A 137288-nucleotide genomic window follows, 5' to 3' on the forward strand; every position below is an offset into this window, starting at 1 on the left:
GTGGCATTATCTGTCCAGCTAGTGGAGCCCGATGCTGGTGTATAAAATACGGGGGACCCCTACTCTTTTTGTCCCCCGTATTTTTTGCACCAGCATCAGGCGCAGAGCCCGGTGCTGGTTTTAAAAATACGGGGGATCCCATGTCAATTTTGTCCCCGCATTTTTAGAACCAGGACCAGCTCGAAGAGCCCGAGGCTGGTTATGCTTTGGAGGGGGGACCCCACGCCATTTTTTTCCGGGTTTTTTCCATTTTTTACCCGTTTTTTTTAATTCGCGGCAAAATCCGGCAAATCGGCCGTTTTTCACCCGCGGGACTGTCGAATCCGTTTTTCATTGAATATGGTGAATTCCGGCAGCCACCTGCCGGAATTCACCTGTCGAATTGTGTCGAATTAAAAAACGGCGATAATTTGCCGCGATTCGCCGTGAATTGCATATACCCCATAGTATCCCTGCACCACATCAGAAAGTAACAGCAGTTTAAATGGTAACAGAACACAGGTATTCACCTTTACAGGATAGGAGGGGACAGAACAAGGTTATAAGGTGGTGTTTGGTATCCAGCTGAAGGGTATTTAAAGGGTAACATTCCAGTGTTGGTTTGAGAAAGATTGCATGTTCCTGCGGATAGTTATGTGCAGGAGCAGAATATAGATATAAACTGTATTTACTGTACATTATGTATGCGGCGTGAATCCAGAGGAGACCACCCACAAGAGCAGATGGAAAATACATCGCCTACCTATTCAAACCGACCTATGACCTCTCCTGTACTGTAAATGACCATCCCTGTGTCCAATGGACAAAGAGATTACAGTATCCATCGTGTTATGTTTTGGATGAAGTGTATAAAGAGAGCCTGCAGCAGGCCTGGTCAGACACAAGACTCACAACGTTATCTATCAGATGACGGAGGACCAGACTGGGTAGCGCGGCGAATCCACTCACGTATGTAACATTGACTGTAGCCATTTACTCTGTTATATTGTATTGTATTGTTTGTATTGTAACCCCCTTTCAGCAATAATACGCTGTGGTGTCGGAACCCAGCGGTAAATTACAAACCAGTGTTGTGTCTTCCTTTCCCTGCTAAGGTTTAAAGGTGAATTGCTATCGCATTGCATTGCTGTATAAGGTTTAAAGTGTATTAGTAACGCATCACATTGCTGTATAAGGTTTAAAGTGTGTTCATTGGGTGTGTACGCGCTGTGTGTACTTTGTACCGTCAGCGCGGCATTTGTACAAAGTACGTAGAGTGTGTATTAAGTACAGCGTCCGCAGCGGCTCCATGGTAAAGTGTATTTAAGGTGTGTTTAAGGTATAGCTTTCATTCCTGCATATAAAACGGAATTATCAGTAATATGAATTGGTATTATTTTGTGGCCACACCCCTTCTCCATGAGGCCACGCCTCTATATTTTTCACGTGCGCCTGCGGCGCACACTGCCCCTATTTTACATAAAGGGGGGGGGGGGGGTGCCGATGCAGTTTCTTACACACAGCGCCAAAATGTCTAGTTACAGCACTGGTCAGCATACTGACTTCCAGCATCCCGGCCGCTGGGATTTCATCACAAATCCAGCACAGTGGATAGATTTTGCAGTTACTGGTACTTTTTGGGCTGATGTTACCAACACAAGTAGCCACGTGCCTCCCCTAGGCACTTGCCTCAACTGCCTAATGGGAAAGTCACCACTGATGGGTAGGGGTGCCACCTCATCCCTTTAATTCTGGACATATATTAATTACACAGGTTCTGTGACTGATTAAAACCAGGTGAAATGGAGTCTTGAAGTCAGCCAGCCACAGAACCTGTGTAATTAATATGTGTCTCCAGAACAAAAGAGATGAGATGGCAACCCTACTGATGGGCCCACAAAGTTCTGGTTACACACCTGCCACTACTAATCACATTAAAATCAGACACCTGCTTCGCACACATTAGTATGATGTTAGTGAACAGCTCCCTCCATTGGGGTGAACAGCGAGAGGCACCTGCTCAGGACCCCCAGCGCCGTCACGTGACGGCCGTCCTCCGCTGCCCCTTTCCAGCCACAAGGTGTCACTTGAATGAATGAGAAATGCGGGGGTCCGTGACGCTATGCTGACGTCAGCAGTGACGCCAGACACCCGGAAGCGGAGTGCGCTCAGTGGAGCTGCGGGCGGCGGCGGTGGTTGTTGTTGTTGGCGGAAGTCCCAGGTGCGTCCCCGGCACCGCGTCCATCCACGCGCAGCCCACCGCGGTACGGCAGGTAAGCCCGAGCGGGGACCGGCGGGTGATCTCGGGGCCAGTCAGGTGACTGTGACTGGGGTTAGCGGCCAGGGGTCGGGGGTCCCCTGGCGAGCAGGCCCCAGGCCTCGTTACGCCCAGCACCGGGGTCCGACACACGTGTCTACGCGTCCTGTGACGTAGCGACATATGTCACATACCGGAACGCATTAGGGTCCTGTCACTGTCCGGTGGTGGAAGGCCCAGCATGCCCTAACAGCAGCAATGGAACAGAGCATGCTTGTGGTTGCACAGCTGCCGGACAGCCAGGTGGCTTTCAGTGACCAGAGCTTGCTGCAGATACCATGTACTGGCCACTTTATGGAGTCTATTTACTAAGATTTGGATGGAGATATAGTGGATGGTGATAAAGTACCAGCCAATCAGCTCCTAGCTGCCATGTCACAGGCTGGGTTTGAAAAATGACAGGAGCTGATTGGCTGGTACTTTATCACCATCCACTTTATCTCCATCCAAGACATAGTAAATAGACCCCTAGGCTATATAGCCATTACCAGCCCCAGGAGTCTGGGAAATCGGCACAACGGAGTGTCCAGTAATGGTTATTAAAAGCCCTTTTCCACCTAAAACGCGGGTCGCAGCCGGGAGCCTGACACGGGTGCTACCCGGCTGCGACCAATGTCAACCCCCTTTCCTATTGCAATCATCATCCCGTCATATTGCCGGGCTGGTGACGCTGTCGGTGACCCTGTGGGGGCGGTGCTGGGAGATCACATGATCTCCCAGCGCCGCCCTTCCATACACTGTGAACGGGAGCGACCCGGCTCCCGTTTACACAGCACAACTTACCAGGTTTAACACGTGTTGAACTAACAAACTACAAGAGTTGTAATACCGAGTCACTCGACCCGGATTATTCCAACTCGGACCTTTTACACCAGCAAGCAACACGGGCTATGCGCTTTCATGTGCAATAACCCGTGTTATATGCTGGTTTGTGTAAAAGGGGTATAAAGGATTGCATTTTGTTTTCAAACAGGAACAGCAGATAATTGTCTGTCAAGGAATGAATGTAATAATGATTCTAGTAATATATACTACAACCTGAAAACACTGTTGATCACAGCAAAATAGTACACAGTCCTTTGCTGGGTTGCTAACTATTGTGCTGAGATAATGTTTTTCCTCTTTCTCCACTCTATTGTCTCCCTTTTTCTCTTCTCTCTCTCCTTCGCTTGCCCTCTCTCTCTTACCATTACTCCCTCTTTAGGTACCTGTGTGTAAATATTCTTATTATTTGGAGTGTAAGTGGTTATACACACCTATTGTATAAACACAATCTGCATACATTTAAGTAGTTGTGTGTGCGTTTGGGGAATGACTGCTTATCCCTGACACTTCCTGCTGTACAAGTTAAATATTATAGTGCTCAGTTTGTGGTGCGAGATAGAGAAGCACATCTGTACTATATCTCACATCAGTGGAGGAAAACGAAAAGGGTCAGCCATCAACCATTGATCATAACAATCTGTTGACGTTCCAGTGGTTCTCCACCATCGATGATGCAGAGCCCGCAGCGCGGTTAGTAAAAAATCAGCGATGATCATCGGTGGGGGGAACCATCGCTGCTTCTCCTGTCGATGGCTTTATGCCATTGAGGTTAACCACCAATGGTACCATAGTTGGCTAACCCACTGATGGCTATTCCTAACTACAATCTGACTGGTGACACCTAGTCCCTGTTCTTGCTTTCTCCGGCGGGGTTAGGGCATGCTGTGTCATACAGACAGCCAATGAGGATTGGGATGAGACTGGGCCTCCCTCCAGATCTCTAGTTGAATTTCACAAGATGCATGCCTTACGTCATTATATAATGTATAGTAAAGATTTTTAAATTTGAAATAAAAAATAATTCTCTACAACTGTGTGTACTTCCGGTCTAATTCGTTCTTGTATCTAGGTACGGCCATCAGAAGGGCTCCATTAGGTAATTGTGCTTTTGCTGCCTTCAGAACATGCCTTGCGTTGCAATGTAACTGTCGCCTGTTAACAAAGGTTTAACCATCAATGGAATACTTGTTTGCATGCACAGTGGACAGTTGTAGTTTTTGCATGTGCAAAGGAGCACGTCTAAGGTGACAGCTTCTGCTTCCTGGTGTACACAGCAAGAGTGACTTTGGCACTGGCAGCCATCAGAAAGAAGCATGTGATGGTGGGAACCACTGAAATCAGCAGCACTGAATGGTAAAGGCATCATAACAGAAACATTGATGGCTGCCAACCATCCGTTTATTATGGCTACACCTAATTGTATCTATTTTGTGACTTCTGTAATAGAATATAGCATATATAAGTTCCAGGGCTGCCCTGTCAATTTTAAGTAGTATATTATTTGTGGCTCCAAGTAGTATCATTCCTTATAGCAGTGGTTCTCAAACTGTGTGCCGTGGCACCCTGGGGTGCCTCAGGACACTTGCAGGGGTGCCTGGGTTGGTGGTCCAGGACCAATTCAAATTATTTATTGTTAATGTAATAGGCAAAACCAGTGCTGGTGGCTGTCGGTCATGAAATATGTAGACAAACGGAAGCAAATCTTGTCCTTTGCCACACAATTAAACCTAAGGGTGACATATAAACACAATTTACTTAATTTAATATTTCTTTCTAAATTTCTCAGTAAAAAAACTTTTGGCCTAGGGTTGGCGTGAAAATTTTTTGGATACTCTAGGGCGCCGTGATTCAAAAAAGTTTGGGAACCACTGCCTTATAGTGAAAGTTCTGAGAATATTGGCATTTAAGTATATCTGAAGTAATATATATATATATATATATATATATTAACACTGTAGGGGTGCAAGGCGCCTCTTCCTGGGGAATATGGCAGCACGCAGCAGCTGAGGAACAACACAAGTCCAGTGTCTGGTACAACTGGCCCCGGCCAGTTTTATTGAAACAGAAAATAAAACAAACACCAAAAGAAAATACCTTGCCTGTCCGGCACTAACTAAACACAAGATGGTCCTAACTATCACTAAACAAAAAAACAGAGTTCTCCAGTAAACACTGTATAGCTCACTTGCATCAGGAAACGTGTTTCTCTCACACAGATCCCTCCAGTCTTCCCAGGCAGACTCTCTTACTAATCAGGCTAGCAGCCCTATAACACTCTTAAGGCCCGTACACACTGGTCGATGTATCGGCCGTTCTCTTGAACGGCCGATACATCGCGGGACCGTCGGCCAGTGTGTACGGGCGATACGTCTGTGAACTCCGTCGTTCACAGACGTATCGCGTCGGCCGCGCAGCACAGCCGACAGCCAATATATCTAACGATATATTGGCGCGTCGCTGTGTGTGTACGGGGCGGTCGGCCGACCGCCCGTACACATGCTGCGGCGGCCGGCGGTGATTGACAGATGAACTGGGCGAGCGCCCGCCCGCCCAATTCATGACGTCAGTCCCCCGACGGATCGGGCAGTGTGTATGCACAGCACACTGCCCGATCCGTACATAGATATATCTGCAGATCAATTGATCTGCAGATATATCTAATAGTGTGTACCCACCTTTACACAGCTGAATCACTGATTAGCCCTCTGTGAGGCCAAAGACCCGAACTGGGCCCAATGTCTAGAACTCGCCTTATCTTTCTCTCAGAGCCTTTACCCAGCTTTTTCGACAAACTGAAAAGGTTCTGACAAAACAAAAGCATTTTTTCCTAGAAGTTTCCATTTTCTAAAACATGTAAGACAAGAACCTGGGACAAACATACCTGCCCTCAAACACTATCCCAGTGTTCTTGTCACAATATATATATATATATATATATATATATATATATATATATATATATATATATTTAAATTGCAGCTTCTGCATGGGGTTTTCCATCATAAGTAAACCCTCCACGTTAATCACTATACTTTTTCATATGTGCCTTGAATTTCTATGGCTATTCCTTCATTAGATTGTCCGTTACAGGGGAAATGCTGTAGCTTGTGAGATGGTGGCATCAGCACGAATGTTGCAAGTCTGCTTAATTTAAAAAAAAAATCTATATTATTTTTTTTTCAGCAGTAATTTAAACAGTAAACCCAAGCTGTCCATGTCTGTTAAATTATTGCTGCTTTAAAAAAACTGGTGAAAGTATTTTTCAGCTTTCTTGTAGGAAAGACTTGTAAGCCACTCTTTGGCATAAATATCCAATCAGAGTAACAGGGCATCTGGGGTGGTTTCCCTGCGGTCCCCATTATGTACTGTAGCTACACCACCAGCATGAAGGGGTCACTGGGGCATATGTGAGCTGGGGTTTCTGGGTGGTATAATGTGAGCTAGGGGCATCACAATTGCCTAAGACATTTGTGGTACTAGGACTATTTCCACATTATACTAATTACATTTCTCTGACGTCCTAGTGGATGCTGGGGACTCCGTAAGGACCATGGGGAATAGCGGCCCTGCAGGAGACTGGGCACAGCTAAGAAAGATTTAGGACTACCTGGTGTGCACTGGCTCCTCCCACTATGACCCTCCTCCAGACCCCAGTTAGAATCCTGTGCCCGGCTGAGCTGGATGCACACTAGGGGCTCTCCTGAGCTCCTAGAGAGAAAGTATATTTCTCTGACGTCCTAGTGGATGCTGGGAACTCCGAAAGGACCATGGGGAATAGCGGCTCCGCAGGAGACTGGGCACAAAAGTAAAAGCTTTAAGACTAGCTGGTGTGCACTGGCTCCTCCCCCTATGACCCTCCTCCAAGCCTCAGTTAGATTTTTGTGCCCGAACGAGAAGGGTGCAATCTGGGTGGCTCTCCTGAGCTGCTTAGAGTAAAAGTTTAAATTAGGTTTTTTATTTTCAGTGAGTCCTGCTGGCACTACTCAGCTTGTGCCTGTCCAGACGTCTCATAGGCCGTCAGGGGCTCTAAAGCGCCCGTTACCTCAGATGGCAGATATAGACGCCGACACGGATACTGACTCCAGTGTCGACGGTGAAGAGACAAATGTGACTTCCAGTAGGGCCACATGTTACATGATTGAGGCAATGAAAAATGTTTTACACATTTCTGATAATACAAGTACCACCAAAAAGGGGTATTATGTTCGGTGAGGAAAAACTACCTGTAGTTTTCCTGAATCTGAGAAATTAAATGAGGTGTGTGATGATGCGTGGGTTTCCCCCGATAACAACTGATGATTTCTAAAATGTTATTGGCATTATATCCTTTCCCGCAGAGGTTAGGGTGCGTTGGGAAACACCCCCTAGGGTGGATAAAGCGCTCACACGCTTGTAAGGGCTCTACCCTCTCCTGAGATGGCCGCCCTTAAGGATCCTGCTGATAGAAAGCAGGAGGGTATCCTAAAATGTATTTACACACATACTGGTGTTATACTGCGACCAGCAATCGCCTCAGCCTGGATGTGCAGTGCTGGGTTGGCGTGGTCGGATTCCCTGACTGAAAATATTGATACCCTAGATAGGGACAGTATATTATTGCCTATAGAGCATTTAAAAGATGCATTTCTATATATGCGTGATGCACAGCGGAATATTTGCCGACTGGCATCAAGTCTAAGTGCGTTGTCCATTTCTACCAGTAGAGGGTTATGGACACGACAGTGGTCAGGTGATGCGGATTTCAAACGGCATTTGGAAGTATTGCCTTATTAAGGAGAGGAGTTATTTGGGGTCGGTCTTTCAGACCTGGTGGCCACGGCAACAGCTGGGAAATACACGTTTGTACCCCAGGTCGCCTCTCAACATGAGAAGACGCCGTATTATCAGGCGCAGTCTTTTCGTGGACAAGCGGGCAAAAGGTTCCTCATTTCTGCCCCGTGACAGAGGGAGAGGAAAAAGGCTGCAGAAATCAGCCAGTTCCCAGGAACAGAAACCCTTTCCCGCCTCTGCCAAGCCCTCAGTATGACGCTGGGGCTTTACAAGCAGAATCAGGCACGGTGGGGGCCCGTCTCAATGAATTTCAGCGCGCAGTGGGCTCACTCGCAAGTAGACCCCTGGATCCTTCAGGTGATATCTCAGGGGTACAAATTGGAATTCGAGACGTCTCCCCCTCGCCGTTTCCTAAAGTCGGCTTTACCGATGTCTCCTTCTGACAGGGAGACAGTTTTGGAAGCCATTCACAAGCTGTATTCCCAGCAGGTGATAATCAAGGTACCCCTCCTGCAACAGGGAACGGGGTATTATTCCACACTGTTGTGGTACCGAAGCCGGACGGCTCGGTGAGACCGATTCTAAATCTAAAATCTTTGAACACTTACATACAGAGGTTCAAATTCAAGATTGAGTCACTCAGAGCAGTGATTGCGAACCTGGAAGAAGGGGACTACATGATGTCTCGGGACATCAAGGATGCTTACCTTCATGTCCAAATTTACCCTTCTCACCAAGGGTACCTCAGGTTTATGGTACAGAACTGTCACTATCAGTTCAGACGCTGCCGTATGGATGGTCCACGGCACCCCGGGTCTTTACCAAGGTAATGGCCGAAATGATGATATTCCTTCGAAGGAAGGGAATTTTAGTTATCCCTTACTTGGACGATTCCCTGATAAGGGTAAGATCCAGGGAACAGTTGGAGGTCGGTGTAGCACTATCTCAGGTAGTGTTGCTGCAGCACGATTGGATTCTCAATATTCCAAAATCGCAGCTGGTTCCGACAACTCGTCTTCTGTTCCTAGGGATGATCCTGGACACAGTCCAGAAAAAGGTGTTTCTCCCGGAGGAGAAAGCCAGGGAGTTATCCGAGCTAGTCAGGAACCTCCTAAAACCGAGCCAAGTCTTAGTGCATCAATGCACAAGGGTTCTGGGTAAAATGGTGGCTTCCTACGAAGCAATCCCATTCGGCAGATTCCACGCAAGAACTTTCCAGTGGGACCTGCTGGACAAATGGTCCGGGTCGCATCTTCAGATGCATCAGCGGATAACCCTGTCACCAAGAACAAGGGTGTCCCTCCTGTGGTGGTTGCAGAGTGCTCATCTTCTAGAGGGCCGCAGATTCGGCATTCAGGACTGGGTCCTGGTGACCACGGATGCCAGCCTGCGAGGCTGGGGAGCAGTCACACAGGGAAGGAATTTCCAGGGCTTATGGTCAAGCCTGGAGACATCACTTCACATAAATATCCTGAAGCTAAGGGCCATTTACAATGCTCTAAGCTTAGCAAGACCTCTGCTTCAAGGTCAGCCGGTGTTGATCCAGTCGGACAACATCACGGCAGTCACCCACGTAAACAGACAGGGTGGCACAAGAAGCAGGAGGGCAATGGCAGAAGCTGCAAGGATTCTTCGCTGGGCGGAAAATCATGTGATAGCACTGTCAGCAATTCCAGGAGTGGACAACTGGGAAGCAGACTTCCTCAGCAGACACGACCTCCACCTGGGAGAGTGGGGACTTCACCCAGAAATCTTCCACATGATTATAAACCGTTGGGAAAAACTCGACAGGTATTGCGCCAGGTCAAGGGACCCTCAGGCAATAGCTGTAGACGCTCTGGTAACACCGTGGGTGTACCAGTCAGTGTATGTGTTCCCTCATCTGCCTCTCATACCCAAGGTACTGAGATTGATAAGATGGAGAGGAGTAAGCACTATATTCGTGGCTCCGGATTGGCCAAGAAGGACTTGGTAACCGGAACTTCAAAAGATGCTCACGGAGGATCCGTGGCCTCTACCTCTAAGAAGGGACCTGCTTCAGCAAGGACCCTGTCTGTTCCAAGACTTACCGCGACTGCATTTGACGGCATGGCGGTTGAACGCCGGATCCTGAAGGAAAAAAGTGGTCATGCTGTTGGCCCTGGCCTGAGCCAGGCGCGTGTCAGAATTGGCGGCTTTATCTTGTAAAAGCCCTTATCTGATTTTCCATTCGGACAGGGCGGAATTGAGGACTCGTCCTCAGTTTCTCCCTAAGGTGGTTTCAGCGTTTCACCTGAACCAACCTATTGTGGTGCCTGCGGCTACTAGGGACTTGGAGGACTCCAAGTTGCTAGACGTTGTCAGGGCCCTGAAAATATATGTTTCCAGGACGGCTGGAGTCAGAAAATCTGACTCGCTGTTTATCCTGTATGCACCCAACAAGCTGGGTGCTCCTGCTTCTAAGCAGACTATTGCTCGTTGGAATTGTAGTACAATTCAGCTTGCACATTCTGTGGCAGGCCTGCCACAGCCAAAAATCTGTAAATGCCCACTCCACAAGGAAGATGGGCTCATCTTGGGCGGCTGCCCGAGGGGTCTCGGCTTTACAACTTTGCCGAGCAGCTACTTGGTCAGGAGCAAATACGTTTGTAAAATTCTACAAAATTGATACCCTGGCTGAGGAGGACCTGGAGTTCTCTCATTTGGTGCTGCAGAGTCATCCGCACTCTCCCGCCTGTTTGGGAGCTTTGGTATAATCCCCATGGTCCTTTCGGAGTTCCCAGCATCCACTAGGACGTCAGAGAAAATAAGAATTTACTTACCGATAATTCTATTTCTCATAGTCCGTAGTGGATGCTGGGCGCCCATCCCAAGTGCGGATTGTCTGCAATACTTGTACATAGTTACAAAAATCGGGTTATTATTGTTGTGAGCCATCTTTTCAGAGGCTCCTCTGTTATCATGCTGTTAACTGGGTTCAGATCACAGGTTGTACGGTGTGATTGGTGTGGCTGGTATGAGTCTTACCCGGGATTCAAAATCCTTCCTTATTGTGTACGCTCGTCCGGGCACAGTATCCTAACTGAGGCTTGGAGGAGGGTCATAGGGGGAGGAGCCAGTGCACACCAGCTAGTCTTAAAGCTTTTACTTTTGTGCCCAGTCTCCTGCGGAGCCGCTATTCCCCATGGTCCTTTCGGAGTTCCCAGCATCCACTACGGACTATGAGAAATAGAATTATCGGTAAGTAAATTCTTATTTTTAGGTTTTTTATTTTACAGTGAGATCTGCTGGCAACAGACTCACTGCAGTGAGGGACTAAGGGGAGAAGAAGCGAACCTACCTAACTGGTGGTAGCTTGGGCTTCTTAGGCTACTGGACACCATTAGCTCCAGAGGGATCGACCGCATGGAACCGGCCATTGATGTTCGGTCCCAGAGCCGCGCCGCCGGCCCCCTTACAGAGCCAGAAGCAAGAAGAGTCCGGAAAATCGGCGGCAGAAGACATCAGTCTTCACCAAGGTAGCGCACAGCACTGCAGCTGTGCGCCATTGCTCCTCATACACACTTCACACTCCGGTCACTGAGGGTGCAGGGCGCTGGGGGGGGGGCGCCCTGAGCAGCAATAAAAACACCTTGGCTGGCAAATATATCACAATATATAGCCCCAGAGGCTATATATGTGATAAATACCCCTGCCAGAATCCACTAAAAAGTGGGAGAAAAGTCAGCTGAAAAAGGGGCGGAGCTATCTCCCTCAGCACACTGGCGCCATTTCTCCCTCACAGCTCCGCTGGAAGGAAGCTCCCTGGCTCTCCCCTGCAGTCTACATTACAGAAAGGGTAAAAAAAGAGAGGGGGGGGCACTAAATTTAGGCGCAATATACATATAGCAGCTATAAGGGGATATAATTTAGTTAATCCCTGTATTATATAGTGCTCTGGTGTGTGCTGGCATACTCTCTCTCTGTCTCCCCAAAGGGCTTTGTGGGGTCCTGTCTTCTGTCAGAGCATTCCCTGTGTGTGTGCGGTGTGTCGGTACGGTTGTGTCGACATGTTTGAGGAGGCTTATGTGGAGGAGGAGCAGGTGCCTATAAATGTGTTGTCACCCCCTGCGGGGCAGACACCTGAGTGGATGGACTTGTGGAAGGAATTACGCAAAAGTGTCGACTCCTTACATAAAAAATTTGACGACATGCCAAATGCGGGGCAGCCGGCTTCTCAGCCCGTGCCTGCCCAGACGTCTCAAAGGCCATCAGGGGCTCTAAAACGCCCGCTACCTCAGATGGCAGACACAGATGTCGACACGGATACTGATACCAGTGTCGACGACGAAGAGACTAATGTAATGTCCAATAGGGCCACTCGTTCTATGATTGAGGAAATGAAAAATGTTTTACACATTTCTGATGTGACCCCAGGTACCACAAAAAAGGGTATTATGTTTGGGGAGAAAAAACTACCAGTAGTTTTTCCCCCTTCTGAAGAATTAAATGAAGTATGTGAAGTAGCGTGGGCTTCCCCCGATAAAAAATTGGTAATTTCTAAAAAGTTACTATGGCGTACCCTTTCCTGCCAGAGGATAGGTCACGCTGGGAAACACCCCCTAGGGTGGATAAAGCGTTTACACGCTTATCAAAAAAGGTGGCACTACCGTCTCCGGATACGGCCGCCCTAAAGGAACCTGCTGATAGAAAGCAGGAGCATCTCCTGAAGGCTATTTATACGCACACTGGTATTATACTGAGACCAGCTATTGCTTCAGCATGGATGTGCAGTGCTGCAGCTGCGTGGTCGGATTCCCTGTCGGAAAACATTGACACCCTAGACAGGGACACTATATTGCTAAACATAGAGCATATTAAAGACGCTGTCTTATACATGAGAGATGCACAGAGGGATATTTGCCGGCTGGCATCTAAAATAAGTGCACTGTCCATTTCTGCCAGGAGAGGTTTATGGACTCTGCAGTGGACAGGTGATGCAGATTCTAAAAGGCACATGGAAGTTTTGCCTTATAAGGGTGAGGAGTTGTTCGGGGATAGTCTTTCGGACCTAGTTTCCACAGCAACAGCTGGGAAGTCAGCATTATTACCACATGTCCCCTCACAACCAAAGAAAGCACCGTATTATCAGATACAGTCCTTTCGTCCCCAAAAGAACAAGCGGGGTAGAGGCGCGTCCTTTTTGCCCAGAGGCAGAGGTAGGGGAAAAAAGCTGCAGCATACAGCCAGTTCCCAGGAACAAAAGTCCTCCCCCGCTTCTTCTGCTTAGTCCGCCGCATGACGCTGGGGCTCAACAGGCGGAGCCAGGTACGGTGGGGGCCTGTCTCAAAAACTTCAGCAATCAGTGGGCTCGCTCACAAGTAAATCTCTGGATCCTTCAAGTGGTTTCTCGGGGGTACAGGCTGGAATTCGAGACATTTCCCCCCCCGCCGTTTCCTCAAATCTGCCTTGCCAACGACTCCCTCAGACAGGGAGGCTGTGATAGAGGCAATTCACAAGCTGTATTCCCAGCAGGTGATAATCAAGGTGCCCTTACTTCAACAAGGACGGGGTTACTATTCCACAATGTTTGTGGTACCGAAACCGGACGGTTCGGTGAGACCCATTTTGAATTTAAAATCCTTGAACACATATATAAAAAAATTCAAGTTCAAGATGGAATCGCTCAGGGCGGTTATTGCAAGCCTGGAAGAGGGGGATTACATGGTATCTCTGGACATCAAGGATGCTTACCTGCATGTCCCCATTTACCATCCTCACCAGGAGTACCTCAGATTTGTGGTACAGGATTGTCATTACCAATTCCAGACGTTGCCGTTCGGCCTGTCCACGGCACCGAGGGTATTTACCAAGGTAATGGCCGAAATGATGATACTCCTTCGAAAAAAGGGAGTTTTAATTATCCCATACTTGGACGATCTCCTGATAAAGGCGAGGTCCAGAGAGCAGTTGTTGGTCGGCGTAGCGCTATCTCAGGAGGTGCTACACCAGCACGGTTGGATTCTGAATATTCCAAAGTCACAGCTGGTTCCTGCGACACGTCTACTGTTCCTGGGGATGATTCTGGACACAGTCCAGAAAAAAGTGTTTCTCCCAGAGGAGAAAGCCAAGGAGCTGTCATCTCTAGTCAGAGGCCTCCTGAAACCGAAACAGGTGTCGGTGCATCACTGCACGCGAGTCCTGGGAAAAATGGTAGCTTCCTACGAAGCAATTTCTTTCGGCAGGTTCCATGCCAGAACTTTTCAGTGGGACCTGTTGGACCAGTGGTCCGGATCGCATCTTCAAATGCATCGGTTGATAACCCTGTCTCCAAGGACCAGGGTGTCTCTGTTGTGGTGGCTGCAGAGTGCTCATCTCAAAGAGGGCCGCAGATTCGGCATACAGGACTTGGTCCTGGTGACCACGGATGCCAGCCTTCGAGGCTGGGGGGCAGTCACACGGGGAAGAAACTTCCAAGGACTTTGGTCAAGTCAGGAGACTTCCCTACACATAAATGTTCTGGAACTAAGGGCCATTTACAATGCCCTAAGTCAGGCAAAACCCCTGCTTCAAAACCAGCCGGTTCTGATCCAGTCAGACAACATCACGGCAGTCGCCCATGTAAACCGACAGGGCGGCACAAGAAGCAGGACGGCGATGGCAGAAGCCACAAGGATTCTCCGATGGGCGGAAAATCACGTGTTAGCACTGTCAGCAGTGTTCATTCCGGGAGTGGACAACTGGGAAGCAGACTTCCTCAGCAGGCACGACCTCCACCCGGGAGAGTGGGGACTTCATCCAGAAGTTTTCCAAATGATTGTAAACCGTTGGGAAAGGCCACAGGTGGACATGATGGCGTCCCGCCTAAACAAAAAGCTACAAAAGTATTGCGCCAGGTCAAGAGACCCGCAGGCGATAGCTGTGGACGCTCTAGTGACACCGTGGGTGTACCGGTCGGTTTATGTGTTCCCTCCTCTTCCTCTCATACTCAAGGTACTGAGGATAATACGGAGAAGAGGAGTAAGAACTATACTAATTGTTCCGGATTGGCCAAGAAGAGCTTGGTACCCGGAACTTCAAGAAATTATCTCTGAGGACCTATGGCCTCTACCGCTCAGACAAGACCTGCTGCTGCAGGGGCCCTGTCTGTTCCAAGACTTACCGCGGCTGCGTTTGACGGCATGGCGGTTGAACACCGGATCCTGATAGAAAAGGGCATTCCGGAGGAAGTCATTCCTACGCTGATTAAGGCTAGGAAATAAGTAACCGCAAACCATTATCACCGCATATGGCGAAAATATGTTGCGTGGTGTGAGGCCAGGAAGGCCCCAACGGAGGAATTTCAGCTGGGTCGATTTCTGCATTTCCTACAGTCAGGGGTGACTATGGGCCTAAAACTGGGTTCCATTAAGGTCCAGATTTCGGCTTTGTCGATTTTCTTCCAAAAAGAACAGGCTTCACTACCTGAAGTTCAGACTTTTGTTAAGGGAGTGCTGCATATTCAGCCCCCTTTTGTGCCTCCAGTGGCACCTTGGGATCTCAACGTGGTGTTGGGTTTCCTAAAGTCACATTGGTTTGAGCCACTTAAAACCGTGGATTTAAAATATCTCACGTGGAAAGTGGTCATGCTTTTGGCCTTGGCTTCGGCTAGGCGTGTGTCGGAATTGGCGGCTTTATCATGTAAAAGCCCCTATTTGATTTTCCATGTGGATAGGGCAGAATTGAGGACTCGTCCCCAGTTTCTTCCTAAGGTGGTATCAGATTTTCACTTGAACCAACCTATCGTGGTGCCTGCGGCTACTAGGGACTTGGAGGACTCCAAGTTACTGGACGTAGTCAGGGCCTTGAAAATTTATGTTTCCAGGACGGCTGGAGTCAGAAAGACTGACTCGCTATTTATCCTGTATGCACCCAACAAGCTGGGTGCTCCTGCTTCGAAGCAGACTATTGCTCGCTGGATTTGTAGCACAATTCAGCTTGCGCATTCTGCGGCTGGCCTGCCGCAGCCTAAATCTGTAAAAGCCCATTCCACGAGGAAGGTGGGCTCTTCTTGGGCGGCTGCCCGAGGGGTCTCGGCTTTACAACTTTGCCGAGCTGCTACTTGGTCAGGGGCAAACACGTTTGCAAAATTCTACAAATTTGATACCCTGGCTGAGGAGGACCTTGAGTTCTCTCATTCGGTGCTGCAGAGTCATCCGCACTCTCCCGCCCGTTTGGGAGCTTTGGTATAATCCCCATGGTCCTTACGGAGTCCCCAGCATCCACTAGGACGTCAGAGAAAATAAGATTTTACTCACCGGTAAATCTATTTCTCGTAGTCCGTAGTGGATGCTGGGCGCCCGTCCCAAGTGCGGACTGTCTGCAATACTTGTATATAGTTATTGTTACCTAAAAGGGTTATTGTTGAGCCATCTGTTGAGAGGCTCTGTTATGTTCATACTGTTAACTGGGTATAATATCACGAGTTATACGGTGTGATTGGTGTGGCTGGTATGAGTCTTACCCGGGATTCAAAATCCTTCCTTATTGTGTCAGCTCTTCCGGGCACAGTATCCTAACTGAGGTCTGGAGGAGGGTCATAGTGGGAGGAGCCAGTGCACACCAGGTAGTCCTAAATCTTTCTTAGCTGTGCCCAGTCTCCTGCGGAGCCGCTATTCCCCATGGTCCTTACGGAGTCCCCAGCATCCACTACGGACTACCGGTGAGTAAAATCTTATTATTAATAACATTGCCAATACAGGTTGAGTATCCCTTATCCAAAATGCTTGGGACCAGAGGTATTTTGGATATGGGATTTTTCCGTATTTTGGAATAATTACATACCATAATGAGATATCATGGTGATGGGACCTAAATCTAAGCACAGAATACATTTATGATTCATATACACCTTATACACACAGCATGAAGGTCATTTTAGCCAATATTTTTTATAACATTGTACATTAAACAAAGTGTGTGTACATTCATACAATTCATTTATGTTTCATATACACCTTATACACACAGCCTAAAGGTCATTTAATATAATACTTTTAATAACTGTGTGTATTAAACAAAGTTTGTGTACATTGAGCCATCAGAAAACAAAGGTTTCACTATCTCACTCAAAAAGTCCGTATTTCGGAATATTCTGTATTTCGGATGTTTGGATATGGGATACTCAACCTGTATATCAAATTGATAGTTTCTCTAACGTCCTAAGTGGATGCAGGGGACTCCGTAAGGACCATGGGGATTAGCGGCTCCGCAGGAGACTGGGCACAACTATAAAGAAAGCTTTTAGACTACTGGTGTGCACTGGCTCCTCCCACTAAGACCCTCCTCCAGACTATAGTTAGATTCTTGTGCCCGGCTGAGCTGGATGCACACTAGGGGCTCTCCTGAGCACCTAGAAAGAAAGTATATTTAGGTTTTTTATTTTACAGTGAGATCTGCTGGCAACAGACTCACTGCATCGAGGGACTAAGGGGAGAAGAAGCGAACCTACCTAACAGGTGGTAGTTTGGGCTTCTTAGGCTACTGGACACCATTAGCTCCAGAGGGATCGACCGCAGGACCCGACCTTGGTGTTCGTTCCCGGAGCCGCGCCGCCGTCCCCCTTACAGAGCCAGAAGCAACGAAGAGGTCCGGAAAATCGGCGGCAGAAGACTTCGGTCTTCACCAAGGTAGCGCACAGCACTGCAGCTGTGCGCCATTGCTCCTTATGTACACCTCACACTCCGGTCACTGATGGGTGCAGGGCGCTGGGGGGGGGGGGGGGCGCCCTTAGAGCAATATATGACACCTTGGCTGGCAAATATACATCATATATAGTCCTAGAGGCTATATAGATGTAAAATTACCCCTGCCAGTATTCCAGAAAAAGCGGGAGAAAGTCCGCCGAAAAGGGGGCGGGGCTTCTCCCTCAGCACACTGGCGCCATTTTTCCCTCACAGTTCCGCTGGAAGGAAGCTCCCTGGCTCTCCCCTGCAGTCTGAACACTACAGAAGGGTAAAAAAGAGAGGGGGGGGCACTAAATTTAGGCGCAGTATAGATAATATATATATATGATATATATAAAAAAGCAGCTATAAGGGAAAACACTCATTGATAGTGGGATCCCTGTGTTATATAGCGCTCTGGTGTGTGCTGGCATACTCTCTCTCTGTCTCCCCAAAGGGCTTTGTGGGGTCCTGTCCTCTGTCAGAGCATTCCCTGTGTGTTTGCGGTGTGTCGGTACGGCTGTGTCGACATGTTTGATGAGGAGGCTTATGTGGAGGCGGAGCAAATGCCTGTAAACGTGATGTCACCCCCTGCGGGGTCGACACCTGAGTGGATGGTGCTGTGGAAGGAATTACGCGACAGTGTCGACTCCTTGCATAAAAGGTTTGACGACATAACTATTGTGGGACAGCCGGCTTCTCAGCCTGTGCCTGCCCAGGCGTCTCAAAAGCCATCAGGGGCTCTAAAACGCCCGCTACCTCAGATGGCTGACACAGATGTCGACACGGATACTGACTCCAGTGTCGACGACGATGAGACTAATGTAACTTCCAGTAGGGCCACACGTTACATGATTGAGGCAATGAAAAATGTGTTGCACATTTCTGATGTTACCCCCGGTACCACAAAAAAGGGTATAATGTTTGGAGAGAAAAAACTACCAGTAGCTTTTCCTCCATCTGAAGAGTTAAATGAAGTGTGTGAAGAAGCGTGGGCTTCCCCTGATAAAAAGCTGGTAATTTCTAAGAGGTTACTAATGGCGTACCCTTTCCCGCCAGAGGATAGGTCACGCTGGGAAACATCCCCTAGGGTGGATAAAGCGCTCACACGCTTGTCAAAGAAGGTGGCACTACCGTCTCCGGATACGGCCGCCCTGAAGGAATCTGCTGATAGAAAGCGGGAGGCTATCCTGAAATCTATATATACACACACAGGTGTTATACTGAGACCGGCTATTGCTTCAGCCTGGATGTGCAGTGCTGCTGCTGCGTGGTCAGATTCCCTGTCAGAAAATATAGATACCCTAGGCAGGGACACTATATTGCTAAACGTAGAGCATATAAAAGACGCACTTTTATACATGAGGGATGCACAGAGGGATATTTGCCGGCTGGCATCCAAAATTAGTGCAATGTCCATTTCTGCCAGGAGAGGGTTATGGACTCGGCAGTGGACAGGAGATGCAGATTCCAAACGACACATGGAAGTTCTGCCTTATAAGGGTGAGGAGTTGTTCAGGGATGGTCTCTCGGACCTCGTTTCCACAGCAACAGCTGGGAAGTCTACATTTTTACCCCATGTTCCCTCACAACCAAAGAAAGCACCGTATTATCAGGTACAGTCCTTTCGGCCCAATAGGGGCAAGCGGGTTAAAGGCGCGTCCTTTCTGCCCAGAGGCAGAGGTAGGGGAAAGAAGCTGCAGCATACAGCCAGTTCCCAGGAGCAAAAGTCCTCCCCCGCTTCCTCTAAGTCCACAGCATGACGCTGGGGCTTCACAGGCGGAGCCAGGTACGGTGGGGGCCCGTCTCAAAAACTTCAGCAATCAGTGGGCTCGCTCACGGGTGGATCCCTGGATCCTTCAAGTAGTATCTCAGGGGTACAAGCTGGAATTCGAGACGTCTCCTCCCCCGCCGTTTCCTCAAATCTGCCTTGCAAACCACTCCCTCAGGCAGGGAGGCAGTGTTACAGGCAATTCACAAGCTGTATTCACAACAAGTGATAGTAAAGGTGCCCCTACTTCAACAAGGAAGGGGTTACTATTCCACAATGTTTGTGGTACCGAAACCGGACGGTTCGGTGAGACCCATTTTAAATTTGAAATCCTTGAACACATATATAAAAAAATTCAAGTTCAAGATGGAATCGCTCAGGGCGGTTATTGCAAGCCTGGACGAGGGGGATTACATGGTATCACTGGACATCAAGGATGCTTACCTACATGTCCCCATTTACCATCCTCACCAGGAGTACCTCAGATTTGTGGTACAAGATTGTCATTACCAATTCCAGACGTTGCCGTTCGGTCTATCCACGGCTCCGAGGGTCTTTACCAAGGTAATGGCCGAAATGATGATACTCCTTCGAAAGAAGGGAGTTTTAATTATCCCGTACTTGGACGATCTCCTGATAAAGGCGAGGTGCAGAGAGCAGTTGTTGGTAGGGGTAGCACTATCTCGGGAAGTGCTACAACAGCACGGCTGGATTCTAAACATTCCAAAGTCACAGCTGGTCCCTACGACACGTCTGCTGTTCCTAGGGATGGTTCTGGACACAGAACAGAGAAAAGTGTTTCTCCCGGAGAAGAAGGCCAAGGAGCTGTCATCTCTAGTCAGAGGCCTCCTAAAGCCAAAACAGGTGTCGGTGCATCACTGCACGCGGATCCTGGGAAAAATGGTAGCTTCCTACGAAGCGATTCCATTCGGCAGGTTTCATGCAAGAACCTTTCAGTGGGATCTGTTGGACAAGTGGTCCGGATCGCATCTTCAGATGCATCGTCTGATAACCCTGTCTCCGAGGACAAGGGTGTCTTTGCTGTGGTGGCTGCAGAGTGCTCATCTTCAAGAGGGCCGCAGATTCGGCATACAGGACTGGGTCCTGGTGACCACGGATGCCAGCCTTCGAGGCTGGGGGGCAGTCACACAGGGAAGAAACTTCCACTGACTATGGTCAAGTCAGGAGACTTCCCTGCACATAAATATTCTGGAACTGAGGGCCATTTACAATGCCCTAAGTCAGGCAAAACCCCTGCTTCAAAACCAGCCGGTACTGATCCAGTCAGACAACATCACGGCGGTCGCCCATGTAAATCGACAGGGCGTCACGAGAAGCAGGACGGCAATGGCAGAAGCCACAAGGATTCTCCGATGGGCGGAAAATCACGTGTTAGCACTGTCAGCAGTGTTCATTCCGGGAGTGGACAACTGGGAAGCAGACTTCCTCAGCAGGCACGACCTCCACCCGGGAGAGTGGGGACTTCATCCAGAAGTTTTCCAAATGATTGTAAACCGGTGGAAAAAGCAACAGGTGGACATGATGGCGTCCCGCCTAAACAAAAAGCTAGAAAAATATTGCGCCAGGTCGAGAGACCCGCAGGCGATAGCTGTGGACGCTCTAGTAACACCGTGGGTGTACCGATCGGTTTATGTGTTCCCTCCTCTTCCTCTCGTACCAAAGGTACTGAGGATAATAAGGAGAAGAGGAGTAAGAACTATACTCATTGTTCCGGATTGGCCAAGAAGAGCTTGGTACCCGGAACTTCAAGAAATGATGTCAGAGGACCCATGGCCTCTACCGCTCAGACAAGACCTGCTGCAGCAGGGGCCCTGTCTGTTCCAAGACTTACCGCGGCTGCGTTTGACGGCATGGCGGTTGAACACCGGATCCTGAAGGAAAAGGGCATTCCGGAGGAAGTCATTCCTACGCTGATTAAAGCTAGGAAAGAAGTAACCGCAAACCATTATCACCGCATATGGCGAAAATATGTTGCGTGGTGTGAGGCCAGGAAGGCCCCAACGGAGGAATTTCAGCTGGGCCGTTTCCTGCACTTCCTACAGTCAGGGGTGACTATGGGCCTTAAATTGGGTTCCATTAAGGTCCAGATTTCGGCTCTATCGATTTTCTTCCAGAGAGAACTGGCTTCACTACCTGAAGTTCAGACTTTTGTTAAGGGAGTGCTGCATATTCAGCCCCCTTTTGTGCCTCCAGTGGCACCTTGGGATCTCAACGTGGTGTTGGATTTCCTAAAGTCACATTGGTTTGAGCCACTGAAAACCGTGGATTTGAAATATCTCACGTGGAAAGTGGTCATGTTGTTGGCCTTGGCTTCAGCTAGGCGTGTATCAGAATTGGCGGCTTTGTCATGTAAAAGCCCTTATCTGATTTTCCATATGGATAGGGCAGAATTGAGGACTCGTCCCCAGTTTCTCCCCAAAGTGGTATCAGCTTTTCATCTGAACCAACCTATCGGGGTGCCTGCGGCTACAAATGACTTGGAGGCTTCCAAGTTGTTGGATGTAGTCAGGGCCCTAAAAATCTATGTTTCCAGGACAGCTGGAGTCAGAAAGACTGACTCGCTCTTTATCCTGTATGCGCCCAACAAGTTGGGTGCACCTGCTTCAAAGCAGACTATTGCTCGCTGGATCTGTAGTACGATTCAGCTTGCACATTCTGCGGCTGGACTGCCGCATCCTAAATCAGTAAAAGCCCATTCCACGAGGAAGGTGGGCTCTTCTTGGGCGGCTGCCCGAGGGGTCTCGGCTCTTCAACTTTGCCGAGCAGCTACTTGGTCGGGGTCAAACACGTTTGCTAAATTCTACAAGTTTGACACCCTGGCTGAGGAGGACCTTGAGTTTGCTCATTCGGTGCTGCAGAGTCATCCGCACTCTCCTGCCCGTTTGGGAGCTTTGGTATAATCCCCATGGTCCTTACGGAGTCCCCAGCATCCACTTAGGACGTTAGAGAAAATAAGAATTTACTCACCGGTAATTCTATTTCTCATAGTCCGTAGTGGATGCTGGGCGCCCATCCCAAGTGCGGATTGTCTGCAATACTTGTATATAGTTATTGCTTAACTAAAGGGTTATTGTTGAGCCATCTGTTGAGAGGCTCAGTTGTTATCATACTGTTAACTGGGTATTGTATCACGAGTTATACGGTGTGATTGGTGTGGCTGGTATGAGTCTTACCCGGGATTCAAAATCCTTCCTTATTGTGTCAGCTCTTCCGGGCACAGTATCCTAACTGAAGTCTGGAGGAGGGTCTTAGTGGGAGGAGCCAGTGCACACCAGTAGTCTAAAAGCTTTCTTTATAGTTGTGCCCAGTCTCCTGCGGAGCCGCTAATCCCCATGGTCCTTACGGAATCCCCAGCATCCACTACGGACTATGAGAAATAGAATTACCGGTGAGTAAATTCTTATTTTTATTGGTAAAGCTGGCCATACACCTAAAGATTGTCAAATCTGTTTGGTTGGAACGAAGATCTGTTAATGTATGGGAGAAATGACAATTGACCATTTGCTCCCAAACACTGAAAAAGAGACAAAATTGGTCAATCAGACAAATTGGTTATATCCATTTGATTTAACCAATTTTTTGGCATTTCAGAGCAAATGGTCAATTGTCACTTGCTCCCATACATTACCAGGTTTTCGTTCCAACCAGCCATATTTGACAGTCAATCTTTAGGTGTATGGCCAGTCTAAATTGACAAGTCAGTTTCTCTGGTACTCCCACAAATATTAATGTGGCCCTGTATACAATAGCTTTAACGTTCTTTTTACCACATCCTATTTTATTTTTTATTTTTGTTTATTTTATGGAAGCACTTCTGTCATCTGTTTTACCATAAGCCCTACAATGTGCTTCTCTACTGCAGTAGCGATGTTATTAATTCCTTTCTTGGGGGGAGTTCAATTGTTTTTAAAGCCGCTATAATTAATGGGCTCCCATTGTTGCAGTTAAATTGTTTTGGGCGCCCTTTAAGTTTTGCGCCCAGTTAGACAGGGTTGATTAGCGTAAAGTAGCAAACCCAACTAAAATAATGCCTCCTGCGATGGGAAAAAGCCATCTTTTAGCACATTTCAGCTCGCCACCTCAAGGGTTTCAAGCTGAAATAACTGCTGCAGTTTATGGGCGTCTGATTGAAGCAACAATTGAATATCTTTGATCACCATTAGTTTAAATGCACATAAAAACAATTGAATTCCCCCTCATTTGTGTTATTTTGCATCTCAAATTTAGTAACTTTGAGTGTAAAGCAAATACCCCTTTCAGACATAAGCCTAAAATCCGGGTTTTTGAACGTGAATGAGCATTTACCCAGGGCCTGTTTATGTCTGAAAGGGTCTACCCAGGTTGACAGTCCTGGCTGCACGACGGTGCTCGTGTCAGGGATTTTTCTAGGACCTGTAACCTGGGCATACGACCTGGCTTAGGTCTGAATGGTGTGATCTGGGTCTTAATGACCCGGGTTAGGCCTAAAAGAAATTGATTGACCGGGGGCAGGAGCTCTATTCCCACAGTTCCCACTGTTTGCCGGAAGACCCAGGTCCGGTGTGAAGGGTGACAACCCATGAATAACCCGGGTTGTCACCCATTTGTGAAAGGGGTAGCCCCTGCTTTAACCCTGTGCTCTGTGTCCCGGGTTGAAACTGTGTAATTAAAGCCCCATACACACTAGACGAGAAAGTAAGTGATATCGCTCATAAGGGCCATTCTGAGCAATACCTTTTACTGTCTCGTCTAGTGTGTACACTCAATATCGTTAATGACGCGCACTCCCGCGCATCGTTAATGCCCCCCTGCCTCGTCTGAACAGTTCAGACGAGGGAGGACCTTGTTAACGAGACCAATGCTGCAGCCCCCACTCCTCCACGTCGCTCCCTCCCCGCTGGCATCTGCATGTGCGTATGCACGTGCAGATGCGGTGCTCCCCGCCTGGTCCCTGCCGCAGCCAATATTGCTGGGTACACACATCGGCTAGTGTGTACCCAGCTTAATTTAGAAATGGGGAAGCATTTTCAGTATATAGGGGAGTTATCATATGTTGCAGATTTTATTATTAGAACACTAGCTATACACATTTGCCACTACCTTGATAGAACTTGAAGACATTTACAATAACGTGGACTTTATGTGGGAAGCTGATCTTTATTTTTGATTGGCAAAAGCAAACCTGCTATTAGCTCACTTGTGTTTACAATTAATATAAAGTGCGCTTATGTGGGACAGTTAAAAAAATAAGAATTTACTCACCGGTAATTCTATTTCTCGTAGTCCGTAGTGGATGCTGGGAACTCCGTAAGGACCATGGGGAATAGCGGGCTCCGAAGGAGGCTGGGCACTCTAGAAAGATTTATGACTACCTGGTGTGCACTGGCTCCTCCCACTATGACCCTCCTCCAAGCCTCAGTTAGGACACTGTGCCCGGACGAGCAGACATAATAAGGAAGGATTTAGAATCCCGGGTAAGACTCTTACCAGCCACACCAATCACACCGTACAACTCGTGATACTATATCCAGTTTGACAGTATGAAAACAACTGAGCCTCTCAACAGATGGCTCAACAATAACCCTTTAGTTAACAATAACTATTTACAAGTATTGCAGACAATCCGCACTTGGGATGGGCGCCCAGCATCCACTACGGACTACGAGAAATAGAATTACCGGTGAGTAAATTCTTATTTTCTCTGACGTCCTAGTGGATGCTGGGAACTCCGTAAGGACCATGGGGATTATACCAAAGCTCCCAAACGGGCGGGAGAGTGCGGATGACTCTGTAGCACCGAATGAGAGAACTCCAGGTCCTCCTCAGCCAGGGTATCAAATTTGTAGAATTTTGCAAACGTGTTTGCCCCTGACCAAGTAGCTGCTCGGCAAAGTTGTAAAGCCGAGACCCCTCGGGCAGCCGCCCAAGATGAGCCCACCTTCCTTGTGGAATGGGCATTTACAGATTTTGGCTGTGGTATGCCTGCCACAGAATGTGCAAGCTGAATTGTGCTACAAATCCAGCGAGCAATAGACTGCTTAGAAGCAGGAGCACCCAGCTTGTTGGGTGCATACAGGATAAACAGCGAGTCAGATTTTCTGACTCCAGCCGTCCTGGAAACATATATTTTCAGGGCCCTGACAACGTCTAGCAACTTGGAGTCCTCCAATTCACTAGTAGCCGCCGGCACCACAATAGGCTGGTTCAGGTGAAACGCTGACACCACCTTAGGGAGAAATTGGGGACGAGTCCTCAACTCTGCCCTATCCATATGGAAAATCAGATAAGGGCTTTTACATGATAAAGCCGCCAATTCTGACACTCGCCTGGCTGAAGCCAAGGCTAATAACATGACCACTTTCCACGTAAGATATTTCAGATCCACGGTTTTTAGTGGCTCAAACCAATGTGATTTTAAGAAACTCAACATCACGTTGAGATCCCAAGGTGCCACAGGAGGCACAAACGGGGGCTGAATAAGCAGCACTCCTTTTACAAAAGTCTGAACTTCAGGTACTGAAGCTAGTTCTTTTTGAAAGAAAATCGACAGGGCCGAGATCTGTACTTTAATGGAGCCTAGTTTTAGGCCCATATCCACTCCTGCTTGCAGGAAATGCAGAAATCGACCTAGTTGAAATTCCTCTGTTGGGGCCTTATTGGCCTCGCACCATGCAACATATTTTCGCCATATGCGGTGATAATGCGTTGCCGTAACATCTTTCCTGGCCTTAATAAGCATAGGAATGACTTCTTCCGGAATACCCTTTTCCTTTAGGATCCGGTGTTCAACCGCCATGCCGTCAAACGCAGCCGCGGTAAGTCTTGGAACAGACAGGGCCCCTGCTGTATCAGGTCCTGTCTGAGCGGTAGAGGCCACGGGTCCTCTGAGAGCATCTCTTGAAGTTCCGGGTACCACGCTCGTCTTGGCCAATCCGGAACCACGAGAATTGTGTTTACTCCTCGCTTTCTTATTATTCTCAATACCTTTGGAATGAGAGGCAGAGGAGGGAACACATAAACCGACTGGTACACCCACGGTGTCACTAGAGCGTCCACAGCTATCGCCTGAGGGTCCCTTGACCTGGCGCAATATCTTTTTAACTTTTTGTTGAGACGGGACGCCATCATGTCCACCTGTGGTTTTTCCCAACGGTTTACCAGCATCTGGAAGACTTCTGGGTGAAGTCCCCACTCTCCCGGGTGGAGGTCGTGTCTGCTGAGGAAGTCTGCTTCCCAGTTGTCCACTCCCGGAATGAACACTGCTGACAGTGCTAGTACATGATTTTCCGCCCATCGGAGAATTCTTGTGGCTTCTGCCATCGCCATCCTGCTTCTTGTGCCGCCCTGTCGATTTACATGGGCGACTGCCGTGATGTTGTCTGACTGGATCAGCACCGGCTGGTGTAGGAGCAGGGCTTTTGCTCGACTTAGGGCATTGTAGATGGCCCTTAGTTCCAGAATATTTATGTGAAGGGAAGTCTCCTGACTCGACCATAGTCCTTGGAAGTTTCTTCCCTGTATGACTGCCCCCCAGCCTCGAAGGCTGGCATCCGTGGTCACCAGGACCCAGTCCTGTATTCCGAACCTGCGGCCCTCTAGAAGATGGGCACTCTGCAGCCACCACAGTAGAGACACCCTGGTTCTTGGAGACAGGGTTATTAAGCGATGCATCTGAAGATGCGATCCGGACCACTGGTCCAACAGGTCCCACTGAAAGATTCTGGCATGGAACCTGCCGAAGGGAATTGCTTCGTAAGAAGCCACCATCTTTCCCAGGACCCGTGTGCAGCGATGCACTGATACCTGTTTTGGTTTCAGGAGGTCTCTGACTAGAGATGACAACTCCCTGGCTTTCTCCTCCGGGAGAAACACTTTCTTCTGGACTGTATCCAGAATCATACCCAGGAACAGTAGCCGTGTCGTCGGAACCAGCTGTGACTTTGGGATATTCAGAATCCAGCCGTGCTGGTGCAGCACCTCCTGAGATAGTGCTACTCCCACCAACAACTGTTCCTTGGACCTCGCTTTTATTAGGAGATCGTCCAAGTACGGGATAATTAAAACTCCCTTACTTCGAAGGAGTATCATCATTTCCGCCATAACCTTAGTAAATACCCTCGGTGCCGTGGACAGTCCAAACGGCAGCGTCTGGAATTGGTAATGGCAATCCTGTACCACAAATCTGAGGTACTCCTGGTGAGGATGGTAAATGGGGACATGCAAGTAAGCATCCTTGATGTCCAGGGATACCATGTAATCCCCCTCGTCCAGGCTTGCAATAACCGCCCTGAGCGATTCCATCTTGAACTTGAATTTCTTTATGTACGTGTTCAAGGATTTCAAATTTAGAATGGGTCTCACCGAACCGTCCGGTTTCGGTACCACAAATAGTGTGGAATAATAACCCCGGCCTTGTTGAAGTAGGGGTACCTTGATTATCACCTGCTGGGAATACAGCTTGTGAATTGCCGCTAGCACCGCCTCCCTGTCTGAGGGAGCAATCGGCAAGGCAGATTTTAGGAACCGGTGGGGTGGGGACGCCTCGAATTCCAGCTTGTACCCCTGAGATACTATTTGCAGGATCCAGGGATCCACCTGTGAGCGAACCCACTGATCGCTGAAATTTTTGAGGCGACCCCCCACCGTACCTGGCTCCGCCTGTGGAGCCCCACCGTCATGCGGCGGACTTGGAAGAAGAAGCGGGGGAGGACTTTTGCTCCTGGGAACCTGCTGTTTGTTGCAGCCTTTTTCCCCTACCTCTGCCTCTGGACAGAAAGGACCCGCCTTTTCCACGCCTGTTTTTCTTGGTCCGAAAGGACTGAACCTGATAAAACGGCGCCTTCTTAGGCTGTGAGGGGACATGGGGTAAAAATGCTGACTTCCCAGACGTTGCTGTGGAAACTAGGTCCGAGAGACCATCCCCAAATAATTCCTCACCCTTATATGGTAACACTTCCATGTGCTTTTTTGAATCCGCATCTCCTGTCCACTGGCGAGTCCATAAGCCTCTCCTAGCAGAAATGGACAATGCACTTACTTTAGATGCCAGTCGGCAGATTTCCCTTTGTGCATCTCTCATATATAAGACTGAGTCTTTTATATGGTCTATGGTTAACAGGATCGTGTCTCTGTCTAAGGTGTCAATATTTTCTGACAGTTTATCTGACCACGCAGCGGCAGCACTGCACATCCAAGCTGACGCAATAGCTGGCCTAAGTATAATGCCTGTGTGTGTATATACAGACTTCAGGATCGCCTCCTGCTTTCTATCAGCAGGTTCCTTGAGGGCGGCCGTATCCGGAGACGGTAGTGCCACCTTTTTAGACAAACGTGTGAGCGCTTTATCCACTCTAGGGGGTGTTTCCCAACGTGACCTATCCTCTGGCGGGAAAGGGAACGCCATTAGTACCTTCTTAGGAATTACCAATTTTTTATCAGGGAAAGCCCACGCTTCTTCACACACTTCATTTAATTCATCTGATGGGGGAAAAACTACGGGTAGTTTTTTCTCTCCAAACATAATACCCTTTCTCTAACGTCCTAGTGGATGCTGGGGACTCCGTCAGGACCATGGGGAATAGCGGCTCCGCAGGAGACAGGGCACAAAAGTAAAAGCTTTAGGATCAGGTGGTGTGCACTGGCTCCTCCCCCTATGACCCTCCTCCAAGCCTCAGTTAGATTTTTGTGCCCGGCCGAGAAGGGTGCAATCTAGGTGGCTCTCCTAAAGAGCTGCTTAGAGTAAAAGTTTTGTTAGGTTTTTTATTTTCAGTGAGTCCTGCTGGCAACAGGCTCACTGCATCGAGGGACTTAGGGGAGAGAAGTGAACTCACCTGCGTGCAGGATGGATTGGCTTCTTAGGCTACTGGACACCATTAGCTCCAGAGGGAGTCGGAACACAGGTCTCACCCTGGGGTTCGTCCCGGAGCCGCGCCGCCGACCCCCTTGCAGATGCCGAAAAATGAAGAGGTCCAGAAACCGGCGGCAGAAGACTTTTCAGTCTTCATAAGGTAGCGCACAGCACTGCAGCTGTGCGCCATTGTTGTCAGCACACTTCATAACAGCGGTCACTGAGGGTGCAGGGTGCTGGGGGGGGCGCCCTGGGCAGCAATGATAGTACCTTATTCTGGCTAAAAAAACATCACATATAGCCGCTGGGGGCTATATGGATGTATTTAACCCCTGCCAGGTCTCAGAAAAACGGGAGAAGAAGCCCGCCGAAAAGGGGGCGGGGCCTATTCTCCTCAGCACACAGCGCCATTTTCCCTCACAGAAATGCTGGTGGGAAGGCTCCCAGGCTCTCCCCTGCACTGCACTACAGAAACAGGGTTAAAACAGAGAGGGGGGGCACTGATTTGGCGATATGACTACATATATTAAAATGCTATAAGGGAAAAGCACTTATATAAAGGTTGTCCCTGTATAATTATAGCGTTTTTGGTGTGTGCTGGCAAACTCTCCCTCTGTCTCCCCAAAGGGCTAGTGGGGTCCTGTCCTCTATCAGAGCATTCCCTGTGTGTGTGCTGTGTGTCGGTACGTGTGTGTCGACATGTATGAGGACGATGTTGGGAGGCGGAGCAAATTGCCTGTAATGGTGATGTCACTCTCTAGGGAGTCGACACCGGAATAGATGGCTTATTTAAGGAATTACGTGATAATGTCAACACGCTGCAAGTCGGTTGACGACATGAGACGGCCGGCAAACATATTAGTATCTGTCCAGGCGTCTAAAACACCGTCAGGGACGTTATAATGCCCATTTTACCTCAGTCGGTCGACACAGACACGGACACTGACTCCAGTGTCGACGGTGAAGAAACAAATGTATTTTCCTTTAGGGCCACACGTTACTTGTTAAGGGCAATGAAGGAGGTGTTACATATTTCTGATACTACAAGTACCACAAAAAAGGGTATTATGTGGGGTGTGGAAAAACTACCTATAGTTTTTCCTGAATCAGATAAATTAAATGAAGTGTGTGATGAGGCGCGGGGTTCCCCCGATAGAAAATTATTGGCGGTATACCCTTTCCCGCCAGAAGTTAGGGCGCGTTGGGAAACACCCCTTAGGGTGGATAAGGCGCTCACACGCTTATCAAAACAAGTGGCGGTACCGTCTCCAGATACGGCCGCCCTCAAGGAGCCAGCTGATAGGAGGCTGGAAAATATCCTAAAAAGTATATACACACATACTGGTGTTATACTGCGACCAGCGATCGCCTCAGCCTGGATGTGCAGCGCGGGGGTGGCTTGGTCGGATTCCCTGACTGAAAATATTGATACCCTTGACAGGGACAGTATTTTATTTACTATAGAGCATTTAAAGAATGCATTTCTATATATGCGAGATGCACAGAGGGATATTTGCACTCTGGCATCAAGAGTAAGTGCGATGTCCATATCTGCCAAAAGATGTTTATGGACACGACAGTGGTCAGGTGATGCAGATTCCAAACGGCACAAAGATGTATTGCCGTATAAAGAGGAGGAGTTATTTGGGGTCGGTCCATCGGACCTGGTGGCCACGGCAACTGCTGGGAAATCCACCGTTTTTACCCTAAGTCACATCTATGCAGAAAAAGACACCGTCTTTTCAGCCTCAGTCCTTTCGTCCCCATAAGCATATCTGCCCAGGGATAGAGGAAAGGGAAGAAGACTGCAGCAGGCAGCCCATTCCCAGGAACAGAAGCCTTCCACCGCTTCTGCCAAGTTCTCAGCATGACGCTGGAGCCGTACAGGACCCCTGGATCCTACAAGTAGTATCCCAGGGGTACAGATTGGAAAGTCGAGACGTTTCCCCTCGCAGGTTCCTGAAGTCTGCTTTACCAACGTCTCCCTCCGACAGGGAGGCAGTATTGGAAACAATTCACAAGCTGTATTCCCAGCAGGTGATAATCAAAGTACCCCTCCTACAACAAGGAAAGGGGTATTATTCCACACTATATTGTGGTACTGAAACCAGAAGGCTCGGTGAGACCTATTCTAAATCTGAAATATTTGAACACTTACAAAGGTTCAAATCAAGATGGAGTCACTCAGAGCAGTGATAGCGAACCAGGAAGAAGGGGACTATATGGTGTCCCGGGACATCAGGGATGCTTACCTCCATGTCCCAATTTGCCCTTCTCACCAAGGGTATCTCAGGTTCGTGGTACAGAACTGTCACTATCAGTTTCAGACGCTGCCGTTTGGATTGTCCACGGCACTCCGGGTCTTTACCAAGGTAATGCCCGAAATGATGATTCTTCTTCGAAGAAAATGGACGACCTCCTGATAAGAGCAAGGTCCAGAGAACAGTTGGAGGTCGGAGTAGCACTATCTCAAGTAGTTCTACGACAGCACGGGTGGATTCTAAATGTTCCAAAACCGCAGTTGTTTCCGACGACACGTCTGCTGTTCCTAGGGATGATTCTGGACACAGTCCAGAAAAAGGTGTTTCTCCCGGAGGAGAAAGCCAGGGAGTTATCCGAGCTAGTCAGGAACCTCCTAAAACCAGGAAAAGTGTCAGTGCATCATTGCACAAGAGTCCTGGGAAAAATGGTGGCTTATTACGAAGCGATTCCATTCGGCAGATTCCACGCAAGAACTTTTCAGTGGGATCTGCTGGACAAATGGTCCGGATCGCATCTTCAGATGCATCAGCGGATAACCCTATCTCCAAGGACAAGGGTGTCTCTCCTGTGGGTTACAGAGTGCTCATCTTCTAGAGGGCCGCAGATTCGGCATTCAGGATTGGATGCTGGTGACCATGGAGGCCAGCCTGAGAGGCTGGGGAGCAGTCACACAGGAAAAAAAAAAAAAAAAATTTCCAGGGAGTGTGATCAAGTCTGGAGACTTTTCTCCACATAAATATACTGGAGCTAAGGGCAATTTATAATGCTCTAAGCTTAGCAAGACCTCTGCTTCAAGGTCAGCCGGTATTGATCCAGTGGGACAACATCACGGCAGTCGCCCACGTAAACAGACAGGGCGGCACAAGAAGCAGGAGGGCAATGGCAAAAACAGCAAGGACTTTTCGCTGGGCGGAAAATCATGTGATAGCACTGTCAGCAGTGTTCATTCCGGGAGTGGACAACTGGGAAGCAGACTTCCTCAGCAGGCACGACCTCCACCCGGGAGAGTGGGGACTTCATCGGGAAGTTTTCCACATGATTGTGAACCGTTGGGAAAGACCAAAGGTGTACATGATGGCGTCCCGCCTGAACAAAAAACTGGACAGGTATTGCGCCAGGTCAAGAGACTTTCAGGCAATAGCTGTGGACGTTCTGGTAACACCGTGGGCGTACCAGTCGGTGTATGTGTTTCCTCCTCTGCTTCTCATACCCAAGGTATTGAGAATTATAAGACGTAGAGGAGTAAGAACTATACTCGTGGCTCCGGATTGGCCAAGAAGGACTTGGTACCCGGAACTTCAAGAGATACTCACAGAGGACTCATGACCTCTGCCGCTAAGAAGGGACTTGCTTCAGCACGTACCATGTCTGTTCCAAGACTTACCGCGGCTGCGTTTGACGGCATGGCGGTTGAACGCCGGGATCCTAAGGGAAAAAGGCATTCCGGAAGAGGTCATTCCTACCCTGGTCAAAGCCAGGAAGGACGTGACCGCACAACATTATCACCACATGTGGCGAAAATATGTTGCGTGGTGTGAGGCCAGGAAGGCTCCACGAAGAAATTTCAACTCGGTCGATTCCTGCATTTCCTGCAAACAGGAGTGTCTATGGGCCTCAGATTGGGGTCCATTAAGGTTCAAATTTCGGCCCTGTCGATTTTCTTCCAGAAAGAATTGGCTTCAGTTCCTGAAGTCCAGAAGTTTGTCAAGGGAGTACTGCATATACAACCCCCTTTTGTGCCTCCAGTGGCACTGTGGGATCTCAACGTAGTGCTGGGATTCCTCAAATCACATTGGTTTAAACCGCTCAAATCTGTGGATTTGAAATATCTCACATGGAAAGTGACCATGATGTTGGCCTGGCCTCGGCCAGGCGAGTGTCAGAATTGGCGGCTTTGTCTCACAAAAGCCCATATCTGATTGTCCATTCGGACAGGGCAGAGCTGCGGACTCGTCCCCAGTTTCTCCCTAAGGTGGTGTCAGCGTTTCACCTGAACCAGCTTATTGTGGTACCTGCGGCTACTAGGGACTTGGAGGACTCCAAGTTGCTAGATGTTGTCAGGGCCCTGAAAATATCGGTTTCCAGGACGGCTGGAGTCAGGAAAACTGACTTGCTGTTATCCTGTATGCACCCAACAAACTGGGTGCTCTTGCTTCTAAGCAGATGATTGCTAGTTGGATGTGTAGTACAATTCAGCTTGCACATTCTGTGGCAGGCCTGCCACAGCCAAAATATGTAAATGCCCATTCCACAAGGAAGGTGGGCTCATCCTGGGCGGCTGCCCGGGGGGTCTCGGCATTACAACTCTGCCGAGCAGCTACGTGGTCGGGGGGAGAACACGTTTGTAAAATTCTACAAATTTGATACCCTGGCTAAAGAGGACCTGGAGTTCTCTCATTCGGTGCTGCAGAGTCATCCGCACTCTCCCGCCCGTTTGGGAGCTTTGGTATAATCCCCATGGTCCTGACGGAGTCCCCAGCATCCACTAGGACGTTAGAGAAAATAAGATTTTACTTACAGATAAATCTATTTCTCGTAGTCCGTAGTGGATGCTGGGCGCCCATCCCAAGTGCGGATTGTCTGCAATACTTGTACATAGTTATTGGTACAAAAATCGGGTTATTATTGTTGTGAGCCATCTTTTCAGAGGCTCCGCTGTTATCATGCTGTTAACTGGGTTCAGATCACAGGTTGTACAGTGTGATTGGTGTGGCTGGTATGAGTCTTACCCGGGATTCAAAATCCTTCCTTATTGTGTACGCTCGTCCGGGCACAGTATCCTAACTGAGGCTTGGAGGAGGGTCATAGGGGGAGGAGCCAGTGCACACCACCTGATCCTAAAGCTTTTACTTTTGTGCCCTGTCTCCTGCGGAGCCGCTATTCCCCATGGTCCTGACGGAGTCCCCAGCATCCACTACGGACTACGAGAAATAGATTTATCGGTAAGTAAAATCTTATTTTTTAGTGGTACCTGTAGTTATATCAGAAATGTGTAACACCTCTTTCATTGCCTCAATCATGCAGTGAATGGCCTTAGTGGGCATCAGGTTAGACTCATCATCGTCGACACTGGTGTCAGTATCAGTGTCGACATCTGGGTCTGCTTGAGGTAGCGGGCGTTTTAGAGCCCCTGACGACCCATGCGACGCCTGGGCAGGCACGAGCTGAGAAGTCGGCTGTCCCACATTTGGCATGTCGTCAATTTTCTTATATAGGGAGTCTATACGTGCACTCATTACTTTCCATAAGCCCATCCACTCAGGTGTCTGCCCCGCAGGGGGTGACATCCCTTCTAAAGGCATCTGCTCCGCCTCCACATCATTATCCTCATCAAACATGTCGACACAGCCGTACCGACACACCGCACACACACAAGGAATGCTCCGAATGAGGACAGGACCCACAAAAGCCCTTTGGGGGGACAGAGTGAGAGTATGCCAGCACACACCAGAGCGCTATATAATGCAGGGACTAACTGAGTTATGTCCCCTATAGCTGCTTTTTCTATATAATATATATATTGCGCCTAAATTTAGTGCCCCCCCTCTCTGTTTTTACCCTGTTCTGTAGTGTAGACTGCAGGGGAGAGCCAGGGAGCTTCCTTCCAGCGGATCTGTGAAGGAGAAATGGCGCCAGTGTGCTGCAGGAGATAGCTCCGCCCCTTTTCCGCGGACTATTCTCCCGCTTTTTTCCATATTCTGGCAGGGGTATTTTCCACATATATAGCCTCTGGGACTATATATTGTGGAGTTTTTGCCAGCCAAGGTGTTATTATTGCTTCTCAGGGCGCCCCCCCCCCCAGCGCCCTGCACCCTCAGTGACCGGAGTATGAAGTGTGTATGAGGAGCAATGGCGCACAGCTGCAGTGCTGTGCGCTACCTTGGTGAAGACTGATGTCTTCTGCCGCCGTTTTTCCGGACCTCTTCTTGCTTCTGGCTCTGTAAGGGGGACGGCGGCGCGGCTCCGGTACCGAACACCAAGGACTGGGCCTGCGGTCGATCCCTCTGGAGCTAATGGTGTCCAGTAGCCTAAGAAGCCCAATCCGGCTGCAAGCAGGCGAGTTCGCTTCTTCTCCCCTTAGTCCTTCGCTGCAGTGAGCCTGTTGCCAGCAGGTCTCACTGAAAATAAAAAACCTAAACTATACTTTATTTCTAAGGGCTCAGGAGAGCCCCTAGTGTGCATCCAACCTCGGCCGGGCACAAAATCTAACTGAGGCTTGGAGGAGGGACATAGTGGGAGGAGCCAGTGCACACCAGGTAGTCATAAATCTTTCTAGAGTGCCCAGCCTCCTTCGGAGCCCGCTATTCTCCATGGTCCTTACGGAGTTCCCAGCATCCACTAGGACGTCAGAGAAATTGTTCTTGTGAGTGACTTCTGAAGGTAATTGCAGACTATGATTAATGAGTTTGCCTGAGAGATGGTGGAATGTGTAGATTGTCTTAATACGGTCATAGGTGGTATTAGTCTAATAAGTGTTGTGCTTGTGGTCACGGAACATATGCTGCTTGATGATCTTGACAGACCTTTACTGTATGTACGCTAGGGCCGGTATTCAAATTATATATCATGCCCAATCTCCTTTCTAAAGTGATCGCCGTTATCGCGCATATCACGCCCATAGTAATCAGGTTTAGGTTGGGTGCCCTCACTAGCCCAGGGGTAGCGAGCTGAAATGATTATACCACGCCCGTCGGCAGAAACAGAACGGGTGTGGAAGGGGGTGAAAAGAATTGAATACCGCCCAAGGGGGTATATTCAATTAGGGTCGGATCCATTCCGACATGCATTTGTTGGATTGGATCCGACAACCCCTATTCAATCTCATCTCAATTCGACTTTTAAAAAGTCGAATTGAGATGAGGGACCCAGAGGAGGAGAGGGGGGGCGCGGGGAGACCAGCGGGGACAATCGCGGGCAGACGGAGGAGATCAGCGCTACAGTAGCTCTGCAGGAGAATGTCACACAGACGTCCGAACTCACAGCAGTGTCCACCCGGCTCCAGCAAGCGTGACCTGGAGCCGGGTGGACACTGCCGTGAGCGGCGCGGCTGTGAGACATCCTGCTGTAGTGCTGATCTCCCCTGTATCCCCGCGGCTGTCCCCCCGTCTCCCTGCGGCTCCCTCCTCCCCCTCTCCTCCTCCCCCTCTGGGTCCCACATCTCAGTCCGACATTTTTTTTTATGTCGGACTGAGATGGTCGGAAACGGGGCCAAATCCTGTCTAATTTGGCCCTGTTTCACTCAAAAGTACGTGAATCGGCAGCTATACTGCCGACTCACGTACTATTCGACAAGTCGAATTCCACGACTTGTCGAATAAAAACTGCCGGGACTCAGTAGGTCGAATCACAATTCGACCTTAAAAAGTCGCAAACTGCCGTCTTTTCGACAGACGGCAGTTTTCAACACCAATTGAATATACCCGTAGGAGTGCAGAGATGGGGAAAATATCTGAATAGCACACTGTGCTAAGCTTCACAAACACCAGTCTTCACACTAGAATCACCTTTTTCATTACATAAAATGTTTACATTTTCTTTTAATTGTGAGTGAGTAGACATTGGGGTTTTTATTATTTATTAACAGCTACATATATACATGCACACACATTCCACAGCGCTTTACAGAGAATATTTTGGCCATTGACTTCAGTCCTGGCCCCATTGGAACTTATTCAGACACACTGCTGATGTTGCACACAGTTGAACCCCCCCCCCTTTCCCAAAGTGCATAAGTGTAAAGTTGTTGTTTTTAGCATTACAATCATCTGCTCCTCTGCTGCCATTTTGCTGCACTGATGAACTTGGGCTGGAATTTTTGTGATTCTGTGTTTGGTACAGATATGTCCTCAAACATCTAACCTCACTACGCCACACAGTGTGAGATGCCTGGCGCAAGTGATCCAGGATCCCTTTTTCTTTGTGTGCTGGAAACGCATCTTAGGCCCAGTGGGATGCGACTAGGATGCACCAGGACACTGTGTTGATTAATTTGATATTCAACACTTGTATGTCTGTGCGACTGAGTCTGTATACAGAGCACAATGAAACTTGTATTGGAAAAAAGCCACGGCCTCTGCATCATAGCACTTCGTATGCAAATGCAGAGACTCCTTGTCGCATATCAAATGAATCAGCACAGTCTACTGGTGGGTCCTGATAAATACGATGACTTTACTTGCACTATGGATTGTTTCCGCTGGTAATATACCTATCAATAGTGTTCCAAATTCTCTCTTGATTCCATGTAACAGTTTGTTTCATACAGATAAAGATTAAAAACACAATAGTGTAATATTGAGAGGTTTAGCACCCCATAAGTGTCTAAACAGAAAATAGAAGGATGGTGTCCAAGTAAAAAAAGAAAAAAAAAAGACAGACACTGGCAGTGTCTGACTGGACCTGGCGTGCCAAGAGGGTGTGGTATTGAAGGTCGACCTCACTTAGGTCAACAGCGTCTAGGCCGGCCACTATTGGTCGACAGGGATTCTAGGTCGACATGGTCTAGGTCAAAAGGTCGACATATGAGTTTTTTTCATCTTTTTTGGTGTCGTTTTCGCTGTTCAGTGACCGGGAACCCCAATTAGTGCACCGCGTCCCCTCGTCGGGCAAGGTGCCTCGCTCCGCTGTGCTCGGCACAGGTTACCGTTCCCAATCGTAGTCCATGTGGATCGTAAAGTATGAAAAAGTTCAAAAAAGGTGAAAAACTCATGTTGACCTTTTGACCTAGAGACCCTGTGGACCTAGAAACCCTGTCGACCAATAGCGGTCCACCTAGACACTGTCGACCTAAGTCTTGTCGACCTGATGTATGAGGACAAATCTGTATGTTGATGTCTTCCCTGAGCAAGTCTTTGTTCTATATAGTGTTTTGAAATCCCTAAATGTAGTAGTAATAGTAATAATAATAATTTTATTTATATAGCGCTCTTTCTCCAATAGTACTCAAGGCGCTAAACAGATACATAGCATAATATAGTACAGAAAATAATGAAGTCCAGAACAGATTTTCATAAAATACAGAAGCATGGAGATACTTAAGGGACAATTATGGAAATGCTTGAGTAAACAGGAAAGTCTTGAGTCTACTTTTGAAGGATTCTATAGTTGGGGCCTCTCGCACTGTGTGGGGAAGTGAGTTCCATAGAGTCAGAGCCGCATGACTAAAAGCTCGACCCCCAGATGAATTACGGGAGATTCTAGGTACTGCTAAAAGTCCTTCATCTACAGATTGCAGTAATCGAGTGGGGCAGTATGGGGTCCGTAGCTGCTTCAGGTACCTTGGGCACTGGTCATGTATGGCTTTGAAACTCAGTAAGCCAATCTTGAAGATGATTCGCCATCTTACAGGCAGCCAGTGAAGGGAGTAGAGTATGGGTGTTATGTGGCTAGAACGGGGCTGGTTGGGTAACAGCCTGGCAGCTGTGTTTTGCACCAGCTGTAAGCGGTGCAATTCTTTTGCTGGGAGACCAAGGTAGAGGGCATTACAGTAGTCTAATAGAGATGATACAAATGCGTGGATGACTTTTGGCAGATCATCAGAGGGAATTAAGTGCTTGATTCTGGCTATGTTCCTCAGGTGAAAGAATGAGGATTTGATTGTGGCTGATATCTGATGTTTAACGCCAAGATTCCGCACACGATCAGTGGTTTGTAATTCTGAATCCCAGAGTGTAAGTCCAGTTGGTTGGCTATGCTGCAGTCTTGTCCTTTGATGTTGTGGTCCTATCATAAGGACCTCTGTTTTATCCGGGTTCAGTCGCAGCCAACTAGCACTCATCCACTCCTGGAGTTCAGCTAGACAGCCATTTAGGGTTGCTATTGGGTTATCAGTGCCCGGAGCAAAGGACAAGTACAGTTGTGTATCATCTGCATAGCAGTGGTAGACTAGCCCATGGCGCTTGATTATTTCACCCAGCGGGAGCATGTATACTGCAAAAAGCATGGGGGATAGCATAGAACCTTGTGGGACACCACATGGCACTGGTGGTGATGAGTATAATCCAGACGATACTCTGTGTGACCTGCCTGTGAGAAATGATTTAAACCAATTTAGGACTGTGCCATCCAGTCCTCAAAAATGTATCAGACGCTCAATAAGAAGCCCATGGTCCACGGTATCAAATGCCTCAGATAGATCCAGAAGGATTAATATTGAACAGTCACCTCTGTCTCTTGCCGTCAGAAGATCATTTAACACACACACCAGGGCTGTTTCAGTGCTATGTCTTCTCCTGAATCCTGATTGGAATGGATCATAGATATCATGGATTGTCAGGCGGGTTTCCAGTTGATTTGCAACCACTTTCTCAATAATCTTTCCTAGAAAAGGAAGGTTTGATACCGGTCTATAGTTGGTCATGCAGTCGGGATCTAAATTAGGTTTTTTAAGAAGAGTTCTAACAATTGCTTCCTTTAGAGGTCCAGGAAATATGCCGTCTGCAAAGAGCATTGAACAATTTTTGCAAAGACAGGACCAATTATATCCATACAACCTATTAGAAGCTTGGTTGAGGCAGGGTCCAGATCACAGGTGGTGGGACGCAAATCCGAGCAATTTCAGCAATGTCCTTTACATCCACTGGGTGAAAGCTGGTCCATGAAGGCAGATGGCTTATATTGGCAGGTTTTGTAGTTTGACACTCCTTTGATGGCACTGTGTAATTTATTACAGATTTATAGTACTGTAATATGCTAAGATAGTGATTCCTGAACTTTACTTATTACCAGATCTTTATGTAGCACATGCTTATTCTGCATCTCTTTACGGAGAGTATTTGACCACCTCAATCCCTGCCCCAGTGAAGCTTAGACTGTATGGGGCAGATTTAACAACGAGTGATATTCATGTTATTACTTGTTACAAATCCAGTCAGCTCCTAACTATCTTGTTTAAATAATGACAGTAGCTTATTGGCTGGAGCACCATTTATCATTAATAATGAGTGATCGGAAGTATATCACTCATTAAATCTGTGCCTATATTCCCTACACACACGCGCGCTATTTTTTTGTCAGGAGCCAGTTAACCCACCACTATGTTGTTAAATTGTGGGATGAAACCGGAGTACCCAGAGGAAACCCGCACAAGCACGGGGGTAATATACAAAGTCCCACAGTTAGTGTCATGGTGGGAATCAAACCCAAGACCTCAGTGCTGAGAGGCAGTAATGCTGACCATTATACCAACTGTGCTGTCAGACTTTATCTGTTTGTAGCACCCTCAGGCTGGGTACACACTTTAACAACAGACCCGCTGAGCTTCTGGTAAGCATATACACTTGCCGATCAGCCGCATAATATATCTACGCAGGCATATTTAAATATACCTGCCTGTTTTCACCCTTTTAATGAAGCTGAACACCGCAACTATTTTGTCTTGTTCCACATTGGTTTACACGTAGTAATTCATTTTTATCACAGGAACACTGAAAATCCAGCATATTAAATATATAACACTGCATATATAATTAACTTTTGCTGAGCATTAGCACATAGCAGCAGGCTTTAAATGTTTTCAGAAGCATTGTAGCACCATCTATTGTTTTAACCACTGCTCTGAACATTTTAAAGTCCTGAGGTATCCCTACAGGTTTGCTAAGGTGAACAGTTTGGGGAACAGTGTTCAATAAGACTATTAGGGAGGCAACATCAAATCATGGAGAGAGATAAAGTACTAATCAATTTTACAGGCTGTGCTAGAAAAATGACAGAAACGGATTGGTTGGTATTTCCCCTCTCCACTTGATCCCCTTCCTAGATTTGATAAATCTCCCCCATAATCTCTGATCCGGAACACGATGGTGACACGGGTCTAGCAGTGTGCACATGTCCTATTTTATACTGCTGTAGTATGGTCTGCAGTGAGGGGCGGATTTAGGGGTCTGGCCGCCCCTAGGCACAACATTATCGCTCCCTCCCCCCGAAAAATAAATAAAAATAAATAAAAGGTGTATATAGTGGAGGCTGTGGTGACAGGGAGATAGTGGCTGACTGTGGAGGCAGAGGTGACAGGGAGATAGTGGGCAACCCCCCCCCCCCCCCAGCACAGATGATAGCTCACACTCACAGTACACACAGCTCACACTCACAGTGCATAGCCTTTATAGACCTCAGCAGCACAATCCTAGTGAGCCAGAAACTGCTGGGCATCAGGGATACTGTCATCTGACCTGAGATCGCGCTCTTGGGTCATCTGGCCTGGCACTTCTACAGTTCCTGAGCCTGGTTCCTCTGTGCATCGGTGCTTCTAACTTGTACCCGCCAGGAGGCGGAACTGGGAGGCACTGGCTGCCTGTTGTGCGGGCGGGACGTCAAATACTGACGAGTCACCTGCGGCTGCTGCTGACTGCCACTGCCTCCTGCCTGTTAGCGTCTCCCACCGCGGGAGATGCTAACGTACAGGAGACGGGGGCAGTCAGCAGCAGCTGCTGGTGACTCGTCAGTATTTGGCAGCGTTACACTTCTCCCCGCATCATGCGGCAAAGAGGGTGGTACGGATGACGACCTGGTGTGCTGCCCATAGGCACGTGCCTAATGGGAAATCCGGATCTGTCTGTAGTATTAAAGCTCCAAATGAGGGATTTTCGTGTGTTTACTACATTATGGTTATTTGTTATTTCCTATTTAGAGGCAGATCTTTACAAACGGCGATAATACATTATTCATTCTCTGTAGATACTGGCTTTACGTTATTACCACAATGTAGAAGTTGCAGTTATTACTGTACTTTTGGTCCCTTCATACCCTGTGTAGTCACAACCTAGAGGATCAAATGTGGGTTTACTCACTGTTTTGTCAATTGTCATGGTTACCTTTTGGTTTAGGTATTTTCAGACGTTGTATGAGATATTTTGCCTGTTGTGTTAATGTTAAGTTTCCACTGACTAACCAGAACTACTGCGCTGTATTGGTAATTTAACAGACTATTGTTTCTTAACATTGGTCGGAATTATCACGCATCCCCATGTTTGTTGAAATGGCCAAGGAGTTAAATTGAGCTAATCACATACGCAGCAGTCAGACTCGCCAAACTATGGAGAGAACTAATAAGCTTTTCCATGTGTAAAGGTCGTCCTCTGTGCCGGCATGTATGAGTACATCCACTTGTTAGAGAAAGTAAGGTATCTTTGTAGAATTGTTTTTGGTTTTATGCGTGATGCTTGGGCAGAGGTGTGGCTGCAAAGTGATGAGTCACTATTCTACATATGAACCTTAGTCACATCTGTGCACCACGCCCATGCTTTTCCTCTGTGCTCATAGTATTCTACGTAGGTGAAGTTAAAGGTCATATAAATGTTTCCTAGTTATTAGCTTTTGGTGTGTTTGTGTGTGGGGACCTTTAGGATACTGGGTGGTCAAAATGACTTGGAGGCATTATTTCTTAATGGCATGTGGGCATACAGTATCCTGGTCAGGGCCGTCTGAACAGCAGTGTAGGCTCCTGGGCAAAGTAATGCACTGGGAGCCCTAATGAAAATATAAAACTGCATACCAGGCGTGTGGAGCTGGAGCAGGTACCAGCTGCTGGAAGGCTAATATCTCTGGTTCTGCACATAGTAGAGACAAGCTGCCAGTGTTCAGATTTTGGAGTAGACCCTCGGAAAACCTCTAAAGGCCCATACACACTGGGCGATTTTGAGCTGAAATCAGGTCACTTTTGTTGTGTTGAGCTGCTTTCAGCTCAAAGCCGCCCAGTGTGCATGCTCAAACGATGAGCGGTGAGTGCTGATGCGCGCTCCCACTTCATCACTGGCAGCCGCCGTTCATTTACTGGTATTACCAGTAGATGAACAGTGGGGTGGGTGGCTTTTCATAGTGTCCTGCTATGGAAAGCCGCTCACCCCCGCTGACATCGCTGGGCAGGGGGGAAAAGCGCTCAGTGTGTATGCACTGAGCGCGTATCAGCCCAGCGATGTCAGCGATCATCGCTGTACATACAGGCTGGGCAAAAACACCCAGTGTGACTGTGTATGGACCTTAAGGCGGAAAGAACCTGAGATATCTGGCTGGGAAGAGCAATTAACGGGCTCGAATGGTGATCACGGCTTTGAAGGCAGATATCTCCAGTTCCCCAAGGCCAATTTAGAAAAATCTGGTACCCCTGGAAAAAGGGGACCCTCAGCTATCAGCATTTGGCCCTTGTACTCCTAGTGCCCTTGGGCAACTGCCCATTGAGCCCATGCGAAAAGACGGCCCTGACTTTAGATAAATGCATTGTGATGTCACAGAGGCACTGTCTAGCTGTCAGCAGGAGAATACATTATGATATCAGAGTTACTGTCAAGCTGCCTACAACTGAATGAATTTTTATGTCAGAGGCACTTTTTAGCTGCCTGCAGCAGAATGCATTGTGATGTCAGAGGTACGGTCTAGCCTCATGCAGCTGAATGCATTGTGATGTCACAGAGGTAATGTCAAGCTGACTTTAGCTAAAAGAATTGTGATGTCACAGACGCACTGTAGCTGCTTGTAGCTGAATGCATTGTGAAGTCGCAGAGGAACAGTCTAGCCTCCTGCAGCTGAATGCATTGTGATGTCACAGAGGTACTGTCTAGCTGCCTGCAGCTGAATACATTGTGATGTCACAGAAGTAGTGTCAAGCTGACTTTAGGGAAATGCATTGTGATGTCACAGAGGTAGTGTCTAGCTGCCTGCAGCTGAATACATTGTGATGTCACAGAAGTAGTGTCAAGCTGACTTTAGGGAAATGCATTGTGATGTCACAGAGGTAGTGTCTGGCTGCCTGCAGCTGAATGCATTGTGATGTCACTGAGGCACTATGTAGCTTTCTGTAGTTTAATACATTATGATGTCACAGAGTTACTGTCAAGCTGCCTACAACTGAATGAATTGTGATATCACAGAGGAACAGTGTAGCTGCATGTAGCTAAATGCACTTGATGTCACAGAGGAAGTAGATGCAGAAACGAGTAGTCCTCCTTATAAAGCGGTCATACACAGCTGCAGCTGTTATCCACTATCTGTGGCAGATCAGCTCAGTCTGCCCAAAATACAACTTGGAATAGCAGGATTAAATAAAGGAAAACAACAGCGCTGTTCTCAATACTTTCCAGGGAGCCCCCAGTTTCTACATAATTGTTTCAGAACACTGGGTATAGTCAGTATTTATATCCACATCTATCACATTCAACGTGGGTTCAGTCCAAAAGTGTTCCAGCATACAACCACAGGTAAGTATAAAAACAACTTACTTTATTAAAATATCCTTTTAAAAATCTCCTCAATTTTGCAGAGAGCAATTAGATTCAGCAGGACAAACGGAATGCAGGTCTGGTTTTACAGATTTACCCAAATATGGAGCTCACTGGATCCTCAGGACGCTGTTAATCATGCGGTGCTTGCTACAACGGGATTTGCTTTACCCGCGTACACTGAACTTTCAACGCTAGGTGTCCTCCGACCGCGAGCCACCCAGTGCTGCAGCGCCGCCAGATTTCTCCGCTCTCCTGTTTCCAAACGATCCCCGCTGTGTACAGATAGTGACCAGGTCCACCTGCTGCCGCCAACGCGTTTCTACCCTAATTGGGTTTTGGTCAAGGCACAGGTGGGCCTGGTCATGTCACTATTTATACCGCTTCGCAAGAATCCGGCACGCTCGCTCCTGGGCACATATCTACATCTTACAGGGTTTATTGAAAAACATATCTTCAGCACTGTGGTTTTCCTTTATTTGATCCTGATGGAACCAGGGGATTATATGGTATCCTTGGATATTCAGGATGCATACCCACATGTTACTATAGCACTGTCCCATCAGTGCTATCTCAGGTTCGCTATCCTCCAGCAGCATTTTCAGTTTCAAGCCTTATCTTTTGGGTTAGCCACGGCACCCAGAGTGTTTACCAAAATCATGGTGGTTATGGCAGCTTATCTTCGCAAGCAGGGGATAAGAATTTTTCCATACCTCGACGACCTGTTAATTCTAGCACAATCACAGGAAATGTTCCTGGACCATCTCCAACAGACAATAACATGTCTGCAGAGGCACGGATGGCTCATAAATTGGGTAAAATCTTCTCTAGTTCTGTCACGGATGACTCACTTGGGGGCTGTACTGGATTCAAGTCTGCAGAAAATATTTTTACCTCGGGACAAGATAGCCAAGGACTCAGGAGTTGTTACACAGTCAAACAATATCAATCCACGCAGCAATGTGACTGATGGGTTTGATGATGTCAACATTTAACATGGTGGAGTATGCACAATTCCACTCAAGACCTCTGCAGCGGCTGAGTCTGGCCAGATGGAATGGAATACATCAGACAATAAAGAAACCGACTATGGTACTTTCACACAAGGTAAGAAAGTCATTAGTCTGGTGGTTACAAACATCCCATCTAAACAAAGGGAGACCCTTTTGGATATCAGATTGGGAGATCCTGACAACAGATGCCAGTCTTAAGGTCTGGGGAGCAGTGTCCGGAAGATTATGGTTGGGAAACACCCAATTTTTCAGGTTGTCCCCATCACCCCCAGAAGAATGGGCACCCCTGTTGCATTCTGAGAATCCGAGAAGGGGGCTGGGTCTGGGTCTAATGACTTGTTTCTATGACAGTTGCCAATCGTTGCCATTTCCTTGTGAGGTCCGGGGCCTAGTTACGCAATTAGCATTCCCCTTTCCCCATTGCCACCACCTGCTTCTCCGCTTTGGACATCTTATACAATCACACTTCAGATTAAATTTCTACTTTCAATTTCACTTACGTGCTGATACGTGCGTACATACTTGTTCAATCTAACTTGTGATCTTCATCCCCCATCTGTCTAAAATATTAGATGAAAAGACACACAGGCAGCATAAGCAGAACTGTTGTGCGTAGTGGTCAGCAGTGCGTCCGCACTTCACTTTTGGTCTAATATCGCATACTATTAAACTGCACATAAATCCTGATCTTCAGGTGTGACCTGTTTTCTTCCGCTAAAACATGATTAAAGGCAAGTACACACTCTTAAGACATCACGTGAACTACTCAGGAATTGAAAGAATAGGCTGATTATTGTATACTAGGTGATTCATCGCGCCCTACGGGCGCTTTTCATACCGTCATAAGGGGCTACGCCCCCTTAACCCTTGCACGCCCTTGTGGCGTGCAATATTTTTATTATATGGAGTATTACCTCCAATCTTAATTGTGTGAGTGATTAAATATTGCACGGACAAATGGCGTGCGATGGTTAAGGGGTTGAAGCCCCTTGCAATGGCGTGAACAGCGCACGCGGGGCCTGATGAATCACCTAGTAGGTGCTGTGGTTGGGGGAGTGGCGGATGTGGGGGAGATGCAGATGGGGTCCGGGGGTTTCGCAGGTGGGGGAGGGGCTGGTGCGATGGTGTCGCAGATGGGGGAGGGGCTGCTGCGGTGGTGTCGTGGGTGGGGGAGGGGCTAGTGCGGTGGTGCTTCGGGTGGGGGTCCGGAGCCACCGCGGGTGGGGGAGCGGTGGGTGCGGTTGTGCCGCAGGTGGGGGAGCGGCGGGGGTGCTGTGGGTGGGGGGGTCTGGAGCCACCGCGGGTGGTGGAGGGGGGGTGCGGGGGTGCCGTGGATTGGGCCCGAAGGTGCTGCGAGTGGGGGAGGGGCGAGTAATGTTTCTCCTGGAAGCAGCTAAGCTGCTGTCCTCCCTTTGGCAGCGGCTCTCCTGGAGACTCACAAAGCAGCCAGTCACTATTGTTAGCGCCGGTGTCCCAACGCACCGCATTACAGGGAAGAAGATGCACTCTATAAACTATAGCTCTCAGCAGCCCTTAGCTAAGGGCTGCTGTAGTTTATTTAGTGTGTCTACTACCCTGTAATGCGGCGTGTTGGGACACCGGCGCTAACAATAGTGACTGGCTGGCAGAACTGACTGACTCGCTGAATCAATGTAGAAGGCGAGAGTGCTGTGCAGTGTCAGCGACACTGCACACCCACTGCACTGCACAGCACTGTCACCTTTTACATTGATTCAGCGTCCAGACATTACCCTCCGCGATATCACCCACACCATCCGTTACATTAGCCATCTCGGGGCTTCCAGGCCGCAGGCCAGGTGCAGTGTTGTGGAGTCAGGGACTCTGGGGATCTGGGCGCGGCTGTGGCGGGAAGGCACTTCTGTGACATCAGGCGCAGAGAGTATGCAGCGCAGGGAGGGCTATGAAAGCCTTCCACTGCGCCGCTTTCATACACATCTATGCCGGTGGCCGCAGCAGCTTTTGTTCTACCTGCGCTGCAGCTAGGGAGTGGGGATTTTTGATGCCGGAGGGGGCAGGCGGACAGCGCAGAGACTTGCTGCAGATGCAGTGGCATACCCTCGAACTGTACCTTTTCTCATATGTCCTAGAGGATGCTGGGGATGCTTCAAAAACCATGGGGTATAGACGGGATCCGCAGGAGACATGGGCACTTTAAGACTTTAAAAGGGGTGTGAACTGGCTCCTCCCTCTATGCCCCTCCTCCAGACTCCAGTTTAGAATCTGTGCCCAGTGAGACTGGTTGCACACTGGGGAGCTCTCCAGAGTTTCTCAGAAAAAGAGTTATGTTAGGTTTATTATTTTCAGGGAGAACTGCTGGCAACAGTCTCCCTGCATCGTGGGACTTAGGGGAGAGAAGCAGACCTACTTCTGTGAGTTTCAAGGCTCTGCTTCTTTGGCTACAGGACACCATTAGCTCCTGAGGGTCTGAACGCTAGGTACGCCTAGAGGCTCGCTCCCGGAGCCCGCCGTCACCCCCCTTGCAGAGCCAGAGGTCAGAAGACGGGTGAGTAGAAGAAGATCAGAAGACTTCAGTGACTGCTTGGAGGTACCGCACAGCGCCCGCGCTGCGCGCCATGCTCCCACATATATCGGTACTGCAGGGTGCAGGGCGCGGGGGGGTGCCCAGGGAAGCATGTAAATCCTCTTTAGACCTGGCAAAAGTGGTTTTTAAGTGCCTAGGCACTGAATCCGGGCCCCCGCCAGTATAAATATTGAATAAAATAGCGGGGCTGAAGCGCGCCATTGAGGGGGCGTGGCTTAGCCCTCACAGCTCTCACCAGTGCCATTTTCTCTCCACAGAGCTGCAGAGACGCTGGCCTTCCTCTCCCCTGCTGTACAAGTAACAGGGTGCAAAAAAAGGGGGGGCACAGTATATTTGGTGCTATTTAATGTAATATAAAGCGCTAACAGGTCTGGGACTTTATATAAAAGTGTTCAGAACCGGGATATGCGCTGGGTTGTGAGCTGGCAAACTCCCTCTGTGTTTCTCTGACAGGCTTTACTGTGGGTCTGTCCCCTATATGCCCAGTGTGTTTGTGTGTGTGTCGGTGCACCTGTGTCGACATGTCTGAGGCAGAGTGCTCTTCCCAGGAGGAGACTGGATTAGGGAAAGAAACGGCTGTTGGAGTGACCCTGTCGGCACCGCCGACTCCTGATTGGGTAAATGTTCTGAGTGCTTTGAATGCGAATGTGGCTAGGTTGAATAAAAGATTGGATAAATCTGAGTCTCAAAACCAGGCATGGAAAAAATCCGTAGAGGATGTGTTGTCCCAGGTTCAGACCCCCTCGGGGTCACAAAAGCGTTAATTTACCCAGATAGCAGATACTGATACCGACATGGACTCTGACTCCAGTGTCGACTATAGTGATGCCAGATTAGATCCAAAACGGGCTAAGAGCATTCAGTACATGATTGTGGCGATAAAAGATGTGTTACATATCATGGAGGACCCTTCTGTTCCTGAGACACGGGTCTGTATGTATAAACGAAAGTAACCTGAGGTAACGTTTCCTCCCTCTCATGAACTGAACGCGCTTTTTGAACAGGTCTGGGAAAATCCTGACAAGAAGTTTCAGATTCCCAAGAGAATTCCGGTGGCATATCCGTTCCCCTCGGGGGATAGGGAAAAGTGGGAGTCACCCCCCACTGTGGACAAAGCTTTATCACGGCTGTCCAGAAAGGTGGCGCTGCCGTCCCCTGAAACGGCAGCCCTAAAGGAACCTGCGGATCGTAAGCAGGAAAATACTTTGAAATCCATTTATGTCACTACGGGTACGCTGCTCAGACCTGCCATGGTTTCGGCATGGGTAAGTAGTGCTATTGAAAAATGGGCAGATAACTTGTCATCTGCTATAGATACCCTGAACAAGGGATAGCGTTCTTTTGACACTGGGTCATATCAGGGATGCTGCAGCCTATCTAAAGGAAGCTGCGAGGGATATTGGCCTTTTGGGATCAAGGGCCAATGCCATGGCAGTCTCAGACAGGAGAGCATTGTGGATTCATCCATGAAATGCTGATGCGGACTCCAGGAAGGCTGATGCGGACTCTGCCGTATAAAGGTGGTGTCTTGTTTGGTGACTGCCTCACTGACCTGGTATCTACGGCTACCGCGGGTAAGTCGTCATTTTTACCTTATGTTCCTGCACAGCAAAAGAAAACGCACCACTATCAGATGCAGTCCTTTCGGCCCAATAAATACAAAAAAGGCAGAGGGACTTCCTTCCTTACTTCTAGGGGAAGAGGAAAGGGAAAAAGGTCACCGGCTGTGGCAAGTTCCCAAGAGCAGAAGTCCTCCCCGGCTGCTGCCAAATCCACCGCATGGCGCTGGGGCTCCTCTGAGGGAGTCAGCACCGGTGGGGTCACATCTCAAACTCTAAAGTCAATTCTGGGCTCGTTCGGCCCTTGACCCATGGGTTTTGGAAATAGTGTCCCAGGGTTACCAACTAGAGTTTCAAGACGTTCCCCCTCTCCGATTTTTCAAATCGGCCTTACCAGCTTCCCTTCAGGACAGGGAGGTAGTATGCGAAGCAATACAAAAATTGTGTCTAAATCAGGTCATTGTCAGGGTTCCCCTGTCGCAACAGGGAGAATACTTTTACTCCAGCCTGTTCGTGGTCCCGAAGCCAGACGGGTCAGTCAGACCAATCCTGAACCTCAAATCCCTCAATTTCTACCGAAGGAAATTCAAGATGGAATCTCTCTGGGCAGTGATCTCCAGTCTGGAGGAGAGGGAGTTTATGGTGTCGGTATATATAAAGGATGCCTACTTGCATGTTCCCATTTATCCTCCACATCAGGCTTATCTGAGGTTTGCGATGCAGGATTGCCATTATCAGTTTCAGACGTTGCCGTTTGGTCTGGCCACGGCTCCGAGAATTTTCACCAAAGTAATGGCGGAAATGATGGTTCTCCTGCGCAAGCAGGGAGTCACAATTATCCCGTACTTGGACGATCTCCTGATAAAGGCGAGATCCAGGGAGCAATTACTGCAGAACATTACGCTATCCCTGACAATTCTGCAACAACATTGTTGGCTCCTGAACCTGCCAAAATCACAGTTGGTTCCGACAACACGGCTGTCATTCTTGGGTATGATTCTGGACACAGACTTGCAGAGAGTCTTTCTTCCAGTGGAAAAGGCTCTGGAAATTCAGAACATGGTCAAACAGATTCTGAAACCGGCAAGAGTGTCGATTTATCAATGCACTCGGTTGCTGGGGAAGATGGTGGCGGCCTACGAGGCCATTCAGTTTGGCAGATTCCATGCCAGGGTGTTTCAGTGGGGCCTGTTGGACAAGTGGTCCGGGTCGCACCTGCACATGCACCGGAAAATAATCCTGTCCTCAAGGACTAGAATCTTCCTCCTGTGGTGGCTGCACAGCTCTCATCTTTTAGAGGGTCGCAGGTTCGGGATTCAGGATTGGATCCTGGTGACCACGGATGCAAGTCTCCGAGGCTGGGGAGCAGTCACACGGGGAAAATTTCCAGGGAAAATGGTCAAGCCAGGAAGCTTGTCTGCACATAAACATTCTGGAATTAAGGGCCATTTACAATGCCCTTCTGCAAGCGGAACATCTTCGCAGTCTGCCCGTCTTGATTCAGTCGGACAACATAACAGCAGTGGCGTACATAAACCGCCAGGGCGGAACAAAGAGCAGAGCGGCAATGGCAGAGGCCACAAAAGTTCTCCGCTGGGCGGAAAGACATGTAAGCGCTCTGTCAACGGTGTTCATTACAGGCGTGGACAACTGGGAAGCAGACTTCCTCAGCAGACACGATCTCCATCCAGGAGAGTTAGGTCTTCATCAAGAGGTCTTTGTAGAAGTGACAAGTCGTTGGGGAACTCCTCAAATAGACATGATGGCGTCTCGCCTCAACAAGAAACTTCAGAGATATTGTTCCAGGTCGAGGGACCCTCAAGCAATAGCGGTGGACGCCCTAGTGACACCGTGGGTGTTTCAGTCGGTCTATGTGTTCCCTCCACTTCCACTCATTCCAAAAGTGATAAAGATCATAAGAAGAACAAGGGTTCATGCGATACTCATTGTTCCAGACTGGCCAAGGAGGGCCTGGTATCCGGATCTTCAGGAATTACTCATAGGAGATCCCTGGCCTCTTCCTCTACGAGAGGACCTGTTACAGCAGGGGCCGTGCGTGTATCAAGACTTACCGCGGCTGCGTTTAACGGCATGGCAGTTGAACGCCAAATCCTAGCCCGAAAGGGTATTCCCAATGAAGTCGTTCCCACACTGCTTCAGGCTAGAAAAGAAGTAACGGCGAAGCATTACCACCGTATTTGGAGAAAATGTGTGTCTTAGTGTGAATCCAGGAAGGCTGTAACGGAGGAATTTCAGTTGGGGCGTTTTCTCCATTTTCTGCAGGCAGGTGTGGATGCGGGCCTAAAGTTAGGCTCCATTAAAGTACAGATTTCGGCCTTATCAATTTTCTTTCAAAAAGAATTGGCCTCCCTTCCAGAAGTTCAGACTTTCGTGAAAGGCGTGCTGCACATTCAACCTCCCTTTGTGCCCCCAAGTGGCACCATGGGATCTTAATGTGGTGTTGCAGTTCCTGCAATCTCATTGGTTTGAACCTTTACGTAAGGTTAAATTGAAATTCCTCACTTGGTAAGTGGTCATGCTGTAGGCCTTGGCATCCGCAAGGCGGGTCTCTGACTTAGCGGCTTTGTCTCACAAAAGCCACTATTTAATCTTCCATGCAGATAGAGCGGAGTTGAGAACTCGTCAGCAATTTCTGCCAAAAGTGGTTTCATCGTTTCACGTGAACCAGCCTATTGTGGTGCCAGTGGCTACTGAAGCCTTGGCGGAATCGAAGTCTCTCGATGTGGTCAGAGCTTTGAAGATTTATGTTGCCAGAACGGCTCAGATTAGGAAAACGGAGGCTCTGTTTGTCCTGTGGGCTCCCAACAAGATTGGCGCTCCTGCTTCCAAGCAAACTATTGCACGCTGGATCTGTAATACGATTCAGTAGGCTCATTCTACGGCAGGATTGCCGTTACCGAAATCGGTGAAGGCCCATTCTACCAAAAAGGTGGGCGCATCCTGGGCGGCTGGCCGAGGGGTCTCTGCATTACAGCTTTGCCGAGCAGCTACTTGGTCGGGATCAAACACCTTTGCGAAGTTTTACAAGTTTGATACCCTGGCTAATGAGGACCTCTTGTTTGGTTAATCGGTGCTGCAGAGTCATCCGCACTCTCCCGCCCGTTCTAGAGCTTTGGTATAAACCCCATGGTTCTTGAAGCGTCCCCAGCATCCTCTAGGTCGTATGAGAAAATAGGATTTTAATACCTACCGGTAAATCCTTTTCTCTTAGTCCGTAGAGGATGCTGGGCGCTCATCCCAGTGCGTACTGTATCTGCAGTTATTAGTTATGGTTACACACATGTTGTGTTGCGTTAAGTCAGACTGTTGCTGACGTTATTCATGCCGTTGAATGCCATGGTGTACGGCATGTTTGTGGTGTGAGCTGGTATGTATCTCACCTTAGTTTAAATTAAATAAATCCTTTTCCTCGAAATGTCCGTCTCCCTGGGCACAGTTCCTGTAACTGGAGTCTGGAGGAGGGGCATAGAGGGAGGAGCCAGTTCACACCCATTCAAAGTCTTAAAGTGCCCATGTCTCCTGCGGATCCCGTCTATACCCCATGGTTCTTGAAGCGTCCCCAGCATCCTCTACGGACTAAGAGAAAAGGATTTACCGGTAGGTATTAAAATCCTATTTTTTGGCAGGTACAGTACCTTTTTTTTTTTTTATGGTCTGTACCGATTTTTGGCTCTCCAAACTTCCATTGAAAGTATATGAAAAGGCGCCCGCTTTTCAAATTTGTACCGATTTTTATGTGTTAATTGTTGGAGGGTATGTTGCTGCAGATGCAGTGGGCCTATTTTGACATGTGGACCTGGAGCTGCAGCTCCATCAGTTCCATTGTTAATCCTGCTCTGGGAACACACTCATTGGATGTAACCTGTGTGGTTATTATATAGGAGATGTGTGTACCCAGCTTTTGCAGCCAAGGAATACTATTGAATCAATTGTTACATTAGATCACCTACATTTGGCGTTACAATCACTTTAAAGCTGTTCTGGGTTTTTTTGTGTAACCAAAAAAAAAACCTACTGCAAGAATTGCCCATCCTCCTAATCTGGCCTTGCTAGATATTCCTATACATTGTATGGCTGCGTGTGGACATGGAATAAGTAACGTAGGAAACATCCTGCATTTTTTACCCATGTACCCATTTGCAAAAATTATCTCTTTCCCCAAGGCTTTTTGTATCATCCTTATTTCTACTCCAGTTTTAATTTTATTGCAATGTTTTCCTTTCCATGCCTCTCTTACTCCAGCAAGCGTATGATTATTGGCCGGTCCAGCAGTGAGTCAGATGTGAAGTATGTCACAGAGTTTCCTCTGGAGCTGTCAGAATTTTTCTGTCTAAATAAGCAGATTTTTTTTTTTTTGTAAGAAAGTAGTGTTTTTTCGAGTGCTTTGCAAAGTGTTGGGGTCCTTTTATTTGACAAATCTTTTTTGATTTTAAGTTAATTCCAATGTTTCCTGTAGTCATTATTTTCCCAATTGTTTTTTAAGATAAAAATGTAAAGGTACTGTGATCTTCCTAAAATTATTAGGATGCCTTGCGGTAAATTCTATTCTATACAGCCTTCCCATGTTTTTGCATGGGAAGGCTGCACCCACCGATCCTCCACCCGCGGTGGCTCCGGACCCCCACCCAAAGCACTACCGCACTAGCCCCTCCCCCACCCATGACACCACCGCACCAGCCCCTCCCCCACCCACGACACCACCGCACCAGCCCCTCCCCCACCTGTGAAACCCCCGGACCCCATCTGCATCTTCCCCGCATCCGCCACTCCCCCAACCATAGCACCTACTAGGTGATTCATCAGGCCCTGCGTGCGCTGTTCGCGCCATTGCAAGGGGCTTCAACCCCTTAACCATCGCACGCCATTTGTCCGTGCAATATTTAACCACTCACACAATTAAGATTGGAGGTAATACTCCATATAATAAAAATATTGCACGCCACAAGGGCGTGCAAGGGCTAAGGGCGGCGTAGCCCCTTACGACGGTGTGAAGAGCGCCCACAGGCGATGAATCACCTAGTCTGTAATAATTTTTTAAACTTCACTTGTGTATAAATGTGCTTTAGAGAGAGTGTTTGGACTCGGGTCATTGGCGGGGCAAGCCGGGTCCTTTCTTTGCGTGAAATTGCTGGGGGCCTCGACCCTAGTCACCACCAGGATTACTCCTGGGTCAGACATGGTGTTTTACAACCTGGACTACCTTTCAAAGCTGCTGATTGGCTGTGTATCTGGAGGCCCACTTCAAAGGAGTATCTACAGTGTCAGGCAGGCTAGACACATGTGAAAGGGGTCGATACGGGACCGAGGTGCAGTGTGAATAGGGTATAGGAGCTGTGACCAAGTCCAGCTCATGTTCTATAACCCAGGAAAAAGCAGGTTTGTAGTCCCGGCTTTGGTCTGAAAGTTGTATTAGTCTCTTTGCAGAGCTCCCCATTCGGTACTGGTCCCATGGGTTTGCTTTCCATCCCCAGAACCCCCTTCAGCTCTTTCCAGAAGTTTTTTGGCAGTTTTATTTAAGCATAGAGTGGCTTAACAAGGAGGACTGGATTCTGATCAAATTAGGGTGTCTTATAATAACCATTAATTTATTTGAAAAGCATCGCAAACTTCTGTGTGCCGTTCAGTCAGTTACGAATCATACAAAATACATATTGCTCATAAAGGTGGGGGTGCAGATGTGAGAGAGCCCAGCTCTACAGATAATTTGGGTCATGAAGAATCCTGAAAAGAAATATGGCTGAACAGGCAGTGGCTAACCAGGCATAGCTCAATAGGTTGGCTCCTAGTCTATAAAGGGGAATAATGTAAAACTATCGTCCCTGTTTATTGAGGTACACATTAACAGATTATTGTGCCAATGTATCATTCATGTCATACTGGGAACAGCGGTTACCATAGAAGACTGTCCTAACCTTGACGTTTCCCCAAGTAAAAGTTGGTTGTTGAGTCTGTGAAAGAGGGATTTGTACTGGGCCTGTGTGGCCATCAGACCGTGCATGTGATCACTCCAGACTGCTGGGGAAGGATCTGGATATTACGTATCGTGGCTTACCATCAGACCGTGCATATGATCATTCCAGGCTGCTGGAGAAGGATCTGGATATTGCGTATCGTGGCTTACCATCGGACCGTGCATGTGATCACTCCAGACTGCTGGGGAAGGATCTGGATATTACGTATCGTGGCTTACCATCAGACCGTGCATGTGATCACTCCAGACTGCTGGGGAAGGATCTGGATATTACGTATCGTGGCTTACCATCAGACCGTGCATATGATCATTCCAGGCTGCTGGAGAAGGATCTGGATATTGCGTATCGTGGCTTACCATCGGACCGTGCATGTGATCACTCCAGACTGCTGGGGAAGGATCTGGATATTACGTATCGTGGCTTACCATCAGACCGTGCATGTGATCATTCCAGGCTGCTGGAGAAGGATCTGGATATTACGTATCATGGCTTACCATCAGACCGTGCATGTCATCACTCCAGGCTGCTGCGGAAGGATCTGGATATGATATTACGTATTGTGGCTTAAGCCCCAAAAACATTTATTTTTGGAGCTTGACAAATTGATTCAGTACTCAGAACTTAGAGAGTTATGGGGACTGCGGAACTTCTTCCGCCTGCGTTTGGCTTTTTAAAAAAATCCCCAATGTGAAAAAGTTGCCGTAAACCCTCTTGTGGTGGTTGCCAGGTACGATTAAGCAACGAGCACATTTTGAAGGGGTGAGAAGAATGGATTACTAAGTAATACCTTTGGCGCTAGTAATGAGTTGCTTTACTTAAAGCTGCTAATACACCGGGGTTAGTTAGGCCCCACAATTAGAACAACAAAGAATAAAAATTAGCGCTTGGAAACTGGATATTAAATTTCTCTATCGTCCTAGTGGATGCTGGGGTTCCTGAAAGGACCATGGGGAATAGCGGCTCCGCAGGAGACAGGGCACAAAAAGTAAAGCTTTAGGATCAGGTGGTGTGCACTGGCTCCTCCCCCTATGACCCTCCTCCAAGCCTCAGTTAGATTTTTGTGCCCGGCCGAGAAGGGTGCAATCTAGGTGGCTCTCCTAAAGAGCTGCTTAGAAAAGTTTAGCTTAGGTTTTTTATTTTACAGTGAGTCCTGCTGGCAACAGGATCACTGCAACGAGGGACTTAGGGGAGAAGAAGTGAACTCACCTGCGTGCAGGATGGATTGGCTTCTTGGCTACTGGACATCAGCTCCAGAGGGACGATCACAGGTACAGCCTGGATGGTCACCGGAGCCTCGCCGCCGGCCCCCTTGCAGATGCTGAAACAAGAAGAAGGTCCAGAATCGGCGGCATGAAGACTCCTCAGTCTTCTTAAGGTAGCGCACAGCACTGCAGCTGTGTGCCATTTCCTCTCAGCACACTTCACACGGCAGTCACTGAGGGTGCAGGGCGCTGGGAGGGGGGCGCCCTGGGAGGCAATGAAAACCTATTTTTGGCTAAAAATACCTCACATATAGCCTCCGGGGGCTATATGGAGATATTTAACCCCTGCCAGAATCCGTTAAGAGCGGGAGACGAGGCCGCCGAAAAAGGGGCGGGGCCTATCTCCTCAGCACACAGCGCCATTTTCCCTCACAGAAAGGCTGGAGGGAAGGCTCCCAGGCTCTCCCCTGCACTGCACTACAGAAACAGGGTTAAAACAGAGAGGGGGGGCACTAATTTGGCGTTAGAAATATATAAAAAAGATGCTATAAGGGAAAACACTTATATAAGGTTGTCCCTATATAATTATAGCGTTTTTGGTGTGTGCTGGCAAACTCTCCCTCTGTCTCTCCAAAGGGCTAGTAGGTCCTGTCCTCTATCAGAGCATTCCCTGTGTGTGTGCTGTGTGTCGGTACGTGTGTGTCGACATGTATGAGGACGATGTTGGTGAGGAGGCGGAGCAATTGCCTGTAATGGTGATGTCACTCTCTAGGGAGTCGACACCGGAATGGATGGCTTATTTAGGGAATTACGTGATAATGTCAACACGCGCCAAGGTCGGTTGACGACATGAGACGGCCGACAAACAATTAGTACCGGTCCAGACGTCTCAAAAACACCGTCAGGGGTTTTAAAACGCCCGTTTACTTTAGTCGGTCGACACAGACACAGACCAGTGTCGACGGTGAATAAACAAACGTTTTCCTTATTAGGGCCACACGTTAAGGGCAATGAAGGAGGTGTTACATATTTCTGATACTACAAGTACCACAAAAGAGGGTATTATGTGGGATGTGAAAAAACTACCGTAGTTTTTCCTGAATCAGATAAATTAAATGAAGTGTGTGATGATGCGTGGGTTCCCCCCGATAGAAAATATGGGCGGTATACCCTTTCCCGCCAGAAGTTAGGGCGCGTTGGGAAACACCCCTTAGGGTGGATAAGGCGCTCACACGCTTATCAGAACAAGTGGCGGTACCGTCTATAGATAGGGCCGTCCTCAAGGAGCCAGCTGACAGGAGGCTGGAAAATATCATAGAAAGTATATACACACATACTGGTGTTATACTGCAACCAGCGATCGCCTCAGCCTGGATGTGCAGAGCTGGGGTGGCTTGGTCGGATTCCCTGACTAAAAATATTGATACCCTTGACAGGGACAGTATTTTATTGACTATAGAGCATTTAAGGATGCATTTCTATATATGCGAGATGCACAGAGGGATATTTGCACTCTGGCATCAAGAGTAAGTGCGATGTCCATATCTGCCAGAAGATGTTTATGGACACGACAGTGGTCAGGTGATGCAGATTCCAAACGGCACAAAGGTGTATTGCCGTATAAAGGAAGAGGAGTTATTTGGGGTCGGTCCATCGGACCTGGTGGCCACGGCAACTGCTGGAAAATCCACCGTTTTTACCCTAAGTCACATCTCTGCAGAAAAAGACACCGTCTTTTCAGCTTCAGTCCTTTCGTCCCTATAAGAGTCATATCTGCCCAGGGATAGAGGAAAGGGAAGAAGACTGCAGCAGGCAGCCCATTCCCAGGAACAGAAGCGTTCCACCGCTTCTGACAAGCTCTCAGCATGACGCTGAGACCGTACAGGACCCCTGGATCCTACAAGTAGTATCCCAGGGGTACAGATTGGAATGTCGAGACGTTTCCCCTGCGCAGGCTCCTGAAGTCTGCTTTACCAAGGTCTCCCTCCGACAAGGAGGCAGTATGGGAAACAATTCACGAGCTGTATTCCCAGCAGGTGATAATTAAATTACCCCTCCTACAACAAGAAAAGGGGTATTATTCCACACTATATTGTGGTACTGAAGCCAGAAGGCTAGGTGAGACCTATTCTAAATCTAAAAAAATTTGAACACTTACAAAGGTTCAAATCAAGATGGAGTCACTCAGAGCAGTGATAACGAACCGGGAAGAAGGGGACTATATGGTGTCCCGAGACATCAGGGATGCTTACCTCCATGTCCCAAATTTGCCCTTATCACTAAGGGTACCTCAGGTTCGTGGTACAGAACTGTCACTATCAGTTTCAGACGCTGCCGTTTGGATTGTCCACGGCACCCCGGGTCTTTACCAAGGTAATGGCCGAAATGATGGTTCTTCTTCGAAGAAAAGGCGTCTTAATTATCCCTTACTTGGACGATCTCCTGATAAGGGCAAAGTCCAGGGAACAGTTGGAGGTCGGAGTAGCACTATCTCGGATACTGTTACAACAGCAGGGGTGGATTCTAAATATTCCAAAATCGCAGCTGATCCCGACAACAAGTCTCCTGTGCTTAGGGATGATTCTGGACACAGTCCAGAAAAAGGTGTTTCTCCCGGAAGAGAAAGCCAGGGAGTTATCCGAGCTAGTCAGGAACCTCCTAAAATCAGTGCATCACTGCACAAGGGCCATGGTAAAAAAATGGTGACTTCCTTCGAAGCAATTCCAGTCGGCAGATTTCATGCAAGAACTTTTCAGTGGGATCTGCTGGACAAATGGTCCGGATCGCATCTTCAGATGCATCAGCGGATAACCCAATATCCAAGGACAAGGGTGTCTCTCCTGTGGTGGTTACAGAGTGCTCATCTTCTAGAGGGCCGCAGATTCGGCATTCAGTTTTGGATGTTGGTGACCACAGAGGCCAGCCCGAGAGGCTGGGGAGCAGTCACACAAGGAAAAAATTTCCAGGGAGTGTGATCAAGTCTGGAGATTTTTCTCCACATAAATATACTGGAGCTAAGGGCAATTTACAATGCTCTAAGCTTAGCAAGACCTCTGCTTCAAGGTCAGCCGGTATTGATCCAGTGGGATAAAACATCACGGCAGTCGCCCACGTAAATAGACAGGGCGGCACAAGAAGCAGGAGGGCAGTGGCAAAAACTGCAAGGACTTTTCGCTGGGCGGAAAATCATGTGATAGCACTGTCAGCAGTGTTTCATTCCGGGAATGGAAACTGGGAAGCAGACTTCCTCAGTAGGCACGACCTCCACCCGGCAGAGTGGGAACTTCATGGGGAAGTTTTCCACATGATTGTAAACCGTTGGGAATTACCAAAGGTGGACATGATGGCGTCCCGTCTGAACAAAAAACGGGACAGGTATTGCGCCAGGTTAAGAGACCCTCAGGCAATAGCTGTGGACGTTCTGGTAACACCGTGGGTGTACCAGTCGGTGTATGTGTTCCATCCTCTGCTTTTCATACCTAAGGTACTGAGAATTATAAGACGTAGAGGAGTAAGAACTATACTCATGGCTCCGGATTGGCCAAGAAGGACTTGGTACCCGGAACTTCAAGAGATGCTCACAGAGGACTTATGGCCTCTGCCGCTAAGAAGGGACTTGTTTCAGCAAGTACCATGTCTGTTCCAAGACTTACCGCGGCTGCGTTTGACGGCATGGCGGTGGAACGCCGGATCCTAAGGGAAAAGGCATTCAGGAAGAGGTCATTCCTACCCTGGTCAAAGCCAGAAAGGAGGTGACCGCACAACATTATCACCACATGTGGCGAAAATATGTTGCGTGGTGTGAGGCCAGGAAGGCCCCACGAAGAAATTTCAACTCGGTCGATTCCTGCATTTCCTGCAAACAGGAGTGTCTATGGGCCTCAAATTGGGGTCCATTAAGGTTCAAATTTCGGCCCTGTCGATTTTTCTTCCAGAAAGAATTGGCTTCAGTTCCTGAAGTCCAGAAGTTTGTCAAGGGAGTATTGCATATACAACCCCCTTTTGTGCCTCCAGTGGCACTGTAGGATCTCAACGTAGTTCTGGGATTCCTCAAAACACATTGGTTTAAAACCAGTCAAATCTGTGGATTTGAAGCATCTCACATGAAAAGTGAACATGCTCTTGGACCTGGCCTGGACCAGGCGAGTGTCAAATTGGTGGTTTTTTTCTCAAAAAAGCCCATATCTGTTTGTCCATTCGGACAGGGCAGAGCTGCGGACTCGTCCCCAGTTCTCTCCCTAAGGTGGTGTCAGTGTTTCACCTGAACCAGCTTATTGTGGTGTCTTGCGCCTACTAGGGACTTGGAGGACTCCAAGTTGCTAGATGTGGTCAGGGCCCTGAAAATATAGGTTCCAGGACGGCTGGAGTCAGGAAAACTGACTTGCTGTTATCCTGTATGCACCCAACAAACTGGGTGCTCTTGCTTCTAAGCAGACTTTTGCAAGTTGGATGTGTAATACAATTCAGCTTGCACATTCTGTGGCAGGCCTGCCACAGCCAAAATATGTAAATGCCCATTCCACAAGGAAGGTGGGCTCATCTTGGGCGGCTGCCCGAGGGGTCTCGGCTTTACAACTTTGCCGAGCGGCTATTTAGTCAGGGGCAAACACGTTTGTAAAATCCTACAAATTTGATACCCTGGCTAAGGAGGACCTGGAGTTCTCTCATTCGGTGCTGCAGAGTCATCCGCACTCTCCCGCCCGTTTGGGAGCTTTGGTATAATCCCCATGGTCCTATCAGGAACCCCAGCATCCACTAGGACGATAGAGAAAATAAGAATTTACTTACCGATAATTCTATTTCTCGGAGTCCGTAGTGGATGCTGGGCGCCCATCCCAAGTGCGGATTATCTGCATTACTTGTACATAGTTACAAAAATCGGGTTATTATTTGTTGTGAGCCATCTTTTCAGAGGCTCCGCTGTTATCATACTGTTAACTGGGTTCAGATCACAGGTTGTACAGTGTGATTGGTGTGGCTGGTATGAGTCTTACCCGGGATTCATAAATCCTTCCTTATTGTGTACGCTCGTCCGGGCACAGTATCCTAACTGAGGCTTGGAGGAGGGTCATAGGGGGAGGAGCCAGTGCACACCACCTGATCCTAAAGCTTTACTTTTTGTGCCCTGTCTCCTGCGGAGCCGCTATTCCCCATGGTCCTTTCAGGAACCCCAGCATCCACTACGGACTCCGAGAAATAGAATTATCGGTAAGTAAATTCTTATTTTATCACAATTTTAATAAAATGATTAAAAAATGATACTGTTGCAACAGATAATTAAAACACAATATGTGTGGTTGTATTCGGGCATATCATAGCACTGCAAAAAATAAAAAGTTCCATAAACTTTATATGATGCAAAAATTTTTGCCGGTACTCAAATGAAACAGTTTATCCCCAAGAGTGCTGCCACAGTCCAGGAACAATTGTAAGCGAATGGAAAAAGTACCAACTGCTGTTGGAAGTGACCTTACGTGGCTTGGTTCAAGATGCTACTTGGCCCAATTAGTTGCTCAGGTCCAATGGTGCAGATATCCAATTCGCAGATGAAAAGGGTTCCTATATCAGACTTGAAGTCTGATATAGGAACCCTTTTCATCTGCGAATTGGATATCTGCACCATTGGACCTGAGCAACTAATTGGACCAAGTAGCATCTTGAACCAAGCCACGTAAGGTCACTTCCAACAGCAGTTGGTACTTTTTCCATTCGCTTACAATTGTTCCTGGACTGTGGCAGCACTCTTGGGGATGAACTGTTTCATTTGAGTACCGGCAAAAAAATTTTCATCATATAAAGTTTATGGAACTTTTCATTTTTTGCAGTGCTATGATATGCCCGAATACAACCACACATATTGTGTTTTAATTATCTGTTGCAACAGTATCATTTTGTAATCATTTTATTAAAATTGTGATAAATTTAATATCCAGTTTCCTAGCGCTAATTTTTATTCTTTGTTGTTACATTTTGAAGGGGTGTACTACCAATCACCGGTGCTCGGTATCCTGGCGCCGGAATCCTGACCGCCGGAATGACAGCAGTGGGGTGAGCGCAAAAGAGCCCTTGCGGGCACAGTGGGGCGCTACGCGCGCCATGCTATTTATTCTCCCTCAAGGGAAATCATGGACACCCCAAGAGGGAGAATAGTTGTCGGGATCCCGACGCCTTTATGCAGAGCGTCGGGATCCCGACAGCCGGAAGATCAAGTGCCTCCCCATTTCAAGTTAGTGCCCCTTTTAATATGACAGAAAATAGCTTATGTCCATTTCTTCCAAGCACATGTAATCGGTAAGAAGCATGACTTGCAATATTTCTGTGTGCTTCACTGTGTTTCTGCAACACTCTGTAAACTTCCCCAAAGCGAATGGAATGCATTACCTCTTATATGAAAATCCCCCAACACACCAGTGGTGGTACGGCTGAGGATTTAACTGGTCTGATGGTTTATTTTCCTTTCTGAGGCCCTGCACATTGTCATTTCTGTGTTCTACAGTATGCAATAAGTCTTCCTGTAAAGAGAGGTTTAAATGCGTAGGCAGAGGAACTTCCTTGTGTATTACTATAGTGTGCAGCCACAAGCACGTGGGAGAGAGGGGAGTGTTGGTCTGGTCTGTGGGAATGTGAGCTCTACAGAGCCTGTAAACAGGCGATGAGTCAGAGCATTGCTATGTCACACAGTGACTGCAGGGCCTCCCTCTGTGTGGCTTCCTTCTGTGTAAGCCAGTGGATGCACTCATGCAATGTCTTTACAGGGAACGGGGCCTCCTCCAGCTTATTTACACTTTGCGCACCGCGCCAGGGCACAGTCTCCATACCAGGTGAGGTCTCAAACTCTAGCATTGCTGAATTGGGGACATGATTGGAATTTACATGTTTGATCTCTTAGGGAGGAAGGAAAGCTGAATTGGCAAATTCCCGCAGGCCTTAACACTGTTTTGTAGCATATATGTGTGTGTGTGTGTGTGTGTGTGTGTGTGTGTGTGTGTGTGTGTGTGTGTGTGTGTCTTGTTTTTTTTACATTACATTGGGAAAACTAATTAACAGACAATTTAATTAGAAAATCAGAATTGTATGAGCCTTTCTCTTATTGCAGGTGAGTTCCTCCAACTGCTAACCAATCTTCATGATATCTAGACCCTGTAGTGACTTTATGATGGTAGCATTTTCACAGCAGGGAAATCTTCACTTTTTTTTTTCTTTTTCTTTTTTTTTTCTATAATGGTTACATAGATGCTTGTATACAAAGATACATATTACCAAAGCACACGCGCTGCATAAATGTAGCAAGGGTGAAAAGACACTGCAGGTGTAACAAGTGGCAGGAAATAGTGATCACATTTTTCACATGCAGGTTTCATGAGCTTCTCTACTGTAACCATCCATCGCTGCTTCTCAGTGGCAATAGCAGTTTCCCTACATCTAGAGGAGTGTGTCCACAGGTAGCTGATTGTGGCTTATGGAATTCTAACACATTCCTATATACCAGAAGGATAACATTTAGATTTCTCCTTGAAATTGATAAAACGTTGTTTGTTTTGATGAGTAAGTAATGATTAGATTGTTTCGGCATTTTCTCTAATTGGAATGATGTCACAGCAAATATCTTGAGCGATCAATGAAATAGACTGTCCTTCAGTGACAGAAGATGACACTGTAATCTCGCTGCTAATTAAAGCGAGTCCCGTTTTGTTGTGATCATGCTTGTGGCACTTTTCCTTTCATTATGAGATGTCAGCGGTTAGCCAGCTGTGAGCGTCGCGTGTCGTTAGTAATGACTTTCTTTATCTTTTCAAGTCCAGGGTTTCGTTTTATGAATTTCTGATTCCTACAGCAGTAATGTAAACACTTAGAATTCTGTGCCAGTCTAATCCTTGGGATTATCAGGTTCAGACAGTAGCACAAAAAGGAAGCCATTTGAATTAAAGCAATAAAGGAAGTTAAGAATAATATGAAGGATCGGCACCTTACTCAGCAAAGCTGCCACTGTATACTGTACCAATCAGTTTTTGTTTTGCTGTTTGTTATGGTATGTTTGTGACCATCTGAGATTGTATTCTTCTTTTGAGTGTTTTGCTTCCCTACACACCCTCCTCTGTTATCAGTGACATGGTTCGCTCCTTCCCTTTTGCTTCTTTGTTGGGCTTGCCCTCAAGTCATCCGCACACTTGGACCTTTTTTTTTTTTTTCTCCTTCTTTCCCCTTCTTTTGTCTCCATGGTTACAGTCTCCAAGTTGGCTGGTTTTTGATGGTTTCCATAGCAACCATCCTTGGGAAATCTGTAGCGTCTCTGCTCTGCATTTTCTTTTCATCAATGATTTAAATGCCGGGTTTGTAATAAGCAGTGTGACATTTGTCATATTGCGAGAAGGCATGAATCCGGTTCCGGTGCTGTTTGTGTGATTGTAGGGGTGGGTGGTTCCCGACCTGCAGTTCTGCAACTGTGCGCTTTCTGATTTGGCATCTGTTTCAAGCAGCTGCAGGTTTTCAGTTCCTAATACGCTTACTGGACAGGTTTGCTGGATCTCCACACCTCTCTGTGCTGTATTCAGCTTTTAAGTTGACTGCCATTCTCCTAAACTCCTCTCATTGCGTGTTATCCAATCTTAATTGTTTATCTCCATGGTAAGTCGATTTCAATTACTGTGACATTGGCAAGATGAAGACCCAATCTAGTACACATTGATGTTATGTGTGTGTGTAATATCCAATATATATTTAGTATTTAGGTTTTTTTCTTTTCTTTTCTTTTCTTTTCTTTTTTATTACGAAACACACACACACAAAAAATTATCTTTAACTAGACCTGTTTTTTTGTTTTGTCCTGCTTGTGTTTTTTAGTTGCTTTTTCTGCACCATTCTGTCCTGGTGATTGTTTACAGGTTATGACGACTAATCTCAAACCAAACAAGGCATTAAAGGTAAGAAACTCATTTCTGGCACATACAGTATTCCTTCTTTTTTTTTTTATTACAAAGTGTGTTCTGATATAGATGTAACTTCATTAGAAAAAAATCAAAGAAAAAACATCCCCCCATCTGATTTTTATGTTAGTGTTGGCCCATCTTGACCTTTGAATCAATCATATAATCTAAATAAAACCTGCCTTGATATTTATTCGTAGGGAGCCATTATGGTCCATTGCATAGTCAGTGCTGGAAGTGAAATTTGCAGCGTTTACAATTAAACTTCAATGTGAGTGAGCCTCATCCGAAAAGCACAACATTTACACTGTGGGGTGTATTCAATTCTTGTCTGAAACGGTCGTCTTGTCGGAAAGACGTCAGTTTACAACTTTTTTTTTAGGTCGGAAGGGGTTCCGACCTATTCAGTGCTCCCTCAGCTTTTACAGCAAGTCGTAAAACACAATGATCGGCGGAATAGCCGCGGATCCACGTGTTTTGTCGGAAGCGGCAGCCAAATCCGACCGGTTTTAGCCCCGTTTCCGACGATGTCAATCTGACTTTAAAAAAAGTCGGGTTGGCATTGTCGTGAACGGCCAAATCCTGTCTGATTTGGCCGCTCATTGAATACTCAGATGTCGGAAAGGATCCAACATCAGTTGAATATACCCCTGTGACAAATAATGGCACAGACTTTATCTAGGCACAAGATCCAAGCACTGATCCAAATGATTTACTGGCAACTCTATAATTGGGGGGGCGGGGTGTTTTGTGTCTACAGCACCTTTTGTCTGTCGCACAGAAGTCCGAATACAGCTGCATCTCACAACTTTGTTGTGTACCAGCGGGCATACGTAACTTGGAGTAGCTAGGAGCCATTCTGAATCATATGCATCTCAGTCACATCTCAACCTCTAAATGTGCATTACTGGATAGCAACAGGGCGTTCACACATGAAAAGCGACCCGTGGGCTGCGGCCAGAGTTGTGACCTGTTCTCAGTTGTGTGTATGGATTGTGCACGCCATTTTCAGACACATCTGCACAAAGCATGGAGTTAGGTGTGTATATTCTATCAGAATGATGACCGCTGCTCTCGGATATCTGGGGTCGGGGCGATCACATAGATACATATGACTGAGAATATAGGCAGACAGTCGCATAGGGCTTAGATAACTGTAGGTGCTGTAATGTAAGTTTAGTCTGCATATCTTTCATACTTGAACCTTTTCATACATATATATCTCTTGTTATTTATTTAAAAAAAGTCTCACAATGGAAATGAAGGGCTTGCTCACACACGCGCTGGGACTATTTGTAAAATGCATGAAAGCTAGCGTGCAGTTTTTGTTTTGTTTTTTTGTTGACTTATTGTATAGCGCTGGTACAGTCCGGTAACGCATGAGGAATTAGTCATTTTTTAATCCTGTTCCATGATTAGAGAACTATTGTGGGAATAGCATTGTTGACATATTTTCTTCTTATGCATTTATTAATGTATGAAATAGGTGTGAATGTGCCCCGAGTCATTACGTCTCCATACTTTCTATTTTTTTTTTCTGCACAATCAATTTTTGTTGTCTTTCAAAATCTGAGCATTTTTTTGGCCTGTTAATATTATTTTGTCTTGCTTTTTTTTTTTTTTTTAAAGAAATGATACTTTTGCATATAATACACTCCTGAACTTTTCACAACGTTTTTGTTTTGCATTGTATTACAGTAATCTCATTGTGGCAATTTCTTTTTGATTAATTTCATTTTTTTTTATTTATTTTTTTCCGTCTGCTTTGTAAATGTTATATACTAAACAATTAGAAACACAGATTTAGATCATACTCTCTTGTTGTAGCACTTTAAAATACTTCTATGTATAGGATAATGATCATTCGATTGCCAGCCATTTGTACTAATCTGTGGCTTACCCTGTACAGGTAAAGAAGGAGGTGGGAGAGAACGCCCCAGTGTTAAGTGACGATGAACTCGTGTCCATGTCTGTGCGGGAGCTAAACCAGCACCTCCGAGGTCTCTCTAAAGAGGATATCATCCGCTTAAAGCAGCGTAGACGTACACTCAAAAACCGTGGCTACGCTGCCAGCTGCCGAGTAAAACGCGTCACCCAGAAAGAAGAGCTGGAGAGGCAGCGAGTGGAATTGCAACAAGAAGTGGATAAGCTTGCGCGGGAGAACTCCAGCATGAAGCTTGAGTTAGATGCTCTACGTTCCAAATACGAAGCCCTCCAGACCTTTGCCCGCACGGTCGCCAGGGGCCCCATCACTCCGACCAAGGTTGCCACCACCAGTGTCATCACTATTGTGAAGTCTGCTGACATATCTGCATCCATACCATTCTCTGCGGCATCCTAGTAGTATCTAAGAAAGGCGAGAACTATCAGCCTTTTCTAAAAGGGACATGATGAGATTCATTGTTTCTCGGTTCCTTTCTTGCCTATCCAAATGTTAGGCATTGCCTTTTATTCCATTGCCCAACCCCAACATGATGCATAGAGGCAACACAAGATCAGAGCACTATGGCCTTGTATTTTTACCAGGGAATTTGTCTCATTGCTTTTGGAAGAGGTTAATTGGTTTAATGTAATTATCAATCTGGCCTCATGTTAGATTTACGGATCTTCTCGGACCCTTCATAAACATAAGTTTAAGAAAGTTACGGAGGTTTAACACACTTGTTAGTTAATTTATTTATTTATATTTTTAAAATGCAAAAAATAAACTATTAACCTGTAAAATTTACAGGGGCAAAAAAGAGAAGTGTTAGTTTACATGTGGACACGTGGTCTCATCAGTATGGGGAGTACACGCTGCCCCTTTGATGTTTTTGTTAAGTGATGATTTACCCAAGCAAAAAAAACTTTTTCTTTTCTTTTTTCTTTTTTGTCATCCTGTTGGTGTCATTTTTTGGTTTTTAAAGTGTTCACAAATGGCTTTTTTATTGAAACTCAGGCTTTCTTTAAGTAATTAAGTTCATTATGCGGTTTTCAATAGTACCATTCTTATTTCTTATTCTCTGAACGGATGTCTTGAATGCTTAATTTAAATTCCTACTTATATACAGGTAAATTCTAGTGCACCTGTGCTAATCTGTTGCTCCATTCTACAATCAATTACATCAAATCTGGGCAGATCACAATCTAATTTCACTGTTCAGTTAAAAAACCCCAAAAGGTTTCAAATTCTGCAACTTATATTGTAAATGCTGGAACTTCCCATGTGGTTTTAAATGATTTCCTTTTTTGACACTGACCCCTCATCAGTGTTGGGTTTATTACACAGCAGGTTAAAATGATTGAACTTTATACCTAGTTTTGAGGTATTATAATGCCAGATAGAGAATTGTAATTTGGGGTAACAGCTGAATGCAAAGACAGACTCTTTGATGGTTCCAGCAAGTGTGTCTTTATGATGAGCAGATGTTTTTACTATGGAAAGAAATATGTATTGTGCTGTAGGTGGTTTTGTAGTTTTGTTTTATACTTTTTATAAGCTAAGAGTTGGTTAGAAATGAATATCCAATGCTGAATGTAATGAAGAAAGTTATAGGTAAAATGTGGTTTCATAGACTGAGTAAAGCAAACGTCTTGAAGGTATTCTGGCCCATTGTCTCAACGAGGATTTCATGAAAGCATTATTATTGTTTTTCGTTGGCACTCGGAGGTGGTAGAACTATTTTATTGTTTTTTTGTATACTTTGGCTTGGACCATGGATTGCTGCAACGGCAGGCATGAAATTGGAAAAGTATGTTGTAAAGGTTAACCTCCTCAAAGGGAAATGTGTTTTCATAAAGTATAGCTCTTTAAAAAAAAAAGAAATAAACGAGCGTTAAGGGTTTCAGACTAGAGAGATTTAAAATGTATAATCTTTAAAGGGGTTTATTAAAGGATGCAACTAATAAAATGACTTGTTGAATACAATGTAGCAGTTAAAACATTATTAATCCAGAGCCTACATAAAATTAGATTGTTTCTTCTCTTGATTAGTGGCATTTGTTACAATTGGCGTTTGAACGGATGTGCCTATCATGAGGCACACTGAGACGGCAGGCAAAAACATTGAAAGAATTGGTTTAAATTGTGTGGTGGTTTTTCTTGCTGCACATTTGTGCGTTCTACCTTGACATGGTGACATTGGCTCACGGTGTTAGTTTGTTGAAGGGGCTGGAGCGATGCCGTCTCACTCGCCGCCTCAGATGGTTTGCAGAATTCCTGAGCGTTTGTCTGTTATAACGACAGGTGGGAAAGAGCGAACTGTCTGTGACCAAAGAGGGCTTAATAAAGCAGGTGATTTAAGAATGTGCTTTAAATAATGTAACGTTAATAAGAGTTATGTTTGTGCACAGTAGTCTGATAAATACATTGTTCCGATATTCAGTACTCCCCAGGGGTGCATTTTGTCATCGTTTTTTGCTGTCCAATAGCCTCAATCCTTGTGACATATCTATTGTAAGAAATGGATATCCTGTAATTGAATATCTTGTTAAGATAAACCTTTTAGAAGTATAGGTTGGTGATTCAGTTCTCAATGATGCTCATCTGTGCACTTCACCGTATATTATACAGTAGCACATTTTCCTCTATGTGAGGGAGAATTAGCGAGGTTACTCACCCAATCGTTCCAGAGGCATTTCGTGGTCATCACAGAGAATTGAATCACCATAGGTGATGGGGCTTTTGTAGGAATAACATTTTCAATTTAACAATTTCAATATTTATTTATTTTTATATAACATTTGCTCAATATAAATGGTCTGTATCTTTTCTTATGTTGCAAACAGGTATCTAGTAGCATGGATTACATGAGTGTCCCTTTTTTAAAGTTGTTGGGCTAAAGTATTAACATTTGTGAGCTTTCTGCTCCTAATCCATAAAATGTTGTCTTTAGCGTCTGTACATGGTTACAGCCTCTTCTATGTGTAACATTCTGCTCTGCTTCTCTGAAACATGCAACAGTGTTTCAGTATTTTCTACTCCACAATACATATCATTCAACATATTCCAATGAAAAAGTGGGGTTGTTTCAGCTCTATGGAGCAGAGTTTGTTTATGAAGGTGTCTTGAGTTGTATCCATTACATGTAGTTTTTGTCAAATTCCCTGGATAATATGACAAGGCTCTTTAGTTCCAGAAACAGAATGTGAGGCTTGAAAAGACGGCAAATATTGTGCTTGTCATTTAGCGGGGGGAAAACATTGGTCTGTTTCTGATAAGTCCTACACTTTCAGGAGCTTGTGTCATGGAGCCATACCAGTCCACCCTAGTCTTTAGGGGAAGTGGCCACACAAGGTCTTCAAACCAATTTTAAGAAATTCATATATTGATTCTATATTATAATACACTATTGTGTGTTTATTTAGGTGTTTTTTTCTGTTTTTTTTTTTTTTTTTTCAAATACTATTTATTTGACGTGTGCCAAATGATTTTGGCTATGAAATGTCGAGCCCGAAACAGTGACTCCTTTCCTCCTTCCCTACTGGGGTGGGGTGGTGATGGAAAGTGTTACAAAATAAAAGGGAGAACAGGGACCTGGGCGTCATTATGCTGATGATACCATGGTAATGGTAGGTAATCCATATTGGATGTCCATAAGGAACATATGGAAATATTTAAAGAGATTTAAAAAAAAAAAAGTTTTATCGTACAGAGGTTTTGTTTTTTGTTTTTTATGGTGGGGGAAAAAAATCGAATTGTTTCTTTTGACGTTTAATTATGCAGTTCTATATTGGAAAACAATGCAAATAATATGGGTTACTGTGAAGATATTTTTCAGGGTAAGAGGACAGAAAATTATCCCCCTTGATCTCTATAAGCCAGCCATAATGGACGTCAAAATCATAAATTGTTTGGAAAAAGTGTATCGTAACCTCTTGCATACTGCAACAGCCTGCCATTGAAGACTGAACCTGGGATGTTGCGGTGTGCAAAGGGTTAATGTTCATCTATTCTTTCTTGCTGTACAACTCTGTCATCTAATAGTTAATGTTTGTTATGCTATTTTAAAGACTTAATGATTATTGTGTTGTGTGTCACTGAATTTAGTTTTTTTTTTTCCATGTCCCCACCACACTCCTTTTCATCAATGTTTTGTCCAAGAAATGTGCTCGGACTTATCTGTTGAATGCCATAAAGTCCTTGTTTAACACTTCTTTCATAGTATCATACCCATGTGCATATAGCTGTTTGATCTGAAACATTTTTTTTTCTGTCTCCTCCTAATTGTGTTTATAAAAACATGCCTCTTTAAAAAGTGTTAATGCATTTCATAAATTATTGCCAGTTGCAACATATTTGAGGGTTCTCCCCAATTGTTAGCTTGGGCTGGTTGTGCAGCGTTAATGATTACGTCAGTGGGACTACAGTTCATTGGCATTTAACGTGATGCAAACATTTGGGCGCCTAGAACGTCATTCCCTCTCTCTTTATTAATTACTGGCTGGTCGCTAGAAGAGGAAAAGCAAATCAGTCTAGCTGACTGCTATTGCGGATACCCGACCATCTTAAAATAGACTGGAAACCTAAAGAAAAATGATGGTATTTATTGAATTGTATGTGCCCTCCTGTAACTGTTTTAAGTTGCTTCATTTTTCTGGCTCCTTCCTTTTTTTCACCCACATCATTGTATTTGATTTAATTTTTGTTGTGATTAAGACAACATTTTGCAATGGTCTTTGAATGGGAAACCATTCTATCCGGACACCAGCTGTGTTTGCACATCTGTGACCATGTCTCATAAACTACTCCACTTCATGATATCAAAGCATGGTTGAAATGTGCAAGAAAGATTAAGCATCATAGAAAGTGCACGAGGGTTTACATGCTAATACTCATCTGAAGGTGGAGACCCACTTTAAAGTACCAATTGCACATGCAGTATTAACCGACATCCAAGGTTGCCTTAATTTACATGTACTACTTAATTGACCGGCTTAATGAGTTTGAGCTATTGGGACTGGATATCTAAATAGACGTTGACTGTTAAGGTGGCTTAGAGAAAAGCAGATGCCCGTTGTCCCAGCTCCATGAATCCTTGATAAATAATAACTGTATAAACAGTGGATGATTGTCATCTCCTTGTACGTCCATATTCCCATGTCTAATCTACAGCTCTTTCTGTGCCAGTGCAGAACGTTGTCCGTCCACATTGCTAATGCGTACATTGAAGTCTGTGGCCCAATGCAATTTTCTTCCTCTGATCCGGGTTCTGAATGATTTCAAGTTGAATTGTCTATGCTTGTTTGTATGTCGTTGTGTCACATTGTCTTGGGGTAAAATGCTGCATTTTCTTCCTAATTGATGATAATTTAGGGGTTCCAGGTATTTATTATATATGTATCTACAAAGATGCCTTCAGATGTTGTCACGTGAGAATATCTCCATGTAAAATCATATCATATATGGCCTGTATGGGTTGACAAATTGTATACTTTCCACAAATGATGATCTTCATACATCAATATTCTGCCGGTGTATACCTGTGGTGTTTCCTTCTAGTCTGTTTTTCTAGATTTGTGTATTTCAAGTGAAAATGACTGATTGCCAAAAGAAAATGTTATATTTCCATGTAGGAAAAGCCACAGAACATCCCGTAATGTCTAAAATATCATGGAGTCTGCTAATATTTCAGATCTATTAAATGTTGCATTCGCCTTAATCTTATAGTAGATATTTAAACCAACATACCCAATTGCTGTATCAGTGTAGTAGTTGTTGGTGCATTTTCGGTAAATTCTAAGATGCTGCTGTGTTTTTATTTTAATTTTAATGTTTTTGTTTTTTTAGGTGGGGTGGATTATAATTTGGAGACCTATTAATATGACCTATTGTCTCTATTATTAGACAGCCACTCCTTATGTATTTCACCCGTCTGGTGCTGGGTGTTTGTGATAAATAAAATTCCTCACGACTCATGACGAGAATTAGGTGTTTAGAACCTAACTCAAAAATCACCCTTCACCATGGCTTTTCTCTCTGTTCTTTCCCCATAACAAATTTTCGAAACTATGGTATTTCAAGTGAAAAAGTGATTGTACGGTGGAAGAGCATCTACAGTGTTATATTGCACATGTCTGTAAGAGTGACAGCACCTCCATAATTGCTACCCCTCACCCTATATATTTGATAATATATAAAATGTTCTCAAGCGGTGAAATTGTGTAACACATTTGGATGTAAACATGATTTCCCGGCCATACCAATACCTTTTTCTGTTTTGTTTTTTTTAATGCTCTTTAAAAATGTGATTTATTTCCTCTTGTTTATATTTTGTATCTTGGGTAAATACCCACCACAAGGAAGTTCATATTGCTTTTATGTCGATAAGAATAGAGATCATTTGTAGAGTTCATCGCCTCCTGATTTCTCTGTGGTTTTTCAGTAGGCTAATTTCAATATTTATTTTTTTCCTGTGCTGCTTTTTTATACATATATAAATATAAAAAAAATAAATTATTGGGATATATCCAAGTTAATTGTGGATTTATGTTTGTATGTCAAGACCGTAATCCTGTGTACTGTATGTGTGCACCAATTTCTCCTTATCTGACAGCCACAAAGTAATTTATTGCTGTATATAATACTGCTGTGACTGGTTTTGTACCTTTCCAATAAACAGTTCTCATTGAGGTCTCTGTGAATTAACTTTAATTAGATTTAACCAAAATTGGGAACAGTTTCTTTCCAATAGCTGATTGATACTGAATTGTACAATGAAAAGTAATTTCTCACTTGGTAAGGCCATAAAGTCTGATCTACAAAGGTGAAAAAAGTTGTGAAGAATGAGCAATATTAATGGACTACTGTCTTGGGGGGGGTCATTCAGACTTGATCGCTCGCTAGCTGGTTTTTGCAGTCCTGCGTTCGCATAGTCGCCGCCCACCGGGGAGTGTATTTCCGCTTTGCAAGTGTGCGATTGCATGTGCAGCTGAGCAGTACAAAAAAACTTTGTGCAGTTTCTGAGTTGCCCAGAACTTACTCACCCGATGCGATCACTTCAGCCTGTCCGGGGCCGGAATTGACGTCTGACACCTGCCCTGCAAGCGCTTGGACATGCCTTCGTTTTTCCAACCACTCCCTGAAAATGGTCAGTTGCCACCCACAAACGCCTTCTTCCTGTCCATCTCCTTGCAATCAACTGTGCAGTGGATTCTTTGTAAAACCCATCGCACAGCAACGATCTGCTTTGTACCCGTACGAAGCGCCTGCGCATTGCGTTGCATATGTATGCGTAGTTCTGACCTGATCACAGCGCTGCAGAAAATGCTAGCGAGCGATCAGGTCTGAATGACCTCCATGGTTTCCTGTTTGTGTCCTCGGTTATGACGTTATTTGGGGTAGGGGGACGAGGCGGCAATTAGGTAATGGAAGTGCTTACAGCAACACAGATTTCAGGAGATAAGAGTGACCTATCCGCATGTGCTGCATTAACGCTGCTGTGAGGTCTGGCGGCAGTGCCCCATCCTCCGGCTACGCTGCTGTAACCGCTGCTCTCCCCCGTCTCCCCGCTGCTCTCCTCCTCTCATCACCCTCATCTTAATCCGACTTTTTTTTAAAGTCGGATTGAGATGGTCAGGAACGGCCAAATCCCCGTTCATTGAATAGGTCCTGTCGGATCCATTCCGACAAATTCATGTCGGAATGGATCCGACTTTAATTGAATATACCACTATGTGTACATATTTGTATTTATCAAGATGAATTGTTTGTATACTGCTTTAAGTTCAAATTAAATGTCTGTACTCTCCAATGTAAAAATTGCCAAATATATCTAATACCTAAAATATGGGTTCAACTAAAAGGCATTGAAAGGGCTTCTTGTAGCAAATACGTACATTCGCAAGAATGACTGATGATATTAAGTGGATCTTGGACCCTTGCAGAAGGAACATTTAGAAGGTAAGAAAGAGACTGCCTTTTTCTTTCCTCATAACACAGTTTAGCAGTTGAAGGCATTGATGAACCATGAGCTGGGAATGACGGCTACCACGTCTAGATTTTAGACGATTAACCCATAACAGTATTATTGGAGTCGAGGGAGTAAGAGCTGGAAAAGGTAATTTGTTGGCTTAGTCCCATATTAAGAATAAGATTTTGGATACTGACACTGGGTGGTATTCATGTGACCTCCCCCAAAATCCTGCCCCCTCACTATCCAGACGGTTGGTATGCCGACCAACAGGGACTGTTTCCACTCGTAGGTGTCCACGACACCCATAGTGTGGGAATTGAACCCGTGGCGACCGCAGGTCGCCACTGAGCCCGCAAGGGGCTTGCTGCACTCGCCCCTCCCTGCTGAGATCCTGGCGTCTGTATGCTGACCGGCAGTCAGGAGACCATCAGTCAGCCATACCACACCCCTGATACTGTAGGACCAGTGCAGAGCAGCAGATAATATGTGGTCTACTTCTATGGTGACTTAGACTTTTGATGTGGAAGGGAGTATGCCTCTAGAAACTTGGGAATGGGCAAGGTATGGTATTTGAAGGATCTTTGTAAAAAATAAAACCATAGGAACCCCAGTAGAGCAAGATGTTCATATTACACAGTTGATGAAATTTTCTAATTTGTATAGTGAGGTTAGAAAAGAACAGTAGTGTTGGTTTGTAAAAGCTTGATGTAATTTTAAAGATAAGATTTTTAATACAGGTTGAGTATCCCTTATCCAAAATGCTTGGGACCAGAGGTATTTTGGATATGGGATTTTTCCGTATTTTGGAATAATTGCATACCATAATGAGATATCATGGTGATGGGAACTAAGTCTAAGCACAGAATACATTTATGTTCCATATACACCTTATACACACACCCTGAAGGTCATTTTAGCCAATATTTTGTATAACTTTGTGCATTAAACAAAGTGTGTCTACATTCACACAATTCATTTATGTTTCATATACACCTTATACACACAGCCTGAAGGTCATTTAATACAATATTTTTAATAACTTTATGTATTAAACAAAGTTTGTGTACATTGAGCCATCAAAAAACAAAGGTTTCACTATCTCACTCTCCCTCAAAAAAGTCCGTATTTCGGAATATTTGGATATGGGATACTCAACCTGTAGTAATCTAGTGGAAAATGAAGGCCCAGCACTGTGGATTTATATGTATTGCCTTTCTAACCTGTAATAGATTCTGTCAGGAACCTGGAAATGGTAAGAAGCAGCCTGAATGCATACTTGCGTTATTTGGCTTTGACTCAGAGGATCTATGATTACTGTAAAGATTAGATTTAATAAACTAATAGTTTTAGGATTAGAATCTATTGCCTTATTTAATTGAATGGTTGGAAATGGGAGTTTGGGTAACTCATAAAGCAGAGGTTCCCAAACTGTGTGCCGTGGCTCCCTGGGGTGCCTCGGGACACTTGCAGGGGTGCTCTGGGTTGGTGGTCCAGGACCAATTCAAATTATTCATGGTCAATATAATAGACAAAGCCAGTGCTGGTGGCTCCCAGTCATAAAATATGTGGTCAAACAGAAGCAAATCTTGTCCCTCACCACACAACTGACCCTAAGGATGACATATAAACGCAATCTCAATAAGAAATTTTTGGCCTAGGGGTGCCGTGAAAAAAAATTCTGATATTCTCTGTCATAAAGGGATTAGTAGAATCTTCAAAATGATCAAGATTGTATGCGAGTTGCTGTGATACAATGGTCTTTCTCTGCCTTTCTGTAACCTGCCTTTATTAACCATACCTACTGGGGTTATTCACTCACTGGATACTGACTGCCAGCAAATGCTGATTGCACACTAGTTGCTTTCCCTTCTACCTTCTGTCACTAACTCCATTCATTCATTTAAATAAGCAATTGAAATACTGAATCAATCATAGTGGATGTTTATTCAGGGTAACCAATCGGAGATGGGGAAGCCTGCACTGAGCCAATCTGCGTTTAACTTTTCTCATACGTCCTAGAGGATGCTGGAGTCTCCAAAAGGACCATGGGGTATAGACGGGATCCGCAGGAGACATGGGCACACTATAAGACTTTGGGTGTGAACTGGCTCCTCCCTCTATGCCCCTCCTCCAGACTCAAGTTAGACTCTGTGCCCAGGGAGACTGGACACACACTAGGGGAGCTCTCCTGAGTTCTCTGAAAAGACTTTTGTTAGGTTTATTATTTTCAGGGAGAACTGTTGGCTACAGGCTCCCTGCATCGTGGGAGTGAGGGGAGAGAAGCAGTCCTACTTCTGAGTTCAAGGGCTCTGCTTCTTAGGCTACTGGACACCATTAGCTCCAGAGGGTCTGATCACTTGGTTCGCCTAGCTGCTTGTTCGTGGAGCCGCACCGTCACCCCCCTCACAGAGCCAGAAGAAAGAAGCCGGGTGAGTATAGGAAGAACAGAAGACTTCAGTGACGGCAGAAGACTTCAGAGTCTCGGAGGTACCGCGCAGCGCGCCATTGCTCCCACACACAAGCGACACTACAAGGGTGCAGGGCGCAGGGGGGGCGCCCTGGGCAGCAATATACCTCATAAATAAAGCCTGGCAAAGATGTATACAGTGCATAGGCGCTGTATACGGACCCCGCCAGTATAAAAATGTAAAAAAATAGCGGGACTGAAGCGCAACAAGAAGGGGGCGTGGCTTAGCCCTCACAACTCTATACAGCGCCATTTTCTCCTCACAGAGACGCTGGCCCCGCCAAAACACTGTTGGACAGCTAACAGTGTAAAACGAGGGGGGGCACAGTGGTTTACTGCAATATAGGTGCAAAACTGAAGCACTATATACATCTAATGAGCGTGTGGTTAATGAGTTGTTAAAAGTTATGTGTTTTCCCTGTCAGATCTACCCATTATAGCGATTTAGTACACGTGTGTCGACATGCGAGTGCTCTGCCACAAACTGCTATGGGAATCCCTCTGTCGGCATTGCCGACTCCTGATGGTACTTGATTCAGTAGATGAAGTGTCAGCATGTCGGTAGTTGTAAGCTTTTCCAAAGTAAACACTGTATGGGAGACACAGTAGTATGTGGGTGACCCTGTCGCCACCAACTGTTATGACTGGGTGTAAATTAACATGATGTAAAAAACCTGTGTGTGTGTGTGTGTATATGTATGTATATATAATAGACAACACGGTATGGCACTCCCAATGTATACAGATGTAGTTTGCTCCGGTGCCCTGCGTCAGTCACAGCTGAGAGATACAATCACAAAACCGCTGGCACTCGTAGAGACTCATAAAGAAAACACAGATGCTGTAGCTTTAAGTTAAAGCTACAGCATCTGTGTTTTCTTTGAGTCTCTATGAGTGCCAGCGGTTTTGTGATTTTATATATATATATATATATATATATATATATATATATATTATATATATACATACATACATACATACATACATGGTACGGTTCCATTGGGCTATAGCTCGAGCACAGACGTGGTAGTATTTGTGGGGGAGTGATATTAAAATTATGTATATATATTTCTCTAACGTCCTAGTGGATGCTGGGGACTCCGTAAGGACCATGGGGATAGACGGGCTCCGCAGGAGACTGGGCACTCTAAAGAAAGTACTATCTGGTGTGCACTGGCTCCTCCCTCTATGCCCCTCCTCCAGACCTGTTAGAATCTGTGCCCGGCCAGAGCTGGGTGCTCCTAGTGGGCTCTCCTGAGCTTGCTAGAAAAGAAAGTATTTTGTCAGGTTTTTTATTTTCAGAGAGCTTCTGCTACGAGGGACTGAGGGGAGAGAAGCAAACCTACTCACGGCAGCTAGGTAGCGCTTCTTAGGCTATTGGACACCATTAGCTCCAGAGGGATCGAACACAGGTACCTAACCTTGATCGTCCGTTCCCGGAGCCGCGCCGCCGTCCCCCTCGCAGAGCCAGAAGCAGCAGAAGCATGAAGACATCGAAATCGGCGGCTGAAGACTCCTGTCTTCACTTAAGGTAGCGCACAGCACTGCAGCTGTGCGCCATTGCTCCCACAGCACACCGCACACTCAGGTCACTGTAGGGTGCAGGGCGCAGGGGGGGGGGGCGCCCTGGGCAGCAATTAATTACCTTTTTGGCAAAAATAGACATATATACAGTCTGGGACTGTATATATGCCCGAGCCCCCGCCATTTTTTACACATTAAAGCGGGACAGAAGCCCGCCGCTGAGGGGGCGGGGCCTTCTTCCTCAGCACACCAGCGCCATTTTCTCTTCACAGCTCCGCTGGAAGGACGCTCCCCAGGCTCTCCCCTGCAGTATACAGGTGCAATAAAGGGTAAAAAAGAGAGGGGGGGCACATAAATTTAGGCGCAGAGATATATTTAACAGCAGCTACGGGGTAAACACTAAGGTACAGTGTAATCCCTCGGTTATATAGCGATATAAGGGAAAAATCACTGTATGTATAGTGTGAATCCCTACATTATATATAGCGCTGGCATACTCTCTCTCTGTCTCCCCAAAAGCCTTTGTGGGGTCCTGTCCTCAGAGCATTCCCTGTGTGTGTGCTGTGTGTCGGTACGCCTGTGTCGACATGTTTGATGAGGAAGGATACGTGGAGGCAGAACAAGTGCAGCTGAGTGTGGTGTCGCCGCCGACGGTGCCGACACCTGATTGGATGGATATGTGGAAGGTGTTAAATGATAATGTAAACTCCTTGCATAACAGATTGGATAAAACTGTAACCTTGGGACAGTCAGGGTCTCAACCCATGCCTGATCCTACAGCGCAGAGGCCGTCAGGGTCTCAAAAGCGCACACTATCCCAGATAGTTGACACAGATGTCGACACGGAATCTGACTCCAGTGTCGATGACGATGAGGCAAAGTTGCAGCCTAAAATGACTAAAGCCATCCGCTACATGATTGTAGCAATGAAGGATGTATTACACATTTCTGAGGAAAATCCTGTCCCTGACAAGAGGATTTATATGTATGGGGTGAAAAAGCATGAAGTGACTTTACCCCCTTCACATGAATGAAATGAATTATGTGAAAAAGCGTGGGATTCCCCTGACAGGAAGGTGATAATTTCCAAGAGATTACTTATAGCGTATCCTTTCCCGCCAACGGACAGGTTACGCTGGGAATCCTCCCCTAGGGTAGACAAGGCGTTGACACGCTTGTCTAAGAAGGTGGCCCTGCCGTCTCAGGAGACGGCCGCCCTAAAGGATCCTGCGGATAGAAAGCAGGAAGCTATCCTGAAGTCTGTTTATACACATTCTGGCACACTGCTGAGACCAGCAATTGCTTCGGCCTGGATGTGTTAGGGTCTCCTGCCCTGTGCTGCCACGTCGTCAAGGCAACCGGGAGACAAGTGCTAGCAGAGTAACCTGAGCGCAGCTGATACTCCGGTTCGGATCTTTTGCTGTGCAGTGGTTACAGGCTCTGTGCACGGCAGGGGATCCGGTGCTGGTTTTTGTGCTCACAGTCTGTGAGGTCTGAGTGGGGCGTGGACAGCACCTGCTATATAAGGCCTCTTCTCAGGTTAAGCAGATGCTGCTGAATCTTTGTTGGTTAGTCAGTTCCTGAAAGTTAGCCAGTACTGTGTAGCTTTGTATTTGTTGTTGCTTACTGCAAATAGGCCTGGGGATTTGGTACTACACTCTGCCAATCCAGACCTAGCAGTAAGACTTTTGACTTGCTGGGGTTCTTTTGCTACTCTGTGAACTTAGCAAGTTTGCGGCTGTATTCTCAGATTTGCCTGCCTAAATCCTGTCTCACTGTGCAAGGTGTTCATGTGTCAGTTTAGTGGCAGTAAGCTGAACCTGTGCACTGCAAGTGAGGATTAGGATTGTGGAGACTCTCCTTGTGTCTATCATTCCATCTCTGACCAAGGAGTTTACTGCCACACCCGTTGGTAACCCTTTAGGGTTTTGCTGTTGCCCTTAGCAACAGCATTTCGGGTTCTCTACGTATTAAAACACAACATCTTGCTTTTTCCATCTGAGCATTACTAATACTAGGGAGACACCCAGTTTCTTAGCCTCTGGGCTTCTCTGTTCACTTTGTGTTTATTTTGTTACCCTATCACCTTCTGTGTACGTAATGTCATATTCCCCAGTCTGTCTGTGAGTTCATTTGTTTTGCATCCCTATCCGTTCAGACACCAGTACATTCCTGCAGGCACTGGTGTGCATAACAGTTCAGACACCAGTACATTCCTGCAGGCACTGGTGTGCATAACAGGATGTGTAGTGCGGTAGCTGCATGGACAGATACTCTGTCTGAGGAGATAGATACCCTGGACAGGGACACTGTTCTACTGACCCTGGCACATATCAAGGACGCGGTCCTATATATGCGGGATGCCCAGAGGGACATTTGCCTGCTGGGCTCTAGTGTAAACGCAATGTCCATTTCTGCCAGAAGGGTCTTATGGACTCGGCAATAGACAGGGGATACCGACTCTAAAAAACACATGGAGGTTTTACCTTATAAGGGTGAGGAATTGTTTGGGGACGGTCTCTCGGACCTAGTTTCCACAGCTACGGCTGGGAAGTCAAATTTCTTGCCTTATGTCCCTCCACAGCCTAAGAAAGCACCATATTACCAAATGCAGTCCTTTCGTTCTCAGAAGACCAAGAAGGTCAGAGGTGCGTCCTTTCTTGCCAGAGGCAGGGGTAGAGGAAAAAAGCTGCACCATGCAGCTAGTTCCCAGGAACAAAAGTCTTCCCCAGCTTCCACTAAATCCACCGCATGACGCTGGGGCTCCACAGGCGGAGCCAGGAGCCGTGGGGGCGCGTCTCTGACATTTCAGCCACCAGTGGGTTCGCTCACAGGTGGATCCTTGGGCTATACAAATTGTATCTCAGGGATACAAGGTGGAATTCGAGGTGACGCCCCCTCACCGTTACCTAAAATCGGCCTTGCCAACTTCCCCCATGGAAAGGGAGATAGTGTTGGCGGCAATTCACAAACTTTTTCTCCAGCAGGTGGTGGTAGAGGTTCCCCCCCTTCAACGGGGAAGGGGCTACTATTCCACTATGTTTGTGGTACGGAAACCGGACGGTTCGGTCGGACCCATTTTAAATTTAAAATCCCTGAACATTTATCTGAAGAAATTCAAGTTCAAAATGGAATCGCTCAGAGCGGTCATTGCAAGCCTGGAAGAGGGGGATTTATGGTGTCTCTGGACATCAAGGATGCTTACTTGCATGTCCCCATTTATCCGCCTCATCAGGAGTACCTCAGGTTTGTGGTACGGGACTGTCATTACCAATTCCAGACGTTGCCGTTTGGCCTGTCCACGGCACCGAGAGTGTTTACCAAGGTGATGGCGGAAATGATGGTGCTCCTTCGGAAGCAAGGGGTTACAATTATCCCATACTTGGACGATCTCTTCATAAAGGCGAGGTCCAGGGAGCAGTTGCTGATCAGCGTAGCACACTCTCAGGAAGTGTTGCGTCAGCACGGCTGGATTCTGAACATTCCAAAGTCGCAGCTGATTCCTGCGACGCGTCTGCCCTTCCTGGGCATGATTCTGGACACAGACCAGAAGAAGGTGTTTCTCCCGTAGGAGAAGGCTCAGGAGCTCGTGACTCTGGTCAGAGACCTCCTAAAGCCAAAACAGGTGTCGGTGCATCACTGCACACGAGTCCTGGGAAAGATGGTGGCGTCATACGAAGCCATTCCCTTCGGCAGGTTCCATGCGAGGATCTTTCAGTGGGATCTACTGGACAAACGGTCTGGATCGCATCTTCAGATGCATCGGATGATCACCCTGTCACCCAGGGCCAGGGTGTCTCTTCTGTGGTGGCTACAAGGTGCTCACCTTCTCGAGGGCCGCAGATTCGGCATACAGGACTGGGTCCTGGTGACCACGGATGCAAGCCTCCGAGGGTGGGGGGCAGTCACTCAAGGAAGAAACTTCCAAGGGCTGTGGTCAAGTCAGGAGACTTGTCTGCACATAAATATCCTGGAGCTACGGGCCATATACAACGCCCTGAGTCAAGCGGAGCCTCTGCTTCGAGACCAACCAGTGCTGATTCAGTCAGACAACATCACGGCAGTCGCTCATGTAAACCGCCAGGGCTGCAGAAGAAGCAGGGTGGCAATGGCGGAAGCCACCAGGATTCTTTGTTGGGCGGAGAATCACGTGCAAGCACTGTTAGCAGTGTTCATTCCGGGAGTGGACAACTGGGAAGCAGACTTCCTCAGCAGACACGACCTCCACCCGGGAGAGTGGGGACTTCATCAAGAAGTCTTCACGCAGATTGTAAATCGATGGGAACTGCCACAGGTGGACATGATGGCGTCCCGCCTCAACAAAAAATTAAAGAGGTATTGCGCCAGGTCAAGAGACCCTCAGGCGATAGCTGTGGACGCACTGGTGACACCGTGGGTATTCCAGTCGGTCTATGTGTTTCCTCCTCTTCCTCTCATACCCAGGGTACTGAGAATCGTAAGAAAAAGAGGAGTGAGAACAATACTCATTGTTCCGGATTGGCCAAGAAGAACTTGGTACCCGGAACTGCAAGAAATGCTCACAGAGGACCTATGGCCTCTGCCTCTCAGACAGGACCTGTTGCAACAGGGGCCCTGTCTGTTCCAAGACTAACCGCGGCTGCGTTTGACGGCATGGCGGTTGAACGCCAGATCCTAGCAGAAAAGGGCATTCCGGATGCAGTTATTCCTACGCTGATAAAGGCTAGGAAGGACGTGACAGCAGAACATTATCACCGTATATGGCGAAAATATGTTGCTTGGTGTGAGGCCAGGACGGCCCCTACAGAGGAATTCCAGCTGGGTCGATTCCTGCACTTCCTACAGTCAGGTGTGACTATGGGCCTAAAATTAGGGTCCATAAAGGTCCAGATTTCGGCCCTATCCATTTTCTTTCAAAAAGAACTGGCTTCACTGCCTGAGGTTCAGACGTTTGTTAAGGGAGTGCTGCATATTCAGCCTCCTTTTGTGCCACCAGTGGCACCTTGGGATCTTAACGTGGTCTTGTGTTTCCTGAAATCCCACTGGTTTGAGCCACTTAAGACAGTGGAGCTAAAGTATCTCACGTGGAAAGTGGTCATGCTGTTGGCCTTGGCTTCAGCTAGGCGTGTGTCAGAATTGGCGGCTTTGTCATGTAAAAGCCCCTATCTGGTTTTCCATATGGATAGGGCAGAATTGCGGACTCGTCCGCAGTTTCTGCCAAAGGTGGTGTCATCTTTTCATTGGAACCAACCCATTGTGGTGCCTGCGGCTACTCGTGACTTGGAGGATTCCAAGTTGCTTGATGTAGTCAGGGCTTTGAAGATCTATGTTGCCAAGGACGGCTGGAGTCAGGAAAACTGACTCGCTGTTTATCCTGTATGCATCCAACAAGCTGGGTGCTCCTGCTTCAAAGCAAACCATTGCTCGCTGGATCTGTAACACGATTCAGCAGGCTCATTCTGCGGCTGGATTGCCGCATCCAAAATCAGTGAAAGCCCATTCCACAAGGAAGGTGGGCTCTTCTTGGGCGGCTGCCCGAGGGGTCTCGGCATTACAGCTTTGCAGAGCTGCTACTTGGTCGGGTTCGAACACATTTGCAAAATTCTACAAGTTTGATACCCTGGCTGAGGAGGACCTGGTGTTTGACAATTCGGTGCTGCAGAGTCATCCGCACTCTCCCGCCCGTTTGGGAGCTTTGGTATAATCCCCATGGTTCTTACGGAGTCCCCAGCATCCACTAGGACGTTAGAGAAAATAAGAATTTACTCACCGGTAATTCTATTTCTCGTAGTCCGTAGTGGATGCTGGGCGCCCGTCCTTAGTGCGGACTTTCTGCAATACGTGTATATAGTTATTGCTTGACAAAGGGTTATGGTTAAGTAGCATCGGTTGAGTGATGCTCAGTTGTTGTTCATACTGTTAACTGGGTAAGTTTATCACAAGTTGTACAGTGTGATTGGTGTGGCTGGTATGAGTCTTACCCTGGATTCCAAAATCCTTTCCTTGTAATGTCAGCTCTTCCGGGCACAGTTTCCTTAACTGAGGTCTGGAGGAGGGGCATAGAGGGAGGAGCCAGTGCACATCAGATGGTACTGAATCTTTCTTTAGAGTGCCCAGTTTCCTGCGGAGCCCGTCTATCCCCATGGTCCTTACGGAGTCCCCAGCATCCACTACGGACTACGAGAAATAGAATTACCGGTGAGTAAATTCTTATTTTCTCTAACGTCATAGTGGATGCTGGGGACTCCGTAAGGACCATGGGGAATAGACAGGCTCCGCAGGAGACATGGGCACTTTAAGAAAGAATTTAGATTCTGGTGTGCTCTGGCTCCTCCCTCTATGTCCCTCCTCCAGACCTCAGTTTGAGACTGTGCCCCCGGACGAGCTGGGTGCTGTTCAGTGAGCTCTCCTGAGCTTGCTGTGAGAAAGTATTTTGTTAGGTTTTTTATTTTCAGGGAGCTCTGCTGGCAACAGACTCCCTGCATCGTGGGACAGAGGGGAGAGAAGCAGCCCTACTCTCTGAAGCTAGGTCCTGCTTCTTAGGCTACTGGACACCATTAGCTCCAGAGGGATCGTACACAGGATCCAGTGGCGTAACTACTGCCCCCGCAGTCCTCGCGGTGGCTTGGGGGCGAGGGCTGCGGGGGTGCCACTGATTTACAGCAGACTGACATGCGGACGAGCGTCCGCATGTCAGTCTGCTTTCTCCTTCCTTCAGCCGCTTGTTGGAGGGACACAGAGGGCACAGCCGCGCCTCCCTGTGTCCCTCCTGCTGCATCATCTCCGGCGGCCGCGGGTCTAATAGGGGGAAGTGCCGTCCGTGAGCTCTAATTGGCTCACGGACGGCACTTCCCCCTATTAGACCCGCGGCCGCCGGAGATGATGCAGCAGGAGGGACACAGGAGAGGCTGTGCCCTCCGTGTCCCTCCAACAAGCGGGGGAGCGGAGGAGCGGGGGGGGGGAGGAGAAATCTGGCACTGGGGCATATATGGCACTGGGGGGAATATCTGGCACTGGGGCATATATGGCACTTGGGGGGGAATATCTGGCACTGGGGGCATATATGGCACTGGGGGGGATATCTGGCACTGGGGCATATATGGCACTTGGGGGGGAATATCTGGCACTGGGGGGGAATATCTGGCACTGGGGGCAAATATCTGGCACTGGGGGCATATATGGCACTGGGGGCAAATATCTGGCACTGGGGGCTTATATGGCACTGGGGGGGAATATCTGGCACTGGGGGCATATATGGCACTGGGGGGGAATATCTGGCACTGTGGGCATATCTGGCACGGGGGGGAATATCTGGCACTGGGGGCATATATGGCACTGGGGGCATATGTGGCACTGGGGGGTAATATCTGGCACTGGGGGCATATATGGCACTTGGGGGGAATATCTGGCACTGGGGGCAAATATCTGGCACTGGGGGCATATATGGCACTGGGGGGGAATATCTGGCACTGGGGGCATATATGGCACTGGGGGGGAATATCTGGCACTGTGGGCATATATGGCACTGGGGGGAATATCTGGCACGGGGGGGCATATCTGGCACTGGGGGGGCATATGTGGCACTAGGGGCATATGTGGCACTGGGGGGTAATATCTGGCACTGGGGGCATATGTGGCACTGGGGGGGAATATCTGGCACTGGGGGCATATGTGGCACTGGGGGGGAATATCTGGCACTGGGGGCATATGTGGCACTGGGGGGGAATATCTGGCACTGGGGGCATATCTGGCACTGGGGGCATATCTGGCACTGGGGGCATATATGGCACTGGGGGGGAATATCTGGCACTGGGGGCATATATGGCACTGGGGGGGAATATCTGGCACTGGGGGCATATCTGGCACTGGGGGCATATCTGGCACTGGGGGGGAATATCTGGCACTGGGGGCATATATGGCACTGGGGGGAATATCTGGCACTTGGGGCATATATGGCACGGGGGGCATATATGGCACTGGGGGCATATATGGCACGGGGGGATATCTGGCACTGGGGTGAATATCTGGCACTGGGGGCATATGTGGCACTGGAAGGGAATATGTGGCGCTGGGGGCATATGTGGCACTGGGGGGGTATATGTGTACCTGGCACATGGGGGGGGGGGGGCTATATTTGGCACTGGGGCATGTGAGTACCTGGCACCGTGGGGGAATATCTGGCACTGGGAGCACAGCCCTAGCAACAAGGACTACCTCCTAGCAACGAGCATGACACCCAGTGCATGAAACACCTGGAAACGAGCATGACACCCAGTGCATGAAACACCTGGCAACGAGCATGACACCCAGTGCATGAAACCCCTGGCAACGAGCATGAAAACCCCTGGCACCGTGCATGAACCAAGAGCATGAAACCCCTGGCAACGAGCATGACACCCAGTGCATGAAACCCCTGACAACGAGCAGGTAATTGAAAAGTAATTAGAAGCCTTACTGTAGGACTTAATGTGTAATGGGCATTACGGTGTGTGGCATAATGTATCACGGACATTGCGGTGTGTGTCATAATGTGTCACAGGCATTACGGTGTATGGTATACTATATCGCTGGCATTGTGATATGTGGTATGATGTCTCAGGGTCATTGCAGTGTGTGGCATAATGTATCACGGACATTGCGGTGTGTGTCATAATGTGTCAGGCATTACGGTGTGTGGTATACTATATCACGGGCATTGTGATATGTGGTATAATGTCTCAGGGTCATTGCAGTGTGGCATAATACATAACGGGCATTGCAATGTGTGGCATAGGGTATAACGGGCAGGGCATTGCGGTATGTGGCACAGGCATTACGGTGTATGGTATACTATACAATGGGCATTGTGGTATAATGTCTCAAGGTCATTGCAGTGTGTGGCATAATGTGTCACAGGCATTGTATGTGCTATAATGTATCGGGCATTGCAGTGTGTGGCATAATGTATCACGGACATTGCGGTGTGTGTCATAATGTGTCACAGACATTGTATGTGCTATAATGTATCAGGGGCATTGCAGTGTGTAGCATAATGTATAACGGGCATTGCGATTCCTGTCATAGTGTGTCACAGGCATTACGGTGTGTGGCATAATGTGTCACAGGCATTACGGTGTGTGGCATAATGTGTCGGGGGCATTACAGTGTGTGCATATTGTGTCGTGCATTATTGTGTGCGGCATAATGTCTAAGGGCCATTGCAGTATGTGGCATAATGTATACTGGGCATTACTATAAGAAGGAAAAATGACAAATAATGTAAGGGGCATGAATCAGGATTATTTTTCTTTCCTGTGGTGTCCAACGTATGGGCGTGCAGGTTGCAAAACTGGGGTATAAGGTAGTCTTCTCCTGCAATGCGACGCCCCTTTATGCGAAACCACGCCCATTCCAACGAAACCACGCCCCTTTTTTTTTTTATCCCTTTCTTGCTCCCAATTATGGAGCATGAAGGGGGGGGGGGGGGCGCCGAAGAATTTTTTGGCTTGGGGGAGAAAAATTTCTAGTTACGCCACTGACAGGATCTCACCCTCGTCGTCCTATCCCAGAGCCGCGCCGCCGTCCCCCTCGCAGAGCCAGAAGACAGAAGCCGGGTGAGTATGAGAAGCAAGAAGACTTCGAAATCGGCGGCAGAAGACTCCGTTCTTCACTGAGGTAACGCACAGCACTGCAGCTGTGCGCCATTGCTCCCACACATCTCACATACTCCGGTCACTGTAAGGGTGCAGGGCGCAGGGGGGGCGCCCTGGGCAGCATATGGACCTCTTTTGGCAAAAGTACACATATATACTGATAATGCTGATTTGATTACCTTATAACCTTCACAATAATGGGTAAGAGACACAGTACGCAATTGGCGTATGGGGTACCGTAAGGGTACGCACTTAGCGTAGCATACGCTCGGCCGTGATCGAGACGCACATGCGGCACGCTCGCTCACAGCTTAATGCGTGGTGTCGAGCACGCTATAGGCGAGCGACTACCGTAATGCTACGCTACCAGCGTAGCGGACGCTCGAGACCACGAGGAGATCACGAGCGGCGCAGACGCTTACAAGATGACAATCAGTAAACCTTGAATGTAACACACAGAAAGGATACTCTTATACTGTAAACCTAGTACTGAAACACTGTAGCGATATAACGCTGCTTAACCTGATTAACACTAAAGCTGTTTGAGCGATCGAGACGCTCCTATTACCCACTGCAATGTAATGAACACACGATACCGTGCTAAGGATCCAACACCTTTACTAACAAGTTTTTAAGTTATATCGAAAAAGGTAAACAGTTCACAAGTCATACACTACAGACTAACATATAATTCTAACAGATTATCTAGACAGAAATATACAATAACATTACAATCTTATACTAAACAGAGAGAGAGAGAATGTGGCCAATACAAACAAAAAGCGAGATGATTACAGAGAATTACTTACACACACTGGGAATGATCGCTGCGCAGCCTGGTACCAGCTCCGAGTTAGTCAATATGAAAACAGTTTGTGGAGTGAGAGAGAGCTGCCCAGGCTGGCTGATCTTATATACACTGAGTACAGTATACTACAAAGGGACCTATAATCTCATTGTTCATTGGACACAGGAATGTCTCCTCGCATCATAACAAAAGGTCATAGGTTAGTTTGAACAGGTGGGCTGTGACTATATCAAACTGCTCAGGTGGGAGGGAATCTGAAGATTCCCGCCGCATGGGTAATGAATCGCAAATATATGAAATGTCCAGAATCTACTAATGGCCATAACTATACGCAGGAGCGATTAATCTTTACCTAACCAACACCGGATTGTTGCTATTAAAATGTTCTTTAGTTAGGTACCAGACACAGCTGTTCAAACCCTGTCTGACCCTTCGTACCATACAAAGAGGAATTCCTCTGTCCAGCGACCATTTACATTAAACAAACTCACAGTCATTATTAAGTGGAACATTATCTATAAAACATGCTATTTGGTTCTATTATTAAACGATTGAGTCGCCCGCTAGACGCACACAAACTCTACCGTAAATGCACATACCACGCGCTCGAGCGCATGGCCGAGGCGCCATCACGCGGCTGCGTATATCCGCACGCACGGGAGAGAATGTGCACGTGCAGCAGACACGCGCATAAGGTGAATATATGGCAACGTGTAGCATGATATTTTTCTGACTTTGACAGTCCACCCTTTGGCAGTCATCAATAACTGCCACTTCCTAAAACAGTTCAAAAAGAGAAAAATATATGTCATGTATAAATACATTTCTATGATTGGGTAAGGGAGAAGAAAGGAAGGTGGGAAAAAGGTATGACCTAGTGAGATAGTAGAAGCATGTGTGTATGAGTCCATGTTTGAGGGGTCATGTATCATCGTGCCGTACGTGTTTTAAATCAAGCTTCGAGGTATTGCGAAGTATACATTTGAATTCCTTCTTATCCCGTATTACGGGCCTGTGGATGGGCTGTCAAACTTTACCGAGCTCTTTTCGGCTTTTGGTTGCAACAAAAATGGGGGAGCACATTTTAGTTGATGATACATGAATGGGGGGATATGCGAGTGCTGATATCTGTGCCTATGTTCCCTATCGACTATGTGTGTCATTACCTGAAGGTTGTAGAAATGAAGATAAGAAGCAATTATGGTAAATGCAGTCATAAACTATGTGAGTTTAATATACATTTGTTGATTGAGGTCTTGTCTTGTGTCTTGTCTCGATGTACATGTTGACTGTAGTCTCTTTGGGCTTTTGCTATAATGCGAGCAAAGCCGTTTCAATGTCCATAACATTTTAAATCACTAAAGTTCTGGGCTAGCGTTTTCATTAAAGTCACTAGGGATATTGGGGGCCGGCAACATAGTCCATAAAAAAAAAATCTTTGTATAAATGTGGTCTTCAAATCCTTCTTCCAAGCGAGTCTTTGTACCTTGGAGAAAAACAAAGGAGAAACAGGTGAAAGAAACGGATCTTGGAATCGCATTTTATCACAGCGTGGTCTCAATGGTTGGGTCGTAAATCAAATCAATTTTGTTATGCGATACAGTCATTACTTCAGGCGGTACCTTTCCAATATAACATAATCCTTCTGAGTTTGGGGCAAGCCACTCATACGCCTTTCTCCCGCATATGAAATATGCATCATCGGGGAGAACATATGGGACTGAATATGTCAAAACCATGTTACACATTTTCCATATGAAATCTCCTAACCCTAATTTTTCCATCTGTTTAGTACACGTATCTGTTTGTACGACATGTGCACAGTATCCTGGTGATACTTCTCCAACTCGCATGATCCTACTTCCTAAGGTGTACCTATATCGGAAATATTTTCCACTGTGGCGTATGAGCTCTGTATCTGTAGGCATTCTATCGGCTCTGTATGAAAAGGTCATGGTTTGATTATTCCATGACACTTCCCAATTTCCCGGCTTTCGGGGATTGGAAATGTTAAAACACACTATGGACCTATCCACATGATATTGGTGGAGCTTCAAACTAGGAGGACTAGAGATATTAAACCTCTTGTCCACCGGCCTCCCACCACTTAACTCAAGTACCTCCCCTATCGTTAATGGGAATGGTACTAGTCCTGATTTGCTATGACCTTGAGGTACTTGAGAGCATACCCAACAGTCTGTCTGATTTAACACTTTACCCACTAAGGAGTGATAGTCACTCAATGGATGCCGGTCCATGTGGACATTAAAACTGGACTGACATTTCTTTATGCACCCGTGCTCAACTAAGTTATTACAATGCCTACAGATGCAATTTTCTTCAGCTAACAATCCTTCACAATGTCTACAAATAACATGGCTACTAGATCGTTTTCTGGTACTCGCCTTTGCTTGGTGATTGTGTTGCTATTGGAAATTTACACCTCCGTCTCAGTCATCAGAAACCTATTCTGGATCTTTTCTCGACCTCACTGGTACTCTCACCGAAACAGACTGCTCTGGTCAACATCATGGTCAACAGGAAAATCCGGATCACAGTCTCTTGAGGCGAGTCCATCTTACAGGAGGAGAAAAGGGGAAATTTGTAATGGGGGGTACAGAAAAACAGTTTGAGGGGGAGAGAAACTTGTTACGATAATTAGTTCTCTAGTCTTGTTGTTCTTCTTGTTCTGTTGTCATCTCAAAGGTGCTGTCTCTCAGTCTTCCAAACGAACACTCCGGTGATACAATATTCCTTCCAAATCAGCGATCTCTCTGTAAGGAGCAAAAATCTTGCATTACCATTTGTCTAACTGATGTGTGACATACCATCTGTAAAGTATGAGAACATGACAAAGAAGAAAAAAAAAAAAAAAGAGAGAGAGAACAATTCATATATATATGTTACATAAACCAACAATAAACAACGAAACATTGTCAGATCTTCCGTTCACCATCAGGCTGTCACATCTACATGTCCAATGGTATCTTTGCATAGTCTCTCCCACCAGTATTTCCATACTCCACCCTTTGTATCTGGCCAGGATACATCGATGCTGGTAGGTCATACTGGGGTTTGGTAGACTTCTGAAAAGGTCAGGTAGTCAAGTGATGTTGGAGCTGTTGCGGTGAACGTCAGAGATGGGGAAAAAGAAACATTTTACAGATACATTACAATTCTTACCCGGTCATTCCTGTGTCTTCAAGGAATGACCTCCCAATTTGTTAACTGTTACCTCAGGCTTTATCAAGGTTAATGATCAACTTTCCTAATCATAAATTATATGTGTGGACCAAAATTTTACATGTGTGATACCTGATTATACTTCCAAGTGTCGTTACTCTGCTCGTGTTCTTGTCTAGGGGGTCTGACTTTATGTGGGCTGTTGCAGTTACTGGCATAATGCCCTTCTCTTTTACAAAGATAACAAATCTTTGGTTTCCTCCATGTGCCAATGGCCTGGGGTTTTGGTTGATTTGATGCCTCCTCTAATGCTTGGATGCTCATCACCATCAACCGCTCTTCCTGTGTTTCCCTGGTTCTTTGACTATTATGGTCATGTCGTTGTCTAGGGGGTGTATATATCTTGTGTGTGTTTTTAGACCTACAATCTCGTGCAACATGACCTTCCCTTAAGCAGTTGTAACACCTTCTTACTTTTGACCTATTCACAGGGGTTTGTGGCTTGCTTTTAATGTTCCGGTCATGATTAATAACAGACTCTTTCAAATCGGCCACTGAGATATCTCTCCAGTTAGGTAGAGAGGCTTGTATACTCGTTCTTAATACTTCCTTTAAACCATTTATTAACACATAAACTGCTACTTTCCTGTAGTGTACATTTGATTTAATATCTTCTATACCAGTGTATCTAGCCATTTCCTGCAGTGCCCGATGAAAGTAATTAGAAGTGATTTCCCCCTCTCTTTGTCTTATGGAGAAGATTTCTTTCCACTCGACAACGGCTGGGAAATATACTGCTAACTGTTGGTTGATCTGCTTAATACATTCCTGATTGTGTTCCTCCGTTTGAGCTACTTCTGTGTCTAATTTACAATCGGCAATACATTTCGCAGAGTCAACATTGGGGGGCAGACATGCCCTCAGCACTGCCCGCCAACCTTTGTTGGTGGGTTCTGCAGAATTACCTAACTCTCTAATGTACTTCTGACATGCGGCTAGATTTCTCCTGGGATCAGGGAATTCAGACATAATTGTCATTAATTCCATCCTGGACCAGGGACATTGCATAGCAATGTCTCTGATGGGAGTGACCTTGTGATTATTAGTCCTTTCATTGGGGATTGTGTTCACCCTGACAGGATTTTGTTCCATTATGCTATTTTGTGTTAACTCTTCGGTGTAAGATGCATTTGTCTGTGAGTAACATACAATACCGTACTTACCTGTTGACACGACCTCACCTGACCCTCCGTTAGGGGGTTTGATTATTGCCTTTACCGAATTGGTCGTGTCCACCTGGACGTCTTGTGTGATGGCTGCTGGAGAAGATGCCGACATCGTGCTAGGTTCACTTTCTTGCTGGTAATCCTGAGGGAAGTTTAACATGGGGTGCAACTTGCATGGGTTAATAGTTGTACATTTAACAGTATTACAATTATTCTTGTTACATTTATTACAATTGTTCTTATCATCTATAATACAGTTGCTAAGTGCATGTTTATCAAACACCAGTGTGCCATTCTCTGTAACCACCTTCTCTCTCGCTGCCATATTTTTGTTACCACAGTGAGAGTCAGCTGTGTGAGCTAATCCTCCTTGTATTTCACCTTCCTGTTGCCATAATTGTAAACAATCATAATATTTGATCCTTCTCTTTGCAGATTTAATGAGACATATCCTTCTCCTTAGATTCTGTAACACCTCGGGACTAAAACTGCCTACCAGTGGGAATTTTTCCCCATCATGCACAGTCATTCTTTCCCATTCATTGCACAATACTTTTGTGTGTGATCCATCTCGGACCTCCTGGTCTGTAAACCTTGCCGACCCTATTGGCCGGTTTACTAAATCAACCCGAACCGAGGTTGATCGCCCCCTACCTGAACAACTGGCCCCCATCTTTGTAGGTGTTGCTTTCACTACCTCTGAACTTTAAATCAGGGTCTTCAGCGAACCCTTACAAAAACCAAGATGTCCGGGGTAGGCCGGCGGTGGCAGTTTACCGAGTACTCCACTTACTCGCCCACGTCGACCAATACGCCCACACACTGCTCTAGCGCTGGCGTACTCGACCTAGGGCCCCTGCGACCTGAACCTCTATTTACTGGAACATGTGGGTGCGATCCGAAGAGCACTTAACCCTTTCCAGTAACTATTGGTTGTTGGATAGTTCCCAAGTGACCTTCCCTTAAAATAAAAAAAATTACACAAATCACGTTAGAATGTACAAATAGCGTTTATGACCCCTAGCGTACGCAAATGGTACTGGGTCAAGTTACTAACTAATGCACACAATTACGTGCGGTACAATCGTTCTGCACATAAGCAACTAATCTTATGTGCGGAGCGACCAGTGGAATCGAAAATTGTGGCTGCGAATTCCTTCAGCCTGAGCTTAATGGCCTAGATGGGTACCGCACCAACCCTTTCTGGTGTTGTGCTCCTTTACTTTTTATCTATAGCGGACTTCTTAGTCTGCTGTACCTGGACCTCCTGGTCTGTTTGGACCTCCTGGTCTGTGCTACAGTAGACCTCCTGGTCTGCTATACTCTAATGCTCTTTTTTTAAATGTTTAACAAGGGATGCCTCCCAAGCCACCATGCAGTCACTTACACGTATGTTCCTTCACGAGAACTCGATGATTTCCTTGGTTCAAACCCCAAAAATTAGAAACTTATATATATGTATACACACTCTTTCACCTCATGTACTCTTTACTTTCGTTTCTGCGCAGAAATCCCTTTCATTCCGTATCGCAGGCTAATCCCGAGGAGTTACAACTAGAGAAGGATCTTTTGGCTTAAAATTTTGGACACTGAGATCGATTTGCGCTATTTTCACGTTGCCTCCTTATCGCCTAATTAAAACAATACTATCGTGTGATTTGTATTATGTGGGTGTACCCAGACGCTCCGTTGCGTAGTATACGCTCCGTGCGTCGGCCCTTGCGTTGCGTACCCTAGTCCCGCTTTTTGTTAGAGACACGTGTACGCCAGCCAGGTATATCCACAGAAATACAATTTAACACGTTTATATCAATGTAGATGATCTTTAACTGTAATCATCTACTGAACACCACACCAAACTTCCTTATATCTTAGGCAAGCCGTGCGCGTGTATTACAAATTACTCCTTAACGTATTATTTTTACTCTTTAACTACCAATAGCAACAAATCTTTCTCAGCACGTTATCAATTGTGAAATGGCAACTAGGAAAGTGATATGAGAAAATACACAAGTGAAAAGAAATACAGGTGCGTGCGTGTGTACGCAAAACAGAAATAAACCGTTTTAAAAGACACTAGCGTATTGTTCTTACCTCCGGTTCCGGATTCCACCAGCACTCCTTCACGTAGCGAAACAGACGCTTATCTAGCCAGCACTACTGTATCCCGATACGAAGGGATACTGCCTTCCCGCCCTTGCTGACAGATAACGTTTGTTTTCGTTAGTGCGGATATGTGGAGGACGGACGAGCCGCCAATTGATAATGCTGATTTGATTACCTTATAACCTTCACAATAATGGGTAAGAGACACAGTACGCAATTGGCGTATGGGGTACCGTAAGGGTACGCACTTAGCGTAGCATACGCTCGGTCGTGATCGAGACGCACATGCGGCACGCTCGCTCACAGCTTAATGCGTGGTGTCGAGCACGCTATAGGCGAGCGACTACCGTAATGCTACGCTACCAGCGTAGCGGACGCTCGAGACCACGAGGAGATCACGAGCGGCGCAGACGCTTACAAGATGACAATCAGTAAACCTTGAATGTAACACACAGAAAGGATACTCTTATACTGTAAACCTAGTACTGAAACACTGTAGCGATATAACGCTGCATAACCTGATTAACACTAAAGCTGTTTGAGGGATCGAGACACTCCTATTACCCACTGCAATGTAATGAACACACGATACCGTGCTAAGGATCCAACACCTTTACTAACAAGTTTTTAAGTTATATCGAAAAAGGTAAACAGTTCACAAGTCATACACTACAGACTAACCTATAATTCTAACAGATTATCTAGACAGAAATATACAATAACATTACAATCTTATACTAAACAGAGAGAGAGAGAATGTGGCCAATACAAACAAAAAGCGAGATGATTACAGAGAATTACTTACACACACTGGGAATGATCGCTGCGCAGCCTGGTACCAGCTCCGAGTTAGTCAATATGAAAACCGTTTGTGGAGTGAGAGAGAGCTGCCCAGGCTGTCTGATCTTATATACACTGAGTACAGTATACTACAAAGGGACCTATAATCTCATTGTTCATTGGACACAGGAATGTCTCCTCGCATCATAACAAAAGGTCATAGGTTAGTTTGAACAGGTGGGCTGTGACTATATCAAACTGCTCAGGTGGGAGGGAATCTGAAGATTCCCGCCGCATGGGTAATGAATCGCAAATATATGAAATGTCCAGAATCTACTAATGGCCATAACTATACGCAGGAGCGATTTAATCTTTACCTAACCAACACCTGATTGTTGCTATTAAAATGTTCTTTAGTTAGGTACCAGACACAGCTGTTCAAACCCTGTCTGACCCTTCGTACCATACAAAGAGGAATTCCTCTTTCCAGCGACCATTTACATTAAACAAACTCACAGTCATTATTAAGTGGAACATTATCTATAAAACATGCTATTTGGTTCTATTATTAAACGATTGAGTCGCCCGCTAGACGCACACAAACTCTACCGTAAATGCACATACCACGCGCTCGAGCGCATGGCCGAGGCGCCATCACGCGGCTGCGTATATCCGCACGCACGGGAGAGAATGTGCACGTGCAGCAGACACGCGCATGAGGTGAATATATGGCAACGTGTAGCATGATATTTTTCTGACTTTGACAATGCAGTTGGGCACTGTATATATGTATGAGCCCCCACCAAGAAAATGTATATTTAAGCGGGACAGAAGCCCGCCGTCGAGGGGGCGGGGCTTCTTCCTCAGCACTCACCTGCGCCATTTTTTTCTCCACAGCTCCGCTGAGAGGAAGCTCCCCAGGCTCTCCCCTGCAGATACACGGTAGAAGAGGGTAAAAAGAGAGGGGGGGGGGCACATGATTAGGCGCAAAAATCAATATAAACAGCAGCTACTGGGTTAACATTAAGTTACTGTGTTATTCCTGGGTTTATAGCGCTGGGGTGTGTGCTGGCCTACTCTCTCTGTCTCTCCAAAGGGCCTTGTGGGGGAATTGTCTTCAGATGAGCATTCCCTGAGTGTGTGATGTGTCGGTACGTGTGTGTCGACATGTCTGAGGTAAAAGGCTCCCCTAAGGAGGAGATGGAGGAAATGTGTGTGTGAGTGGTGTCTCCGTCGACAACGCCGACACCTGTTTGGATATGTGAAATTAAGTGCTAAGGTAAATTTATTGCACAAAAGATTAGAGAACAGACAGGGAATCTACCCATGTCTGTCCCTATGTCGCAGAGACCTTCAGAGTCTCTCAATGATCACTATCCAAAATAATAGACACTGATATCGACACAGAGTCTGACTCCAGTGTCGACTACGATAATGCAAAGTTACAGCCAAAATGGCAGGAAAGTATTCAATATATGATTATTGTAATAAAAATGTTTTGCACATCACTGATGACTCATCTGTCCCTGACACAAGGGTACACATGTTTAAGGGGAAGAAAGCTGAGGTAAATTTCCCTCCTCTCATGAAGAAAAAGAGCGGGAATCTCCAGAGAAGAGACTGCAGTTTCCCCACAAAGAATTCTCAGGGAGTATCCTTTCCCTACTAGGGCCAGGATACGATGGGAATCTTCCCCTAGGGTGTCAGGTTTGCCCAAAAGGTAGCGCTGACTTAACAGCTATACTCCGGGATCTTGCAGATAGCATGCAGTAAAAGTACTTTGAAGTCCATTTACACACATTCTGGTACACTACTCAGACCGGCGATTGTGTCGGCATGGGTTTATAGCGCTGTAGCAGCGTGGACAGATACCTTATCAGCAGAGATTGAGACCCTAGTATGTGTGTGTGTGTGTATATATATATATATATATATATAGACAGCGGTTAGGTTCGGCACTCAAATGGGTATACAAGGTAATACTTGCTGCGGTGCCCTCTGTGATCTGTGGCAAGATCCAATAGATAGATCCAGATAGATCCTGTCCAGGCTTCACTCCCGCGATAGGCTCCCTGCTAGACGCAACAGGCTGACGTCACCACTCCGCGACTTGGATGCCGCACAGTTGGACACGTTGTAGCCGCTGGCGCCTGGACAGGTGAGTAGGATTTCAGTAATGAGTGCTTGTTTGGGAGGGTACATATAGGGTTTCTGTACGTTATCACTGGTGTATGATTTGTCCCTGAAGACGGCGTAGGACCACATTAAAGACACTTTAATTCATCATTTCGTCTGCTGAGTGCCGCTGACTTTCTCCTCTATGTGTGTGTGTGTATATATATATATATATATATATATATAAATAAAAGATGCTGTCTTAGATATATATATAAAACATGCCCAAAGAGACATTAGTTTACTGGGTTCTAGAGTCAACGCTATGCTTGACGTGTCCTGTGGAACATGCAATGGACAGGTGATGCCGACTTAAGAGGCATATTAAAGGTTTACCTTACAAGGCTGAGGATTATGTGAAGAAGGGATCTCGGACCTGGTCTCCACAGCTATGGCTGGTAATTCTGATCTTTTGCCTTATATTCCCGCACAGCCTAGGAAAGCACGACATTATCAAATGCAGTCTTTTCGATCACAAAGAAACAAAGTCCGAGGTGCGTCCTTTCTTGCCAGAGGCAGGGGCAGAGGAAAGAAGCTGCACAACACAGCTAGTTCCCAGGAACAGAAGTCCTCCCCGGCCTTTACAAACTCCACCGCATGTCGCTGGGGCTCCACAGGCGGAGCTAGGCCCGGTGGGGGCACGCCTTCAAAATTTCAGCCACAAGTGGTTCACTCCCTGTTGGATCCCTGGGCAATAGATATTGTGTCTCAGGGATACAAGCTGGACTTCGAGAAGATGCCCCCTCATCGACGGCTCTGCCGGCTTCCCCCCACGAGAGGGAAATAGTGTTAACTGCAATTCACAAATTGTATCTTCAACAGGTGGTGGTCAAGGTTCCCCTCCTTCAACAAGGAGGGGGTTATTATTCGACCATGTTGTAGTCCCGAAACCGGACGGTTCGGTCAGACCCATATTGAATTTAAAATCCCTGAACATATACCTGAAAAGGTTCAAGTTCAAGATGGAATCGTTGAGAGCGGTCGTCGCAAGCCTGGAAGGGGGGGATTTTATGGTGTCTCTGGACATAAAGGATGCATACCTTCATGTCCCCATTTATCCACCTCATCAGGCGTACCTCAGATTTGTGGTACAGGATTGTCATTACCAATTTCAGACGTTGCCGCTTGGTCTCTCCACGGCACCGAGAATATTTACCAAGGTAATGGCGGAAATGATGGTACTCCTGCGGAAGCAAGGGGTCGCAATTATCCCATACTTGGACGATCTCCTCATAAAAGCGGGATCAAGAGAGCAGTTGCTGATCAGCGTAGCACTTTCTCTGGAAGTGTAACGGCAACACGGCTGGATTCTAAATATTGCAAAGTCGCAGTTGGTTCCTACGGCTCGTCTGCCTTTCCTAGGCATGATTCTAGACACAGACCAGAAAAGGGTTTATCTCCCGATAGAGAGAGCTCAGGAGCTCATGACACTGGTCAGGAACCTATTAAAACCAAAACAGGTGTCAGTGCATCACTGCACTCGAGTCCAGGGAAGGATGGTGGCATCATACAAGGCCATTCCCTTCGGCAGGTTCCATGCGAGGACCTTTTAATGGGACTTACTGGACAAGTGGTCCGGATCACATCTTCAGATGCATCGGTTAATCACCCTATCCCCCAAGGCCAGGGTGTCTCTCCTGTGGTGGCTGCAGAGTGCTCACCTTCTCGAGGGCCGCAGATTCGGCATTCAGGACTGGGTCCTGGTGACCACGGATGCAAGCCTCCGAGGGTGGGGAGCAGTCACACAGGGAAGAAATTTCCAAGGTCTGTGGTCAAGTCAGGAGACTTACCTTCACATCAACATCCTGGAACTAAGGGCCGTATACAACGCCCTACGTCAAGCGGAGACCCTGCTTCGCGACCAACCGGTTCTGATTCAGTCAGACACCATCACCGCAGTGGCTCATGTAAACCGCCAAGGCGGCACAAGGAGCAGGGAAGCGATGGCGAAAGCCGCCAGAATTCTTCGCTGGGCGGAAAATCACGTAAGCGCACTGTCAGCAGTGTTCATCCCGGGACACGACCTCCACCCGGGAGAGTGGGGACTTCATCAGGAAGTCTTCGCACAGACTTCATGTCGGTGGGAACTGCCACAGGTGGACATGATGACATCCCGCCTCAACAAAAAAACTACAGAGGTATTGCGCCAGGTCAAGAGACCCTCAGGCGATAGCTGTAGATGCCCTGGTGACACCGTGGGTGTTCCAGTCGGTCTATTCCCAAGGTGCTGAGAATAATAAGAAAAAGAGGAGTGAGAACGATACTCATTGTTCCAGATTGGCCACGAAGGACTTGGTATCCAGATCTGCAAGAAATGCTCACAGAGGAACCGTGGCCTCTTCCTCTAAGACAGGACTGGTTGCAACAGGGGCCCTGTCTGTTCCAAGACTTACCGCGGCTGCGTTTGACGGCATGGCGGTTGAACGCCGGATCATAGCGGAGAAAGGCATTCCGGAGGAGGTCATTCCTACGCTGATAAAGGCTAGGAAGGACGTGACAGCTCAACATTATCACCGTATATGGCGAAAATATGTTGCTTGGTGTGAGGCCAGGAATGCCCCTACAGAGGAATTCCAGCTGGGCCGTTTCCTTCACTTCCTACAGTCAGGAGTGAATTTGGGCCTAAAATTGGGTTCCATTAAGGTCCAGATTTCGTCCCTATCCATTTTCTTTCAAAAGGAGTTGACTTCTCTACTTGACGTTCAGACGTTTGTAAAGGGAGTGCTGCATATTCAGCCCCCTTTTGTGCCTCCAGTGGCACCTTGGGATCTTAACGTGGTGTTGAGTTTCCTGAAATCCCACTGGTTTGAACCACTCAAAACGGTGGAGTTGAAATATCTCACGTGGAAGGTGGTCATGCTATTAGCCTTGGCTTCGGCTAGGCGTGTGTCAGAGTTGGTGGCTTTGTCACATAAAAGCCCCTATCTGGTTTTCCATGCGGATAGAGCAGAATTGCGGACCCGTCCACAATTTCTGCCGAAAGTGGTTTCATCCTTTCATATAAACCATCCTATTGTGGTGCCTGTTGCTACTACTGACTTGGAGGATTCAGAGTTGCTTGATGTGGTCAGGGCTTTGAAGGTTTGTGTAGCCAGAACGGCTAGGGTCAGGAAAACAGAGTCTTTGTTTATCCTGTATGCTTCCAACAAGCTTGGTGCTCCTGCTTCAAAGCAAACTATTGCTCGCTGGATCTGTAACACGATTCAGCAGGCTCATTCTGCGGCTGGATTGCCGCTGCCAAAATCAGTTAAGGCCCATTCCACTAGGAAGGTGGGCTCTTCTTGGGCGGCTGCCCGAGGGGTCTCGTCATTACAGCTTTGCCGAGCGGCTACTTGGTCAGGTTCAAACACTTTTGCAAAGTTCTACAAGTTTGATACCCTGACTGAGGAGGACCTTGTGTTTGCTCAATCGGTGCTGCAGAGTCATCCGCACTCTCCCGCCCGTTTGGGAGCTTTGGTATAATCCCCATGGTCCTTACGGAGTCCCCAGCATCCACTAGGATGTTAGAGAAAATAAGATTTTACTTACCGGTAAATCTATTTCTCGTAGTCCGTAGTGGATGCTGGGCGCCCGTCCCAAGTGCGGACTTCTTCTCCAATGCTTGTATATAGTTATTGCTTAAATAAGGGTTATGTTATGGTTGCATCAGGGTTGGACCTGTTGCTCTGTTATTCATACTGTTGACTGGGTATGTTTATCTCAAGTTATACGGTGTGATTGGTGTGGCTGGTATGAATCTTGCCCTGGATTACTAAAAATCCTTTCCTTGTACTGTCAGCTCTTCCGGGCACAGTTTCTCTAACTGAGGTCTGGAGGAGGGACATAGAGGGAGGAGCCAGAGCACACCAGAATCTAAATTCTTTCTTAAAGTGCCCATGTCTCCTGCGGAGCCCGTCTATTCCCCATGGTCCTTACGGAGTCCCCAGCATCCACTACGGACTACGAGAAATAGATTTACCGGTAAGTAAAATCTTATTTTCCCTCGGACCCCTCGGCAATTTTACCCGGTTACTACTCCCGGTTGTCGACAAATACTATGTCTTATGTCGACCATAATGTTTCCTGGTTAGATCCACAACTATGGCACACGATTTCTAATGAATGCTGAAGTAAAGTTATTCCTTCTCATGTGCTGGTCGCTCTGTTGTTAAAGCTCTAGGTCAGCCGTAACGTGATGGTCTCAAATCCTCACGAGGAGTCCGAGTGTTTATTCTTTTCCCGCCGTGGATAGAATAAAGTTAAAGTCAACCCCTGGTCTGCACGGGGCCCTGTCACAAAGGATCGTGTACAGGAAGCTAAGTGGTATTTTAATTATATGCTTTGATGATATTTGCATTACATACGCATGGGGGAGTGCTTGCCTTCAGAAATGGTCGGTTACCTTGGCATCCAGTAGAATTACCCTACAGAGAGAGGGGAGATTCCTTAAGTTGGGTCTTCTCTAGAACATTGCAGCATGCTGCCGTGCGACTACAAGAGGTATGGGACTCTTGGGTTCGCGGGCCACTTCCACAGCCCTCTCGACTAGGAGGGCGTTGTGGATTCACCAAGGGAATGCTGAGGTTGACTCGAGGGGGTGTAGTACGGCTGACCGGCGGTCTCCTGACCGCCGGTCAGCTTACCGACGCTGGGATCCCGGCAGCATACCGACGCCGGGATCCCGGCGGGGAGGGGCGAATGCAGCAAGCCCCTTGCGGGTTCGCCACGCTGCGGGCTCGGTGGCGACCTGCGGTCGCCACGGGTTCTATTCCCACTCTATGGGTGTCGTGGACACCCACAAGTGGAAATAGTCCCTGTTGGTCGGCATGCCGACCATCGGGACAGTGACCCGTCGGGCTGGTGGAGGAGGTCATGTGACTGTCGGTCAGCTGACCGGCGGTCACATGAATACCACCTCTCTGAGGAATACTGGAGTATCTTCCCTATGAAGGTGTAACCTGTGTTTAGGGATGGCTTTGTTAAGTTGATCTCGGCAGATACCACTGGTAAGTCTACCTTCTTTAGCTATGTTCCCTCACAACGGTTGATGACGCATTTTTTGTGGGATGCAGTCATTTTGAACAGTTGGATACTGTTTTTTTTCCCCTTTGCAGGTAGAGGAAGGTGAACAGGTAAGAGGTCTGCAGCCTTTTCAAGTTCGCAGAAGCAGATATCGTCCTCTGTTTCTACCACATCCACCGCATGTCGCTGAGTTTATCTTGCTGGAGCCCACACCGGTGGGAACTCGTCTAATACTCTTCAGTCAGTCCTGGAATGGACTTGGCCAAGTGAGTTAAGAATAGAATCCAAAGGTGGACATACTGGTGTTTCCAGATGATTCCCCTCACTGATTTTTTAAATAGAACTTACCGATTCTCCCCTGGACGGGGAGGTAGTATGCAACGCCATACAAGAGATGGGTCAGGATCAGGACATTGTCCTGCTGTTCCTGTCACACACACACAAAAAAAAAGCTGCTATACAAGCTTTTTCGTGCTTCTGAGCCCAGGCAGCTCTGTCAGAACAATCCCAAAAAGCTTTCTACTTAAGAAGTTGAACTACAAGATGGAATCTCTCAGGGCAGGGATCTCCAACCTGTAAAAGAAGAAAGGGGGTTTGAATGCGGTTTCATCCGCATTAAGCTTACCTGGGTTTGCTATTCAGGATTGTCATTGCCATTTCACCGGAGTGATGACAGTATGATGGTTTTCCTTCAATAGTAAGAGCCATTTTTATTCTGTACTGGGACGCTCTCCTGACTACGGCGAGGTCAAGAAACAAGTGGTACAAATCGTTGCTTCTCTCTGACAGTTCTTCAACACAGAGAATCGCTGTTGATCCCAACGACGCAGATGTCGGAGGTGGGAATAAGATTAGATACTGAACTGTTGAGAGTTGTTTTTTCCTGTGAAAAGAGATCTGAGGATCCAGAGTCGGATCAGATTTGCAACAGTGTAAACCCATCAATACGTTCCGTTGATGAAGAAGATGGTTGCGGCCTACGAAGCCATTCGGTGAGCAGATCAAATGCCAGAGTGTTTTTTTGCGGGACCAGTTGGACATGTGGTCCGGGTCTCACCTGCACATGCACCGGAAAATAATACTATTGTCCAGGACCAGGATATCTCTCCTGTGGTGGCTACACAGTTCTCACCTCCTAGAGGGACGAAGGTACGGGATCAAGGATTAGATCCTGGTGTCCATGAATGCAGGTCTCTGAGGCTGGGGAGCAGTCTTTCCAGGGGAAGAATTTCCAGGGGAAAAGGTGAAGCCGGGAAGCTTGTCTACAATAAGCATTCTTGACTTAAGAGCTATTTACAACGAACATCTTCTTCACGATCTGCCCATCTTAATTCGGTCGGACGACTTAACAGCAGTGGCGTAAGTAAGCCGCTAGGGCGGAACAAGGAGCAAAGCGGCAATGGCAGAAACCGCAAAAGTTTTCCGCTGGGCGGAAACGCATGTAAACGCTCTATTAGCGATCTTCGTTCCGGGTGTAGACAACGCAGAAATAGACTTCCTCAGCAGACACGATCTCCATCCAGGAGAGTGGGGTCTTCTTCAAGAAGTTTCACATAAATGACGAGTCTTTGGGGAATTCCTTAATTAGACATGATGGCGTCTCGCCTCAACAAGAAACTTCAGGGATATTGTTCCAGGTCAAGGGACACTCAAGCTATAGCAGTGGACGCCCTCGTGACACCTTGGGTGTTTCAGTCGGTTTATGTGTTCCCTCCACTTTCACTCTTTCCGAAGGTGATAAACATAAGAAGAACATAAAGGTTCAAGTGATCCTCATTGTTCCGGTCTAGCCAAGGAGGGCTTGGTATCCAGATCTTCAAGACTTACTCATAGAAGATCCCTGGCCTCTTCCTCTACGAGAAGACCTGTTGCAGCAAGGACCGGGCGTGTATCAAGACATTTCGCGGCTGCGTTTGACGGCATGGCGGTTGAACGCCATATCTTAGCCCGAAAGGGTATTTCCGGTGAAGTCATTCCCACATTGCTTCAGGCTAGGAAAGGAGTAACGGCAACGCTTTACCACCGTATTTGGAGGAAGTATGTCTCTTGGTATGAATCCAAGAAGGTTCCTACGGAGGAATTTCAGCTGGGTCGTTTTCTCCATTTTTTGCAAGTAGGTGTGGATGCAGGCCTAAAGTTAAACTCCATTAAAGTGCAGATTTCGGCCTTATCAAGTTTATTTCAAAAAGGATTGGCCACCTTTCCAGAAGTTCAGACTTTCGTGAAAGGAGTGCTGCACATCCAACCTCCATTTGTGCCCCCAGTGGCACCATGGGACCTTAACGTGGTGTTGCAGTTTATTATGTCACACTGGTTGGAACCTTTACGAAAGGTTGAGTTAAAATTTCTCACTTTGAAAGTGGTCATGCTATTGGCCTTGGCATCCGCAAGGCGGGTGTCTGAATTAGCGGCTTTGTCTCACAAGAGCCCCTATTTGATCTTCCATGTGAATAGAGCGGAATTGAGAACTTGGCAACAATTTCTGCCAAAAGTGGTTTCTGCATTTCACAGAAACCAGCCTATTGTGGTGCCTGTGGCTACTTAAGCCTTGGCTGATTCGAAGTCTCTCAGAGCTTTGGATATTTGTCGCCAGAACGGCTCAGATTGGGGAAACAGAGGCTCTGTTTATCCTGTATGCTCCCAACAAAATTGGGGCCCCTGCTTCTAAGCAGACTGTTACACGCTGGATCTGTGATACGATTCGGCATGCTCATTCTACGGCTGGATTGCCGTTACCGAAGCCGGTGAAGACCCATTCTACCAAGAAGGTGGGCTCTTCTTGGGCGGATGCCCGAGGAGTCTCGGCAGTTCAACTTTGCCGAGCAGCTACTTGGTCGGGTTCAAACACTTTTGCTAAGTTCTACAAGTTTGATACCCTGGCTGATGAGGACCTCATGTTGCTCATTCGGTGCTCCAAAGTCGTCTGCACTCTCCCGCCCGGTCTGGAGCTTTGGTATAAACCCCATGGTCCTTTTGGAAACCCCAGCATCCTCTAGGACGTATGAGAAAATAGGATTTTAATACCTACAGGTAAATCCTTTTAGTCCGTAGAGGATGCTGGGCACCCGTCCCAGTGCGTACAGTTTCTGCAGTTATTGGTTATGGTTACACTCATGTGGTGTTTTCTTTTCAGTCAATCTATTGCTGACGTTATTCATGCCATGGCATGCGGTATGCTATTATTGGTTGTGTTTACACACAGGTTGTGTTACATATTCTGTCAGCATATTGCTGTATATTTTTCATGCCGTCGGCTGGTGTTCTATTGAATGCCACGTTCTGCAGCATGTTCGAGGTGTGAGCTGGTATGACACTCACCGTGTTTGAACAATAAATTCTTTCCTCGAAATGTCCGTCTCCCTGGGCACAGTTCTCTAACTGGAGTCTGGAGGAGGGGGCATAGAGGGAGGAGCCAGTTCACACCCATTCAAAGTCTTATAGTGTGCCCATGTCTCCTGCGGATCCCTTCTATACCCCATGGTCCTTTTGGAGACCCCATCATCCTCTACGGACTAAGAGAAAAGGATTTACCGGTAGGTATTAAAATCCTATTTTTTTCCACCCTTATGAGTCCTATGGGAAAATCTCCCTATAGCAAATATGGCAACTTCAACTGTTCTTTTAGAATAATGTTTAGCATCAGAGAATGGTTCTCGATACAAAGCAATGCGTCATAAAATTGTGATTCAAAAGAATTAAGGTTTGCAGGAATGTTATGTTGGCAGCAAGTTCAAACTTTCACAAGCAGTCTTTTTTTTTTTTTTTTTTTCCTTAATTTGGAGTTTCCCAGACATATGTAATCCCTCTCAAGTTACTGATGATCAGGATGGTTGTGGAACTTTTGAGCATTCACCATACATGCACAAATACAGCGTTGGTCCAAAGTGCACTTTCTTGACGTTCATTTATATTTCCATTGTTCTCTATGCAATTCCCTATAGAAAGTCTGCATAATTGATATGCCCTGAGGGTGTTTTGTCAGTTACTACTGTATGTTCTGTTGAATTTAAAAGTAATAATCAGAATTGGTTATGCAGCAATTTCATACTTTTTCAGTGTTTTCTGTAGCCTAGAATGTACATAAGCACATATTCCTAATAAAAATCCTTCTCTGAAGAGGTCTAGTTCTGGGTGCCCATCAGGCTGAGTGCAGTCCCTGTGTGACTTTTCTAGCTATAGGCCCCATTTCTGTATCTATATCGTAGGCTGAGTGTTGCATATTTTCATGGCCCAGATGACTTCACATCCTATACCTTATGTATGTAAAAGACAGAAATGTGCATTACTAAATAAACTTGCATTTATTTTAATATGGAATAAAATTAACCCTTCTCCGCCTTTTCCTTTCCAGGTTTTATTTGGCTTTTCTAAAATTCTGTCACTCCATCGCTACACATGGCTGATGCTTCCTTGACCAGTATGTGCTATCCTTACTTTGTCTCTGAAGTAGAGATTTAAGTAATTGGCTGATTGGTGAGGGTGGCTGTTAACGCAGCCATGAGCGAAGAGTAGGCAGCTTCAGTCATATACAGATCCTCAGCCTGAGGCACCACTGGCCAGAGGATCAGGCTGTTGGTGATTGCATCCATCACAGCTCCTCCCGGCACCCTGAGCCTCTGCTGGTGACACTAAGCACCCTCTGCTTCTTAAAATTTCAGAGATGATAAATTTAAATAAATATCTGAGGTGATGGGGGCAGGCAGCATATTTTGACTGCCCTTAGTCATGTGCGCCTGAAACGCGTCGGAGGAAAGACTGGGAAACGGACTTATCACATAAACCTAGCCATTCGTTTGCTTTTCATGTCAGCGTGCAGCTGACTCTCTGGGAGCCGTAGTTACAGCCGCTTGACAGTTCGGGACTGTGATCATTCACTCAGCGCTGCACAGCGCAAGTGAGCGGCGGCCGGAGAAGAGTACAAGTCACAGCGGGGAAACCAGCCGGAGGAAGACGGACGTCACCAGCAACAAGGTTGGTAGTATAGGGAGAGTCAGGTTTCGGGACGATCCACACATAGACCTGCCTACACGGCAAATTACGGAACCCCCGCAATCATTAAGCACCGCTTGGAGATCCCAGTCAAATTACAAAAGGGCTGTAAACATCAGAACCATTTGTTTTTATTTACAGGTATTGCACAAATTGTTACATTGTTTTAATTTGGCTACAATATAGCCATTCACTGCACTCATTTACATTTTTACAAGCGCTTTGTTTTATTCTTTTACAAATATCCTTACACACAGAGCAGCTCAAGCATTTAAATCCCAGGCTCAGCGCGGGTTTTTACATTTACATTTATACAAACCTTGTCAAGTTTAGCTGGAAGGTTAATTCTTACAGCTTCAATACCAGAAATAGGGTTCACTATTAACCCATACATGCAGTGCCTTACCTACGGTATATCCCCAACAGCTTCTCCAAATAAGTCAAGCTGATAAACCGAGTATAAATGAATCATCCACTTCACAGGCTACACAGGATAAATCATCAGTCGATGAAAGCTCTATATACTCTACTTCGAACAGGTAAAACGTATCAGCTCAGTGAATAAACTGAAACAATAAGAGCAGTAAAGGCTAGTCTGTTCCTAGAGGCAGCAGAGCCTTGGTGAAAAATCAGAGTCCCAAGACAGGTAGGGCCTTCTCAAGGGGGACACCAACAGCTGAGAATTGGGAAAATGTTTGAGCTACATTCCAATATCCTTTTCCAGCTGGGGACTGAAAACGGGAAGTGCCTCCTAAAATAGATATGCATTGGATAGTGTAAAAATCTATATGGCCTCTGCCGTCAACATCAAAGGAGTAATGGTTTTTGGGGCAATCATAAGGCCAGCCATGACTTCAGCTTTCTTAAAAGCAAATAGCTGCCTGGGCTGAGGTACTGGAAGACGGATTTTCAGTACCTGCAGGATCTATAGCCATGTCACACTGGATATGTCCAATCTCATCTGATATTGGAAGCTTAAGCAGTGTTGGGCCTGGTTCGTTCTTGGATGGGAGACCACCTGGGAATACCAGGTGCTGTAGGTAAGGAATCCCATATAAGTTTACATAACAGGCAGCAAAGATATGGGTTATGCTTGTGGGGCATCAACCTCAACAATAGCTGCTAACAGATCAGTTTGCTTAAATAAAGGCAAAGCTGATTCAGAATTAAAGAAGGTTCTGGGAACTTGACTTTGGTTGAAAGTCTCTGTTTGAGTAAGCAGATAGTGGGGAGTCAGAAGCAGACTCCAAGAAGGTCACGTTTCCCTTCACATATAACGCCTAGTTAGGAGTCTGGTTTCTGCCTTTTCGGTCATGAAGGAAAAGCAATAGGTTCGTAACGGCGACCAGAGGGCCAGCATTCCAAACCAGAGGATAACCCATCAGCATGAGGGTACAGGCCTTCTCCTTGGGGATCGCAGGGTAGTGGGCCGACCTCTTAGGTTGCACAGATCTGGTAACAGTGCCTAGGTGCAGGAAGCGGTAGCTCTAGTTTATGCTTTCCTTTTCAAGAGCATCTTCCTCAAAGATTCTTCGGCTCCAGCCCGTTCCGGGCAGAGGCGAAGATAAGGGGATTGCAGGAAACCGTTCAGAAATGGCTTTTGTCAGGAGTGGTCATCCCGGCAACCCATGCACAATGGGGACAGGGGGTTTACTCCAACCGGAGGTTGATTCAGAAGGATTCTTTACTCCATTCTCAATCGCTAAGATCCTAAACAGATAGGTTTGAGTACCACGGTTCTCATGGAAGCGCTCCATAGTTGGGTAAGGAGCCAGTAGATTACGTAGTATCCCTGTATAGTCAGGATGCTTAACTACAGGTTTCTATAGCACTGTCCATCAGTGTTATTTCAAGGTTTACCATCCTTCAGCAACATTCAGTTCTAGGTCTTACCCTTTGGGTAACCACAGCCCCAGAGTATGTTCCAAAATACATTATGGCAGTTTATATCCGCAAGCAGGGGATAAAAAAATTGCTATACCTCAACGACCCATTTTTTTTCTGGAACAATTACAGGAAAGGCTTCTGTGCCATTCCGAACAGACAAGAACTTGTCTGAAGAGGTACGGGTGGTTCATAAATGGGGCAAGGTCATCCCTGGTTCCGTCACAACGGATGACTCACGGGAAGGCTGAACTGAATCAAAGCCTGCAGAAAATATTTACCTCGGAATAAGATATCCAAGGTACAGTCAAGGACTCAGGAAGTGTTACACAGTCAAACAATATCAATTCACACAGCATGCGAATGATGGGTTTGATGGTGTCAACATTTGACATGGTGGAGTATGAATAATTCCACTCAAGACTTCTGCAGCTTCTGATTGTGGGGGTCATTCCGAGTTGATCGCTCACTAGCAGTTTTTAGCAGCCGTGCAAACGCTAAGCCACCGCCCTCTGGGAGTGTATCTTAGCTTAGCAGAAGTGCGAACGATTGCATCGCAGAACGGCTACAAAAAAATATTGTGCAGTTTCTGAGTAGCTTCAGAGCTACTCAGCTCTTGCGATCACTTCAGACCATTTAGTTCCGAATTTGACGTCACAAACACGCCCTGCGTTCACCCAGCCATGTCTGCGTTTTTACTGGCACGCCTGCGTTTTTTCGAGCACTCCCTGAAAACGGTCAGTTGACACCCAGAAATGCCCACTTCATGTCAATCACTCTGCGGCGGCCATTGCGACTGAAAAGCTTCGCTAGACCTTGTGTGAAAATACATCGGCCATTGTGAAAGTACGTCGCGCGTGCACACTGCGCCGCATACGCATGTACAGAAGTGGCGGTTTTTTACTTAATCGCAGCGAGCATTTTCAGCTAGCGATCAACTCTGAATGACCCTCAGTGTCTACAGCTGCATCACACTGGATGGGTCCAATCTCATCTGATGTTGGAAGTTAACCAGTTAAAATCTCTGATGGGAGACCACCTGTGAATACCAGGTGTTATACGTGGGCCAGATGGACAATGGGCCTAATTCTGAGTTGATCGCAGCATCAAATTTGTTAGCAGTTGGGCAAAACCATGTGCACTGCAGGAGGGGCAGATATAACGTGCAGAGAGAGTTAGATTTGGGTGTGGCGTGTTCAAACTGAAATCTAAATTGCAGTGTAAAAATAAAGCAGCCAGTATTTACCCTGCACAGAAACAAAATAACCCACCCAAATCTAACTCTCTGCAAATGTTATATCTGCCCCCCCTGCAGTGCACATGGTTTTGCCCAATTGCTAACAAACTTGCTGCGATCAACTCAGAATTACCCCCAATAAACGAACAGAAGTGGTACTGCCACAGAAAGTAAGAAAGTCATTAGCCTGGTGGCTACAGATATCCCACTTAGACAAGGGAACAATCTTGCTGAATATCAGTTTGGGAGTTCCTGATAACAAATGCCAGTCTTCAGGGCTGGGGAAGGCCATTGTCCGAAAGATTAATATTCTAGGACTATGGACCACAGAAGAAAGTTGCCTGCTAATAAACCTATTAGCAATTCGGGCCATATACATGGTCATAGTTCAGGCAAGGGACATTCCTAAAGGATAACCAGTCCAGATCCGCAGGGACAAGGCAATGGCATTAGTATACCTCAACCTTCAGAGAGGAACATGCAGCTAAACAACTAGGAAGGAGGTAAGTCACATACTAAAGTGGACAGAACTCAATCTTCCAGCCTTGTCCGCAGTATTCGTTCCAGGAGTCCTATACTGGAGAGCAGACTTTCACAGTTGACACGCCATTCAGTTAAGCGAATGGGCTCTACACCAAAAGTCTTTTCAGACTCTGGTAGACAAGTGGGGTTTGCCAGAGATAGATCTCAGGACGTCCCATCGGCAAAAGACTCATAGAAGGGATCTTTGTGTACGTTTTTCGATAAAGTGGGAATTTCATTTCAATTATGTGTATCCTCAGATCATCCTGCTACCCAGGATGGTGGGGAAAATACAACAAAGGTGCCATATCTTTTTCCTCCAATCATCCTGCTACAGGGTAGTGAGGAAGATAAAAGAAGCTAAGGGTGCCGTGATTCTAATAGCTCCGGCTTAGCCCAAAAGGTGTTGGTACACAGTTCGGCAAAAAATGTCGATGGATGCTCCATTTCTGATTCCTCAAACGCCCAGATTTGCTAATACAGGGTCCTTGTTATCGCAAGACATCTGTATCAGCTGTCTTTTACGGCATGGCTCTTGAAATCTATATCCTGAAGTCAAGAGGATTCTCACAGGTAAATCAAACAATGTTCAGAGCAGGAAAGACTTCCTCGGCTCATATTTACCACCAAATATAGCAAGCCTATGATCACTGGTGTAATGGAAGAGTTATGGACCCAAAATCTTTCAGAATTTCCAGGGTTCTAGCATTCCTTCAGGCGGAAGTGGATAAAGGTTAAGGATGGCTTCCTTGAGAGTGCAAGTGTCAGCATTGACTGCATGGTTCCGAAAGAAAAATGACAAATTTTCTGGATGTGCGCACTTTTTCCAGGGAATGCTGCGGTGCGTTAGGACTGTAGTCTAGTCCTCAAAGCCCTTTAAGTTGCTCCATTGGAACCACTTAAAAAAGTGGATCTTAAATGGTTAACAGCTAAAGTTCTCTTTATGCTGACTATGGCATCAGCTAGAAGAGTATCAGATTTAGGAGCACTGTCATGTTAATCTCCTTTTCTGTTGTTATCCAGATAGAGTAGTTCTCAGAACTAGATCTGGGTATCTTCCTAAGGTGGGATCTAATTTCCACCTTCATGAAGAAATTGTAGTCCCGGTTTTTTCAGGTATCAGGACTTTCTTTGGGAGATGTGTCACTGGACGTAGTCTGACCATTCAGCCAGTGCCGTCAGAAAGACAGCTTCTCTCTTCATTCTCTACGAATTTCATATGAGAGGATGGCCTGCTATTAAACAGATGCTGGCAAGATGGCTTCAAATGGTGATTTCCCTGTTCCGCCTAATGTCTCTGTTCACTTTACTCGTAAGGTAGGTCCTTCATGGGAAGCACAGCATGGTGCTTCAGCAGGAACAGATACAGATGGGTCCACGTTTATCTTGACCTTTAATAGGATTAACTGAGACTGTCCAGTCGGATTTAATCCCCTGCTGTATTGTTCTCTGTATTGTATTGCACCTGAGAACAATAGATGAAGGATTTATGCGAATAAATCATGTTGTGCCTAGTCGCAGAAAACTAGTCAAGATAACCGTGGACCCATCTGTATGTAAGGCAGCCATATGGTCTTCCATTAACACACTCATAGACATTATGCCTTGGATACTTTTGCCTCTCATGATGCTGAATTCGAGCGAAGGGTTCTTCTACCAATCAGGAACGTCCCCACCACTAAAAATGGCTTTGGGAAATCCCATTGTTATCCTGTGTACCCTGCTGGAGAAATATACGTTATGGTAAGAACTTACCGTTGATAACAGTATTTCTCCTATGTCCACAGGGATCCCACCCTGACGCACCTGATTTGAAGATCTGTATACTCACTAAACTCTTCCCTCTTGCGTGGAAGGGTGTGCATGTGTGTTCTTTTAGCCTGAATAGGGTTCTACATAATGCTCCTGCCTGCCTAAATGCTTTGGAATCCAACTGATATGCCTGAGCCAGTGGGCGGGTATATATGGACGAGCCCGTTGCATCCTGGGAGGACTGAAAGCATGTGATCGTTTGGTGCCAATCCGCTGTCGCTCCATCATATCCCATTGTTATCCTGTGGACATAGGAGAAATACCGGTATCAATGGTAAGTCGTATATTTACTGTGCATTGATATAGCTATTAATTGTATAGCTGTACTTAGTATTACTTTTGTATTGCTAGTCCAGTGCAGTTTTATTGCATGTCATAATTTCTGCATTGTACAAATGTGACTGTGTGTGTGCATATAGCTGCTGCGTGACTTCCATTTCGTGTATCTCACTCAGATTGTTATCCCTATATTCTGTAACCTGAGGGGGCTAGTTGCGTCAGGTTTATTAGTTAATATAGGTGTTTCACAAGATATACTCTCTGTGTATTTTTCTCTGTGATTTTTAGTCACCGATACCTCTTGAATTCCCTGTTTTGTGCTGATACACTGCACAGGGGGTTCTTGTCGGGTATAGTGCTGCTGATATTGTACTGGGTTGCCTTAAATTGAGCTTTCAAATATGTCCGCTACAAGGGGCGACGTAGCTGGGGCCGATCCCACATTGCGTGGTGGTGACGCTGCAGACACGTTTGAGGAAAATATAGCAGCAGAGGGTTCAGGTTCTGGGGGTTCCCTGCCCCTCAGTGGGACCGTAGCACTGGGGTTCAAAATGAACCGCCTTTGGCTACTTTCTCCACGTTATTGAGTACGCTGGTATCTAGACTTACGGACCTCCTGTGCCGGTGCAACCGCTTATGCTCCCTGCGGTTAATCCGCCATAGGCAGATAAACTGTCCACTCAGTTACAGCAATTGAACCAATCACTGACTAAACAGAAGTCTAACCCTCAAGTCTAACCCTCGTCCACCTATGACCAAGGGGTCCTCTAAGCGGGCAAATAATTTCCTCACAATCCATCAACGTCCCAGACACCTCGTCTGATGAGGATGGCGTATATACTGACCCCACAGACACCGATCCAGATACTTCTGATGGGGAATCAGTCTCTCAGGTGGATGTTCCTGACTTATTGGAGGCTATCGGGCTAATTCTTCAAATTACTGATGAACCAGAGCCTGACGCTGCCCCTAAGAAACCGGACAGATTTAAACGTCAGAAAGTGGTTAAACAAGTTTTACCTCATTCTGACCATTTAGTTGACTTACGTCAGGAATCCTGGGAACATCCGGGAAAGAAAGTCACGCCTCACAAGAAAATACTGGCTCGCTATCCCCTCGCTGCGGAGCGAAGTAAAAATTGGAGACACCCCCGCCAGTGGATTCGCAGGTGGCGCGGCTGGTGGTCTCCTCAGCTCTGCCTGTAACTACTGTCACCTCTCTGAAAGAACCGACGGATAAGCATGTGGAGGGTTGTTTAAAGGCAATTTACACCCTAGCAGGTTCTGCGCATCGGGCTACCATTGCAGCGACTTAGGCTGCAGAGGCTGTTGAAGCGTGGACTCAGGAGTTGGAGGCAGAGCTGCCTTCCAACGCTTCTGATCAATGTCTACCTTATATTGTCACAGCTTCTCATTACGTTAAGGAGGCGGTTTCTGATGCCGCTGTTCTGGCGGCCAAGGCTTCTACTACGTCTACTACTACTTCTTCTACGTCCATATTGGCTCGCCGGATTTCTCTTGTTGCGGTCCTGGTCTGTGGATTAGGACTCCAAGTAAACCCTGGAGGTGCTCCCTTTTTAGGGAGACATTCTTTTCGGAGAAGACCTCAACAAGATAGTGGCTGACTTAGCTTCTGCTAAAACAGCATGTCTACCTAGTACTGCCCCTTCGGTACAGAAGGCTAAGAGTACTTCCTTTCGCTCCTTTCGTCCTTCAGGGAAAGCAAAGGGTCAGGCATACATGAAACAGACTCGCACTTCCAAACCCGCTAAGCCCAAACCCAAAAAGGCCTGGGCTGCTCGTCAGTCTGCTTCCAAAACTGACAAGCCTGCCGCTTGATGAGGCAGGCTTCCGTCTGGGGGATCCCAGGGTGGGGGGCCAACTTCTAGTGTTTACCCAGGAATGGTTGAAGACCACTTCCGATGCCTGGGTACGGGAAGTCGTCACTAAAGGTTACGCCGTATCCTTCAAGAAACATCCCCCTCATCGATTTTTTACTGACAGACGTCCCTTCGGATCAGGTGAAGGCAAAAACTTAATTCGGTGGTACAGTCCCTCCTGGACACAGGAGTGGTAGTACAGGTGCCTCTGGCTCAGAGAGGCAAGGGGTACTATTCACCGCTATTCCTAGTCCCGAAACTTGAAGACTCTCACATATTTGTTCAAGGACTTGAGGTTGAGAATGGGTCGATAGGACCCATTCTCAACCTCAAGTCCTTGAACAAATATGTGAGAGTCTTCAAGTTTCGTATAGAAACTCTTCGCTCTATTGTTCTGGCCTTGAAATCTGGGGATTATATGGTCTCCCTGGACCTACAGGATGCTTACCTGCATATTCCTATTGCAATGTCACATCAGCAGTACCTGAGGTTTGCTGTTGGCAACTTCCATTACCAATTTCGAGTCTTCACCAAGGTCATGGCGGTAATGACGGCTGTGTTTCGTCATCAGGGGATCAGGATCCTCCCGTATCTGTACGACTTGTTGATCCTGGCGAATTCCCCAGAAATTCTCCTACGCCATCTGGATCTGACGCTCCAGGTCGGGTGGCTCATCAACTGGAAGAAATCTTCCCTGGTCCCTGCTCAAAGCATGGTGCACCTGGGGGCGTTGTTAGACACTCGCAACGAGCGGTTGTTCTTGTCTCAGGAGAAGGTCCTGAAACTTCAGGACAGGATTCAATGCTTCCTATCTCGTCCACAAGTGTCTATACATTCGGCAATGCAAGTGCTAGGTCTCATGGTGTCGGCTTTCGACATGGTGGAGTACGCTCAATTCCATTCCCGCCCTGTACAGAAATTGATTCTTGCCAAGTGGGACGGCAGGCCCCACCGGATCAGGTCTCACATGATCTCCTTGTCTCCGGAGGTCCGTCTGTCACTGAGCTGGTGGCTTCAGGACCAACGATTGAGCAGGGGTCGTCCCTTCTGGATCTCCAACTGGGTCCTTCTGACGACGGACGCCAGTCTGAGAGGTTCGAGTGCGGTGTTGGAGCAACACTCCCTTCAGGGTCGGTGGACCAAGGAGGAGTCTCTCCTCCCGATAAATATTCTGGAACTGCAGGCGGTGTTCAATGCGTTGCACCTGGCCCAGCATTTGATACAGAACAGACCTGTTCAAGTACAGTCGGACAACGCCACCACGGTGGCATACATAAATCATCAAGGCGGCACTCGAAGCCGCATGGCAATGAGGGAAGTTTCAAGGATTCTGCAATGGGCGGAACGCCATCTGCCAGCCATATCGGCAGTGTTCATTCTGGGGGTCCTAAACTGGGAAGTGGACTTCCTCAGTCGCCAGGATGTACACGCCGGAGAATGGAGCCTCCATCCAGAAGTTTTTTTTAACTCCTCGTGGACAAGTGGGGCCTTCCAGATGTGGACCTGATGGCGTCTCGACACAATCACAAGGTTTCCGGTCTTCGGAGCAAGGACAAGGGGTCCTCAAGCAGAGTTCAAGGACGCACTGGCAATTCTATGGAACTTTCAGCTGCCATATGTTTCCCCTCCGTTGTCATTCCTGCCCAGAGTAATAAGGAAGTTTGAGCAAGAAGGAGGAACCCTACTCCTGATCGCTCCCGCGTGGCCCAGACAGCATTGGTTCTCAGACCTTCAGGGTCTCTCGGTAGAGCGTCCCCTTCTACTTCTGCAGCGCCCAGATCTCCTCGTTCAGGGCCCCTGTGTATATCAGGATTTAGCCCGGTTGGCATTGACGGCGTGGCTCTTGAAGCTTCCATCCTGAGGGCCAAAGGATTTTCTGAGGCGGTCATTCAAACCATGTTGAAGGCCCGGAAACCGGCTTCTGCTCGGATTTATCATAGGGTCTGGAAGTCTTACTTTGCTTGGTGCACCACTAACAATCATGACGCTTACAAGTTTAGTACAGCCAAACTTTTGGCCTTTCTACAACAGGGCCTGGACTTGGGCCTTCGTCTGGCCTCCATCAAGGTTCATATTTCTGCCTTGTCGGTATGGTTTCAGAGAAAAATTGCGACTCTGCCTGATGTTCATACATTTACTCAGGGTGTGTTGCGGATTCAACCTCCTTATGTCCCGCCTGTGGCTCCTTGGGACTTGTCATGGTTCTGGAGGCGTTGCAAGGGTCTCCGTTTGAGCCTCTTGAATCTGCAGACCTTAAGTGGCTTTCTCTTAAGGTATTGTTTCTGCAGGCTATTGCCTCTGCTAGACGAGTGTCGGATTTGGGTGCCTTGCCTTGTAGGTCCCCTTATCTGATTTTTCACAGTGCCCGGGTGGTTCTTAGAACACGTCCCGGGTACCTACCTAAGGTGGAAAGAAGACACCACCTTAATCAGGAGATTGTGGTTCCGGCCTTTGTCTCTACTGACTTGTCCTCCAAAGAGCGGTCTTTGGATGTGGTACGGGCTCTCCGTATCTAAGTGAAGAGAACTGCCTCCATTCGGAAGACTGATTCTCTCTTTGTATTGTTTGGTTTTCACAAACGTGGCTGGCCTGCTCACAAGCAGACCCTGGCCAGATGGATTAGAATGGGGATTGCACATGCTTATGTACAGGCTGGCCTTCCAGCTCCTGCTACCATCAAAGCCCATTCTACTCTGTCCGTTGGACCTTTTTGAGGGGCCCGCTGTGTGCGACCCTTGAACAATTGTGCAAGGCGGCTACATGGTCCTCAGTGAACACGTTCATAAGGTAATATGCCTTTGATACATCCGCCTCCCAGTATGCTTCCTTTGTACGCCGGGTTCCTGTGCCCGCTACAGTGCATCTCCTCCCTTGAGGAACTGCTTTAGGACATCCCCGATGTTATTCCCTGTGGAACCCAGTGTACCCTGCAGCAGAAAATTAGATTTATGGTAAGAACTTACTGTTGTTAAATCTCTTTCTGTGAGGTACACTGGGTTCCACAGGGCGCCCACCCTGACGCACTTAGCTTCTTTGGGTTGGAATGGCATTAGCCGCTGGTACCTTCTCCTGTCGTGAGAATGTGGTGTATGTGGCTACTAACGGTTGTCGTCTCTTTTACCTGCTACTGCATTGGACTGGTTAACAAAAACTGAGCTCCTGTGCACGGAGGCGGGGTTATAGAGGAGGCGACGCTATGCATTCTGGGAACAGTCAAAGCTTTTACCCTGTTGATGCCTCGGATCAAGATCCTACTCTACACCCCGATGTTATTCCCTGTGGAACCCAGTGTACCTCGCAGAAAGAGATTTAACAACGGTAAGTTCTTACCATAAATCTTGTTGTCGGGACCCAAAAAAAGAAACCAATAAATCAATAAATAAAAGTAGTGTGGACAGACACAAACGAGCGTGTTAAAGCAATGGTCCATTGACGTTCCGTTTATGTGAGCTATTAAATTAAATGGGCTTAAAGCTTAATATCTCCGGGTTTGAGGGTTCAATCGGCTCAGAATCAGGTTGTTATGGAAGGGGAGACAATTAGCTACCGGAGGGTGCCAACCCCAAGTTTCTGTGACCCCCACAAGGCTCATGGCAAGCGTCGGAACTTATGGTGGGTCTGAATTAACGTGCCCGTTATAGTCTATGGGAAAATGGGTCCACTTTGCGTACTGATATCTCTGGTTCTCGGTGTCCTAGAGATTCAGGACTGGTACTATACAAAAGAGGAGACTATTGGCTTTCGAGGCAGACCAACCACTAGTTTATGTGACACTGCAAAGGGAAACTGCAAGCAGCCATGTGTCGGGTCCCCTCCAGTTGTCCGCCAGCTTGCACGAGATGCAGGGTTTCTGGCTAGATAGAAAATACTGAACAGAAATGTTAAGCATTCAAATAGAACATACAGTACAGAGATACTAAGGACAGTGATCTGGCATCCAGGAACTTAGGGAGGAGCTTTTATCTCTCTCCATTATACTTAGAAATATTACACTTGCCGCTGTACGTTACAAGCTGTTTGTGCTATTTAGTACTCAAATAGAACATACTGTACAGAGATACTGAGGACGGTGATTTGGCATCCAGGAACTTAGGGAGGAGCTTTTATATCTCTCACTGATCCGTGCATGACTATCTGAACACGCCAGCAAAAAGCAGGTCTATTTGAAAGCTTGTTTTTTTTATTGAATTCTATGCTTTCCCAGCAGTGTTTGGCTATTGTCGGCAGTGATTGAGACTACAAATTCTTAGTAAATAACAGAGTTGTATAAAGTACAACAAAGATTCTCTAACGCCGATGATCTATAGTACTGTGTTGCTCGAACAGTTAGTTGCGTCAGAATACACTAATTTATATTTACTGGTATGTCTACAGGTGCTCATTACGGCTGTGTATTTTAGGTAGAGTAATGAGTCGCTCCTGCAGATTTACCCTGATTTATATGAAACCTGTGTGCACCCTTCCATTGAATGTTTTAGAATTGATTACACAGAGAAAAAAAATTAATAAAGTGAATGTCGGGGGGTGGGGGGGATATATAGATTAGCACTTTGGGAATCAAACCCGGGATCCTCAGCATGGGAGAAGGGAGCCTTCACCGCTGGCCCACATCGCTGCATGGAAGATACACAAGTTCATGTGTAAAAGTAATGCAAGCAGCGATTCTTTCCCATCGGAGTTCGTTTATGCCGTTAGTGGACTCGGACGCTCATTTAGTGCACTGTACATACTTTAAAGTCAATGAGCTACATTATTCCTTTCACACATTAGTTGCGTCTGCATACACAAATGTCAAACTGTCAACAGGCACCAGATCGACATCCCCAAGCTGTTGACAGGCTCATAATGTCAACATTCTGAAGATGCCAATGGTTAGGGTTAAGTGCTACTGGGACGGTTAAGGTTTGTTTAGACTGGGGTGCGGGGGAATACTGTCCAGAACCGCTGATCATAACATGACCGCCAGGACCTGAAGAAGACACTTGAGCCACAGCTGTCAGTGGAGCAAGGTAAGACTTCCCTAGACCACCAGAGAGGGTTTGTTGACAGTTCAGCATGTCAACATGTTATCCAGGTAGACATGATCACTCTTGACATGTTGAGCATGCTGCATCTTGACCATTCAACCCTTTTGACATTCTCCTGTCGACAAGTCATACCACACTCCTGTATTGTAATCTACTTGCAAATTGAAATTTGGATCTAAGATGTATATATTTTATATGGGCTCCCCATTCAAATGTGCGCACACCAACATCTGTTACAGACATGCCTTTAGCTCTGCCATGGAGGCAGTTACCACATTGCATTTCCTTCAAATGGACATTTAATAACGAGCATTACCCAGTTCTTATTTTACCCCTGAGAATGAAATATCACAATAAGCTACATGCTGAAACATGCACACACAGCAACTGCCATATCACAGGCACTGTATCATCACATAATGGAAATATTAAAATGTTGTTATATGCAACCTAACCCAATCTCCTGTTACGTTTTTTACTGGTTTCTCTTAAGCAAGAGGCTTTTAAGTTTTGTCCTAACTTTCATTATCTCTCGTCTCTTTCTAATGCTCGTGTTCAGTGGTAAGATTTATTCTTTTTAGAAAACTTCATGGGACACTTGCTGCTCTAGAGGTGTAAGGAATCTATTGTAACCTCGCTGGGTTTGGTGTGCTGCTTATTTGAAATGAAGGGTAATCTAAGAAGGCTTTCTGTTGTAATGATTCTCTAGAGCAGTGGTTCCCAACGGGATACGGTCATTAGGTCGACAGTCATCAAGTCGACCACTATTGGTCGACATGCATTAGGTTGACATGGTCATTAGGTTGACATGTACTAGGTCGACAGTTCAAAAGGTCGACATGAGGTGTTTTTTTTATTTATTTATTTTTGGACTTTCCATACCTTACAATCTACGTGGACTACAATTGGGAACAGTAACATGTGCCAAGCGCAGCGAGGCCCCTTGCCCGAAGCATGGCGATCAAAGCGAGCCATGTGAGGGCACACGGTGCACTTACTGGGGTTCCCCATCACTTTACAAAGAAAACAACACCAAAAAAAGTTAAAAAAACGCATGTCGATCCTTTGACCTGTCAACCTAGTACATGTCGATCTAATTACCCTGTCGACCAATAGTGGTCAACCTAATGACTGTCGACCCAACGACCCATACCCTTCCCAACCTCTGTCCTCCAGTACCCCCAACAGTTCATGTTTTCCAGGTCTCCTCACAGGATTGCAAGTGAAATAATTTGCTCCACCTGTGGGTCTTTCAAAATGTGTGAGTGAGTAATGAATACTCCTGTTCAACTGCTAGTTAGATGTTGAGCAATACCTATGTCAGGCATTCCCAACCACGGTCCTCAGGGCACACCAACAGTGCAGGTTTTAGTGATATCCAGGCTGCAGCACATATGGTTAAATCAAAATAACTGAGGTACTAATTAAGTCACCTGTGCTGAAGCCTGGATATCACTAAAACCTGCACTGTTAGTGTGCCTTGAGGACCGTGGTTGGGAATGCCTGACTTATGTCCTTCACCATTTTATAGTGTTTTGGTAGCAAATGGTCAATTTTCATTTGCTCTCATCCATTACCAGATTTTCATTCCAACCAGCCAGATCTGGCAGATTATCTGGCAGATAATTGTATAGTGTATGCCCTTTCAGCAGATGAAGATTTGAGATCTGCATCAATAGTGGACAGGTGTGTATGCATAGATTGGGTGCTGTATCTGCCACCAGGTCTGCAGTTGGATCCCTGGAGAATTGGATAAGTGCGTACCCAGCTCTAGTTGAGATAAGTGTGGGTGAAATGTAGACCCTCCAGACTGACTTTTGCTTTGGGAAAAACTAGTCTTGGCAAAACAGACGTTGTCAAGGTGATTGTGGGATCAACGAGGGGATTTTAATCACTATACACACATCCTTGCACACTTACAGTTAGAGAGTAATGAGTTTTAAATTAAACCTGTTTTTGATCAAAATCCCAGTGCTTCCTTTTAATTATTTTTTTTGTAACTAAAGAGATGGGGGAGGGGGGTATTTCTTGCAACAAGGACTCTTTTATTGCGACACTTCCACAATGGTGACTTTTGTGAAAATACCTTGTATGGCTGGAGTTTATTATATACTCCATTGAATTCACTGACTGCTGTAGACTGTTCACTATCTCAGTGGTCTTTGCAATAGCTGCTCTGATAAGTGTCCTTCTTGATGGCAAAATATGATTTAGTGGGTGGCCTGATCTAAGCAGTGGGCTAAAGTCTTATACTTCACAGAGGCACTGAAGTTAGATATCTAAACATATATGGAACATATTTATTTTAAATGCCCTTAATTTTAAATTTGTTTGGTGGGGAGGTATGAAGTTTTCTGCCATGATGTGGTGCCTAGCGAGGTAGGGGTCGGTGATGGAACTTTCACCAGAGCAGCCCGTCTGGTGAGTGTGGCCTGGTCATGCAGGTCCTACTTCAAACATGGGCTTTCAGTTCCAGGTAATAGTGAATTGCCATCTCCAATCCTCCACCAAGAAAAAACTGAACAACTGGACCTAATGCTTTAATGTCACACTCACTCAAAGGATACTTACATAAGAATGGGAATCCAGAAACTTGCATAGGTGGGGTTAATGAACACATTGTGACTTTTGAGATATTGTTTTGCATCTTGCAATTACAAAACACTTTTTACATTCAATCATCTCTGCTTCTCATTTTTAGCATAGAAAGGTTTGGGAATATTCTGATCTGACATGTTACTAAAAACTCATTATAAAACATCACATTTTTTAAAATAAACCAATCTGGAGGTGGTGAATACTATTTTACATCTCTGTAGAGAAAGTAGGGATAACAGACCACTCAGAATCCTTATTATATCTGCTATGTGGTGTCCTGCCAGGAGAGGGCAGTGATGAGGTTTGACCCTATGTTGAGTTATGTCTTTAAGAATGAACAGAAAGTGAAACCACCTCAGCATGTATTCTTATTAGTGACATATTGGTCAGACACCCAAAAGTATACTTTATCAATAGGAATTGGGGCAGTACGGATGGTGTAATGGTTAGCATTACTGCCTCACAGCAATGAGGTCATGGGTTCGATTCCCACCATGGCTCTAACTGTGCGGAGTTTGTATATTCTCCCCGTACTTGCGTGGGTTTCCTCCGGGTACTCCGGTTTCCTCCCACAATCCAAAAATATACTGGTAGGTTAATTGGCTTCCAACAAATTAACCCTAGCGTGAATGTTTGTGCATGTACATGTGGTAGGGAATATAGATTGTAAGCTCCACTGGGGCAGGGACTGATGTGAATGGGCAAATATTCTCTGTAAAGCGCTGCGGAATATGTGTGCGCTATATAAATAACGTAATAATCTCCTATATAATAGCCCAGATCTGTGACTCTGTGCCTGTGTCTCTAACACTGGGCGTGGCTAGGAGCTCTCATTGGGTTAGCAGCAGGTATATCACACCCAGTCCACAGCTGATTGGGCGAGAAATGCCCTCCCACACAGGTTACATCCAATGGGAGGCTCTGCCCTTTGGCTGCTGTGTGATCCCAGAGCAGGATTAACAATGGAGCTGATGGAGCTGCAGCTCCAGGCCCACACCCCAAAATAGGCCCCCTGCATCTGCAGCAACATACCCTCCAACAATTTACACACAAAAAAGGTACAAATTTGAAAAGATGGTGTGGCCACTCCCCTTTTCCTATATTTTCAATGGACGTTTGGAGAGCCAAAAATCAATACAGACCATAAAAAAAGGTACTGTACCTGCCAAAAAGGTGCAGCTGGAGGGTATGCCACTGCATCTGCAGCAAGTCTCTGCACTGTAGATAGGGAAAACAAAACACTTTTACTGCAGCGTCCTATGCCCTGCTGCCAGTCCGCCTGCCCCCTCCGGTATCAACAATCCCCACTCCCTAGCCGCGGCGCAGGTGGAACAAAAGCTGCTGCGGCCACCGGTGTAGATGTTTATGAAAGCACAGCAGCGGCTTTCAGAGCCCTCCCTGCGCTGCATACTCTCTGAGCCCCGGAGCCTCCTCTGCGCGTGATGTCACAGAAGTGCACAGATCCCCAGAGACCCTGACACCGTAACACAGCACCTGGGCTACTGGCCTGGAAGCCCCGAGACGGCTAATGTAACAGATAGAGTGGGTGATATCACGGAGGGTAATGTCTGGATGCTGAATCAATGGGGGTCATTCTGACCTGATCACACGCTGCCGTTCATCGCAGTGCAGCGATCAGGTCAGAAGTGTGCATGCACCGGCACCGCAGTGCGCCGGCGCATGGCTGACAGCCGACGGCTGTTGTTGCCTAGCGATCGCCTCTACCTGATTGACAGGCAGAGGCGTTCACTGGGCGGGAGGGGGCAGCATGGCGGCATTTAGCCCTCGTTTTGTGGGCGCGGTCCGGCCAACTCAGGTGTGGCTGGACCGTGCGGTGGGCGGGCTGCAGCGGCTGTGTGACGTCACACACAGCCGCTGCGACACGGGCAGCGACGAGTAGCTCCCGGCCAGCACGCAAAAGCTGCGCTGGCCAGGAGCTACTCCTGAAGTGCAAAAGCATCGCCGCTGTGCAACCAGCCCTGTGCTGGGCGTCCCCCCCCCACCCCCACGTCAGTATGCCTGATCGTAGCCCTGCAACATTTTGCAGGGCTACGATCAGGTCTGAATTGGGTCCAATGTAAAAGGGGACAGTGCTGTGCAGTGCAGTGGGTGTGCAGTGTCACTGACACTGCACAGCACTCTCACCTTTTACATTGATTCAGCGAGTCAATCAGTTCTGCCAGCCCATCACTATTGTTAGCACCAGTGTTCCAACGCGCCGCATTACAGGGAAGTAGATGCACAAAATAAACTACAGCTCCCAGCAGCCCTTAGTACCAAAGCATTCCACCGCTATGGCCTGCTGGGAGCTGTAGTTTATTGAGTGCATCTTCTTCCCTGTAATGTGCCACGTTGGGACACTGGCGCTAACAGTAGTGACTGGCTGCTGTGCGAGTCTCCGGGAGAGCCGCTGCCAAAGGGAGGACAGTATGTAAAGCCTCTGCTAGGTGATTATATATATATATATATATATATATATATATATATATATACTCTTCTCAAAATAATAAAGGGAACACTAAAATAACACATCCTAGATCTGAATGAATGAAATATTCTTATTAAATACTTTGTTCTTTACATAGTTGAATGTGCTGACAACAAAATCACACAAAAATGATCAATAGAAATCAAATTTATTAACCCATGGAGGTCTGGATTTAGAGTCACACTCAAAATGAAAGTGGAAAAACACACTACAGGCTGATCCAACTTTGATGTAATGTCCTTAAAACAAGTCAAAATGAGGCATAACATACTACACCCCACAGGACTACCTTCCCAATTAAAAAATTGCATCCAAGAAGGCCACCATACTGGTGACATACCCTAAAAAGTTTCCCCCCCACTCCCATATCATATGTGTAGACACTGGATTAATATTTAACAGAATAAAAGAATAGAGGGCTGATCAAAGGCAACACAAGCATACAAAAATTCAGGATAACAGAAAGGCATAGATATACATCACTTGCTCCTCCTTTGTATAGATTACGTTCCAAGCTTTTAGGTTCTCATGCAAATAAATGTCCAATATCCAAAAAAGGTCACATGTAAGGGAAAAAGTACAAAGAAGGCAATGTGTAGTAATTCTCAAGGAATAATTCTCATAATCAGTGTCCAGAAAAAGAGCCCTGGTGTCTTTTCTTTCTTTCTGAAAAGATTCAGCAGAATAGGACCTCCGGGCAAGTAAAAGAGTGGGTTAGACTGGGCTGACTGAATTGCACCCGAGTTCACATCACTATATATTTTCTACAGTGGATTAATATTTCCTTACTTATTTCCTTTTTATAGGGGTGTTTCCACACTTATAGACCAACCTGTAGATTAGATGATTGCTTACTATTGTACTGTTTTACATAATATACCTAAACATACATATGAATTGAGAATACACTCAAATCATTGTACACAGCTGCTGGGGTGGCCCAGAGACCCACTATTGCATGTGTGTGGATTACAAAAACCATTGCTAAATGGTCAGGTAACCTAATTGAGGGGTTAGATTCCTTGTCTAGGGGGGGATGTTACTTTATTCCTGCAGCATATACAGGACTCTGCGAACTTTATGGTGGAAGCCATAAAGGAGATGGGCTTGCTTAATGTGTACACACTACCGTTATGGCAGTGTCAGCACGCAGGGACTTGTGGCTACGCCAGTGGACTGCTGATGCAGACTCCAGGAAAGACGTGGAAGGCCTACCATTCACAGGAGAGGCCTTGTTTGGAGATGAACTAGAGAAATGGATCTCCAAAGCTACTGCAGGTAAGTCTACGTATCTTCCTTCCGCAGCTCCCCCAGCCAGAAAAGCTTATTCAGCTTTAAATTTACAGTCCTTTCAGACGGCCAAGTTTAAGGGCAAATCCAGAGGTGCTTCTACGGCCTCCAGAGGCGCAAGAGGTAAACCATGCAAACCAGCAACTGCAGGTGGTCAGGAACCGAGCTCAGGCTCTGCTTCCTCAAAGCCTATAGCATGATGGTGGACCGCGATGCCTGGAAGGCTGTCAGGTGGGAGTCCGACTAAAATTCTTCAGTCACATCTGGTCAAGTTCGTGCTGGGATCCCTGGGTCATAGATCTTATTTCCCAGTGCTACAGACTGGAGTTCCAAGAGCTCCCACCTCACAGATTCTTCAAATCAGGCTTACCAGTTTCACAAGAGGCAAGTACAGGGTCGGACTGACTCACAGGGGTACAGGGGAAACCAGCGGTGGGGCCCACTTCTTCCTCTAGGGATCAGGTTCCAGACTGTGCACTTGTATTATACATGGTATAATACGTTGCATTACACTGCACAAGACTATTGTGTATTTCAAGCCTCTGTGGGGGCTGGTCACACCCCTTTTGTAAGTTGACCACACCCCTAAGTATGGGCCCCAATCACTGCATTCCCCCGGTGGGCCCTTCATGCCCCAGTCCGACACTGGGCAAGTATAAATTTACAGCATGCCATCCAAAACTGGTACAGACTCATGTCATTGTTCCAGTTCCACCTCATCTGCAAAACAAGGGATACTATTCCAACTTGTTGGGCAGTACGGATGGTGTACTGGTTAGTATTACTGCCTCACCGCACTGAGGTCATGGGTTCGATTCCCACCATGGCCCTAACTGTGCAGAGTTTGTATATTCTCCCCATACTTGCGTGGGTTTCCTTCGGGTACTCCGGTTTCCTCCCACAATCCAAAAATATACTGGTAGGTTAATTGGCTCCCAACAAAAATTAACCCTAGCGTGAATGTGTCTGTATGTACGTGTGGTAGGGAATATAGATTGTAAGCTCCACTGGGGCAGGGACTGATGTGAATGGGCAAATATTCTCTGTACAGCGCTGCGGAATATGTGTGCGTTATATAAATAACTGGTAATAAACTTGTTTGTAGTACCGAAACCAGACGGTTCGGTACAGCCGATTCTGAACCTCAAGTCCTTGAACCCGTTCTTAAGAGTGTTGAAGTTCAAGATGGAGTCTCAGAGCGGTGATCTCAGATCTAGAGGAAGGGGAATTCCTAGTGTCTCTGGATATCAAGGATGCGTACCTTCACATTCCGATCTGGCCGCCTCATCAGGCTTATCTACGGTTTGCACTACAGGACTGTCACTACCAGTTCCAGGCCCTGCCATTTGGTCTTTACACGGCACTGAGGGTGTTCACCAAAGTGATGGCAGAGATGATGTTTCTACTCCGCAAACAGGCAGTGAATATAATTCTGTACCTGGATGATCTTCTGATAAAGGCGCCGTCCAGGGAGAGGTTGGTCCCTCAACCAAACTTCTCCAGGATCATGGGTGGATTCTGAACCTTCCAAAATCTCACCCAGAGCCACTACGGACGCTCACATTCCTGGGAATGATGCTGGACATGAAGTCGCAGAAGGTGTTCCTTCCTTTGGAAAAGGCACTGATAATCCAGTCGATGGTTCGGGATGTCCTGAAGCCAACCCGAATATCGGTGCATCTATGCATTCGTCTTCTGGGGAAAATGGTGGGCTCTTATGAGGTGCTTCATTATGGAAGGTTTCACGCAAGACCCTTCCAGCTCGATCTGTTAGACAATTGGTCCGGATCGCATCTTCACAAGCACCAGAGGATCCGTCTGTCGCCAAAAGCCGGGATCTCCCTTCTGTGGTGGCTACAGACTTCTCACATCGTCGAGGTTCAGAATTCAGAACTGGATTCTGTTAACCACGGACGCAAGCCTCAGATGTTGGGGAGCAGTCAACCAGGGTGCAGTTTCAAGGAAGATTGTCAAGTCAGGAAGTCATCCTTCTAATCAACATTCTGGAACTCAGGGACATATACAACGCCCTTCTGCAGGCCTCATATCTTCTTCAAGATCGGGCCATTCAGGTCCAGTCGGACAATGTGACAGCAGTGACGTACATAAACTGACAGGGTGGAACGAAAAGCAGAGCAGCAATGCCAGAGGTGTCAAGAATTCCCCTCGGGGCAGAAAAAAATGCTGTGGCGTTGTCAGCGGTCTTCATTCTGGGAGTAGACAACTGGGAAGCAGACTTCCTAAGCAGACACGACCTGCAACCGGGGGAGTGGGGCCTTCACCCGGAAGTGTTCAGGTGCTTGACACGTCGATGGGGATATCCACATATCGACATGATGGCCTCTTGTCTCAACAAGAAGCTCAAGCGGTATTGTTTTAGACTTCGTGGGTCTATCAGATGGTGTACGCATTTCCTCCACTTCCTCTGATCCCAAGAATTCTAAAAAGAATAAAAAGGGAAAAGGTTTAAGCAATACTCATTGCTCCGGACTGGCCAAGAAGAGCCTGGTGAGCAGACCTTCTGCAGATACTCCTCGAAGATCTGTGGCCTCTACCTCTTCGCAAGGATCTTCTGCACCAGGGTCCGTTCATCTATCAGGACTTAACGCGGCTACGTTTGACGGCATGGAAGTTAAACGGCTGATTCTAGACAGAAGGGGGATCCCTAACAAGGTTATCCCGACTATGATCCAAGCCAAGAAGGGGGTAACGTCTAAACATTACCACCGTATTTGGAAGAAATACGTCTCTTGGTGTGAGAGCAGAAATTATTCTGTGGTGGAGTTTCATCTGGTATGTTTCCTGCTTTTTCTGCAGGCAGGTGTGGATGCGGGCCTACGTCTGGGCTCCATAAAAGTCCAGATTTCGGCCATATCCATTTTCTTTCAGAAACAATTGGCTTCTCTCCCTGAGGTCCAGACGTTCTTGAAAGGTGTTCTGCACATCCAACCTCCCTTTGTGCCTCCCACGGAACCTTGGGATCTCAAGTTGGTGCTACAGTTCCTCCAATCGGACTGGTTTGAACCGTTACAGGAGGTTGACGTAAAATATCTTACGTGGAAGACCATCACACTGTTGGCCTTGGCTTCAGCAAGACGTGTGTCGGAGCTGGGGCCTTTGTCTCACAAAAGCCCCTATTTAATTCTCCATGAGGACAGAGCTGAACTCAGAACTCGTCAACAATTTCTTCCTAAAGTGGTGTCGGCGTTTCACATCAACCAACCTATTGTGGTTCTGGTTGTCACCGACACCTCTGCGACTTCAAAGTCTTTGGATGTTGTGAGGGCTTTGAAGGTGTATGTAAAGCGAACAGCTCGTCACAGAAAATCGGACTCGCTGTTTGTTCTTTATGATCCTAATAAAATTGGGTGTCCTGCTTCAAAGCAGTCCATAGAACGCTGGATCAGGTTCACTATCCAGCATGCTTATTCCACGGCAGGTTTGCCATTTCAAAAATCTGTTCAGGGCCCACTCTTCTAGGTCAGTGGGTTATTCCTGGGCGTCTGCCTGGGGTGTCTCAGCTTTACAGCTCTGCCGAGCAGCTACTTGGTCTGGTTTGAACACGTTTGCAAAGTTCTACAAGTTTGATACTTTGACCAAACTGAAGGTCCTCAGAGGCCAATCAGTTCTGCAGGAACCTCAGCACTCTCCCACCCGGTTTAGGAGCTTTGGTACACTCCCATGGTACTAGATGGAACCCCAGTATCCTCTAGGACAGTGATGGCTAACCTTGACACTCCAGCTGTTGTTGAACTACACATCCCAGCATGCCCTGCATCAGTTTTAGCATGGCCAAATAACAAAACTGTAGCAGGGCATGCTGGGATATATAGTTCAACAACAGCTGCAGTGTCAAGGTTAGCCATCACTGCTCTAGGATGTAAGAGAAAATAGGATTTTAATTTACCTACTGGTCAATCCTTTTCTCGTAGTCCGTAGAGGATACTGGGCGACCGCCTGGTGCGTCGTTCTTCCTGCACTGTTACTTGGTTAAGTATTGTTGGTTCAGCTGTTGCTGTTCCAGTTTAAAGTTGGGTTAGTATAGCTTTCCTCTGGTTTATGTGTGCCGGTTCGGAATCTCACCACTATCCTTTATATCCTTCTCTCAAAGTATGTCCATCTCCTCAGGCACAGTTTCCAAGACTGAGTCTGGTAGGAGGGGCATAGAGGGAGGAGCCAGCCCACACTATCAAATTTTTAAAGTTCCCATGGCTCCTAGTGGACCCATCTATACCCCATGGTACTAAATGGGACCCCAGTATCCTCTACAGACTACGAGAAAAGGATTTACCGGTAGGTAATTAAAATCCTATTTTTTCTTACAGAAATGAATACCACGAGTATCACACTTACCCAGATTTTCTTCTATAGGTTTCTTTTTGCACAACACTTTAGGGCCTACTGATCAGTCAATATTTGTGGTTTATCCTTCAAAAATTAAGGATCCTCCAAATGTAACAAGGAAGGACTGCAGCTGATATCTCAGAATCTGAAGATGACCTAAGCTGCTGTAGCCTATTGGTAATTTTTGCAATATATAGCCAGGAGAGGGTTCCTTTAGAACCCTCCACGGCAATGACCACTGTGCATGCATGGTCAGCGCACTACTCATGCACAGTAGTGTGCGGGGTTCTGCTACAGCAGTGAAGTGACCGCTAATGCAATCGCTTCTAACACATCACAGGAAGTGGCTCCTTTTGGAGCCCTTATCCCTAGATGTGATTTTCTTTTCTTTTTTTATACATTTTGGCTGTATTTAATTAGATAATATTAAATAAGATTTTACTCACCGGTAAATCTATTTCTCGTAGTCCGTAGTGGATGCTGGGAACTCCGTAAGGACCATGGGGAATAGCGGCTCCGCAGGAGACTGGGCACAACTAAAGAAAGCTTTAGGACTACCTGGTGTGCACTGGCTCCTCCCACTATGACCCTCCTCCAGACCTCAGTGAGGATACTGTGCCCGGAAGAGCTGACACAATAAGGAAGGATTTTGAATCCCGGGTAAGACTCATACCAGCCACACCAATCACACCGTATAACTCGTGATATTATACCCAGTTAACAGTATGAAATATAACTGAGCCTCACTAACAGATGGCTCATAACAATAACCCTTTAGTTAGGCAATAACTATATACAAGTATTGCAGACAATCCGCACTTGGGATGGGCGCCCAGCATCCACTACGGACTACGAGAAATAGATTTACCGGTGAGTAAAATCTTATTTTCTCTGACGTCCTAGTGGATGCTGGGAACTCCGTAAAGACCATGGGGATTATACCAAAGCTCCCAAACGGGCGGGAGAGTGCGGATGACTCTGCAGCACCGAATGAGCAACTCAAGGTCCTCCTCAGCCAGGGTATCAAACTTGTAGACTCTTGCAAAGATGTTTGAACCCGACCAAGTAACAGCTCGGCAAAGTTGTAAAGCCGAGACCCCTTGGGCAGCCGCCCAAAAAGAGCCCACTTTCCTCGTGGAATGGGCTTTTACAGAGTTAGGGTGCGGCAGTCCAGCCGCAGAATGTGCAAGTTGAATCGTGCTACAGATCCAGCGAGCAATAGTCTGCTTAGAAGCAGGAGCACCCAGCTTGTTGGGTGCATACAGGATAAATAGCGAGTCAGTTTTCCTGACTCCAGCCGTCCTGGAAACATAGATTTTTTTTCAATAGCTCTACGGATTTAAGTGGCTCAACCCAATGCGACTTCAGGAAATCCAACCCCACGTTGAGATCCCACGGTGCCACTAGAGGCACAACCGGGGGCTGAATATGCAGCACTCCCTTAACAAAAGTCTGAACTTCAGGCAGTGAAGCCAGTTCTTTTTGGAAGAAAATGTACAGAGACGAAATCTGGACCTTAATGGAACCCAATTTTAGGCCCATAGTCACTCCTGACTGTAGGAAGTGCAGAAATCGACCCAGTTGAAATTCCTCCGTTGGGGCCTTCCTGGCCTTACACCAAGCAACATATTTTCGCCATATGTGGTGATAATATTTTGCGATCACATCTTTCCTAGCCTTAAACAGCGTAGGAATTACTTCCTCCGGAATGCCTTTTTCCTTTAGGATCCGGTGTTCAACCGCCATGCCGTCAAGCACAGCCGTGGTAAGTCTTGAAACAGGCAGGGCCCCTGCTGCAGCAGGTCCTGTCTGAGCGGCAGAGGCCATGGGTCCTCTGAGATCATTTCTTGAAGTTCTGGGTACCAAGCTCTTCTTGGCCAATCCGGAACCACGAGTATAGTTCTTACTCCTCTCCTTCTTATTATTCTCAGTACCTTGGGTATGAGAGGCAGAGGAGGGAACACATACACCGACTGGTACACCCACGGTGTTACCAGAGCGTCCACAGCTATCGCCTGAGGGTCCCTTGACCTGGCGCAATATCTTTTTAGCTTTTTGTTGAGGCGGGACGCCATCATGTCCACCTGTGGCCCTTCCCAATGGCGTACAATCATTTTGAAGACTTCTGGATGAAGTCCCCACTCTCCCGGGTGGAGGTCGTGTCTGCTGAGAAAGTCTGCTTCCCAGTTGTCCACTCCGGGAATGAACCCTGCTGACAGTGCTAACACATGATTTTCCGCCCATGGGAAAATCCTTGTGGCTTCTGCCATCGCCATCCTGCTTCTTGTGCCGCCCTGCTGGTTTACAAGGGCAACCGCCGTGATGTTGTCTGACTGGATCAGCACCGGCTGGTGTTGAAGCAGGGGTCTAGCCTGACTTAGGGCATTGTGAATGGCCCTTAGTCCCAGAATATTTTAGTGTAGGGAAGTCTCCTGACTTGACCATAGTCCTTGGAAGTTTCTTCCCTGTGTGACTGCCCCCCAGCCTCGAAGGCTGGCATCCGTGGTCACCAGGACCCAGTCCTGTATGCCGAATCTGCGGCCCTCTAGAAGATGAGCACTCTGCAGCCACCACAACAGCGACACCCTGGCTCTTGGAGACAGAGTTATCAGCCGAAGCATCTGAAGATGCGACCCGGACCACTTGTCCAACAGATCCCACTGGAAGATCCTTGCATGGAACCTGCCGAATGGAATTTCTTCGTAAGAAGCTACCATCTTTCCCAGGACTCGCGTGCATTGATGCACCGACACCTGTATTTGTATTAGGAGGTCTCTGACTAGAGATGACAACTCCATGGCCTTCTCCTCCGGGAGAAACCCTTTTTTCCTGTTCTGTGTCCAGAACCATACCCAGGAACAGTAGACGCGTCGTAGGAACCAGCTGCGACTTTGGACCATTCAGAATCCAGCCGTGCTGTTGTAGCACTTCCCGAGATAGTGCTACTCCGATGAAACAACTGCTCCCTGGACCTCGCCTTTATAAGGAGATCGTCCAAGTACGGGATAATTATAACTCCCTTTTTTCGAAGGAGTATCATCATTTCGGCCAATACCTTGGTAAATACCCTCGGGGCCGGGGACAGACCAACGGCAACGTCTGGAATTGGTAATGACAGTCCTGTACCACAATTTTGAGGTACTCCTGGTGAGGAGGGTAAATGGGGACATGCAGGTAAGCATCCTTGATGTCCAGTGATAACATGTAATCCCCTTCGTCCAGGCTTGTAATAACCGCCCTGAGCGATTCCATTTTGAACTTGAACCTTCGTATATAAGTGTTCAAGGATTTTAATTTTAGAATGGGTCTCACCGAACCGTCTGGTTTCGGTACCACAAACATTGTGGAATAGTAACCCCGGCCTTGTTGAAGGAGGGGTACCTTGATTATCACCTGCTGGAGTACAGCTTGTGAATTGCCGCCAGTACTACCACCCCTCGAGGGCAGCAGGCAAGGCTGATTTGAGGTAACGGCGAGGGGGAGTCGCCTTGAACTCCAGCTTGTATCCCTGTGATACTACTTGCAGGACCCAGGGATCCACCTGTGAGCGAGCCCACGGGTCGCTGAAGTTCCCGAGACGCGCCCCCACCGCACCTGGCTCCACCTGTGGAGCCCCAGCATCATGCGGTGGACTCAGAGGAAGAGGGGGAAGATTTTTGATCCTGGGAACTGGCTGTCTGGTGCAGCTTTTTCCCTCTTCCCTCGTCTCTGTGCAGAAGGGAAGCGCCTTTGACCTGCTTGCTTTCCTGAAGCCGAAAGGACTGTACCTTATAATACGGTGCTTTCTTAGGCTGTGAGGAAACTTGAGGTACATTTTTTTTTCTTTTCTTTCCCAGCTGTTGCTGTGCATACGAGGTCCCAGAGACCATCCCCAAACAATTCCTCACCCTTATAAGGCAGATGTGCCTTCTAAAGTCAGCATCGCCTGTCCACTGCCGGGTCCCTAATACCCTCCTGGCAGAATGGACATTGCATTAATTCTGGATGCCAGCCGGCAAATATCCCTCTGTGCATCCCTCATATATAAGACGACGTCTTTAATATGCTCTATGGTTAGCAAAATAGTATCCCTGTCCTGACAGGGTAATAGACCACGCTGCAGCAGCACTATCCATGCTGAGGCAATTGCAGGTCTCAGTATAGTACCTGAGTGTGTATATACAGACTTCAGGATAGCCTCCTGCTTTTTATCAGCAGGTTCCTTCAAAGTGGCCGTATCCTAAGACGGCAGTGCCACCTTTTTTGACAAACGTGTGAGCGCCTTATC

At 46.9% G+C, this 137288-nt stretch overlaps 1 protein-coding gene and 1 pseudogene across 4 annotated transcripts; both read left to right on the forward strand.

Moving 5' to 3' along the window:
- Window positions 1-1980: 1980 nt before the first annotated feature.
- MAFK (MAF bZIP transcription factor K) lies at window positions 1981-74508 on the forward strand. Of its 4 annotated transcripts, none has more exons than XM_063934594.1 (3): window positions 1981-2252; window positions 65816-65895; window positions 67808-74508. In XM_063934594.1, the coding sequence occupies exons 1-3, from the start codon at window positions 2075-2077 to the stop codon at window positions 68237-68239; spliced, it is 690 nt and encodes a 229-aa protein (XP_063790664.1). In that variant the 5' UTR covers window positions 1981-2074; the 3' UTR covers window positions 68240-74508. The 4 variants fall into 4 exon arrangements, with proteins under 4 accessions (XP_063790664.1, XP_063790665.1, XP_063790666.1 ...); XM_063934595.1 differs by lacking the exon at window positions 1981-2252 and adding an exon at window positions 63662-63795; XM_063934597.1 differs by lacking the exon at window positions 1981-2252 and adding an exon at window positions 65453-65599.
- Window positions 74509-110584: 36076 nt separating this feature from the next.
- On the forward strand, window positions 110585-110704 carry LOC134947319 (5S ribosomal RNA; annotated as a pseudogene).
- Window positions 110705-137288: the final 26584 nt, after the last annotated feature.

Source organism: Pseudophryne corroboree, chromosome 7, assembly GCF_028390025.1.
Source record: "Pseudophryne corroboree isolate aPseCor3 chromosome 7, aPseCor3.hap2, whole genome shotgun sequence".
NCBI lineage: Eukaryota > Metazoa > Chordata > Amphibia > Anura > Myobatrachidae > Pseudophryne > Pseudophryne corroboree.

Coding starts and splice junctions, on each gene's coding strand:
- MAFK (XM_063934594.1), top strand. CDS start 2,075: ATGAGAAATGCGGGGGTCCGTGACGCTATGCTGACGTCAGCAGTGACG. Junction 2,253..65,815: donor AGCCCACCGCGGTACGGCAG/GTAAGCCCGAGC, acceptor TGTGTTTTTTAG/TTGCTTTTTCTGCACCATTC. Junction 65,896..67,807: donor AACCAAACAAGGCATTAAAG/GTAAGAAACTCA, acceptor TACCCTGTACAG/GTAAAGAAGGAGGTGGGAGA.